Here is a 121,896-nt window from a genome sequence, read left to right as displayed (position 1 = left end):
CCCACAGGAGGGTGCTACTCACCGGCAAACAGCACATCACTGCCATCACATTGCTTATCACTTGTTATGAGACAAACTGCAGCCTGGTTGTACAGAGAACTGAAGTCAGAACAAGGTGAAATCCTGCTGCTGGCCACGTATCGTCAGTCAATGCCCCATTTACATTGCCAAGAAACTTCCATGCATGCCTATTATGTGTGTACCATACAGTGCAGGAGAACAGTGCACACAGCTGTGTATGCACTGAACCTTACAGCAGGGATTGAGCACAACTGTCAGGAGAAATGGGGACTGGGGACTCGATGCTCAAACGTGTGTGGCTTCTCTTTTTAAAATGCATAGCTGCAGCATCTCCTAAGGTAGTAAGCACACATTTGACAACAGAGAAAACAAATACAATCTTTTAATGGTGATTAAGAAATCCCAAAGATTTTACCATATTTGATAGAAAATTCTTGCTAACAAATCTTCTACAATGACAATAAGGCACGTTAGCGTTTAAAAATGACAATTGATAAGAGATCTAACAGACAGTGTAAAGGAGAGTCAACAACATGCCACGGCTGATTCTGACACCGTAGCTGATTACAGGACAAAAGATGATGATGGACAAAATATAACTCTGATCACAATCGTTTGGTCGGTGAGCACAGCACCCAACAAGGAGCTGATGGCAGCACATCTTCCCCACGCTGGACACAAGGCAAGAAGGCCTATGTCAGCCATCCAGCATGGGCTGATGCTCTCCCAGCACCCTTGATTCCACCACTGCACTGGGGGAAACATTGTACCTTGGTTTTACTGCACAAATTAGTCACGGTAAGAAGTGATGCTTTATGGATGTAACTTTTCCATGTTATTCAAATAAACCATTTTGTAAACTGGTTAGGTCAGCCGACCGATGTGATCTACTCCATTCCAGAGGTCCTGTTTGGTTAAACTGGTTCTCGAGCCTGAAAAAGCTACTCCAGGCAAAATCTGCCATTTGGTTTATTCTGAAAAACATTATGTCACAAATGTCTAAAATTACTCTGAATTTAAAATAATTTAAAAAATCATACCCCGGAACATAGCAAGACACCAGAGATGATGGTCAGGGACACCACAGGCTGATGAACTCAAAGCACCATGTGCTTTCCAGAAAACATGAGGCTTTACCTCTCCTTCACTACGTTTCAGTTGCATTTCAATTATACAGAAAATTTACTTCCTTAAGTTAAAAATGAGACCTAAAAAACTTGCCCCCAAGTCCAGCAAAATGTTTCACTTCCTATCTTCCTGTGGAGTCCTGAGATCATTTGGAAGCCGGACTAAGAGCCAAGTGCTTTCAAAGCTGGAGAGAGACAGAATTCACATACATATTTTTGGCAGTAAATGTACTCAGTGAAGATCTGGGTCTCCATCCAGCGCTGAAATATTTTGTGTATTTGCCCATTAGAGAATAGCAGTATGCCTTAGTGTATATAATCTATAGAAAATAAACCAGAGAGGTACTAATTATACTATGAATTTGTATATATATAAAAATAAAAATATTTGCCATTTTACCTAACCAGAGACCTCACTTTTAGCACTGTAATGATCTCAGAAGAAAAAGCAAGACTCAGAATTATTTCTCCTTCAGGTAGAATCTGACCGAAAGTAAAAGATCAGGTAGTTTTTCACATGAGCAGCTGATCCTACAAAGGCTTACAAACATGATAACCAAGTGCGAGTCATTCTTGGGACTTAACAAGGTCATTCACAGTGCAAAGTCTGCACTAACGATACTGTTCCTTTTATCTATGCCAGCAAAGTAGAAGTGCAAAGCTCTTCTAGTGTGGACAGCTACAGTGGAAGTCTCACAACAGTATCCTATATCAAGACTCAGCAAAGCAAAATAAGCTATGCAGATACAAAGCACCTTGTACGGCATGAGCAGCAGGCGCCTATCACAGCTTCATTAGCTTAACCATATTAGTAACAAAATGTAAATCACCTCAATCATGTAATCACCTTTCCGAAGCAACATAAGATAATGCCCTAAAATGAACTATTTGCCTAAAGAGTTTCACCCTCAGCTCAAAGGTTTTCTCTTGTTCCAGTTTCTGTGATCCTTCTCCAGACCTGCAGCTTCCTCCAGCCTAGCCATGCTCCTCACTGTGCTGGGAGGTTAAGGTCAGTGCTGACCAGCGTGCCCAGCTGCAGGGCCAGCATGGGTGTTCCTGCGCTGTTTTCAGACTGGAAACATGTGGGTGACACGTCTTCTAGTTGCTTACATGCTCTTTGCACCAGCAGCGCTGGAGATGATAGCGAGCAGCCAAAGCGTGGCGGGGAACTGCGAGCTGGCACAGCCTTTGGGTGAAAAGGTTCAGGGAACTGCACCCAAGGAGACGTGCAGTGTTGCTGGTCTTCTCAAGGGAGGTTTGGCACAGAAAGAATGGACCCCACCACATAAGACCTAGATCTAGGACCTGGCACAGGCAGAGTTCACAGCCGACCTCAGCACAAGGCTGTGGGAGGCAGCTGGGTATTGACCAACTCAAAACCATGATGTGGCAGGCAGGATGCTTTCCTGCCCACAGTACCTCACCTCTGCACTTCAGATGCATCAGTAACAGACTTTTATATCTCTTTCAGAAGGAAGTGGAGACATACGTACCTTATATATACCTTATATATGTAGCTCAGGACAGTGACTCACACAGCAGCACTGAGCAGGAACTAGGTCCTGTGTTATTATTACACTTGTTACAAAGGCGCATAGCTGCTTAGCACAGTGCCGCAGGAGCCCCATAATAAAGACATCTCCAGGTTATCCATCCTTTCTGGGCAGCAACGTTACTCTTTCAGCTACACAAACCCTCACACAGCCCCACACCAGGCTGAGGCTCCAATGTGCTCATGGGGGGAAAGAAACAGCAGTGCTCCCCTGCCAGCTGCCCATAGCCCCCTTTCTCCCATTCCCAGCATGTGGGGAACTGGTAGGGGTTTGGGGTTGGTTTACACACTGTCTTCAGGAGCTTTATCCTCATCAAAAGATCTGGCAGGTCACATGTAACAGCAATATACACAAAGGCAATGATTCTTCTATTTACTGTTGATTATATGCAAAGTCTTACAGCAAAACACAGAAAGAAGTGTCAAGAGGGTGGAGGTGGGTCTCACACTGAATTCGGGAGGAGCAGATGGAGCTGCAATGGCTTACAAGGAAATCAGGATCACTAAATCACACAAGACTAAGGTTAGCGATGTCATTATAAATCCAAAACTAAGCACCACGTGTCCCACTGCAGTACCTCTTCCTGGTTTATGAATTGACTGAAAATTGTTTCCATGTCAAAACATTCACACAAGTGAAACATTTGTTAGCGCAACTGCCACAGGAGGAGGAACTGAGCCCACTATAGCAGCAATAACCGTAAAAATAGAGCCTGACATTTAGCAGGAGACTAATAGACATTTCTCAGGAGTCTTTAGTATAGCTGGGACTGTGAGCGTTAATTTCCATAATGCTGTGTTGTTGTCATTAATGAATGTGCTTATGGTCTCTTAATTCTTCATTTAGACTGATAATTGCTGATTAGAATGTTTGGGAATGGAGATTAACTGATTTACACCATCTCCCACTCTGGCCTTGGGTTCTGAAGGTTGTACCTGGGATGAACATTCCTATTGCTGACAGATACATAAACCCAAACACAATCATTCCAAGATTCCCTCTTTCTACAGATTACAAATTACACTGAGAGGCAGGGATAAGAGAAGGTGTAGAAGGCAGTGGGTGCGGCAGATTTCCCCTTATAAAATCTGGTATATGTTTTCCACTGTTCATTCAAAACAGTAGAAGGCAGAAGAACCCAAGTACCACAAAAGCGTAACTGGATATATATAGCTGCTGCATCCATCATACAGCAGCAAAAGTGTGTGTATCCACATATATACATACATACACCTATATATGTGTATGTGTATATACACAAAATTCCTTTATAAAATGAATTCTTGAGGGCAACCGTTTTTAATCAGTGGTCCCTAATTCTTAAATTTGAAATTGGATTACTTCTAAAGGGTCCATAAACATATACAAGCAAAACATGCTTCTTGCCAGTAGACTTAAATCAGTTTCATGTCTCTGTTAAAAATTATTCTATGCCTAAAAGAAAACTGGCAGAAACCCCACTGTTGTAAGAAATTCCAGCCATGATAAACTCTAATCTTCAGTTAATTCCAAAGGACTCTCTATTATACCAAACTCTCTGGAAAATGGCATCTATTTCTGTTCCTTTTTAAGCAGAGCTCTATGCATTAATACAGTCTTATTAATACTATGACCTCTGGATGTTATCTTTAAGAACATTAAAAGTTGTTCTTTTGGTTGGCAGGCTGCTTTTGCTGTTGCATTTTAATACGGCTTCTTGTGTTTTGCTTAAAACGGAATTTGGACGCTGTGTTGCCAGTCACGCTGCAGAAACAGCACTGAAGCCAAATACAGTAAATCACTTCAGCATATCTTCCAGCTGTAATCTAAATTAATTATTTGAAAATCAATTTATGGCTATTTTATTGTGCTTTTATGCAGATACCCAGCAGCTACAAATATGCATCCTGCTAGCTGTGTAAAGTGCTTACTTCTTGGAAGCAACACTGCTATTCCTCTCTTCCCGACACAGGTGGAAATGGATTTGAAAGAACATCTTTCAGTAAATAATTACTGTTTTTCCCTTTCTCAGAATTTGGCTACACAAATCTGTGCATGGTCACAGATCAAAATATCCCCACCTGGGCAGCATGAAAAGAGTACAGGAGAGAGGAATTGTGAGTGTAAAGGATCAGCCAGAGCCATTTCTACTTTACTTCTATCCCACCCGTGACTGACCTGCCTCAAAGGAAGTCTCCTGGCCAGCTGCTTATTTCTCCTCTCCCTCTCAGTTGCCCATGGCTGTGAGGCAAAGGGGGGAGAACACGTAGCTGCAGGTAGGCAGGAACATGCAATAACAGCATACACTGCTTATTGCTGGCTGTGCTGTAATTTTTCATCAGGGCTTTGAGAAGATGTTCTGCTCTCTGGCACCGTTCTGCTCTCTTGAAAAACGTTAGTTGAAAAAAATCAGTGTCTAAAACTGGCAGAGGCTTTTGTTCACAGCTCTAAAGATGCTTCCTGGTAACGTGAACAAACTATGCCAAAAAGGGGCTCCCCCAGCTCACAGCACTGCCTCCAGCTGAATGCACATGCACAGGTCTACACAGCTCCCCCGCCACCAGCCAGCACAGTGCCAAAGCAGCCATGGCGCCAAACCCGTCCCAAGCCAGCACCCGGCTGTGGGAGCTGCTGTGGTTGTGCCAGCTCTCTCAACACCAACTCAGGGGCTCTGAATGGGAACTCAATGGAAAACATGTATGGTGAGGAATTAAAACATAATTCCCATCCTGAGCTCACTCTACATAGGCGTTAACTCCACTCACTGCTTTTATGTGGCTTAGGCTAATCCACTCTTGTAATACCAATTCAGTCATTACAATTATCCAAACCACATAAAGGATTCTTAGCCTAGAAGAAAAAAGTTCATGGAGGAGATCACTGCAGAAAATAAAAACATTCAGCAGTAGCTATTTGGGATTCTCCTCCTTGCATACACACGCCTTAAGGTTGAGAAAGAACAATATTTGTGTGCTTTGAATACTGCCGAACCTTAAGCATTTTCTCTCTGATACTTGGGAGATTTGTTTCCTTAACATTGCCAGTTCTCAAACACATGAAGCACAGATCTCAGCCACATACTCCTTTTCAATGTATGCAACAGCCACCTACCACCTCTCCCTGTATTGCTATACACTGCTGTGATGTCCTACGAAACTGTACTAACTTCAGTAACATACAGAGGCTGCCAGATCCTGGGACTCATCTTTCTATCTAATCCTTGAGGTCCCAGCTCCAAGAGTGAAGTGGTATGTCACAGACATACCAACTTCCATAGAAAGAACAGTTACTGCTCCTATCTGAGGAAATAAACTCAAAATATATTTCTATTTAGAAAACAGTTCATAATTCACATGGCATTTTATTCCTTTTCAACTCCTGACTCATTCTTGAATGATTAAGGATGAGAATACTGTATTTATAGAGCAACTTTTCCCCTTCAAAAAGCTGTGAAGAACCTGGGAGAAACCATCATCTTCAAAGGATGTACAGTGCACTACATACAGCTGGAACTCAGTGTAAGATGTTAATCTCTCAATTCTGCTTTCATAGTTGTAGTATTGGTGTAAGAAAAGAGAACTTCTTTCTAACCAGCTTTTGTGTTTTAGAACAAAGAACAGGTACTGTTCACTGTTCTGCATAATTTAAAGCCAAAGTACAAAGGTTTATTTACACTAATGTTCAGCACAGAATTTCTCTGTCTCCTTTTCTAATGGCTGTACTTCTTGGTCTGTCCATCCCCATTATACAAAGCCCATGACAGAGCATGAGTAAAGGGGCTATGGTCAATCAAACCTGCATTCACACATGAAATCTGTACGACATTGACAAAATTGGACAGATGTTGGATATCTATTTGGCCCTTTACATTTTTGTGCCTGTGATCCTGTCTGCCTGGCATATAAAACTAACTAAAAGGGACTGGTTTCTATTGAAACTCAAGAATTAGGCATTTTCCATATCTAATGCCCACAATTCTAAGAGCTTCTAAATCTTAGGAAAACAAATGCCTGATCATAAGCATGAAACAGATTTCTAAACAGTCACCTCTGAATAAAAACATTAAAAAGTTGAAGCTGAAGGGGCAAGCCTTCATGGCATGTAAAGGCCTGTGTAGAAATGAGACAACCATGGCTTGCTGCCTGGCAGTACTAGGCTCTCAGGAGACATTGGCAAAGCCTCTGGAGGTGACAGGTTGTTAGGAGCTATTCCTTAAGAATGTTCTTCATGCACATTTGGATTTTATTTATCTATCTGTCTCAAATCCAGGGACGTTACAAAATCACCCATCAATCACTCAACAGCACAGACTAGAGCAAACAGTCCCTGTCAGTCATTCGTTAGAAAATAAAAGGGTGTGGTGATATGGAAAAGCAGTGCCTGAATGAGTGACAAGAAATGAGTTGCCTCTCATTGTTCAGTTGGACAGGGTACCCAGACTACTTCAAAATCCCATCCATAGAGACAGGGTTACAATGAAGACTTACAAGGCTTATGATCAAAACTTAGAGGGGAACCAAGACATAGTAAGCTCCAGAGAGAAGAAAAATGAGATGAATAACCATATGAAAACTCTTTAAGATTCACAGATTGACCATAATCAAGTTAAAAATTGCCTTCATTCAATACCACCTAATGAATCACTATACCCAGCAGGCAAATTTAAAGCATCAAAACAGACTCCAAAGTAATCAGTGTGTTAACAACCACTCTGCTTCTTTTTATCTGAGTGCATATATATTGCACAGATATACAGACCCACCACCATTATTTCCCCAAGCTTTGCTCCAATTTCCACAGCTAGTTCTTACAAACGCTAGTCTCACTGTGCCCGTGTGCACCCAATGCAAAGTCCACAGCCTGGTGCACACTGTGGAAGAGAAGGTGGTCTTCCCCCTCTTTAAAGAATTCTCCTCGGATGAGGGAACTCCTCACTGAAGGATTGCACTGGGCCAGAAGCACCTGGACTTCTATCTCCCTGTAGTCCTTGCAGACCTCTTTGAGCGTGCGTATTCCTGCCGTGTCCAGAAACTGTACTGCACAACAGTCAATCACTATTGTGTGAAATCCCAGAGGTTCAGAGACAAAATCCACGGAGATGCTGGTCTGGTTGCCACCAGAATCTACCTCTTTCTCTCTAAGCAATCTCTTTGCTGCCTTTTTCTTTGCTGCTTTCACCCAGACTGGGTTGACCCCTGTTTGCTTGTACAGGATGGATTTAAAGCACTCTTTGTTGATATAGTAGAGGGGTGCTTCAAAACGGAACACCACAATTCCTGGCTTGGTTTGCAAGTTCTTGTAAGCAGACAGGGATTCATACGTCTCGGACTCCGCCACCCAACCAAGCAGTGGCGCCTCTGGCCTCTGAGTTCGGAAAATGACACAGAGCATAGAGAAGCAAACACCAACCAAAAGACCAATCTCAGTACTGATGAGCGCTGAGGCTGCCATAGTAACTAGCCAGATCACTGTATCCACTCTGCTCAAATGCCACATCTTTGGCAGGTCCCTGAACTTCCGCAGGGCTCCTCTGAGGTTTACAATGGTTATGACAGCAAGGACACATTTCTGAAGGGAGTAAAACAAAGGTGCAATCACAAGGAGGACTAATAGGATTACCAAACTAGTCACCATGCCAGACATTTGTGTCCTACAGCCTGTGGACTCTTTGACAAGAGTCTTGGCAAGAGCTGCACTTGTTATAAAACAATGGAAGAAAGAGGGAACGATGTTGCAGAAGCCAATGGCATACATTTCCTGGTTGGCCTTCACAGAGTAACCATGCTTCTTGGCAAACATCTCCGAGAGGGAGACAGTGATGGCAAAGCCAATAATAGCTAAGGGAATAGCATCCAAAGCCACATTAGGAATCAGGTTCCAGTCTGGAGGACGGGGTGGCAGAAACCCAGTTGGGATGCGTCCGGCAACGCTTGAGCCATAAGTCTCTCTCAGCTTCCCAAAGTGAGATGCCAGAGTAGCTGCCACAATCACAACTAGTTCAACTGGTATTGGAGCCTTGAGCTTGGATTTGAAATGATCATTAAGCTCTTTGGTTGGGATAAGTACAAGAAAGCACAAGATGCTGGTGATGAGATCACAGATGTTGGTCTTGTGTATGTTTCTGAAGATGTTTATCCATGTGGTTATGAGGGAGCCGATGCCACTGCTCCTTGGAATGTTTAGACCCAGGAGATACTTGGCTTGTGAGGTCAGGATGGTGAAGGAGGCACCCGTGACAAATCCACTCAGCAATGAATCGGAGAGGTACACTGAGACGAAGCCCACTTGAAAGAAACCCATGGCCACCTGAAAGGAATCAATCACACACAATAGATTAAGATGCTGATCTTGAACATGTCATCACTGTGGGGCTCGGGAGCCCACTCTGGAGCACAGCCCTGGAGCACAAGGCATGGTCTAAGGATGAAGAAAACAGACTCCAGCATTCAGCTGCTCCTCAATGAAATGGATTTCTAACACAGAGCAGGCTTTCTGGGGGGTCTTCATGCCCTGAGCCTGTGTTTATTGTCTGCTCATCAGTTTGGTTGTAACTTCTTGTTACCCTAGCAGCCAAGAAAGCAAGCCTGGGGTGGGGAGGGAAGCATTTGAAATTCTGGCTACCTTTGCCATTTCTCTCTGAAGTTCTTCTGAGCTTTGTGAACTCTGCAAAGATCCAAAACCTTTTTGGTTGTCTTTGACTTACACTGGAGCTTCACAACCTGCAATGAAAATACAGACTGTGGCATAACAGCTGTCCTTTGCACTGCATAAAGTTTGGTGCATCTGACATGGGAAGTATGAGCTGCAAACTCTTGTGATGCAGATTAGACAATTTTTTTAAGTGCCTTGTCATTAATTTTTATTAATGCTAGTTGAAAGGACAGCAAGTAGAATATGCCTAACATTTGGGTAATCTGACTCCTTCACATAAAGAAACTTAATTGTACTTGCAATTGCAAAGAATATTACACACAATTCACAACTCCAAAACTGTATCCATCCTACAGTGACGAAACACAGAATCCACTGTACCCCAGGGGTCCCAGAATACTGCTGAAATTACTCAACTCTTAACAAGTAACACAAGAAAGAGTCCCAGACTGTGTCCAATACAAGTGTCACATGTATGCTTGCTTTCCCACCTATGTACAGTTTGATGAGCTCTCACCCTGGAGGGCACCGTAAGAACAAACGTATTGAATTCTAGGACTAAGTAGAGACAGAATGGTAAAATATTGATGAATAACATTTTAATATGGTAATAATTGAAAGTTCTATTTCAAATATATTTTATCATCTCAATAGTATCCTTTTCATACTGTATATTCAGTATTGTTTTGCTTTGAACAGACAAACAGCAAAGTTTTACAGACACAAAGACAAATACAAATCAATTGGAGAATTCTCTTAATGTCTAGGAAAATCATTTACTGTCCAGATTATTTTTTGATAAAAGGCAAATAATTGGAGTATGGAATGAGAAGCTGACACACCACATTTGGGCCCAATGAAATGGAGGTTTATGCTATAAGCCAGAGAAAAAAAAACAGCTTCAAGTCAGAGTGAGGAAGGTAGTGAGTTACTAGGTGCGAGCAGCACACGGTTATGTGCAAGTCCTTACAGTCCCCAACAGAGTAGCAATACAAGCACAAAATGCTATTAAAAAAGGAGAGGACACAGGAGTTTCTTGCACAACAGTAACTGTAGATCTCCATTGCTCCTTGTGTCCACTCCCCTGGGATGCAGATTAAGGAAACATGCAAGCCCAGCAGTCTGTTCATGTGGCAATGACCTAAAGAATTAAAACTATTTCCACAGAATACCTGTTTGTCCACCTCCTCTTACCTGATAAACTCCAGCTATGAAGGTCATAGTGGCTCCCACTGTAATTGCATAGCAGCTTTTATCACAGAGCAGCTCCTGTGACGTCCGATTCACAGGAGAACTGGTGGTGTTTGCATATGCTGCTGTAGCTGTGAGGCCACTGAGCACAGCTGGCTCTGCATCATAGCCAGCTCTCTGTATCTCACGATCCACCACTTGTCCCACCATCAGGCAAATCACACCGAAGATGCCAACTGAGATGTGGCGGGAGGTTCCAAATATGAAATAAATAATGCCAGCAAAAAAAGATGTATAAAGGCCATAAATAGGCTCCTGCCCAGCCAAGAGAGAATAAGCAATTGACTGTGGGACTAGTAAGACCCCCACAATCACACCAGACATTATGTCTCCCAGTAGGTACTCTCTCAGTTTGTATTTAGGAAGCCACTGCAAGACGGGAAAGAAACTTAAAACAAAGTCTTTAACTCTGGCTGGAGTGCAGCTGCAAGTTTTCTTTGCTTGCTTAACCACCAAAGCCTTCATGCTCTTCTTCTTCTCTTGGGGTTCCAAGAACATTCCATGATGGAAACCACTTTTACGATTGTCTCCTTCTGGCATTTCAGTCACTGAATGGATGCTGTTGAATTCTGCCATTGCTGTCATCTCAAGGACTCCCTAAAAACATAAAGAAGGATCGTTTTCATTAAACCATAAATGAATGTGCTACATGAGACTCTTTAATAGAGTGAATACAGTCTTTATGAAAAGAGTGGGCTACAAGTCTTAGTTCAGCACAGAGAAAGCAATTTCCAAGCAAACTTGTGAAGAGCCTCCCCATTATATCCCTGTTAAGCAAGCAATCACCTTCCCTAGGAGAGAAGCTGATATCCCATAGAATAAGCTGGCAATGTTGTGAAATGGAAAAGAATGCATCAGCACTGTTTCTCTGGGAAGCTTCCTTGATAAAATCAGTACCTGCAACCTGTTCTACATGAAGATACAGGGTTCATTATAGTCCAAAAGTTACTTCAATTCAGTTGCTGAAAATTACCTATGATTAGTATATTTCTAGCACTGCACAGCTTGGTCTAAATCTCATTTACATGTATTTTAAAATGCAGTGATTACACCTGTCAAATATTGTAAAGATTTGTTATCCAAGAAGATGCAATCTATGCAATCTTTACACAGTTGCTTTATTTCAGGCAACAACATTGCAAAGAATGCTCTTCACACTTCTTAAAAGCTGGCTTTCAAGTAAATTACATCTGGACAAAACAACACATACAAGTGGAAATCATATTAATGCTCTAGTATTTGATATAATCACAAGGTAATTACACCAAAGCACATTTAATACTCAAAACATATTGCCTCATTGTGAAAGAGCAAAGTCTTAACAAAACAAGCCCTAATGAAACTTGGTGATACCAACAGAGATTGCCAGCATTCAGACAGCACTCCCAGTTCCCAGACAGCATCCAGAATCATCCAGAAAACTCTCTTTCAGCCGCAATACCTGCTACTACTTGTACATTGAAGGCAGTAAAACTCAGCCAGAAACCCATTCACCTGGTGCTACAGTGGAGGTCAAGGCCAGAGACAGCAGCAAAACCCTGAAGTCTAACTCCCAGGTTTGCCTTGCCAATACTGCCTCGCAGCCCAAGAGTGCTAATAAACAACCTACCCCTCCTGTGCTGATTACACCTTCTTTGTGCAGTGCAAACATCAGCCAAATTAATGTTCTAAGCAATGTTTACCACCTAATTACCAAATCAGTACTGGAGCTAGCAGTGCTGAGGATGCCACAGCTTAAAATTGGTTCACTTAATCAACATTTCACAAGTAGCTATAGAACATTCACAGCTACTATCATTTCAGGGCAAGTCTCACAAAAGCATGAGAGGAGAATGAGAGAAGTGAGTTTAAGCATGACACTTATCTATCAGTTTCTCCTGCAGTCAGCCCATTACAAGGCACTGATCCTACAGCTATGTAGAGAGGAAATGCCTTCTCTTAGACCTCAGTTTAGCTGGCTGGAGAGTACAATTTTCATTCTCTCCTTCCAGGTCTCATGCTGTCAAATCCAAAGTGCCCTGCATCAGCCTTCCATGATGGTTTACACACAGCCATGCCTCCAGCAGTCTTCTGGCTCAAACAGAGATTAATTACCTACAGCTTTTTTGGCTATAAAGACAATATCAACCCAAGTTCTTACTGTCTTGAAACAACCTAAGCAAACGATCCTAACCATATCAAAGAATGCACACCAGAGCAGAAGCAGCTGCAATACTTAACATTTAGACTGGCTTCTCTTTCCAGATAAAAATATTCAGAGATTTCTAGAACAGCCTTCTAAACATTAAGCAATTCAAACCCAAAAAACCAACTCTTCCACCTTACACTGTCACATACTTCTCACTAGAGCTACCAGGTCACAGTGTGCAGACAGCTATCTAAAGTCAACACACAGCATTGATGCTGTTAGACAGGCAACAGAAAATACCAGAGGCATTTTATCTGCTGCTGCAGACTGGGACTCCCAAATGGTGTTTTTATTCACTTCAGATATAGAGACAGCAAGTGACTCTCTGGTGGGTAAGTTCCTGCACCCTTACAAATAACCGAACACAGCTCACTCTGCTAGCCTGCTGCTGGACTGCACTGAAAAGGAGCTGTGCTTTGCACAGAGACCTCCCTGGCTCCAAACTGTGAATAGCACAATGTCATCAGCAGGGATGGATTTTCTGTGTAAGAAAGGCTGTATGCCTTCCTGGTATGATATCAGAACCTGCACAACTCACGAGGCAGGCTGAACAGCACTACCAGGCCTCATGCTCTGTGCAAGATACTTGATTAAATGCCCACCTCTCATCTTCCACATCTGGTAGTGCATCAGTGCTTTCCTCCAGCTCTTGCCCTGTTCCATACTCCCATATCTCCAACTCCATGCCTAATTCATCTGAACCACATGCATGGGGTCTGCAGGGTGGTCGGCAAACCAGAAAGCTGAAAATAGCTTTAAGCACAACAACTGCAGAGAACATTCCTCTTTGTGGATGCTGTTCTGAGCACGGGCCAACGAGCTGCTTTAAGGAAAGTCACGCTCCAAAAATAAAGGTTTAATGCTTTACTGGGTTAGGTGAGATCTAAGTGAATGATTCCATAGTTTGAACTCAAGTCCTGCTTCTGGTATCTGTGGTCTTCCTTTCATCTTGCCCCTTACAACCTGGAGAACCAACAGCTCTGGATTCAAGGATAAGTTTATCCAGAACGCCAAAAAAATACACATTTTTAGGGCTAAATTTTCTCATGCATTTATGTCTCTGTATCTGTTCTTGTTAGACAAGTCAATCACCTAGTACAACAGATGGTAAGAGAAGAAAGCTTTAGTTTTGCCCGACTGCTTTCTTCATTATTCCAAACTATAATATTGCAGCCTTACATACAGAATTACTGGATCACATACCTGCAGACACCTTATAAATGATGAATGTCCCTTGGCTAATGCCTTCTGATTCAGTACCTTTAATGTGTTTTAGAATAACTATGGGCTCAAAGAGCCATATGAAGAATTAACATCTGAGAGGAAACCTCAGGTGAAGGTTGGACTTAATTTTAGAGGTCTTTTCCAACCTCGCTTATTCTATGAAATATGTAGTGCAAGAAAATACCAAGATCCCACAGGAAATTCATACGGAAGAGAACCCATCCCTACCTTCTAGGTTACTAATCTCACTCCCCTGTATGTAATTGCAGGGATTATTTATAGCACTTACAAGAAAAAGCAAATACAACACAGAGTAAATAAAGTGAACATAGTGAATGAAAGCACATGTCTGCACTACTCTGCATAAGCACAGTCTGTAGCTGTCTTCACTCAAGCAGTTTTATTCATTTCACAAGCACAGAGTTACAAATCAAAAAGCTTTTCACTCAAAGTTCAGCAAATCAATACTGTAAAGGCTGAGGGAAAAACTCACCCCAGGCTACTTCTTGGGTAGCTGTCGTGGTTTAAGCCTGCTGAACCCAGGACAGTAGCAAATTGCTTGAATGAGTTTGTTTTCTAACATCTTAATAATGGAAATCCTGATTCCCCTATCCCTCACCCAGGACTTGTAGACAGCTCACTCAAACATAGGATTTTTTTCTTATCGTGTCAGGGAACTCCAACACAAACCCCAGACAGTTCAGTTCAGTTCTGGGCAGTGCTGTAAAACATCTGCATATACCCAGTTCTTCCTCAGTCATGTCTAGACAGCAGAGAAATGTTCTAAGTAAAATTCTTCTTGGCTACTAAACTCTGAGCATACACTGGATCTTTGACCTGCATGACAACTTTCTCTTTGTGGCATGAAAAGGGCCTTTCATCACACTGCCTCTTGCAACGGCGGGACACTGGGAAATGACACCATTTCCAACACCCGTTTCATCCTGAGAGCGTTGCTCTGAATTACTTCTGTAACTGCTTAGCCCAAGCTTGCTGAGTAAAACTGGGTTTTGCTCTTGCCCAAAAACTCCAAACAAACACCCTTTGGTTCAGTACACTGAAGGAGATTCTGTATATTTAAGTTGGAAAGGCAGCTACTCTGTTTTTCATTTTCAAAGATGCTATTTATATGTAACTAATTTGTATGCCTAGAATGCACTTTTATAAGCTTCTTTTGGCCTGAGTAAGATCTTCCAGGGGTGTCCGATTGCCACAAAGCTTTATTTAAGACATAACGTAAAAGACTACAACACAGAACTGAAGAAAATTTCCAGTACCTCTCTCTTATCAAGTGACTACCATAAAATACAGATATGGTGAGGTACTGCATTCTTGGTATCTGATGACTTTTGACTACTTACGGATCCCATCTGGCCCTTTCTTACTGACATCATGACGCAGTAGAGGCGAGCTAGCATCTGCCTTTGAGAAAACACTATCTGGAGCAAACGGCTTTGCTGGCTCAGACTTCTCCATCTCAGCTCACATTCACCTTGACAGCAAGAAAACAATAGATTGTGAATCTCACTCACCTGCTGAAATAACGTATTATGAGCTTAAACTTAAGATGTGAGCATTTAAGAGTAGAAACTAAATCAAGAGTGTTCTTTCCATAACACTGATCACGGTTTGCCAGATTGCTTTTCCAAATTTCATGTGCATGAATCCTCTCTGTATGTGACCACCACCCACTTCCCAGAAAAGGGAAGCTGCATGTATTTTTAAGCATGCATTTAAAAACTAATGAGCAAGCATGTAATCTAGAGAGACATGAATAATTCTGGAAGAGATGTAAAGGAGAAGCAGGTGAATCTGAAATCCAAGTTCCACATACGGACTACCTCTGGGTCCTCGGGAAATCTCACCCGATGAGTATGAAAGGAAAGCGTATCACAGCATTCTGGTAACTAAATCTTCGCTGCTATTCTTGCTGAACAACAGCCTTTTCCAAATAATCTCTTAACCACTGTGGAGCAACAAGGAAACTCAATACTGCCACGAGAACACTGGGATAGGCACTGGAATAACACTGATGTACCCTGGAAGAAAACTCAGGTTTATGACAAAACCCTTAATATCCTCCAACAAAACATCCAAGCTACAAACATGTATCTCAACAAGAGACTTTAAATCATATAAACACCAAGAACCATAAAACACAGACCACACCACATTTAAGCAACACACTGGGCACAGAGCTACCCTACTGTCGGCACAATAATCACCAGCCATTAACTCAAGCGGGAAAACCTACAAAGCCAAGCAATAAAACTTTGCTTGTGTGAAATATCCAATCTCCTACATCAAGCTCGGCTCTCTTGAGCAGCAGCAAAGCCACTCACCAGCCTCACACCGCCACCAGCCTGTTCGGGAAGGTCCTGTGGAAGTCACCAGCCCCACTCGCAGCCAGTTCTCCCTGGGAAGTCACCTCACCTGCCTGAAAGAGGCTGCACATCGAGCCTGACGGATACAATGTCCTGTCCAAGGCGGATGCCTCTGGAAGACAGCCGGGTGCCGCCTCGCACAGCACACCAGCAGCTCCCAACCGAACCCACTCTGCTATAGAGTTTGCGAAGTCTCATTTTCAGCAAGTCATTTCCAAGCCAGGCCACTCCTCCCGCCCTTACCGTTAGCTACCCAAGGTAAAACACTGAGGAGCTTTGTTCGGGCTGCCCCAGGGGTGCCTTCCGGGGCAGCGGCTGCCAGCCCTCACCACGCCACGCTGGCAGCGGCGAGGGGAGCAGCGCTGGCACTGGCAGAGGGTTGTGCGGGAGACCCGTCCGGCTCAGCCATGCACAGGGCTTGCACTGGAGAAGAGAGCGCTTAAAAACGTGGGGTTTTAAACATTAAAATCTGCAAGAAGGAATCCACGCGCTTTTGATACTCCTGGAGTTCTTTCGTTTGGGGGTTGTTTTGCCTGGGAGCCTGTGTATCACTTTGGAAGTTTGCAGGACAGTGAAAGGGAAGCTTTAACACAACATTCGGTTTCATCCTCTCGGTCTCAACATCACTTCCTTCGCACGCAGCGGCGCCGCGGGCTGACACCCCCACCCCTGCAGGGAAAACTCCCCTCCCGGCTCCGGCTTTCATTGCCATTTCCCTCTGTCTATGCCACCGCCGGGCGAGCTGCTCCGTAAAGCGCGGTCCGAGCGGAACCCCCCCCGGGGAGCCGAGCCGGGCCGGGCCCGCACCAAGACCCCACCGCCGCGCCCCCGCCATCCGCGCCCCTGCCCGGCCGGGCCGTTGCCCCACACCGGCCCGCACCCGCCCCGCCGGCCTCCCTCGCTTCACAGCGCCCACTCACTGCGGGGCCGCCGGCGGCTCCGGGCAGACCTCAGGCAGGCGGGCGGGACTCCCCGACCTACCGACCGGCAGCAGTGCCTGCCGGCACCGCCCCAGCCCTGCCTCTCGCCCGCCTCCCCGTGAGGCACCGGGAAGGGCCGAGCAGGCCCCGCCGCACCCCTCACTACCTGGGGCGGGTCCGGAGACCGCAGGAGGCCCGGAGCAGGCCCAGCGCAGCAGGCAGGGGCAGACCTCTCAGGCCGCTGCCCAGCGTCACTTTTTATCTTGTAATTAATATCAAGTGTGTTCTGAATTACGAGCGGGCTGAGGAAGGCTGGAGCTGAGGGTGCCTCACTGGTCCTGCTCCCTGCCCCACAAAACAACCACCTGGAATGAAAAAACAGAGGAACTCCAGTGAAAAAACCGTGGTTCAGTTCATTAAGCTGTTGACACTCTTCTAAGTTGAAAGATGAAGTATGTGGTGGTAACTGGAGGTAAAATGAGCTTAAACTGACACAGATAGGGAAACCATAACAATTTCTGGAAAATTGTCCAATTTCCCTTTGGGGAACCACTAGCATTCTTTTAAAACGAGCCTTTTAAAGTCCCGTTGTGTTACTTGCTCCGGTGTCTGGATCTATCTGGGAGTACTCCCAACTGGGAAGGCCAGAGGAACTTGGACAATGCTGGCATTGAAAACACCAGGCTTTTGTTCAGTCCTCTCCTTTTATCTCTGCACTGGAGGTTCAAGGTCAGAGGGGCCCTGCCCAGCCTCTCCTGCCGGTCCGGTCCTTCGGCACTTGCACGGCAAAGCAGACATTCTCTGAAATCGAATATTGCCTAATATTTGCATTTCAGGTAGAACCCTGAGCTGCCAAAAAGCCCATTAATACATGGGCAGAGAAAGCCAGACCAACTTTGAGCCTGCAGAATTCCTGCTCGTTCTTCCGGTGTCAGACAAGTGCCATAAATCTTGCTGTAGAAATACGTAATATTTCCAGTTGTAGGCAAACACGTACCCCCTCCACAAGTGTTTAACCCGTGGTAAGTAGCACAGGCAAGTTGCAAAGGAAGTAAAAGAGCTCACTCGCTGTCCCCTGGTTACCCAGCACCAGTGGCTCTGACTTCCCAGTCCTCTTAGAGACTTCCGCATGAGTTTTAACTGAGTTTTAAGTGCATGGTGACTCAAAGACTACCAGAGCGAATCCTTGTGAGGAGTGAGATCTGTGTCGAAAGCATTAAGAGGAGCCTTCTGTGTAGGGACCTTGCACAAATCTGATAAAAACCCTCAAAACTGAGCAACGAGTGTCACAGCATTTTCATTGTTCTAGAGGCACTGGCCGTGGAAAAACCTGGATCATCAAATACCTCATATCTTCATGGAACAAAAGGGGAAATAATATCTTCTTGGAGCACAAGTAACATGATATTAAAAAATTTCCCAAGCACTAATTTTTCAGAATCACTGCTATTATTTTTTTCTTTCACTGCTATTGTTATTTTTAATTTTTACTGTATGCTGTTTTTTTAAAAAGGGGGAAAAAATACACGTAAATATTTAAGATAACTCTGTCATTTAACTTCAACTGCTTTCCTCTTCTTGATGTACATTACGTTTTGTGGTTAATGTATTTCTGCACTGAGGGGACCTTTGGCCTTGGAGAAATGTGCCTCTGGGGTTCCTCATGCTCCAGAATCTCGTGCCAAGGAACGGCGAGCTGGGGCTTGCTGACACACAAACACATGTGCCATCTGCCTGTCCCACTCAGTCTGCCTGTCAGACCTGCTGCTCCGTTCTCCACATTGCCCCGTTACCTTTAGAACAGCAACTCCGCAGAGGCCATTTCATCAGAATACAAAATAATTGTGGAAAAATGCTCCGTTTTGTTCCCCTGGGCACATACTCCTGTGCATCCCAGCTCCTCGCAGCCAGGGATTCCCTCCTGCCTCGCCTCTTACCCAGCAGTTCTCGTACAGCCCCACTGTGCCCTGGTCCTCCAGCAGAGAGCTCTAGGGGCTGCGCAGGACAGCGTTATCATCGCCCTCTGCTCCATCAATAAAACCCCTCTGCAATGGCTCTTCTCAGTCCTTCCCAGGCTTCCAGCTCTGCTTCATCTCGCAGCAGATAAAGGCATTTCCCCCAGCTCTCAGCTGGTTTATGCCATGTGGCTCCCAGCCTTTTGTGAGGAGCCTCCTGCTTTCAGTCATGTCCTCCTACTCCCTCCCTGCCCACTGCCTCAGTCCTGCCAGCTCCATGGTAGGACAAATGGGCTATGCTGAAAGCAGTTAAACACGTGTTCTTTTCCGTCCTTGTCCTTCCCTCCTTGTGCAGCTTGCCATGCCCTGAGATTTGGGTCTGCATTTGCAAAGTGTTGCATGAGGTTTGGAGATGGAGAAGATGGGAACTGCCTAGCTTGATGACTAGGAAATGGGATCTGTCCATGTATCGGAGCCTGTACTCATCTGCCTCCCCGTGCGGGCAGCTTGTTTGGTCACCCAGGCAAATGTTAATAGGCAGGAAATAAGGACAAACCAGAAGTAATATTAAGCTACCTTGAGCTTCTTGAACTTGAGCTTTTGTGGGGAGCAATCAGAGGCCTTACGACCACCTTCCTCAAGACCTCCTGCAGTGTCTGGTGTGTAAAATCAAAGCAGTACCTACCCCTGGGGTTTGGTATCTAACCTGCTGGTCTTAGCAGGCCCTAGGGTCAGATGCATAAAGGTTTAGATGTGGCATGTCTGACTTACCCATCACAGTAAGTAAACCCATCACAGTAAGACAGAGAGGCCTGCCCTAGCTTTTGAGATGCATTTTATTCATACATTTGATGTATAACTTGACTTTATTTCATACATTCAGCCACACCATGCAATGCTTGGCAAAAGCAAAAAAAAAAAGAGCCATAAAACACCTACTTCACTCTCCTCCCCTCTAAACCTAGAGCTTCAAGAATGGAAACCCTCTAAAGATTTCTATCAAAGATGAGACAAATGCCAAGTAAAAATAAAGTGAATGGAGGGAAGAGAGCATAAATAATGAAAGGTGCAATGAATCAGAGTCCTTAGGTAATCAAAATACTTAAGCCATAAAGGTATCCAAAAGAAATAAGGTTGGTCCATATCTCAGGACTATGTGTCTCACAATTACATTCCTCTCAAGAAAGAGTGTTCTGCACTAATATCTGTACAGAATTATTACGCTTTCAGTATATGCCATGGTCTAATATTGTCTTCTAGAGTCAAAAACTAATTAGGTGTTAGCATTTTCAGAGTGGTATTGTGGTTTAGAAGGCTTGATTAAATAATTGCTGGGCTCCAGTGTGTTTTCTTACATTGCTTTCATCTTGTCTTCAGCCTCTCTTTGCTTCCTCAAGGCTAATGCATGGAATATTACAACAAGTGTCAAATTCAGAGGAGTCTATCTTTGCTAATATTGTAGCAGGCAAATGTATGGGGAAAATAAACTGCACCATCAGCTTAGTATCTAACTCAGCAAATCCACCTTCCTAGATATTAATTTTCATCCAAAAGCTTTTTGAGCCTGCAGCAGTATTAGAAAATGTATTTTTTCCAATCTACTAGAAATGAAACCCTTTGCTTTTGCCCTCTAGCAGCAATTATAAAGTCCTTATCTCCTGAATCACATTAATTTTGCCTACAATAGCCACCTTCTTTTACTACGTTTGGGCAAGTATTTACATCAGCCCCAAATCTGAGTCCGATAAGCCTAGCAGTGAAGAGCTACCTGCACTTTTCCCTCCAAATTAGATGGTAGGCAAGTTCCAGCCATCCAATTATTGTCTCTGCTTTGGTCAATAAGTCCCATTGGTCCTGGGTTTTAGTTATGCTGAGTACTTCAGCTTTAGCGCAATACTGCATTATGTGTGATTGACGCTTCAAAGGCAGCATTACAACTGTCTAGGAGGGCTGCAGAGCTCTTGTGAGGGCACAAACAGCCTGACCCAGCCTGCTGCAGACATACTCCCTTCTCGACTGCTCCCAGCCCTTCTGAGAGGCTCTTGGGAATGTAACTCCGTTCGTGAGAACCGGATGTTTGTCTGTGGCGAAGGTTGCTGGGAGGACCTTCCTCTGAACAGATCACAGACATTTCTACGAGGGGCTTAGAGATTCTGGCAGCTGATGGCTGATGGCTGATGGCGTTGGAGGAAAGGTGAAATCAGTACCTCATCCTCCCTGGGAAAAGAAAGTATCATCATTGCTTCTTAAAGACCATCAGAAATGGCGTTAAAAAGTTAAAATCTCGTTCAGGCATGGGGGTAGTCGTACATCTAGGAACACGCTGGTGAGGACAGCTGCCAGCCACCCTGTCCCTCATCTAGTGAAGGTGAGAGTGGTGTTCCAGTTCACCCACAGCAGTCTGTAGCTGGAGGCACAGGGATACGTTTGTAATGCAGGTTGCATTGAGGAAATGCTAAACCGATGGTTTAGAAAGGGCTACAGAAGTGCTGACATTTCCCAAGTGTCCTCAGCGTAGGATGGGAGTGTGACTTAAAATACCATCCTTGAGTAAATCTCTGACTCTCTGTAGTGATTTGCAGCAGTGCAATAACTTGCTGCCTGCAGCAGCAGCACTGAACTACATTGCCTGGTCATGGCTCCTTCACTTAGAATGAAATAACTACCTTGCAGCCAGAGAGGAGCCCACGTCATAAAAGTGCCAAAGGACAGGCTCATTCTTTTTGCCTCATCTGAGTGTTTGAGAGCAGCTGTCCTTCATGTCTCCCTGGCTTTGAGCAGTAGGGAATACTTGCAAAGTCACCTTGAGCTACTGCTGAGCTCCCCAAATTTGGCCACGCGTTTTCTGTTACACTGACAATTGATGTGTGCGGCAGAGCAAGGGCTGCGGATCCATTACAGCTTGGTGAGACCATTTAAACCACGAAGGGAGGTGTTACTCTAAATCTGAGATGGATTTTGCTGAGTTTATTGCTTTTAATCTCTGTAATTAGGTATATGTAGATTATCACGTGACAGAATAGAGTTATAGCCATGAATCCTAACTTATATGGAAGTGCCCTGAACTTTAGCCTTTATTTCTTAAAAATGCTTATGTTGGCAACCCTGGTTTGCAGTAGAATATTTTTATCATTTGGAGAAAAAACACCCAGGTTGTGAACGTATATGTTGGATCTGAACCACAGCTAGGAACAGAGCAGCCTGCAGCAACAAGGAGTGCACCTACCTGCCTGGCAGTGTCCCTGAAATCCTTCTGTGGAGTTGGTGTGTGAAATAAGGGCTACATCTGGAACACGCAGCATGTGCTTGATTAAAAAATAACATCTGTACACATGGAGATGTGGCCAGCAAAGCACCTTCATACACTAGTGACTGTGGTATTTTGCATGGCTCTTCGTGCGCTCTGTAGAAGTGTTAAAATGTGGCTTGGAGGCTGACTCATACAAAGATAAGTAATTATTTGCCACAAAGATCATTTGTGTTAAATTGGCAGCATGGTCCTGAACAGTTTTCTACTGCAGCCATCTGCAAACAGTGCTCTCAACAATTAATTTCCAGCGACGGTATAAAATCAGCCAGCCTTGCTTATCGGTATCTTTAGTCATTTCTTTGGTTATCTAACCACATAATGACAGTATTAATAGTAGTAATAATAGTAGTAATAGACATCATTAATAGTACACAAGTTTCATTAGTACTATGAGATTATATAGTTCACAGTTTGGAAGCCAGCAGCAGGTGGAGATTTTCTTATGTTCGTGTTAATTCTTAGCACTTCTTTTCTCAATCTGCATATGCTACAGAATTGCTTTCAAAGCAAGCATGCAGGGGAGGTCAAGACACTTGGCAGGTCCCCATGGTTAGAGGACATTTTGACAATATTTAACTTTTTCTTTCCATCTCTCTTACTTCAGGATAAATTGGGACAATCCATGTAGTTCATGCCTCCTCCTCAGATGCACCTGGACGCAATCCTGTGTAACCTGCTCTCGGTACCCCTGTGTTGTACAGGGGGTTTGAACTAGATGATCTCAGGAATTCCCGTCTCTTCCCAGCAGGTCTGTGAGACCCAGACCCTGTGGTCTGCCTTTCAAAGTATAGTGGGCTTCCCAGTGCCGTTTGTGCTGCTGGAATACACAAGATTGAAAAGCTTCACTTACTGTACTAATAAAGTAGTATTTTATTGCTATGTTAATAACATATTTGATAAGTTGCTTTCAAGTACAGCATTGCATTTCCTCAGAAAAATATTTCTTCTCCCTCCCCTGTTTTAAGTAGCTGTCTGGTTCTGTATAGAACACAGGCATTAATATGTCTGTAGATGATTGAGCTCACAAGACGAATAAATGGCCATGTACACTGATTTAAAAATATACCTCTAAATTTGAGGCTGGCATTATGTTTAGTGGTGAAGGGTCTAAAGCACAAGTCTTATGAGGAGCAGCTGAGGGAAGTGGGGTTGTTTAGTCTGGAGAAAAGGAGGCTCAGGGAAACCTTACTGCTCTCTACAACTACTTGAAAGGAGGATGTAGCAAAGTCCATCTCTTCTCCCAGTTATCAAGAGATAGGAAAAGAGGAAATGGCCTCAAGTTGTGCCAGGGAAGGTTTAGACTGGATATTAGGAAATATTTCTTCAGCAAAAGGGTTATCAGGCACTGGATCAGGCTGCCCAGGGAAGTGGTGCAGTCACCATCCCTGGAGGTATTTAACAGATGTCTAGATGTGACACTTGGGGACATGGTTTAGTGGTGGGCTTGGCAGTGCAGGGTTAGCGGTTGGACTTGATCTTAAAGGGATTTTTTCCAATCTAATCAATTCCATAATTCTAAATGAAAACAACTGTATGGTTAAGCTGTGCTGCATAACTAAAACTCCATTTAATCGCTTACCTGCTTCTTGTGCCGCTTGTGCACTCCATATTTTATAAGCTAATTCAGTTAGTGGGGAAAAAAGCCAAACAAGGTGGGGTTAGTTGCAGCAAATAAAAATATATGTAAAAAAATCTTTCAAATAACTTCTAAATAACATCTCTTCAAACAAGCTTGTAGAAAAGATGCACCACTGAAATCTATTTGAGCACTGAGCTAGGGCTGCCTGAGGAGAAATGCTGTTTACAGATTTAGTATCTCCTGCAGTATTTGGAATTGTCTGGGGATCCTTTCAGGCACTGGGTTTGCTCCAGCTCCTGCTCAGTTGGTGGGAACCCCTCCACAGTCCTTCCCTCGGGCAGGCTCAGGCTTTTACTGAGTGCTGCAAACCCAGTCTCTCCCTCAGGCTCAAGAGAAATGATTTCTCTGGTGAGTTCCCAGAGATTTCTGCCACTGCAGATTTGGGAAGTGTTTCTGGGGCTGCTCGCCTGCTGGCCAGGAGAGGAGAGGCATGCAACAAAATGCCAGTCACATTTTCAGGTGAGAGATTTTCTCTGCAAGCCTCAGCCCAAGGCGAGAGTCCTGAGGAATAACTAGTATTTTTTGAACACTTACATTTTGCAGAGTATCAGTATCTGAAGCTTCACTGTAAAGAAACAGGGTTGAATGTTAGTGCTTTGTAAAACACAAATCACATCCTGCTAATAATGAAGTAACAGATTCCCCTTTTTGAGATGAGGGACAGCCTTCTAGACTCTGCTCTCCTTGAGATCGATGCAGAGGAGCACAGGCCACACAGTCCTTAAATGAATAACTGCTGGAAAAATTTGCAGGGAACATTTTTGTAAGTAAAGAAAAGGATTTACCTGTTCCACCGAATTTGTTTGGCGAGTTCACCTAAGAAAGATCAAGAAGAGTGTTTTACAAAGCAAGTAATGCATTCAAATCTCATGGCTGGGGACAGACTAGGTGGGGATGGGAGTGGATAAATGAAAAGGAGCTGGCCTTATGCTAGTTAGGAGTGGACCTCTTCCTTGTTATCCCCAGAAACAAGTTTTTCTGTCCTCTTTGCCCTCCTCTCTTTGGTAGTCCCAAGATCTCATTGGAATCCTTGTCAGCCCCCTCAAGAGCACTCACATGCCACCATTCAGTGCCCGTCAGCCACCCATCGCTTGTTGCTTTCCGCTTGGGGTCAGATCACTCACCCTGCAGGGTTTGCAGCGCTGAGTCCAGGCGTGTCATGAAGTTCCAAGTTAACTGTTGATACCAGTTAATCGTGGCCTCGTCCAGCTGCACCACCATCACGTCCATCGTGCTGATGCTGAAATGCTTACTTTCAATCCTAGAGCACAGTCAGTCATTTCACCAAGGAAAACCATTTAGCATTAAAAGTTAACAAACTCCTTCGTTAGAAAGGACTCTACAAAGAGAAGGGTGCTTTGGCAACATGAAGTACGAAGTAAGCAGCTCTCTGATAACGTTAAGTGAGTTGCAATTGTTATATTTGTATATTTGGCAATGACTTTTGCTTTCCAAACTTGAATGGGAATTTTCAAATGCTGGAAATGAGAAAGGGGGAGGCATTTTGCTACTACCCTTGTGCCAACAGTGCTCTGACCTGCTGCAGGCAGGCTCTTACTGTTCTAGCACAACCGCCGTCATGATAGAAGGAAAATGCCAAACATATTAAATGGTGTCCAGGCTTCTGGAAAATGACTTTGATCCCACAGGCTAGATTCTGACTTGTGGCACAGCTGTGAGTAATGGATTGTGCCGCTGCCAGCACAGCCCCTAGGTACACAGTGATTCAAAGTTATCCTTACAATCCAAGTTCAAACTCAGCTTTAATTTTTACAAGTTATAAAGACGACATCTTCAAATCCAGCTACGTGTTTGAGCTGGCTCTTCATGCAGTTGGGCACTTCAGTGCTGCAGCAAAATCTCTTGTGGATCTGCAACTTACTGTTGGTGTGGTTTTGTGCCATTGAATTAGAGCCTGACACCCAGGCATCAATTAGGAAGTGATAAGTTAGAAATTACATGTATCACTTTCAAGGGAAGGGATAATAAATACGTCTTGCTATTAAGCTTGCCCACAAGCAGAAGCAAAACTCAGCGGGGAATGAGCCAGTTACCTTTGCAGTGAGGGCTGTTTACTGGGACTTAGGTGCAGGAGTGTCACCAATACACACCCAGGAGTGCTGCTGTGAACTGAACCCTATGGGCTTCATCTGTGATAAAAATGTTATTCTGGTAATACAAGTCAGTGGTTTTCATCAGAACCCAGCAGCCATGTAGCTGCCAAGGAAACTGAAATGGACCACTGAACGGCAGGCAGATACCTCTTCATTCGCATTAATTGTGTGGACATGGTGCCCTCTGGCTCAGCTGGAGCAGGGAGCAGCTTTGCAGCACAGGGTGCCAGGACAGAGGGGCACAGACGGTGGGGTTTGATCCCAGTTATCAACACCATATTTTTGCAAAGAAGAAAGTGTTTTCAGGTGGAACATACCTGTCCTTGGCCTGCTTAAATTCCTGCAAATAGGATTGCCAAAAGAAAGAAAAAACAATCGTTGGTGTGATTTCCAGACAAGGCACCTGGCTGAGAAACAGGCATATTCATAAAGAAAAGCAGAATACCACGGCTTACTTTGACAAAGAGGAACATATCTGGTTGCTCTCTCATCTTCTGCAAAGACTGAAGATGCTGTGCAGCCTCATCTCTCTTCTGTTCCATTTTCTGCTTCACTTTGGTAATATCTGCCAGTTGTTTTTTCTCATTGGACTGAATGTCACCCAGGATCGTCTTCTCTTTCTCAATTATTGCTGTCTTCATCTCTTCAAACAGCTTTTGCAGCTGAAAAGTCACTGTTACTGTGTTGGTCTAAATGAACAGATGAGAAAATGGTGCACTTGCTCAGAATGGTGCACTGGCTCATTTCAGCTTAGTGTCTCTGTTAATTACTTAGGATTTTATCTGGCCTTTGCATAGGATTTAGGAAGATGTGGACAATAAGCATTTGCTTAGACTACTTGACTAAACAGAGGGTTATGAATATTAATCCTGATACAGTAACAAAATCAGATACAATCCAGGTAGCAATGTGAGAACTGTATCGGCACGCACCGAAAATTCCACTTGTAAACTCAAATTGGTTTTCTTTCACTTAAGCAGATAGAAAACTTTAAAGAAACCCCATAGTGATGTGCAGTCTGTGGTCTGCCAGTCCTGCAACCTGGCCTGTGCAGCCACAAGAAATGGTGGAGTCTCCCAGCTGGTTCCTCCTCTAGAACTATGCTGGGAGGCTGTGAGAAAGGTTGGCTTCTGGCAGTTTCTTATACCACAGTTTTCCCTATTTTGGACTATTTCTATGAATCCGCTTCTAGCAGTAGAGCTGCCATCACTTCCTGCTGGGAAACTGTGGAGGAAAAATGCTCTGAATTAGTGATGATCTGGATACCAACCTTGAGCTGATTCTCGCCTTTCTGAAGCTCTCCTAGGGCAGTAGCTAAAGCTGTTTTACGTTCCTGCAGTCCTGTCAGGAGGTCTGAGAGTTCATCCTAACAGAATGAAAGACATCATTTCTTGAGGAAATTTGACTGACATTTATTGCACCAAAACCCTTTTATGATGCCTTCTGAAGAGCTGCGTTCCCCATAACCCTGATTGTTCTGGGAGTTCATTTGTTTGTTTGTTAAAGAAACCAAACACAAACCCAACAGGAACATGCAGCTGTGATCTCAGCTTACCCTGTGGATGACTCCCCCATAGACAGGGTAGTTTTGCTCCTTTACCTGCTCCAGGGATGAAGGAAATAACTGCTGTCGTACACAGCCCACTTCTGTTTGGCAGCCCTGAACTTGTTGTATGTAACTTAGGGGAGAAAGTTAGTTTGCAATACCTACAAGTGCAAAGGATGCTTCCTGCTAATCCCTGCAGAGGCTGGGACATGTCCTGAGGTCCAGAGCGAGCCAGGCATTTCCTGGCCACACGCTGGGTCCCTGCAGGGTGTTTTGCTTGGGCTCTATGTTGAGTCCCAACATTCCAAATGCAAGGCAGTGAGCGAGTGTAGCAAATGCATTTCACCTCCTCAGTCTCAGCTGATTTCTGAGCATTTCATAGAAGGAGCTGGATTCAAAGGCAAGGACATCGAGCCCCCATGTCTCCATTGGGACACTCGCTCTGCAAAATCAGGGCAGAGGGAGGAGGGAGATGGAGGGAAGCACCTGGAGTGGGCAGACCTGTTTCCCAACCCAAAGTTGGGAAGTGGGCTCTGTGGAGGAAGAGACTTCTTAATCCCTACAGGAATACGTTTCAATCCCAGCCAGGAATGCTGTGTGAGTGGCAGTCTGTAGCTGCATGGACAGCGCACCACGGGTACTCAGCGGAGCAGTGCAGGACAGCAAAGCCCTGCCTCTTGCTCGCTGTCCCATGTCACCATATACTGCAGGGTTTGGTCAGTCCCAAATATCCGTCTCTGCTCTACTGCCTCAGCTGAGCTTGCCAGGCTGCTCTGGCAACACAAGGGAGGAAATGAAAAGCAAATTCCAGCCCTCGCACCCTGTCTCTCTTCCAGACCAAGAAAGCCTTGTTGCCCTTCCTGTGGCTTCCCCCCTTTCTCCTCCAGGTCAGGAGCTTGGAGCAAACCCTGCAGGGACCGTGGGGAGAGGAGATCCCCTTACCAGCCTCTTGTCGTAGGCCTCCTTCAGCGTGATGATGCTGTGGCCCTTATGGTGCGCCGCGATGGAGCAGAGCGTGCAGATGTTTTGCCCCTCGTCCTGGCAATACAACTCCAGCAGCCTGCCATGCTCCAGGCACCTCCTCTCCTCCACGGCAGCGCCTGCACCCACCTCCACCAGGACATGGTCCTTGTAGGAAGCCTTGGTGTTGTGTTTGTTCACATGGGCCTGGCACAGAGACACGTCGCAGGCCAGGCAGGTCTGCACCGCCGGCTTCGGAGGATCCAGGCAGAAGTCACAGGGAACCACTTCCTCCTTCTCCCCTGCAGAGCTCAAGCCCTGTTGCTCTTCGGAAGTAGCCATAAATGCCTCCACAATGCTGCACAGCTGGAAATTCTTCTGCAACTCCAGGATGGGCCCCAGCTGATGCTTGCATATGGGGCAGGAGTAAGAGGCCTTGGATTGCTGCTGGCCATCAAGCGCCTTCTTGATGCAGTGTTTGCAGAAGCTGTGACCGCAGCTCAGCAGCACTGGGTTCCTGTACAGACACAGGCAGATGGGGCAGCTGAGCTCATCCTCCATGCAGGCACCCCCCCCGGATTCTTCCCCAGTTCTTGCCGTGGCAGCAGACATGACGCCTTGGCCGGTCTGCGAGAAACGAAACTACGCAGTGGTGCTCGGCACCGTACCCAGTCACTGACCCAGCCCAAAGGCTGACAGTCCTTTCGCTTTGCCCTGATCTACTCCTCCATCCCAGGTTCCACCCCTAAACCGCTCCCGTAGGCGGTGTCAGCCGCTGCCCTTCACCCTCAGGGCACTGCTCCATGTGCGAGCCCGCAGCAGGCTGGCAGGGGACAGCGCGGGACGGGGCTGTTCTGCAGTGCTCTGCCCTCTGGGAAAGATCCAGCTCATGCCAGGGGCAGTGAGGTAAACATAAGCTCTGGGTGAGAAGAGCGTGAGTGAGCCAGGGGTTCCCTCTGCTCTGTCTGGTTCTGCTCCACAACCGTTACAGATGCTGCCCAAAGGTAAAGCAGGGAGAACTCAGGGGACAGTTGTTGATGCTGGTCTCGTACCTGCAGCCACAGGGAAATGGGCACTGGTAAAGGCACTGCAGGGTAGGAATATCCCTGCACCATGGCACAGGCCTTGCTTACCTCCTTCTGCACACATACCACCCAAGCCCAGGCAGAGCAGCAGCCACTGCAGGTACATTTGAGAGACTCGACTCTGCCTGCATGGTTTTCCATATCATTGTGTTGTGTAAAATGTAAAAGACAAAGCACAGCCACTTTCTTCTAAGACTGAACAAGGATTTTTTTTGTCATGTGTAAAACTGTAGTGTCCCTTGAGGTCATACACTGTCTCTGCTAGGGTGAAGAGCTTCTGTCTGGACCTCTTAATGCAAATATCTTGGCATGTTCTGAAGGCAGCAGAACCACAGGGAACAAGCAGGAATGGCATCTCATCCTCCCCAGGGTGCTCAGACAATCCTAAGAACAAACTAATCCAGGCCCCACATGGCACAGAATAAAAGCACAAGAGTTTTCTGCTTTATTGTTCCCTTTGCTGTGAGATTTTTGCACAGGTGAAAAGAAAACCCAAAATTCATGCAAAAAAGTTGGTAAATGATCTATCAGAGACCTCACAGGGGATGTCAGCAGCAGAGAGAAGGGAAGCCAGATGTCTTACCACCTAGTCTCTACTTGCCTCCCAGCCCAGCTTTGCTTCTGCAGGGCATGGCTTCAGTTGTACCTTAAAGATCAGCATTGCTGCTGCTTAGTTCTGTAGCATTTCAACTTCTTTATGACCTGAATTGCTATTCAGTTTTGCAAACTAGATGTAATAGCATGCAGCCAACACAGAATTTGGTACAGCTGGGCAAAAAAGCACAACTTAACAGCATCTCCATCGTGACTAACAGAAGATAGGAGTTCTTGCAGTGAGCAGCTGTGTGCTGTGATACACTGCACAGAGGCCTTGCCCTCACAGAGATAAAGCCATGACAGCAGCCCCAATTCCAGTTTCTTAGCATAGCCGCCACGCAGCAGCAGTCCTGATAGATCACCTGGAAATACAAAACCGCACCTTGTCCCCACATCACTACAGGAGCTTCAGAGAGCCTTCAAATATCTTGAAGATAGCATGGACAGGGTAGCTGAAAGGGATGCTTATTGCCTCTATAAGATGGAGGCTGTCAGTAGGAACTCCATTCTTGACAGACACATTATAAAATGACAGCCTATTTCTTCCACAGTCTACCTCTACCCTGATCACTTTAAGGGCTGTAGGAGACTGCTTTCCTGTGATCAGTGTTTTGTCTAGGAACAGAGAGAGGTGATAAGAAGAAGCTTCCAGATAGCACTCAAACTTGGAACAAGCAATTCCAAGCATCCAGCGTCTCATGTTGCTAATGTCTACCTCCCAGAAGTGACAGCCTTCTGAGAAGCTCTCATTGCTCTTGAGTTGGAGGATAGGGGCTGTTAATACATCCACATTGTGAACTCTGGATAGGCGCAGTGGGGGCATGTGGAATGTGTTGTCCCCAAAAGTAAATTTGTCCTCTTGACACACTGAAGTCGTCAGACGTTCATGAACTATAGAAAGAAAGAAAACCAATACACAGATACCACACATCCCAGTGGCTTAAGGCTGGATTTCCCAATCCAAGTCAACACAAGTCATCCTATCCAAGTCATTCAAGTCTAACCCACCCAAGTCACTAAAAACACGTTAACTGAAAGCACTTCTGTACCTTTCTTAGCTGCTCCCACATAATTCTAAAAGGGGGTGATTCCCACATTTCAAGAAACGCTGCTCTTTCACAGCTTTAAAATGTCTTCTTGCTTTGTGTTTTCCAACGACAGCAGCTCTGAGATTCTCATTGTCCATCAGTGCCCTGCAGGGCTTCATTAGACGTTTCTAAAAACTGCCCAGATTAACTTCCACAGACAAGAAACATGTGAGCAGTGGCACAGCCATTTTATACACGCTTATTTGCTTAGGATCATTTGAAGGTGTTTTCTAGAACCTCAAAACTTCCTAGCGTGGCCAGGCACAAGGAGTTAATTCTGCAGTCGGGAGTTTGCAGAACGTGTTTATTCAGACCTTCTCTTGCACGTAATGTGTTTCGATTCTGTGACGTTCTCTGCTGTGGAAGTTACTCCTTCAGGAAAGAAATAGCAGCGGTGACTTGGACAACTAACCTGAGCTGCTCAGATGGCATGGACATGGAGGAAAACCTGGCTCTGGGGCTTTCTAGCTAGAATAGGTCTGGACTGTGCTTACAGGGATGGTAAAGACCAAGCCCAGGAGTGGCCATGAGCATGGTGTGCTGCTTAGCGTACCTAAGGCTGTATGGATGGCAGCCAATTAGGTGTGCACATCACGCATGCTCTGGGCAGAGCCTTCCCACCCCAGCTCTCTCTTGGTCTTGACCTTAGGCTCACTGTCAGGCAGGGCTCAAGCACCCTCAATGCAGCAATAACAAGGGAACCCTTTTTTTTTTGTCTAGTTAAATTGGACAGGCATCCCACTGTGCACAGCACCGGCACTGTAGGTTGGTCTTACAAGACATCACAAAGAGTAGATTTACACACAAAGAGCGGATTATTTTGTCATAAGACAAACTCCACCTGCCGCTGCTGTGATGAGTTCTCAACTTTCCCCATGCTTTGAATCAAAGTGGTGCTACAGATGGAAAAGCTATTGCTATTCTCCTCTCTAAATCCTCCCATACACATCCTAGGACATCCATACCTCTTTACTTAGAACCCATTTTAGCAGGGTATGTTCAAGGCATGTCCAAAGCACTGAAGCCTGGGACAAGAATCCTTTTATGTACACATATGTGAAAATAATCATACAATCATATCATAGAATACTATAGAATAGTTTGGGTTGGAAGGGACCTTAATCATCATCTAGTAAGTGTTAGCAATCAGCTCTTCTAGAGCCATTTTTGAGTACTTGGTGTTTTACTACAGTCTTTTCTTGAGTATGCTTTGTTAGCTTCTCCATGTTGCTCGTTACAGAGTGAAATGACCACTTACCAGGCGGTGATTTAAATAAGGACTGCATGTCTGAGACGAATTGCTGGAAAAGCCTCAGAGTACCATCTGTTGTTAATTTATCCAAAATAATGGGTGGCTTTGATTTTAAATCAGCCTTGATAGAAACTGGCTTGCGTTCCCTAAAACATGCAGAATGACGTCAGAAGAGCAGCAAGGCATCAGAAAACCATCACCAAGCCCATCCCTGAGTCAACAACTGCATCCCCCACTCCACACCAAGCCTTGGGACACACAGAAAGCAGCTTCCACCTCTCCTCCCTCTGCAGCTTTACCAGGGACTCCATCTCTGACTGGTCTTCTCCCAGAACTCCAAATCTCTTCAGCATCATCAGGCTGAAGTATGGACAGTATCTGTCCATAGAGGACCTTGTCTCAGCCATCTCAGCCCAGCTTTGCCAGGACAGACCCTAGCATCCTGTTTGCGGTTGCAGTCCTCGGAGCAGGAGCTAATGAAGTGGCACAGCTAATGATGCTGGGACAGCTAATGATGCTGATGAGATCAGATGATCAGATCTCATCAGCAGATGAGATGTGCTGCACTTCCACAGCCCTGGGTGAGCTGCTGCACCCAAAATGCAGGGCTGGGGGAGCCTGTGCATGCTGTGGTGGAGGAGCAGGGCAGACACTGGGAGAACAGCTCAGGAGAAAAGCCATGAACTCTGTAGACTCTTGGCTGCGCTGCATGTTTGGCTTCTGCCACATTTGCTTCTTACAAGCAGAACGCAATGTGAGCTGGAGGATGACTCAGGATATCTAAGCTCACCTGTCCTTTGCATGCCCGTACAGGGACCTAAGCATTCAGGAATTGCCCTCAGAATGGGACTTGCGAATAGGTGCAGAGGGCACAGAAAAATCAGCTGTGTTGTATATGAAAAGTCGCACACAGCCTCTGGGGCTTCTTCAGGCTCAGTGTGCCATCAGCATGCTGAAGAGTGAGCCCAGTGCATGCAGGCTAGGCTATCAGTCACCCGAAGCAATGTGTAATGCAACAGTAGACCACCTTGGGAAGAGCTTACCTGGCTTGAATTGCTGAAAAAGCCTGTAAAAGACAGAAAGTAGAATTAGCGTAGCACAGGCAAAGGGCAGCCCAAGAGCTGAGTGTCTCTGGCAAGGGAGATGCTGTTAGGTACCTTGACGAAAAGAAGTAGGTCTTTCTGATCTTTCAGAGCCTCCAGCTCCTGTACATCACGGCTGGCTGCATCCTTCCCCTTTTTGTGTTTTTGTATCTCCATCTGAATCCAAGAAAGCTGTTGCTCCTCGTTGTGACTGAGAGCTTTCAGGACCTCTTCTTTTCTGTTTCCTAGCTGCAGACACATCTCTTCGAAGAGGCTCTCCAGCCGATCCCTCCGCAGGCCCTCCTCAGTCTGTTAAGAAAACACTTTCAAAGCTGTTAGGGACCAAATCTTACGTTTAAACCCAATCACTCTCACTCAGAAAAAGAGCCTAGTATCTTCTGGGCTCAGAGAAGTAAATGCTAACTTCGGGTCTCTCCACGTGACAACAAACCAAGATATCCCATTGACAGCAGAAGGGCCTAGTAACACAAGTGCCCCAGCATCTGGCACCTGATCAGAAAAAGATGAAAAAGTAGCGCAGCTTGCATGATGCCTGCTGAAGAGTTTCCACTGTATTCCCATATTCTGCACTAGTTGTCTTTGGTCCTCTTAAGGATGGGTGAGGATGTACAAGTACTAAGTGCCAAGTACAGTTCTGTCTTCAGACCTTTGCCCAGTGCCAGGACTTCAAGCCCTATCATTTTACTGGTGGAGGAAGACAAGTGCCAATTCTGCCTCAGCAGAATGAACTAGGAATTGGAGACCTGTGTTAAATTCACTGCTCTTCCAGAGATTTTAGATAGGTATTGGCATGCTGAGAGCAAAAACCAGACATTTTAGGGCAATCTTTTAACATCATTCCTACCAACATCTTAGAACCACAGGCTAACCTAAAGGGATTTCTTGTTGTAAAGAGGAATAAAACCACAATAATATGGTGTGTGATACCACCAGCTACCATTCAGGAAGCATGGACTTAACAGCAATTTTCAAGCTCAAAGGCCCTTTGGAAACTAAGAATGTACTTCCCATTAAGGGGAAGCAAGAAAATTGTTCATAATCCTCCCTAAAAAACAAAACCTAGAAAATAACCGAGAAACCACCAGGAACTAAAACCACTTTGGAATGTGCAATCTGGGGAAGGGCAAAAGAAAACCTTATCTTGTCAGCTACCGGCATGGAACCATCCCCAAAGCGATGGCTGGACCTTGGAACAAACCTTTACTTCCTCCTCTTTTTTCAGCAGGTTTTCTATGCTGTGATTCAGCGCAGCTTCATGGGTTTTCACTGCTTCCAGGGTTTTAGGAAAAGAACCCTGTAAAAATAACCAGCGGGAGGTATCAGGATAGGACGGACACAAGTGCACGAGGTCAGCAGCCTTATGGACCTGGGGCTGCCAGCTCTCAGGACAAATGAATCATAAAGTTTTACTGGAAGATTGTAGCCCTGGACAAATACTGCAATCACGAGCACAGGAAAGACATTTTGAAACTGAAAATATTTTCGGCTTGGAACTGCACCCAGGGCTGGGAGCACAATCACGCACACCCGGTCCCACCAGTTTGGCTTCTCAGGGTGGGAAGAAAGTTTTTATAACATCTTGGTTTATATCCCTGAATCCCCAGAGGGAATCTAGAGCAAAACTGGGAATAAAAGCCCAATATCCCAAGCTGGAGATTTAGCCCCAACCCAAGTCTGCAGACCTGAACCTCAAGAAACATTTCATCTCTGTGCTGCGGGCAGCTCCCTGTGCCCCAGGCCCCTGTGGTTTTCCTAGTGCGATCTGTGCTCTAAAGGCTGTCCTGGCAGCCTCTTACCTGTGCTTTGCCAAAAGCCTCCTCCAGAGTGGTGATCTTGTGGTCCTTGTGGGAGCTGATGATGCAGCACAGCATGCAGATGCAGACCGAGTCTGTCACGCAGTAGCACTCCAGCAGCTTGCCGTGCTGGGGGCATCTCCTCTCAGCCAAAACCTGAGCTTCACAGGGCTCTATGAGGACATGCTCTTTCAGAGAGCTCTTTGTGCTGTGCTTGCTCAGGTGGGCTTGGCACAGGGAGGCCTCGCAGTTCATGCAGGTCTTCACAGCTGGCTGGGGCTCCTGAAGGCAGAAGTCACACAGGATCACCCCATCTTGCTGTCCCAAGCTTTCCCCCTTCTCTTCACATTGCACTTCAGGCCTTTCCTCCTTTGGGTCTGCCCGAGTATGGCACAGCGGGCAGCAGTCCTGCGGGCGCTCCTCCTGGATGCAATCCTTGCAGATCCTGTGGCCGCAATTCAGCGTCACCAGCTCAAGGTAAGTGTCCAGGCAGATGGCACAGGTCAGCTCCATGTCCAGCCTGGTCACAGCATCACCATGTAGCCCGAGCTGCGGGGGAGTGCCAGCAGTCACTGGTGGGAATTGAAACCGAAACTAGTAGTGGAAGCGCCTCTGGCTGCAGGCAGGGAGCTGCTGCCTCCTCCCCTTCACAAGGGAAAGTCATCCCTCTCCTCCACCCAGCTGCCTGCAACCCATCTGCCAGGTCGGAGAAGCCATGGCCACACAGGATGAACCCAGGAGCAGGGTGGTGGGGTTTTGGAGGAGCAGGGTTAGTGCTAGAAAAGCTGGTAGGGAAAGGATGGTGTTTTCTTACCTGCAGGAAGCTGCTGAGAAACACAAGAGGCCCAAGTCTGAGTTTGAAAAGGTACTCGGTGGCAGAAACAGCGTAGGAAAGATTATAAACAGCACCCAGGCAAGGACTGAGGGGGAGGAAAGAGGGAACAGATTATATGTCCCTGAACCAACAGCACCTGGGAAAAGCACTCCACCAGTATTTAAAGGCACACAGCAAGCAAGAGGCAGGAGTTGCAGGTGTGTTAGCAAGAGAGCTGAAAAGCTGGGGAGGAAATGGGAAGGAAAGTTGGGAGCAGTCCTTTGGGACTGTGGGCAACTACAGTGGTAGTGCAGAGAAGTGGGTCTAGAGTTGGCAGGGAGTGGATAAACTAAACCTGCCCTGTTCCTCCCTGCAAAGGCACCTGGATGGACCTGGACAACAAGCTGGGACTGATGGAGAAGATGGGCAAATGCATATGTTACTCTAAGTATGGCCCCCAGAGCCCCAGGACAGACCTTGCATTGCCCAGGAGCTGAGGTCTGTGTTGGGAGCAGGGATCAGCAGAGCCTAGGGCAGGATTCGGTGTTGGATGCCACTGCTCAGGGCGCAGATGGGAGCTGAACTCCAAAGGGCAGCCCAGAACAGCTCGACAGGCACTGAAATCAATCCCAAGCAATGGGCGCTTCACATGGGTCAGGAGCACGAGCCTGGCCTGGCATCCCCAGGCATTGCCTTGCTGTGTCCCTGCCTCTCTGTGGGACACGTTGGGAGCAGGGGCATCTCACCAAGCCAGTGGAGCCCAGGGCAGATGCTGTCTCAGCCAGGCAGATGTGGGCACTGCCACACTGCCCTTGCTGCTCACACTACCCCTGCACCCCCACTGTGCCCACACTGCATGTGCTGCCCATGCTGCCAACCAGCCAAGGTCAGCAACAGAAGCTGCCCCTGTTCATAAAAGCCCATTACTGGCTTATTTTCCCTTCCCACAAGGCACACAGTGCCTAGCTCAGTAGGCAGCACTGCCTCCCTTCTCTCCAGGAGCCGAAGAGCAGCCATATAAACTGCTGCAAAAGCAGCACCCATTTGTGAGAAAAGAACATGTTTTATCACAAAGTTACACCAAAATGAAAACTGTCACATTGGTTTTCTTTCCAACCAGCTGGATGTAATTGTGGGGACTAACAGAGCTGCTGAAATGATGCTGTGATTCACCAACAGCAACCTTCGATTTCTAGGTCTGCTTGCAGGGTAATACTCAACGTCAGTCCTGTATTTTCCAGGAAGCTGCCTGGGAATGCAGTGCAGGTCAGGCTGGGAGGAAAAACCCCGGCTGTGTGCCTCTGCTCTATCCCAGTGCCCTGCCAGCCAGGAACCCTGCTCTTGTGCACCCACACCGGGCACCCCGAGAGCAGCTGCCTGCCCATGAGTCCTTGTACGTGCCACAGACAGGTCTATGGCAGCTGCCTCAATCAGTGCAAATCTGCAGGAAAAAAACAGCTCAGCACCTTGCAGACCTCCTCCTGTCAGGTCCTCCTGCCCAGCAGCATCATCCGGGGAAATTCAGTGTACCACTTCTGAGCTGGGCAATGGCTGATGCTGGGCTCCTGGGAGCTGGGTGCTGCAGGAGAACTGCCCAGGCATTCCATCCCATCCCTTCCACAGCCTGGGCTCCCATGATGACCAGGACACCAGGACACCCTGTGCTGGTTCAGCCACCTCGGACATGTCTCTGGGAGCGCAGGCTGGCTCCTGTGGGACTGAGCTCCTGGCACTGGGGGACTGCACGGTTCCTGCATCACCATCTGGAGTTTCTTCCACGCTTTTCCTTGCAATCCAGCCCTTTGCTCTCTTACTCCCACTGAAGCAAATTTGAGGTGTGTGCCCCATTTCATTTTTACCCTCCCTGGTCAGGGAGGCTTCTTCTGCAATGGGTCCTGCAGCAGTGGCACTGCTCCCAAAGTCCACAAGACAGCTCACATTTTTCCTGCAGGAGTTAAACTGCAAGAAGCCACACTTAAAATAGCAATATCCAGGGATATTCCTGCATCCCTGGCAGTGGGGCACTGTTGGTGAGAGTGAGTTGAGGGCTCCACCACCTGCTTGGCCCTGGTTTGTCCCAGCTGTCCCACTGCCAGCCAGGCCAACACAGGGGAGCACCTTTAGCAAAGCAAAAACACCTCCTCCCAGAGCAGGCTTGCGCTAAAGTATTAGAAGCACAGACTTTTTCCTTTTGGTTTTCGTTTCCACTTTGTAGTATATATGTTATCGTTTATTTATAGGCAGATCACTTCACTATTTACAGTACATGAGCGTAGAGATTCTACAGTCTTTTGGATGTAAACAAGTAACTCCACGGCTGGGGAGTCTGGAAAAAGAAGCCAGTTCTGAAGTATTTACACAATTTAAAATAGAACTTTTATACCCACCGGAGAGATAGAGATAATACATTGAGCGATTTGGTTAAATTATCTATGAAACTATAGAATCTGACAATGTAAAAATACAAGAAAACGTTCTCTTGTCTTAGAAGGTAGACAGTTAAATCACACTAGAAATAAATCTCTTTGTTTAAAAATAATAACAATAATAATAAAGGAAAGGCATAAGAATCCATGCCGCCTTTTAAGGTTAAAGTATATTACATAAATAAGGACACAACAGAATGGAACTGGGGAAAAAATGCAGTGAAATATAAAAAAATACTACCAATTAAAAAAAAAACCCAGACTAAAAACTTGATTCTTAATCAGAGAGGGATCAATTCCGCTGCTTCTACTTACTCTGCAAGGAGAAAACTGCAGAGTTCAGTAGTACTTACTCGGCATGAGGAAGGGAGGCAGAATTGGCCCCTGTAAGTATGAGCAGTGTCCTTTTACTTAAAAAAAAAAAAAAAGGAAGAAAAAGACAGAATTTATCTTTTTTCAATATAAATAACAAAGCAGATGTGCCCCTTTTTAGGTGAAATTCTTACACCTTTCTCAAGAAATGCATCAATTTAATCTTTCTCTCTCTTTCTCACATGCATACTCACACTCCCTCCCCAGCTCAGTATTTACTGCAGCATGGCTCTCGGCTTGGTGCCATGGGCACTGGGGCCAGGCTGCTGCCTCCCCTCCTGACCCCAGGGTGGGCGAGGGAAGAGGAATGAAACCCAAAGGCTGCATTTGGCTCTATATTGCTTGAGATTGTCAGGGAGGGACTACGATGCTTAGAACAGAAAAAGTGTCAGGGCTCAGCTGATGTACAAGGATGTATCTCAGTATTCAGCATGCCTCCAAGAAGAAAGAAACAAAAACCAACCCAAAACAGAAAAGAGAAAGAAGAAAAACAGTGCTGGTCTGCAATTGCAATGCTCCTTTGCATGGACCAGTGCTGGAATCAGACACTCAAGACTGTAACATGGTGACTGAGCGGCCACTTCATTGAAGATGATGTGCAGTCCAGTCAGCTGCGCTGAGTAGGGATAGGGAGAAACCTTCTCTTTGGGGCAGCACGGAACCTAAAACCCAGGATTGTCCTCTGCATTCAGCCCAGACACTCAGAAATGTTGGCTCCTTCCCACAGAGCCCCAGGGATCCGTTGGAGTCCAGCCAGGAACCCAATATCCCACCCTGAACCATGAGCTTCCCTGGGACAAATCTGTGCAAAAAAAGGCAAAGGGGCATTTTATCACGAGACTTCACATTCAGCATTTCCCCACAGTACCTGTAGGAAACTACTGAGGGACATTCTATAGTCATATATGTTTAAAAAAATAAATCTCCTCCTTACTTATTGCCTACTGTAATACACCCTTTGGCTCCCAGTTCCTCTCTGAAGGAGCACTCCTACCAGCCCTGCAGCCCCGGCCCTCACAGGCAGCTGGGGCCAGGGTTCCCTTTTCGGGGTGTCAAGCTCCGAGCTACACCCACAGCGGGGCACCCACTGTGATGCCACAGGCTGGGTGGGATGTAAAGCTTGTCCACAGGCGGGTGATCCTGCTCCCTGTCCCTAGCAGCAAAGCACTGGGTGCCGCTGGCTTCCCCAGCAGCACAGGCTGCCTGTCCCTGCTCTGCTCCTGCCCCTCTTCCCTGTCAGCATCCAGAACAGTCACGGGCTGCTCAGGGAGTGAGCTCTCACCTGCACCTTGTGCCCAAGTGCTCCTTCCTGCCCCTCTGCAGAGGTGAGCGCTGTGAGCTAAAGACATCTTTATATTAAAAAAAAATAAAAGAAAATAAAGTGGGAACTTACTTTTCACCACAAACCCTGTGTGAGGGATTCTAAACCCAGCAGAGCTGTGCTTCTTGAGCTGAACACCCTCTACTTCTAAACTTTGGGGGAAGCCCCTGGAGCAGGCAGCAATGGGCCACAGTGCCCCCGCACCTTGCACACCTCTGGGCATAGTGCATAAGTCCTGGAGAAATTTCCTGGGCTGGAGGGAAAACAAGCCATCCCAATTTAATGGGGAAAGAAAACAACAGAAACTCCAACAAATAAAACCTCCCCCAAAACCCAACCCCACTTCTAGGCTTCAGGCACCACAAAGACCACTTACTGCATCTCTTCTTACCCTATGGGTGCAGTGCTGATGAGCTCTGTGCAGGATGAGCCCTCCCCTTCCCAAGCACCAACCTTGGTATTCAGAAGCCAGGCACAGCAGGGGCTGGGGGCTGAGCCGGGGTGCCCAGCCACAGGAAAACTTTGGAATTTGATACCTGGGTACACCAAAACCAGTGCTTGGGAAGTGACTGAGTGATCCCCCAGGAGAGGGCTTCCTCAGGCATTGCACTGACCCTTCCCCTCTGCCACCTTGATGCATCCCCAGCAGGGCCCGGCTGAGTGGGAGATGGAAGAATTCCACTTACTTTGCTTCTTTTTTTTGTTTGCTTTTTTTTGGATTGATCATTTTCTGAAAAACAGCACAGCACAGGACAGTACTACCCACCCTAAATGTGTCGCTATATACATTCTACGTAAGCTCTATAGCAATCACATGTAAACATCATCATTGTGAGGAAATACTAGGACAGAAAAAGGCAAAGCTACAATGAGGCAATTGCCAATAGCAGATGCTCAGTCTTGGCCAGAGCTACTCATGTTTGCTAAGGTGGGATGAGGAACCAGGAGAGCTTGTGGCAGGAGAGACACCAAACCTTGCTGCTGAGACTGAAATGGCACAAGGGCTGTTCCCTGGCAGTGATGATCACCGGCGGCAGGTTGGGGACCTGCAGTTCAAACCCTGCAGTGGCCCATGGGCCCTTGCACTGCCGGGCTGGTTGTCAGAACCTTGGCTTCCCGAAAGCGGGGAGGAATAGCCAGGTAACTGTGCTGGTATCGGCGCTGCCGGTGCTTCTGATCCCACCAGAGACCAGCTGTATACACGGCCCTGGAGCCCAGGGCCTCCTCGGCAGGGCTCAGGCTCTTGGCATCACATCTTGTGCAATTTCAGAGGCTTTGGTCATGCTCCCTGCAAGATGAAATTGCTCCCACACCAGGGAAATGAGAATAAACCTCTAAGTCATGGGGAAGGGAGACCCAAGGAGATTCTAATCTAACTATTGACAGAGTTAAGGCTATAATATTCTATCTACATAGGATGGCTGAATCCCTAGTGGTCTCTGGGTCTGAAAAATAAATGGAGACGATGGAGATGGCTTGAGGAGCAGCCAGGTTCCCACTCCCTCCGGAAAAGTGCCTTTGGCCAGTTTGCGGTGGGGTTTGCTCCAGCTGTTGGTGGGCTCTTTCCATCTCCCACCTCACCTGGAGATGGAGGACAAGTTTGCAAGCAAATTTCAGGGGGGGCTGCTGCTTTAGCATGCCTTCAATGCAGTGCTGCTGGGCAGCCCCAAGGGCCTCCAGCCAGGGGCAGAGCAGGCAAGTGTGCCACAGGGCACTGGATGCCAGCTGGGTGCTGGGGAAGTGTATGGCTTGTCAGGTACCAAGCAGAGGACAGATAGGGCAGTGGGGCAGGCATTCAGTGTGGCTGCCGTGCCCCCTCCCTGCCCCTCTGGATTTTGGGGGCCATCACAGATGGGTCTTCTTGCCCCACTTGCTTTGCAGGGGTGGAAGCAAGTGGAGAGCAAACCACTTGGCCTGTCCCGTCTCCCAGTGTGCAAGGGGCCAGAGAGAAGCCAGCTCCCTTGCACTGACCTGGAGGTGCCCGTCCCTCAAGCTGTGCCCACAGGATCAAGCCTGGCCAGCTCAGCCCCCTGGCCCATCTCTCGTGGCTCCAAAGGCAGGAGGGGGCTGAAGCAGCGCTGCCTGGCAGGCATAGGTCCCACAGCCCCCCATGTAGTGCATCCTTCTACCACCCCTCTCCTTCAAGCCTGCAAAGCTGACTGGCCCTATGGCGAGAATGGCATGGGGCTGCTGTGCCCCACAGCCCACCTGTTCCAGCACACACCAGGACCAAGCTGAGCATCTGGCTGCTGCAACCCAGCTGGGCCGGGGCTGGGGGTCTCAGACTATGCAAGCAAAGAATAATGGCTTTGACAGCAAAGTGGGTGACTCTGGCACAATGACCGAGCACCCTGGTTTGCCAGCAGGGCAGGCAGGTGCCTCCGTGCTCCGTGACTCTGCTTTGACCCCCCATTTGCTGAGTGGCAAGTGCCTCATTACAGTGCATAGTTAAAAATCAAGGAAGCAGTACAATAAATCTGAATTACAGTACATCTGAGCCATAAATACATTTTTTTTAAGTATATACTTTTCTTTTTTTCTCTTCTATTAAAAATTAGTTTATAATCCTGATTCTATTCACAATTAACAATTTCATCATCACACACTACGGACAAAAAAATGTTATGGTGAACACAGCTGCAACTCCATGGCGGGAGCATGGGGGGGACTGGGATGGGGGAGAGGGGCCGGGGGGCTCCTAGGCTCACCCTAAACAACCAGTCAGCAGCGGAGGGACTAACGTGTGGCAGTGAGACATCAACACCATGGGGACTCACAGACAGAAGCAGCTTTGTTCAATGTAAACATCGATCGGAAGGGACAGCAGTCTCTCTCTCGCGTGCTCTCCTCTCTCATGCTCTCTCTCGCTTTCCATAGACTGAATAATTTCTTTGAAAACGTAAACATATTGGAAGTGCCTTGACTGAGGTATTGAGGTATTCCTCCAAGGTTAAGGCTGTTACCGATGCAGGCTTAGCTGGGCCTCCTGCAGCAAGCTGTCGAAATCCATGGTCTCGTACTTGCTTTTCAATGGAGCTGGGGAGGACTCCTCCACACTGCAATCTGGGAACGTCAGGGACACAGGAACAGGACATGAGCAGGGAGGAAAACAGGCATGGCAGGGCACTGCTATCAGCATGCTGCTTCCCAGCACTGCAGAGCCAGCCTGGACAAGCACTGATGGCAAAGGGGAGTGGGGACAGTGCTGTCTCTTGCTACTCACAGCACTGCACAGCCACCCTATGATCTTCATTGTGGGGTGCTGTCTGTTTCCTATCTTCTCTCTGTGCAAAATGAGGGGCTCTGGGATTTATTTAGATGAAAATGGGCAAAGTCAGAGGGATTGCTGCTCTGAGCAGATGAAATATTACAAGGTGCTAAAAGATCAGGCACATGTGTTAAACTGAGCATCCAGAGAGAAGTCAGGACTTGGTGCTTTAATTTCTGGGCCTCAGTCTCTCATGCCTGAAGTGGGATACTAGAACCACTGCACCCCCTGCAGAGGGTACAGCAATAAATGTGTGCTGTTTATGAAACACCTGAAGATCACAGCAACGAGGGCTGAGCGAGGCCTGGATCACACTTTTCTTGCAGGACTAGCACAGCGTTTCATTCCTGCCCCTCAGCTCAGGCTGCAGCCCTGCCACCTGCAAGGGCTGGGGTCCAACAAGACCTGGCAAACACTGTCACTGAGAGAGGCAGGAGGTGCTGCAGAAGCCCATACAGCACAGAAAGAGTTAATGCAACTGCAGCACATTTCAGTGCCGTCATTTTGGCCCAAAAGTGCTTGTGCAGTGTGGTGAATCTGTCCTGTGGAGCAGCAAATCGCCCAGATCACCTCTTGGGCTAATGAAATGTTGCTGATTGCTTTATCTAACGACTGGAAAGGGACTTCTCTGCTGGAAAGCATCCAGCACTGTGTAGAAACACAGTGGAGACAGGATGGGCTGTGGTCAGCTGAGACCCAGCAGCCCTGGGGTGCGATGCTATGTTTTGCAGCCAACACACTCCAAGTCCTCACGCCAATTGCTTTTCTTCTCTCTCCTCAGTTTCCCAAGCCATCTGACTGAGCTAAGAGCAGCTAAGTGAGCCATAAGACAGCTTCTGGGTTTTTCCTGCAGGCTCTGAAGATGTTTAAGATCCTTGCCTGACTAGCATTCAGCAGTGCAATGTGCTGTTACAGCTCTGTGATGATAAATGAGATGCTTTGGAAAAAGCAGCTCCTGCTTTCTTACCCAAGTCAGCATATCTGGTCCAGAAGAAATGCCCGAGGCCACCAGAGCTGAGCTGGAACGAAGGCTCATTCCTCTTCCGTAGTGAGGTGCCGTTCTTCAGAGATAAAGCGGCATGCTCTGAATACCGGTAGGTGATGAAGCCATATTTATCCCCCCTGAGCAACCAGAGAAAGAATTCAAGATGCAACATGCCCCACAGCCCCTCTCACACAGCTCTGCCCAGCACTACACCCTCCATCCTGCTGTCCCTCCATCCTCCCAGCCCTCCCCATGCCCTTGGACCTGGGCATACACTACATTTCTTCACCCAAAGCACTGAGACCATGGGCTTGGCTGACTGAGGGAGCTGGCGTGGCACAACTGCATCACACACACACACACAGCCGGGTACAGGGGTGACCCTGCACCTCCTGGCAGTGCTGATGGTGCCTGGGGAGAAGGGTTGCCTGTAGCTGCTGGAGCCCTGGACCTGCTCCCCACTCACCTGTTAGTCCTGGACAGGACCTGACACTCCACGATCTCACCAAACACTTCGAAGCGTTTCTTCAGTTCACTGGAGTTCATGCTGCTGGAGAGGTTTCTGATGTACACCACCCGGCCTTCCCCCTGCAAAGCGAGTGAGAAGCTTCAGGCTCCATGACCCCACACCTCCACGCTGCTGATGGGCACTGGAAACACGGGGCTGTCAAGGAGCCCCTGCAAACCAGCACTGGGAATCAGGCTGCAGTAGGGCAGCACTGCTGCAGGCACAGCCTGGCATCTCCAGGGTCTGGCTGTCCCCGCTACAGCTAGCTCACGGGCGTCATCCCCAAGACACCACTGCTGCTGGGGACAGCCATACTCAGGCTGAGGCAGCTGCCACCCCCTTCTTCTCTTTTGAACTTCTCCTACACTCTTGCAGCTTTTACAGCTTCTCCTGGTGAAGATGCTGGGAAGCATTCCCAAGAACTGCTAGGGGCAAAATGAAATCGCACTGCAGGAAAAAATAAAATGCCAGAGGGGCATGTGTGAACATGTGTGTGTGCACATTACATAGGACAAGGTCATTTCCCACACGCCCACCCTGCACCCAGCTCCCACCTATGGGCACATCCCGGGTTCCTGGTACATGAGGCTGCCTCTGCAGCAGGACCATATCTGTAACAGTCGAGCAGCTTCAGGGATTCCCCAGCTCACCCCACTAACTGCCAATGCCAACTCCGCTGAAGCATCAGTGTGGGATGCTCCAGCCATTTCTGTGCCAAGGACTCTGTGTATTGCCAATCGCCAGCAGCTTCCACTTCATAGTGGGTTTTTCTCTCAACCCCTCCTCCCCTATCTCCTTTTTTAACACTGGCCCTGCACCGAGGGCTGCTGAAGCCAGGGTTAATGGGCTCCACCACTGCTTTTCCAGAGCAGGAGATGAACTGAGGGCTGGGGATTGCTTTGCCCCTGCTCACACTTACGATGGCCTTTTCCCGTCTCTTCTCCATCTGGCCCCGGTGCCTGCTCCCGCCCTGACACTGCTTGCTGTTCTCACACCTGGGAAGCGAGGAAGAGGAGGTCAGCCCTGGGGGGAACCCAGTGAGAAAGCTTCAAACATCAAAAAGAAACTGAGGGACATAGGGTCTGCAGCAGCAGGCGGGCAGGCACTCTGGATCACTGGCAGCCAAGGAGAGATGGAAACACTGGAAAGGACACTGGAAAGTCCTTTCTAATAAACGCTGGAAGGGGTTCCTAGCCCTGGCACGGTTCTGGCCTCTGCCCACACCCCAGTACTGCTTTCTCTGGCCATGGCTGATGTTTGCAGCAGCTGCTGTCATACCAATTACTTCAATAGTTTTTCTTTTATTAATTAGCATCTTTATTAATTGGGCCAGCAGAGCACAGACAGCCAGGGCTGCCACAGACTGACGCAAAAATGCAGGGGCAAGAACGGTCCCAAGTGCCCTCCCACGGTCCCCTGTACCTGAAGGTGCGTCTGCTTGTAGGTGATCGGGACCGGCAGCAGGAAGACCCTGAGCTGGACCTGCTTCGGGAACAGTAATGCAAACTGGTCCTGGAACGAGGGTTTCTCCGCAGGCACAGCTTGGTGTTGCCATGCTCCTCTTCCTCCTCCTCTTCCTCCTCTTCCTCCTCTTCCTCCACAGGGGAGCCGCTCTCGCTGCAGCTATCTTCAAAGACAGTGTCATACTCAGGGGTCTTGCAGAAGACCATGTCCTCGTCATCAAGAGCACTGTCCAGAAAGCCAAAGTGCTTTGTTAAGCTGGCTCTGATCTGCTGGTCTCTCAGCTGCTTGACACCATCCTTCCACAGCATCTCGCTGCCAGCCTCCTTGCTGCTGAGGTCCAGCCCCTGGTAGTGTGCAGCTGGGACCCTCCTCTTGTGCTCTGTCTCCACTTGGCCCGGGGGCTCCCATGACTTGAGCACCTTCCTCTGCAGGGTGGCCTCCGGCTTCATGACCTGGCAGTAGTCGTGGTCCCCAAAGGAGCGGGAGAAGGGCCGCTTGAGCATGCCTTGCTGCTCGGGGACCACGGGGCGCCCGGCAGCTCGGCTCAGGTGGGCGAACAGCTCTGTCCTCTCAGGGTGCTTCCTGAGGGCTTTTCGGGAGGCTGCTGCATCCCCTACACCCCCGGGGCTGAGGGCCATCCCATCCTCCTTCCCCGGCTCCTGCGTGATGTCTGGCTTGTACAGGTCCTCTTCAGCGGGCTTATATGGCGGAGTGGTGGGTGGTGTGAGACCTAGACCACCCGAACAAAGGGCAGGAGTCAGTTTTGCCCCCACCATCCTGCCCCATTCTACCCCAGCACCTCAGACACTGCAAAGAAGGAGGCTGCTCAGCCCCACAGCCACATCCCTAGAATCATAGAATGGTTTGGGTTTGAAAGGAACTTAAGATCATTTAGTTCCAACCCCCTGCCACAGGCAGGGGCACTTTCCACTAGACCAGGTTGCTCAAGGCCCCATCCAACCTGGCTTTGGGCATATCATCCATCACATCATCCACTGGCACTTGGGGAAAAAGAAGGGTGCCTGATCCCAGCTGAGACCAGAGGACTCTCCCTTCCCCGTGGGCCATGCAAGGCCCTTTGAACAGCTCCCTCATGCCAGACATACACCCCTGAGTTTCTCGCAGTGCTCGGATGTGGAAGCAGCACATGGGAAGTCTCCTGTGTTTGTGGAGCAAAAAGCGGGTCCTGGGCCAGGGGGTGAATATGTCCCCATGGCTGGGCTCAGCTGCAGCTGATGAACCATGCTCAATTTAGGATAAATTTGCCCCTCCCAGGGAGGATTTTGCAGAATGAAAAGCCTGTCCTACCTGCTGTCCCACACAGCTCCACAGTCAGCATCGGCTCAAAGTTTCTCTTCCCAAAGGTTGGGTCACTGGAGAAGAACAGAAAATAAGGAGGAAGTGTTTAGGTGAAAACTGTCCCAAAACCCAAAGGAACCTGAGAAAACACAGCTTACAAGCAACCCCTCCCATCAAGCCTTATGGAGTAACCCCACAGAGGGGTGCAGGGGCAGAGGGGCGACCAGTGTGGCCTCCCCATCCCAGCCAGAGCTCCAGGGCACGTTGCCCCTGGCACATAGCAACGCTCTGCCCTCAGCCCAGGGCTCTGCGAGCTCCTTGCACTCAAGCAATGGCTGTGGCTCCCCACAGCCCCATGCCCCACTGCAGGGCTCAGTCTGCTCTAAACAAGCAGCTTTGCCTGCTCACTGCAGACACATGCCCACCCAGACACACCACAGTGCTTTCCTGTAGCCCCATGCGCACTTACGTTTGTGCCAAGGACAGCGTGAGACCCCTGGGTGTTTCTGAAAGGCAGGGAGAGAAGCAGGGTTACCAGTGAGGCTGTGCTCCTTCCTCCAGCACCCACAGCAGGAGCCAGGCCCCGCTGCCCACCTTGACCTAGCAGGGTCTGGGGACCGCCTGCCTGCGAGGCAGCAAACGCTGCCAAGGTTGAGCCATTCTCACTCACAAAGCACTTGCAGATCGCTGAGAGTTTGGGGCTCTGGTGCAAGTGAACCTGGTGCACAGGCAGAGGGTGACCCTGCAGGGAAGAGGGACCTGAAGGGATGGGGCAGCCTGGTCCCTGCTGGGTTAGTGCTACACTGACTCCTTCATAAAATCATAGAATCATAGAATCATGGAATAGCTAGGTTTGGAAAGGACCTTAAGATCATGTAGTTCCAGTGCCCCCGCCACGGGCAGGGACACCTCACACTAGACCATGTTGCCCAAGGCTCTGTCCAACCTGGCCTTGAACACTGCCAGGGATGAAGCATTCACCACTTCTCTGGGCAACCTGTTCCAGTGCCCTACCACCCTCACAGTAAATTCATCATGTTATAAAGATGAGTAAACTGAGGCAGAAGGCTCCCATGTATTGAAACAACATCCCAAAACCAGACCAAGCCCCCAATTCCTCATGCATGGGACCTCACAGCCAACCAGCACGTGTCAGGGCTCTGCTGTGCTTGGGGCCACTCAGAGCTTCCCTGCCAAGTGCCAAGTGGCAAGTGTCTGGCCAGTAGCACTCGCCCATGGCAGGGACAGCACAGACAGTACCAGAGGCAGTGCAGGCACACCAGGGCTGGGAGAACAGAGTGGCAGTCCCCAGGCCCCTCACCTGCTTGCTCCAGGAGGACACAGCGCTGGATCTCAGCCCCATTGCCCACCTCACCATCCCCTGGGGAGCCCAGGGAGAGGGGCTGGGGCTCTGCTGGTGGTGCCGTGCCCCCCACCTCCACTTCGGCTGCAGGATCTTCAGTGGAGAAGCCTTCCAGCGCTGGGCACGGTATGGGCTGTCTGCAGGGCAGGGTATACTGGGAGCTGCGGCCATCCCCTGCCTCCCGTGGGACAGAGAGCTCGGGAGGTGGCTCGTCAAGGAAGGAGAGCCAGTGGTCAAGCTCAGGGTTGAGTCTCTTGGACCGACGTACAGCATAAACAGTGCTCTCCTGTTTGCGGGCCACCTTCCCCGCGGCTGCGCCTGGGGTGCCCACATGCTTCCCAGCATCGTCCTCGAGGCCACGCAGCTCCTGCAGTGCCTCTGCCTCAGCCCCAGGGCTCTGCTGCGGCTCACCCTTCTCTGGTGCTGTTTTGGCTCTGGATATGCAGGTCCCAACAGCATCCTCCCCATCCCGGGTCAGTGGCACAGGGGAGCGGGAGCCAGGTGGCCGCACCAGGGCAGCATACACAGGCTTGCCCAGGTGGTATGGCTTGCTCACATCGCACAGCAGGTCCCGTGCCAGCAGCTCCTTCAGGATGGAGAAGGATGCTCCAGGCTTCTTGCAGCTCCCATTCATCTGCCAGGTGCAGCCTGGCTGGCTCTGCGCTCTCCCAGGGGTACCTGGCTGTGCGGGGCAGTCTGGTTTGGCTCTCTTGTAGGGGCTGCTGCAGGGCTGCGGCATGGCATCAGCGGCGTCACGGGCGGGCAGCTTCCTTGGCGGCAGGCAGTAGGTGTGCATGTAGCGGATGAGCTCCACCACTGAGTGCATCTCCCCCTCACAGAAGAACTGGCTGCCGGAGCCATCCTCTGCCGAGGATGGGGGGGTCACCAAGTCACTGGAGCTCACAGAGTCCTCACTGGAGTCGCTGTCATCCTCATGATGGGTGCAGTCACGAGGGGACGGGTGGTGGCTGCCGCGGGGGCACTCCTCAGGCATCGGGGGGGCTTGGGGGCAGGAGGCGGTAGAGGTGAGGTGCCGGTGCAGCTCGGAGCAGCTGCGGCTCTGCACCTGGGGGACACTCACCCTCCTGTCCCGGGGACCCTCCACCTTCAGAGAGCAGAGAGGAGAAAGTCAGCTTATGTCAGGTCACAGCCCCAACCTGACACAAGCACCAGGCACAGGGGGAGAAGCCCCCCAGACTGACAGAGCCACTGCACATCTTCGAATCCCTGGTTCCAGCCTCCCAGCATCCTGACGTGCCTGGGGTCAGCCTCACATCCTAGAGGGGATAACTGGCCATTCCAGCCACCCTGAGTGCTGCACTCCCAGCAGCCAGCATGCAATGATGCTCCTTCTCCCCAGGAGGGATTTGCTTCTCTTCCCAGGCAATCTAATTTGCTGGGCCTAATGCACAATTACCATTAGCAAAGTAGAAAAATCTTTGATGGCAACTTCTGCTGGGATTCAGGAGATTATCTTAAGTGATGGGGTCAGCTCTGCGGCTCTCCCCATACAATAGCTCCTGTCTTGGGCTGCAGGTCACTGGGGACCTGAAAAACCAGGGAGCACACAGGGCTTTCACAAGCCATTTCTTAGGGAAGCCAGGAGAGGCCTGACCCCACAGTGTGCAAATGAGATCCAGACCTTCTTCAGCCCAGCCCAAGGTCCAAAGGTTTCTCTGAGCAGCCCCAGCACAGGCAGGGACAGGAACACTGTGCACTGCTGTGCTGGTGGTACAGTCCCTGCCTGTCCCAGCCCCTGCCCCAGCTCAAAGTCTACCCATGCTCCTCAACACCATCCTTCGGTGACCTCCCGTAGGATGGCTCATGAAAGGTGGGCACTGAGTGGTCTCGAGGTTTGCCCGCTGAGGAAGTACCTTTGTGCAGGGCCGTGTGGGTCGGGATTTAGGGGTCCCCAGGCGCCGGGCGCTCCCGTCCCGCTGCGCTTCGCAGCTTGGGGGCACATGTGATGGAGAGAGGAGCAACTTCTTCAGCTGCAAAGAGAAGCGGCAAGAAAAGGAGTCGGCATCGCAGTGAGGGTAGGAGAAAGTGCCGGCGGGGCCGCAGCCCCCCAGCTCATACTGCACTGGGCACATCCATTGCTGAACGTGCAACACAAAAATGGAGGAGGAAAAATAAAATCACAGGGAGGCATTCCCCGCATGCCAGTGGACAGCCCTGAAGGGGTCCCACAGCATTCACCCACATCCCCAGGGACCCCCAAGCAGGTTGGGGTGGTGGGGACATGAGGGAATTTACTTCCTAGGGGCATCCCTACTCTCATCACATAGAGGAGCTGTTATGGTATCCAAACTTTTCATTCTATCAATTCTGCCCTGAGGTGACAGAGTCTTTACTCTGGCATAAGTGGTGGGTTTGGACAGCTCGCTTAGGTCCCATCCAAGGCATATTTAGCCAAAACATCCAGACGGCCTGGGCTCTCAAGGCTTTTTGCAGATGCAAGCCCCTGTGGGACCTGTTGAGGATCTTCCCCAACATGCTCTGTCAAGCCCATGAGTGGTGGCAGTGGGGTTTTCCCTGGGTTACACACAGGGCTACCACATCTGATGGCAAGGTCAGTGTATCATTTTTTTCTACTCAAACCCATTTTTGGTTAGGGGAGGAAAAAAACCCATACCCCACACCCAGCAATAACATTTCACATTCCACCCATGTCGCACTAACAACTGAGGGCGAGAACAGCTCAACAGCAAGACGACTGCGTAGGGGCAGGGGAACTGCATGGAGGGGACAGATCTGGGGCTCCTGTGCTGGCCGGTGGGCACAGAGCCCCAGGGCAGGCACCAGGGGGACTTTAAGGAGTGAGAGAAATAGGGGGTGCCTGGATCAGAGTTGGCTGGGAAACATCAACCAGGGCACCCACAGCTTTAGGCGTGCAGCTCCTGCTGGTGGAAGCAACCAGCACCCTTTCCCCCAAAACCCTGCAACGTATACATCCTATATATACACATACATGTCGTGTGTGATATATACCCCCCGCGCAGGGCAGTGGAAATGCACGCTCTCACCACTGGATGTCACTCCTCCCCATCACAGCCCCGGCTTTGGGGACACCCCGGGGCCAGGCTGGGGGTCCTTGAGGGGACCATGAGCCGCAGGAGGGAGTGGGCTGGGGATGGTGGTGGTTTGCAGCAAGTGCTGCCAGTTAGTTCTGGCCAGGAGTGGGCAGCAGGGCTGGAGCCCTGATATTGCAAGGAACCAAGAGGTCACCACATTTGTAGACACTGGAGGCCACACAGCCCGAGGGGGTTGTGGTAGAAAGCATGGGGGCTCAAACCCAAGCCGAGGGCATAGGCTGTCTGTCCCTCAGGCCGAGCCCCCTCTGTCCCTCCTGTGAGAGCAGCGGGCAGCTCGGTCTCAAGGCAGAGCTGGATGGGAACAGCCACCATTCCCATGGGCACGGAGCTGGGATGCAGTAGAGGAGACCCCCAGGCAGCCCCACATCCACACACCCCATTAAAAGCAGATGTGGGTCTTGCCAAAGCAGCTCCCACCCCTTCAACACCCACCCCCACCCCTTTCATATATATAATTGTATACACACAGCTTGTTCCCGTGAGGATGGTGATGGAGGTGACAGCAATGATGCAGAACATGTATACGTATACAATACAAGTATATGCTTTGGTATTGACGGTTAAAGAGAGTTTTAAGCCTAGAATGAAAAAATTCAGACCTTTGCTTCCTATCATACCCATGCAGCCGGCTTATCAGGGGCTCATCCAAATCCACCTTAAACAGTAGGAAGTGGGTTCTTACTAGAGACAGCTCATCAAACTCGGGGGCCGGGGATGGCCCCCCCGTGACCGGGGCGGTGGGTTTGGGGGAGGGGGCAGGCGAGGTGTAGGCATGGTTGAGCGTGTCCCCCTCTTCCATAGTGCGGAAGGCAGCCAGGCCCATGTCATCTCCCTGTATATCATCCAATGTCTCGGTGAGGGCTGCCAGCAGCGCTTCATTCTCACTGTCTATTATCTGAAAGGAACAGGCAAAGAAAAGAGGGACAGTTAGGCTGGGCAGAGGGACCCCGGGATGCTGGGCCAGAGGCAAGAAGGGCTGGTGATGCCACACCAGCACCCACACTTCCCAGTGACCCCACAGGGGATCTGGGAGAGCTTATCCCCAGCACAGCACTAGGATGGGATCAAGAGGAGAGAGACCCATCTGAACAGGAGCATCAATCTGTCCCCTCTGCATCCCCAGTGGGAAAATAATGAGTCAGAGCATCTTCTCTCCCAACAGTAGTCTCCACCCCACCATGGAGCAAATAGCAGCACATAAAGGATCCATGATTAAAAGGCTCCTTGCCCAAATCCTCCTGATTCTGGGCTGCAAACTCCCCCAGCACCAGCTATCACAGCACTGCTGAGCGGGGCCAGGAGCACCAGCCAGCCAGGATGGGAGCCTGGGGAGAGGGCAGGCACAGCCCCCTGCCCTCTGTGGGGCTGGGGAGGCCCAAGAGGGCACAACCAGTTATTTGCAGCTCTCCTGATTGGGAAGGCAAAGAAAATGCGAAGAGCCATAAGCCTGGCCCAGGGCTGCCCAGAGGACAAGTGGGCAGAGGGGAACCTCATCCCAGGCTGCACCGCTGGCCAGATGCCACAGCCTGCACAAGCAGTATGGGTTTTGTTTTCACTAAAAGCCCCCAAACACGGGCACCTCCAGCTTGACAGGGGCTCTGAGCTCTCATGCTTAAAGCTGGCTGCACTCAGCACTCTGTGAGAGACCCTGCTGACAGAGCACAGCCCCCAGAATGTGATACACTTTATATTACAGGTCCCCTGATCTCTTTTCTCTGGCAAATGGCATGATCTGGGGATGCTGACAGGAGATTTGAGTGTCAGGGGCTGCGCTGGGCCAAGCCGGGCCACAGGCTGCTTCTGCCTCCTCCCTGCCCACTACCCCAATCTGCCCCCTCGGGCCCCTCCTTCCATCTGGGCTTCACCCTGCCTGATGCACCTCCTGCCATCCCAGTGCCCTCCCAGTCCCACATAGCTCTACGAGCCCCTTTCCAGACTGGAAATACGATGCAAAAGCCCAGAAGACGATGCAGAAGCTGAGGAATGGCTGAAGCAAGCCAGGAGTTCTTTCTATTTGGTCCTCCTCCATCATATTCTGAATGTAAACCATGTCCAACAAGAAGCAGGCTAACATCAGCTACAAAATTAGCACAGGGGTAAATTCAGGCTCGCAAAGAGGACTGCTGACTGCATGCAGCCTCCTGTGCTTCTCTCATCTTGTTTGAAAATTAAGTATCTTTTTTTCCATGCCCTAACCTTGCTCGCAGTTACCAGAGCAGGCTCCGGGGAAAGGCAGCAGGATGCTCCATTTTTGGCTCCGTTTCTTTTCCTCCTGTTATTGGCCTAAGAGCACTGTGCATACAAGTTCAGTGGGATACATTTCATCATACTCCACTGCTCCTAATAGGCCTGTCTTTTGCATTTCTTTTCTGTTTATCTTTTCCCCAGGAAGTCCAGCAGAAAATATGCATCTCGTGATGAAGGTCTCTCAGCTGGACTGGACCATTTTCAAGCACAGCATCAGCACAGCATAAAAGCCAGAGGGTTGTTATTGTGGGCAGGTTAGAAAATATTGGGGGGTTTATGTTTTTTTCCCTTGTTTAAATATAAATCCTCCTCCCTCCCAAAATGTAACCCAGAGCTGGTGAGGAGAGAAACCAGCCACCCTCTGCCAGAAGGACCCAAACCCAAACACAGGGAGAATGCCAAAGCCAGAGAGCTAGGGGAACAGGCTGCTTTTTGCTCCCAGAAAATGAACATTCCTGCCCCACACCACAGCCCAGGTATCCTGGGAGTTGAACAGGACAAGCTGCACACCAGCTGTAGTTCTTTTAGCTCCTTTTTAATAATACATCACAGGATGGTTGGCTCAGCAGCCTCCTCTGCTCATCCACCTCCTCATTAGCCTTACACTGCTTGCCCCATTTAGAGCTGGTGCACAAATTAATGGAGCACTAATCAGCTGGGGAGGACCTATTAATAGTTATGTGTGTTCCTTCCTTCTCCCTCTCCCCTGCCCTCTTCCTGCCTCCATCCTGGGGTCCCCTGTACCAGGAGAATGGGAGTACCTGGAACAGCTCGGAGTCGTCTGTGCTGTACTGGCTGGAGTCGGTCTCTGAGTGCTCCCCGCACCACTGCAGCTCACTGAAGCAGCTGGCTGAGTCAAAGTCACTGGCATCCAGCTGAGACAAATCGATCTCAGGGAAGTCAGAGTAGAGGTGCTCCTCACCAGACACCTCGTACTGGGGAGAGAAGAGATAGGTGGTGAGCCTGAGGGGCAGGCAGCAACAGACAGCAGCAGCCTCCTGCATAGGCGGCCATCTCCTCGCATGCTGTCTCTCCCACTCAAGCCCGTTACTCAGACCCTCTTCCAAATAAGCTTTGGCGAACAGTTCCAGAAGCAATTACACCACAGTGCAGAGCGTGGAGAGCACCTCTTCACTGCACATCTTCACTGCACACCTTGCAAATCGTTTGCGCAGCCTGGCACTGGCACTGCTGGTTACCAAAAGCCACCCCACAACTGCCACCAAAGTCCCCCTCTTGTGTCAGGGGTCAAAACAGCAGCATCAGCATGGGAAAAGCCTCATCTCCTCTGGTGAGCAGATGCTCAGAGCACAGGATCTGGGCTGTGGCAAAGCAGCTGCTTGTGCTCTTAGGGGAAATTGAAGTTATTCCTGCCTTTGGGGCCCTAAGGGTGCTATCCAGGGTTATTCAGCTGCCCTGGGAATCAGCAGTAACAGAGCAAGCAACATGAGAGACTTGGGAGCACAAGACAGCAATGCATGGGACCAGGCTCTAGTGGGAAGCCTCACACCTTGTCCCCACTTCATGGCACTGAACCGCTTGGGGATAGTCCCTTGGGAAAGCTGAACATCCTGCATATCCCAAGGCACTGCCAAGGCAATACAAACCCTGGTCCTCACATCGCACATGCAGGATGAGAAAAACAGCACAGAAACGAATCGATGTCCAGGTGCACATGGGGCAATGTGAGCCCTTAAAACTGAACTAAGAATCTCCATTCAACTACAGAAAGAAGCTGGGACCTGCCCTGCTTCTGCCTGGCTCCCAAAGCCCTGTGACTGTACCCAGCACCAGCAAAAGCAAGGTCTGGCACCAGCATGGCCCTGCCTGCTCCAAGCCCTCGGGTCAGGCTTGGTTTTGCCCCCAACATCCAGGTTCAAATGCAGAGAGGAAAGGCCTGGTGTGACTCCTTCTGGCATTGGCTGTCTGGGGGGAGTTTTCTCACAATGAGGGAAGCAAGTTTATTTACAGAGCTAATGGATTCTGGAGCAGGCAAACATCTGAGCACGTGAGAAAGGGGCAGGAGAACATGTGGGCCTCCCCTCCTGAAGTGCCCTCGAAGGGTCTCCTCCAACACTCAATGGGAAGGAAAAGGAATTTCAAACAGAGCTGCAGGAATGGAAATGACAGCGTTCTCTCTCTTCTTTTTTGTTTTGTTGTTTTTTTAGTTGGGATAATCTGAGATAATTGATTGTGTTCTCATAGGCTGAGCAGCCCATGTGCCACGCTCCCCACTGGTCTTAGGACACCCTGTGCAATACCAAAAGACACTCCAGTGCACACACCTGCTCCCATTTTGCATTTCCCACCTGCTTTTCACCCTGTTCCATCCTAGGGGCAGTGGAAGAAAGGGTGAGCAGTTTGGAGGATGCAGCAAAGGTAGGGGAGAGCAGTTTCACAGCCCGTGTTCTGGCAAGGGACTGCCAGCCCAAACGTGCCACGGCCACAGCATGGCTGCGGGATGCTCTCCCCAGCATCCTCCCTCCGCCCTGCTGCTGGAGAAGTTGTATCAGGTAGACATCCATGAGTGTGGTACCACCACGTATACTGGGCACAAAAAGAGTCTGTGCAGCTCCAGGATTTGGATACTCCTTGTGGGCCCCCAAGGCAAGGGCTCTTCAAACCTGCCCTGCAAAGACCTTTGCGCCCTGGGTGGTCAGAGCACATGCAGTAGGTCAAGAGTCCCTGTCCTCTTCACTGCCAGCTTTGGGGAACACAGTTACCTTTCTCTTAGCCCTCCCGTGCCCTCTGCTCGTGCCCATGCTAGGCTGCTCTGGGATCAGATGTCCTTTGGCCTTTCACATGTGCCCCTTACCTGCTATAGCTTGTCCCTGCTTTCTTTTTTTTTGTGCCTGCTCCAGAAAACATCTTGCAACAACTCTGGCTCCCACTTCTCCCCAAATCTTCCCATGGGAACACAGGCAAAAGCTTTTATTTTTAGAAAAGCCATACGTACATATATATATGTGTGTGTGCGTGTTCAATTAAAAATAGCAGAGCAGTCAAATTCTCCTGCTCCTTTTGATATGCCACAAGGGAAAAGATCCTGGTGCTGAGATCACAAGGAGCAGCTGACACCAGTGCTCGGGATGTCTTTTGATCAACTCCACAGATGTGACATGTCCCCATTGGCAACAGGGCTGGGTAAAAATAAACTCCTGCAATCCAACGCTGCTGAGCTGCCCTCTCTGGGCACCCTCTAGGCAGGAGTGCCCTGGCATTGCACTGTGTGCAGCCATCCTGAGGCAGTGGCTGGCAGCAGATGCTCCCAGGTGCCTGGCTGGCATAGGTCAGGAGTGCCCCAGACTCAGCTCTGCCTGTCTCAGTCCCCTTCCTCCTTGGAAAAAATGAGGAGAGCCTTTGCTCAGCTCAGCTGCCCGCATGGGCACCCACAGGGCATCCCAGCAGGAAGCCATGGCCCCAGCCACCCTGCTCTGCTCCAAAGGGTCATTTGACCAGCCCAGCCACCTAAGGACCTGAGTCCATGGTGGGATTCCATCACTCAGAGTACCGCTAGCCCAGCACTGAGCACTGAGAGCAAAGCCCCGGCTGCAGGGTTGGGGCAGGAGTAGGGGTGGCAGTGGTGAGGGCAGGCTGCCTGCGGGCACTGGACCTCATCTGCCTTAACTTTCCCTTTTCCCACCCTTTGCATTTCCTGCTGCCTTGGGAGAGGAGTGAACTTTTGTTCTAATTTTACTCGGGAGTTTGCAGGAAGATCAGCCATGGGTTCTTGGTGTGCAGCCAGCAAACACCCATGGAGACATGCTCAGAAATTCGGAGGCATCCTCCAGCCCAAACACCTGGTCTGTGTACGCTGCAGCGTGGCTGCGACCAGCAAGCTGCCGGCACTCACTGCAACATGTCTATGGATCCCTGCGCCGGGGAAGAGTGATGCCCAGGCAGCCGCGGGTGCCCCCGTGCCACACACCTACATCCTCTGGGGCACCAGGAGCCCAAGCCTCAGCATCCCTCCCCTGCGGCAGCAGGAGAGCCCTGCAGCAACACCACACCTGAAAACCAAAGCTGAAAGGTGAAGGGTATGGGGGGGAACGGCCTCCTCCCAGAGACGTCCTCCTCAACTTGCTTTAAAGCATGAGCCAACTCTGACCTCAGCCCTAGCAGAAATGCAATCACAATTAGAATCATGGAATCAACCAGCTTGGAAAAGACCTTTAAGACCATCAAGTCCAACCGTTAGCCCAGGACTGTCAAGCCCACCATTAAACCACATCACTAAGGGCAAACTAACCTGCCCTCATGGCTGCCCCTCATGATCTCCAGTCACGGCCACCCCGCATCTGCCCCCTCATGGTGGCCCCTCACTGTACAGCTGCCGCCCCTACCGCTCATGGCCACCCCTCACCTCCCCTCAGGATCTCCTCTTATGGCCACCCCTCACAGCCCATGGCTGCCCCTGCTCTCACCTCATGATCTCCCCTCACAACCACGCCACCACTCCCCTCACGATCTTCCCTCACCCCTCATGGCCACCTCTCCTGTCCCCTCACAACTTCCCCTCATGGCACCCCTCCTGTCTCCTCATGATCTCTCCTCACGACCATCCCACCTCTCACCTCATGATCTCCCCTCATGGCCGCCCCTGCTCTCCCCTCACAATCTCCCCTCATCCCTCATGGCCGTCTCTCCTGTCCCTTCATGATTTCCTCTCACGCCTCATGGCCACCCCACCTCTCCCCACATGGTCTTCCCTCATGGCTGCTCCTGCTCTCCCCCGTCCCCTCATGGCCGCCTCTCCTGTTCCCTCATGATCGCCCTTAGCTGCGCACCAGGCAATGGCACATGCACTGTGCTCGTGCTTAGCGAGGCTGCGAGTGCCTCAGCTTCTGAAGCCCGCCGGCGGGCAAGCGGTGCTGGATGTGAGCAGTGCCCGCGAGGGAACTTAATCCTGTTTAAGCCTGGCAGGGCAGATTTGCATTGCCGCCTGCATACATGGCCCCAGGATGCTTTGCAAGTGCCTTGTCACTCACACGCCACTTTGCTGCACGGAGAAAAAGAAGGGGCTGAAGGAACCAGCCAGAAACAGGCAGCACAAATCCTCGCCGAGGAGCCGAAGCAGTGACTCAGCCCCACACGGAGCCTCCTACCCAAAGCATGAGGGGATAAATACACATCCACACGTGCTGGAGACAGAGCCCCACATTAACCGGCAGCGTTTAGGCTGGGACCCAACCCAGCAGAAGGTGAGAAATGCCAAGAACAAGAAATGCCGGCTCCCGCCAGCCCTCCCTTGGCAGCTGGGCAGCACCGGTCCTGGGTGCCTGTGTTCATGGCCAGCTGGGGAGTTTCCCCTCCTCGCCCTCACCCCAGGCTTGTCTAGAAAGGAAATAAAATCCTCGTGCAGGGGTTGTGGGGGGAGCAGTCCGGTCTTATCAGGGAAATCCGCAATCACAGACTGCTTGAAACGGGGATTACAGCCATGCAGGGAGCCGGGCACCGGGACGAGCTCCTAGCCAGGCAGGCGGCATGGGCTGGCTGGCTCAGCACTGGGCACCGCTGCACACCATGCTCACTGCTTCGGGCAGTGGGAGCCCCGCTCAGCGGCTGCAGGTCGCCAGCACGCTCCCCGGACAGCCCAGCAGGCAATGGGTGCATGCAGCCACCGTGACCCATGCCAGGGCCAAACCCAGCCCCGGTCAGGCCACCAGTGTTCTGGAGCAGCAAAACTGGATGTTGCAGCCTCTCATCATCCCCAAGGATGCACCAGCTCCCTCCCAGTGCAGAGGGACCACTGTGGGGTGGGCACCCTCCTTCAGTATTGGCAAGGAGAGCAGAGGTGGGGATGGAGGAGAGAGCTATAAATAAGTGTAAATAAAGCATGGAGGCACCTGGCCAGAGCTGTGAAGGTCACCAGAGTGTGTGCCAGCAGATAAGCAACCCCCTCCCAGCTGGCATTTGACAAAATGTCACTGTGAATGAGGGAAAGATGGTGTCGGGTTGTGCCTTGGCCCGGCTGCCTCTCGCCACCTCCTGATATTTATAGCCCAAGAGCCCCAAAGTAGAACACAAGTGGTCCCTGCTTGGGAGGCAGCGAAGGCAGCGGGGATCCTGCCTGCAAACACACGGATGGGACATGGCAGAGGGAGGCACGAGGGGTGCAAGGCAGGGCTGTGCTGCAGCGGGCTGCTGCTCCCTCACCCCGCTCCTCAGTCTGGGGGGGAAGAGAAGTTTGGAATCCCAGGCTCCCAGGTCTGCACAGAGGCATGCAACACCCTGCTGTCCTGCTAGGAGCAGGGCATTTCACCCTCTGCACTCTGTTGATGTTTAATTTCTTTTCAGTTCTACTAATCTGTTTTAACGCTTCAGCCCAGCCAGCAAGAGGAAAAACCAGCACTGGCATTTAAAGCTGGACAAAATAAATAGCAGGTTGATCCTTTCTTCCCCTCGAACTGCTCAAAAACAACTGCTGCTTGTCTGTGTCACTGTGGCACATGGGAGCCGCCGCAGCAGTGCGCTGAGCACCCCACATGGAACACCCCACACGGAACACCCCACACCGACACGTGTGGGGCAGCCACAATGTCAATGCAGCCCGTGACCTGCAGAGCAAGGGGTGCCCCATGGCAGGCTCCGAGCTGGAGCCTCAATGCAGTCTCACTTGCTGACTTTTGTCTTACATTAGAAGGTGTAATTAAGATCAACTACGAGCTGCCAGTAATAGGAAACATTAACCATTAACTGCAAACAATAAACACGAACTTGCCAGGATATCTTTGATATGGAGGAAAGATGGAAGAAATTGCGCTAAACTATCCTTGAGTCACAGGATAGAAAAAAGGAGCCTGAGATACTGGTAATAATGCCCTGAATAAACAACCTTCTGCTGGAACACTTCAAACAAAGGTGTGTCGGGTTTAGGAAGAAGGGCAGCAGCAAAGTAAATCACAGGTTACAGAGCTGCATGTTCACACTAAATTTGGGAGCTGTTCATTTGGGTTCCAAATTAGAGAATCCACTTTATTTCTGTCTGAGCTCTGGGATGGGCCAGGCCAGGGCTGCAGGACCTGCTGGTGCTACAGCAGAGCTGGGGATGCCCAAAGCACCTCCCCACCGTGTCACCCTTGAGTACCGCCGCCATACAGGCAGCACCACCAAGCACCACGCAAGGGCAGAAATGGAGAACCTGTGGTTGTTTCGCCCTGTGCATGGAGAGGGACAGCAGACAGACGGTACAGGGAACAGGCTGTTCCCAAAGAGGGACGCTTCTCTCTCAACACTGCTTAATGGAAACAGCACAGGCTGACTGTGGCTGCTGCCAATACCGCGCCGTGCTGGCTGCTGCCATGTCTCCAGGATACGGTCTGCCAGGCAGGGGTCTGTCCCGGCAGTGCCAGCACGCTCGGGCACAGCCAGCATGCTGGTAACAGTGCTCCCATCACAAGTGTGACAGCTTTATCCTGCACCCCTCAAGCCAAACAGCAGTACCCCATGCCAGCCCAGCAAACACTGCCCACCACATGCTGATCCCAGCACAGCACAGAGCAGCATCCCGAAATATGCATGTGCCAGCAGCGGCCAGTCTTGCCCCAGTCACCCATGGGTGCTGCTGCAGGCAGCGGGACTGGCACGGCTCAATGGCATCAGGCAGGGCACAGCATGGTCCTGAACTTTAGTGGTGTTTTCTAAGAAATTCCTTGTTATCTGCCCCAAAGCCAAATGCAGGCCCAACAGACAGCAACCGATATGCTGAGCCGGGTACAAAACCACAGTGCGAACTGAAACGTTCCATCAGCTTGAGACATCTCCAGCCCTGCCATGTGATGCCCTGGCTGTGGGCAGAGCAGTACAGGCAGGAGCAGGCAGCTGTGCTCCAGCATGATGCTCTCCTCCCCACTACACCACATGGGGCAAGAATGGAACAAGAGGTGGTACCAGCCCTGCAACCTCAAGAGGCTTTGCACAGAGGAGGCCAGCAGAGGCCGAGGCCAGCGGAGCACTGAGACCACTGACTCATGAGACGCTGACTATTAGCCAGCTCTGCTGGTCACAAAAATTCCCCAAGCTGACAACTCCCTGCTTTTGAAAGGAAAACATGAGGGGGCGATTATTTTCAGACCTTCCTCTTCGGATGTCCTGGCAGCCAGAGCCACATGACAGCCTTTGGCTGGAGGGGCTCCACGAGGCCCTTTCTGTCCAGAGGATATTGCAAACATCCTCCTGTCACAGCTCACACCACTGCAGCTCCATAGCACTGTCTGCCCTGGCAAAGGCAGCTCTTCAGCCTTCGCGGCTGGCTTCAAGAGCAAATCCCTGCCAGGAGGATGTGAGCAACGGTCCCTGCAGCTCTCCATGCCACGAGCAAGGCTGAACCTGCAGGAGCACAAGGAGGAAAGCAGAGCTGCTGAGTGCATCATCACTGTGTTGTGCCATGCTGGGTTCCCACTCCAGAGCTGTCCAGGCGAGACCAGCCCAAGCCATGCTCCCTATCCATGGCCACAGCCTGGGATCTTCTGCAGTGTTGTGCTTGGAAAGCTGCTGTTGGCTTTGCCGGGAGCTACAGCCTCTGGTCCTGGGAATCACTGAGGGTTGGCACAGGCATTGTGGGGAAGCAGAAGGCTTTTGAGGTCCATGGGCAGGCAGCAAGGAGCAAGCGTGGCAGCAGGACAGTCTCTTGGTTGTACTGGAGCCACTCACCCCTGCTCCGGGGTTGCTGACTTGAAGCTGGGCAATGGCAGGGAGGGGAGGCCAGCTTGGGGTGAGCTATCATTACAGAAATGTACTCTTCCCCTGGCTCAGGACACCAAACACAGGGCTTGCTGGGTGGCAGCGAGCAGGAGGCAGCAGCTTGGCACAGCGAGGGCTGTAATTCCCAAAGCATTCTGGCACTCTATGTCAGCAGATCCATGGCTGTGACACGGAAGCTGAGGTTAAAGCCTGCCTCAATCCTGTCCCTTTACATACACATCTGAGAACTGGTGGAGAGAACCTGCTCACTGTGGGACATCACAGCCTGGTGTTAATCCTCTGCCAGGTCTGTGGCCTTATCGGCAGGATGCTGTTCGCCTTCCTGACCCATAGATGCCTTTTCAGACCTCACTGATGCTACCATGCAGAGCAGGGACTGTCTGGGCAGCCTGTCCCTGGCCAGGAGCACTCCTAGTCCCTTTGCCACAGTGGTGGCAGGCGAGGAAGGAAGGAAAGCATGTCTCCTGCCTGCCTGCAAGGTTTGTTCCAAAGCTCAGACAGGTGCTGAGCCATTCCCACCATGGAAGACAGTGCCATGCCCAGCACTGTTCAGTGCTGCCCATGTTCCCGGCAGCAAAGCAGCCTCTTAGTGTTAATCAGGACAAGGCGGGAGATTGGGAAGGTTCAAGCTGGGGTTAAGAAGGTGCAAGGAGGATCTTCTTGCATTAGCCTGACCTCCCAGTGGGTCCAGCCCCGATGCTCTGCTGCCACAGGCATGCACAGCACCACCACCAATGATGCAGTGGCATCACCAACCACTGTGACCCTCATCAGACCCTTCCTCCTGCCAGACCCTGGCTGTGCTGTCCATTCTGCTGGTGGGCCTCTGGGGAGCCCCCACTGTGCCCAGCCCAAAACTGAAGTTTTCAGCTGGAGGCACGAGGCCTTGAAGATGAAAAGCACTGTGGAAAAGGCAAAACTGCTCAGATCTGTCCGTACCCTCCCACCAGGCCTGTCCTTGCATGCCTGGGCCCATATCCTGGTGGGGTGGAAGCACCAGCCCTGCCCAGCCCTCCCCTGCCAGGCAGGCATGTGCTGCCGGCCACCCCTTGCTGCATCCCCTTGCTGCCAGCTCCTGCCAGCTGCCCTGCATGGGGCCCTGGCACCCCATGGCACTGCAGTGCTGCTGGCACCTCACTGCTCCCCATCATTAGGGTCCCCTGGAGATGCCCTGGCTGGAGGAGATGCATCACCACCCAACCTGGTCACCACTTGCCTCTGCTCGGGCATGACTTTGCCCCGTGTTCCCTGGGAAAGCCAGAGAAAGGGAAGCAGGGAGCCTGAGCACTGGTGAGCAGGCACAGCATGGGCACCGCCATGTCCTGGGCTTGCCCCCCAGCACCCCAAAACTGCAGAGAGCTGGTGTGGCTGCATCACCCCTTCACCACCTAGAAAAATGGTGGGGAAGAGAGATACTGAACAGCAGCACATTTTCCAATTGAGCATCGTCAGTGCTAAGAAATTGCTGATATTAACTCATCAACGGCATTGACACTATTCCAATTATTACAGAGGGGAAACTGAGGCACGGGAAGGTGAAATGAGCCCCGGTCACAGCAGGTCCCATGATCACGGGCTATGTACATGGCTCACAAGGCCATGGTGGAGGCGTGATCCCAGAGCAGCACCTCTGGGGTGCCGTGCTGCTGCCAGCTCCTGCCATGCTTTCACTAGCACAACCCGTTGGTCCGGGGATTTCCCGGCACTGCACCAACCGTCACAAGGCTCTGCTGTGCCTGGATCCACACTGGAGCGCTGCCGCTGTCCTGGGAAGTGGCCAGCGTTCCAGCAAGGACACTTACTCGTGGGGACATGGGGTTGGGAGCTCTGTCCCCACTTTCCGGCTCTGCAGGGAGCATTTGTGGGAGCTGCAGCATGGAGCCAGTGCTGCCACCTCTGCTGCTCCTCCGAGCTTTTCCCAGCATCGGGACTGGGCGCTCTCCTCTCCCGCCCCACAAACAACTGACTCACCCGGAAAGAAACTGCACTGAGATCTCCAGATAGAAAAATCCCTCCGAGGGCAGAACACTCCTTCAGGAGCACATGCACACCCAGGCGATCACCCACACACACAAAGCTTTGCGCTATTCCAAATCCTCACCTGCGAGGGACCACACCTCTCCCCTCCCCAAAACCCCAGCCCGACAGGCTCCAGTGGGGCACACTGGAGACGCACACCCAGGTAGGGTCTGGATGGCGGCTGGGAACCCTCTCCCCCCAAATCAGTGGGATTGAAGCCCACAAACATGACTTCCTATGCTTAAATCAGACCCTTTTACCACTCCATGTCCTACGCCACCTCCCTCACAACCCTGCCCTGAGCTTTTCTGCTCCCAAGCCTTTTTTCCTCCCTATTTTTGACCCTAGCTAATCCAGAGATCAACATAAAGCCAGAGATCCCAGGGCAGGCTGGCCTGAAATCCAGACCTCCAATCTGGATCTGACAGCCTGGTGCCCAGGAACTGGTCTGACCCAGCATGCACCTCCAGCTCAGGAGCATCAGAGCCAAGGGTCCTTTCCAGTGTGCAGGAAGCCACCTCTGCCCTGGCACTGTCATGCCCCAGATGTTCCAAATCCCCATGCAGGCTTTGCAGGGGTTAAGGCACCTGCCTGGTGTGCCACCTTCATGCACTTTGAATGGTCCCAGCTCCTGGCAGCAGCATCCCCATCATGTGAGCAGCTCCAGTTACCAGCCCCACCACCTCTGCCTCTCGCTGGCTTTTGTCCGGTCCATCTGCCTGCTCCACAGAGGCCATCGGTGTCTTTCTGCTGCCTCTGCACCCTGTGTCTGGGGCCGCCTTGTGGGAGCGCGTCCACATGTCCTTGGGCAGAGCCTCCAATGTCACCTTGGAAGAGTGTGTGATGCATCTGGCAGGGAGGCAGGGCACACGGTACCGGCGAGTGAACCTCGAAGGGACCCTGCCTGTGCCATGCAGGATGAGTCCATGGTAAAGCCGGCTTCACACGCTGCCGGAGGGGAAGGAGGCCCCCCTGCACCTCTGAGCACGAGCACAGCAAGCAAACCCCTGGGCTCTCCATCCCGGCTCCTCTGCAAGTGCAGTTTCCATCATGGGCGACCGGGAGGAGCCACATGAACGCACAGCCAGCCGAGCCACGCTGGGTTATGCAAACCACAACGGGAGCTGTTTCAACTAGTTGGACTGCTGCCTGGCAGTCAGGTGCCTTCCTCCTCCTCCTCTTCCCCAAACGGCTGCCAGTCCCTGTGGGCAGCAGCCCAGGCTCCCGCAGTGCCCCCGCCCCGCACTGAACATGCTGTGCGTGCTGTGCACAAGGGGCTCTCCGTCCCTGGGCTGCCCCAGGAGGCGTGGGGGCTCGCTGTCCCCCAGCACCATGTGCTCTTATTCCCCAGTGCAGCTATGAACCAGCTCCGTTAGCACGTTCCACAGTCCTTGAGGTGTCCTCAAGTGTCCTGGTCTTGCTGGTGCACACGTGTACCACAGGCAATCAGAGGAGAGGTTATACATGCACAGCTCGCACCCATCACGCTTGGCTGGAAGCAGAGAGCTGGGCCATACAAACCCCAGGGTGCAGTAGGGGAAGGGGCCATTTGCCTCATTGCTGGTGAGTTTTGCCCAGCACTGTAGCCATGCCGGCATTTCCCACCCTGTCTGCATCCTCTGTTTGGTGCAGGTACCCAAGCAAACTGCTCCCTGTGATCTGCTGTGATCGACATTTGGAAGGGTGCAGGAGAAACAGTCACAGTGCTGTGAGCCACAAAGGGGCCTCAAGCAGAGCTGGTCACCACATCTGTCACCAGCTGGCTCAGCCACACTCATGCCTCATGGCAATGGCTCAGTGTTTAGCTTTGCCAGGAGAAACTCTCCCCAGGGTGGAAAGCATATGCTCCAAACAGCCTCCGACACATTGCAAAATGGGGGAAAAATCCCAGATCCAAGCACTAGGCACCTTTATGCAAATCTCGTTGTTCCCAAGCCAGTACCAACCTCACACTCTGAGACAGCAGGAAACCTGCAGCTCAGCTCTGTGCAGGGCTCTTCGTCCTTTGCACAACACTTCAACCTCTCCTTAAATTTCAACACAGATTGCAGGGAACTTCGTACGCCACTGATTGAGTCAGCAGAGCCCCAGCAGCCCTGGCTCTGGTAGGGAAATGTTCCCTATCCTCCCTTGGCTGCTCCCAGCATCTCCAGTGGCACAGCCAGGGCAGCCAGGCTGCTGTCAGAGGGTACGGCACCGTATGGATTAGAAGCAATAATCGATGCTGTGCTGAAAAGCAGGATGAAGTGGCATGAAGCTGCTCGCCTGCAGCAGGGGTGCAGGGCTCCTGCTACAGACAGTGTCCAGCCCAGGGAGCCCAGGTGGGATTGTGGAGAAGTGCTGCAGAGCCAGACAGTGGAAAAGGGAGAGGGATCAGCCAGCCCAGTGCACAGACAAGAGAGAAGCCAACCAGGCTGCACCAGCAGCGGTACCAGGAGGGGGAGCTGACACCAGTGTGGGGTGGCACAAGAGATGGCTCCATCCCTGCAACACATTTCTTTACTACAAACTTCTGTGCAACAAAATAAGGCCTTTGCCAAATTAATCCGGCCCCAAGCCAGCTCCTTCCAAGGCTCCCCGGGATGCTCCGCTCTACGCATCCCTCGGCGGGTGCCAAGATCCTGTTGCAGGTGTCAGTTTTTCTGTTTGGGGTGTTTTTCCAGCTGGTGCTGGGTGTCCTCGTGGAGCTTTTCCACAAAGGTGGCACCAAGCTGGAGGAGCAGGGAAACCTGCCTGCGCTCAATAGTAAAACCCGCTGGCAACACCATGACGCCTCTCCAGACACTGCATCTAAATATAGACTCCTCATTTATTACCCTGCCAGCCGCTGGATGTGGTGTGAGAGGAGCTGGGGGGCCTGCACCAACGCTCTCCCTCGCCCATGGCTGCGCACAGCCAATGCAGAAGCTCCCATTGGCTTAAACAGGGTGCAGAGCATAAAATAAACCGTGAGCCTTCTCCCTGTGTGTCTCCTGACAAATGGGGCTGGTTTGTTGGTGAAATGCTGCGTGTCTCAACCCCCAGAGTGGTTCAGAGATGTGCTGGCATGAGCAGGTCTTGCCTGGGTGGATAAAGATTCCTCCTGTTCCTGGTGAGAGCAGCGGTGGTATCCAGGCATCTCAGCAAAGGATGTGCTGCTTCCCTGCTGATGAAACCCAAACCAGCCACAGATGCCAGCGCTCAACCCAGCTGCACTTACTCTCTCCCTGGGACTACAAGAGAGCAATTGATTTCCCCAAACACTCAGGTCACACCAGGATTTGTCCCCCTGTGCACATCCCAGAGGGAAGGAGACATGCCCCAAATTTGCTGGGGACCTGCAGCCTCTGTGATACCTTGCCAAGGCGTTCCTGAGAGACCCTGTTCACTGATGGGAAATGTGGTGCCGGGGGGAATGAGTCAATGCTCATGGCAGGGCAGGCACAGGAGGATGGAAAATGAATCCTGCATGCCCGGGACAGCACAGAATCCTGCCAGGCTCAGCTCTGGGACATGGTGTGAAGGCAGCTGCTATGGAGCTGAGGCACGGGCAGGAGCAAGAGGGTGAATCCTGGGATGCTGTAAAACACTGCTGGCTGCTGCCCACACTCACAGGCAGCTGTGAGCCGCTGTGCCATGGCACCATGCCCTGGCAGCAGACCCCACACTGCCCTGCACAGCCTCACACCCTGGACCAAGCTGTTCCTTTGCCCGAGCTCCTGTGGGGGAGCATTCGAGGGGAAGGACTCAGTGGGACCTCAAAGATGCTGCCACAAAAATCCCAGCACTGACCCCAGCCCATGGTCCCGTTAGAGCCATCCCAAGAGATGGCAGAGCTGGTGTGAGCTGCCCACAAGCCTCCTGCCTGGTCAGAGCAACCTCCTGGGACCTTTCCTGCTGCTCTCCGGCAGATATCAGAGCAAAAGCTCTGTGCAAGAGGCAGGAGGGGCAGGGAGCCATGCTGCCTAAGCCATCAAGCCCCAGCCTGTGTGCTTGCTACCTCCATCACCACATCTGGGAAGAATGGGGGTGTTTTTACTCACTGGGGATGCAGTGCAAGCCAGCTACTACCCCTGCGCAGCCGGAAAGCCAGGCTGGGCCGAGGCATTGCTGGCTGCTCACAGCAGCCATCCCCCCAGCTCTTGGCACCGAGTCCCATTGAGACAGGGCCAAGCAGGATGGGAACTCCAGGCATCCTGCCTCCTGCCGCCGGCGCTCCCGGCAGGCCGGTTCACACTAGGACACCCGCTCCTGGGTGGCCAGGGCACCCTGCTGCCAGCACTGCCGGCCTCGGCCATGCCTCCTGCCCCATGACCACAGCACCGGCCAAAGGAAACAGCCCCTGGCTCCCCAGCACAGACGGTCTTTCCCCCACTGCGCTCATGCAGGGCAGCTGAAAGGCCACCCTACAACTGACAGGTCCTTGGTGCCCATGGAGTGTCCCCACTGCCATGAGAGCTGTAGCAAGACTGTTTCTGCCAATGGACCATGGGTACCCACAGCAGCACGGCAGGGAGAACCCTGTGCCCATGAACATCCCTCAGCCCAGCCCTGGCAACCCTCACCACATCCCCACGCTCGAGGTGAGCTGGCCAGTCCCATGGTACATCCCTCAGCCAGACCTTACAGATCACAACAGCCCTTCTTTTGGGGGGAATGTCTGGGCTCACAAGGCAGTACATCAAGAGACCTCCCCATGCCTTTGGGGGCTGCTCCCCCTTCCCTCCTCATTCCCTGCTCAGGGACCATCCTGTGCACAAAGACTTACAGCAACCCAGAACAACCCAAACATGATCTCTGGATGACCTCCTCCTCCCTGTGCTGATGTGCTGAAGCAGCAGAGAGGGCACACATGGACGCCCTGCTTCTGCCTCCCCCCTCAGCTCAGAGGCCTTTCCCCTGCTTTCTCCATGCTCACGGGGGGCATAAACCCTTGGGCAGCAGCTGGTATTTGGGTAACAGGCCAGGGAGCACTGGGGATGCCGAGCCAGAAGCACATGCTGCTGTTGTCTGTCAGGATAGCAGCACATGCTCCAGGAACTCTCCCACGGCCACCAGCAAACACCCCCGGGACCCCCGAGTGCAGATGTGAGGGGTAGCAGATAAGGAAAGAGCTGCAGGAGGCTCTGCCCTCCCTGCCTGCAGCTCTCTGGGCTGGGGGTTCTCCTATGGCATCGCTGCTTTTGCCCACTCAGGACCTCAGCTCATTTGGGATGGTGACATCTGCCAGGTCCTGCTGGAGGGAGCGCTGTCCCCAGCCCTGATGGGACACTCTGCAGCAGGCTTTTTCACCCTAACCAGCTCATGTCTTCTGTCTGTGCCACCCTCCTCCGCTAACAACAGTGACCCTCTCCCACCTGCAGGAGGATTTTGCTAACGCCCGCCAAGGGATTTACCAGGATAAAGGGCTCACTGAGTGCTAACCATATCCGGGAGCCGCTGGCATCCATCCTGGCAGACATCCAGTGCCATCCTGGAGAAACCTCTGCAAAACTCTCCCCCCATGCCTGCCACCCCCTGCCCCACACCCCAGCCATCGACCCTCGCCAGGGCCACGGGTCCCATGGGAGCGAGCTGTGCCTGGGCAGCAAGCGCAAGGACATCCAAAGAAGGAAAGGAGTCGGATGCGTGGAGGAGCCGGCTGGGCTCCCTGGCCAGCCAGAGGCCCATACTGTAAAAGGAGTGGGAACGGGGACTGCACAGCTCCGGCTCCAGTGGTTTTAAGATGGCTGTGAAGCTGAGAGGAGAAGGAGGAGAGGGCCATTAACCCTGCCGGCACTGCGCTGCAGGCAGGAGCACTGCAGGGAGGGTGAATGGCAGGCTTCCCAAGGCTTCACTGAGCAGCAGATGGACAGGGTCCCCCTGACTCCCACCGGGTACAATGCAGCTGGTGACGCAGGCAGGCCTGGCAGTGCTGGGTCGGGAGACGCTGCCCTCAGGCCGTGGGAAGGAGGAGGAGGAGGAAAAGAAAGAGAAGAAGGAGGAGGAGGAGGAAGAGGCATGTGGCAGCTGCCTGTGGGAGGGAGGTGACCCTCCATGGGTGCAGGACACTCAGCAGGATCTCAAAGACCCCTTGAACAAGGACTCCCTGGGAAAGTGCCTTCTCCCTCATGCTGACCCCAGGAGAGCACCCCACTGGGTGCTCACCAGCACCTGAAGGGCAGGAAAGGGGCACCCATGGGTGCCACCCTTCTGGGTGCCTGCCTGTCAGCGTTGCCATCCTTTGCTAGCTGCTCAGCAGGGAGCAGCAAGGCTGAGCAATGGCTCAGCTTCCCTCCTCTTTTCCCTGTGGACACACGCGTCAATAATCACTATTTTGCTACTTAATGTTTTCCTTTAAAAACATTGGGCTTGGCCTTCCCTGAGCGTTTCTGTGAGATTCATCAGGCGGCAGGAACCCAAGCGCAGGGACTGGAGGAGCAAAGGTACCAGGCACTCAACAGCAACTTCCCTTCTCTGAAATTTGTATTGGGCATTGACGTCAAGTAATCATTGAGAATTATTAATTAAGAAAGCATTTAAGAGCGTTGCTTTTGTTGAGGTTTTGTCATTACAATTAGTTTATCGGCCAACAGGACAAACATCAGCCTCTGCAGTTGCTCTGAGCGCAGCAAAGCACCTATAATTAATTTCCCTTTCCGCAGCAAGCGCTTTGCTTTGACCTACCTTGGGGACTTGCCTTTGCAGGTGTGCCAACCACAACAGCCCTGGAAACACCCCACCAAAGGGACCTCAAGAGGCTCTCGGATGGGAACACCATGTACCCTCCAGCCTGTTAGAGCAACTACACATGGATAGCAGCTCTTTCCGGGAAAGCATCCTGGGCAGATGCCTTGATCCTGGCGAGGAAGCTGCAGGGTTAACGAGGTTGAGTCCCTCCATAGTCTCTCCAAGGCCACTCAGCGTGCACCCATACCACCCTCTGCCATGTCCCTGGCTCTTATGGCACCCACCACCCCATGCCAGCACTAGCACCTTGCCACAGAGCAGCTTGCTGTGGGTGAGAGCTCGGGCACCCTGCCATCTGCAGCCTCGTGACGGGTGGTTCTGCACTGGACCCTGTCCCCACTCCTGCCAGCACCCTTGTGATGCTCTGCCCTGAGCGCTGGCCTCAGGGTGGGCACAAAACTGATGGGCCAGCCTGAGGAGTGGCCCCGAGCATCACCTAGGGCAGCTCTGACACTTGCTGCTTCTGCAGGCTTCCAGCTCCTCTCCTATCAAACATGAGCCCATTTGGCTCACCCCCTTCCAACACAAAATCTCCCAGAAGGGGTCAGTCCTTCCCACTTCACCCCATGGCTGCCCATAACCAGGATGGCCACAGCACAGGCAGGAGGCCATGCACCCCATCCCAGAGCCAAAACCAGCCAAGGCCCACATGGGTGCAGACTTCAGAGCGGTGGTGCCTCCTCCTTCCCGCTCACCGTGGCTATCATGTCTTGTGTTCCACCAGCAGCACAAGAAGGGGATTTTCTTGTTATCTCCTTCCCGACCTGGGGAAGCGGCTGGCTCCCAGGCACTTGGCACCAGAAGCAACTGCTTGGGCAGCCCAGTGCTTTCCAAGAGCTCCTCCAAGCCCTTTGTACCCTGGCAGCAGCCACCACAAACAGCAGCAGGCGGTTGGAGGGGTGAGCTGGGGGTTCCTGGAGATCAGAGCAGCCCCACCAGTACCAAGCAGGAGAGGAGACACAAGGTTTGTGCTCAGAGTAGTCCAGGGCATGCATTTACTGCTCCCTTTTTTCCTGGGTCCTTTGGCCCAAGGGAGCGTGACCCCATGGTGGACTTGGCAGTGCTGGGGTAAAGGTTGGACTTGATCTTTAAAGTCTTTTCCAACCTAGCTGATTCTATGGTTCTATGGTGGGGCTACATCCTTCACTCTTACAGCCCACTCTCCTCTTGCCACCTATTCTGCTCAGCCCCATCTTGTACCCTGTCCTCTGCAGGAACTCAGGTCTGGGAGGCCACGACGCTGCACCAGGTTGTGCCTTCGGGATGATGTGATCCCTGGGGAGCAGCACAGCTCCCCAGTGCCAGGGCACAGGGACAGGGTCCCTTCACCTCTGCCATCCCATCCCAGCACCCCGGCGCTGCTGCCTGCCCAAGGGCTCAGAGCCCCATCCCACTAAGCAGAGCAGGATGAGCACGGGACATGGTGTATGTAGGCAGCACCGGTGTAGGGCACGCTTGGCTACCTGCACATCCAGCACGTGTGGCAGGAGCTGGCCCCGGCAGGCGTGCTGCAGCTCCTGCCTCACCAGTGCATGCACACGCGTGCCCATGCAGAGCTGAGGCCAGCAGCCACGCGGCTACTCCAGCACCCAAACCCCAGCCAATTGAGCACCCAGCACTCCAGGCTGCCTGGAAGGGAGAGGATGGCCTGGAGACAGGATAACATCACGGGACACGGGCTGCCTCTCAGGACGGGGGCTTGAACACTGCCCTGGGCTGGGGATCACACCTTTGCTCAGGCACAGCCAGGCAAGCTTCAGGCTGGGCCCTCCAGCAGCAATTCCTGCCTGCTCCCACCTCTGCTGGGGCACCAGCAGCTCTTCCTTCCCTGGGAATGCTGGGGTGCCAGAGCGGGTGAGGCTGGGGGGGTGCTGGGGAAGCAGGCTGCGGCACAGCTACAGCCTGGGAGCAGAGAGTGTCTGCAACCCTTCCATAGGGCACACTGCAGCCCCGGCACTTGCTGCCTGTGCTCCCAGGGCTGGTGCAGCCCCACTGCACTCACACCCCCCAAGTGCAGCACCAGCAGGGACCAGCAGCCCCCGCTCAGCAAGTGGGTCAGCTATATATAAACACAGCAGCCCCAGCAGTGCTGGTACCTTGCACCTTCCTGCCTTGCATCATTGCCACCCTAAAAACCATGGCCTGGAGACAAGCTGGCTCAGCCTGGGCTGTGGCAGCCCTGAAATGCTGCCACACTGCCAGAGGCTCTGCTGAATCTGCTTCTTCGCAGCCATCACCCCGAGGGCTCCCAGCCCTGCGCCCTGCTCACCACAGAGCAGGGGACCAGGTAGGACCGATGTCCACAGGGGGGATGCTCCCATGAGGCCACTGCTGCAAGCTGTGCGTGTACTCCTCCACACCAGGCAGGAGGGAGATTTCCACTTCCATTTATCAAAACAAGCCGCCCTGACTCCCAAGCACCAAGTTCAAAACCCCTCATTATGTCTCGGCAGGCGTGCAGGCATGCCTGCGCAGCAGCGTGCACACACAAGTTTGGCTCGTTAGGGTTACGTTGAGGAGCCCTAGCACAGCACATCACCGTGTAAGCACATTGTGCAGTAAGACCGCAGCAGGGCAGTTTAGCCCCAGTGTCCTCAGTTTACTGCACCCCAAGGGCAGATGCCTTCCCCAGTGCAACCTGCAACCCCTCAGCCGCACTGTTGTGGTTTGTGGATCCAGCAAATCTGGTGCTGGAGCCCAGAAGGAGGCATGGTTTGGGGTGCTTTGGGCTGCTGCCCCCTTCACAGCCTCGTTGGCAGCACACAGGAAGAGAGAGCTGGTATTCATTCTGTACCCCTGCAAGCAGCCGGAAAAGCCCTTTGCAGCCTGCAGGCCTCCAGTTGTCTACAGTTGTCTACAGTCAACCACCACCAGCCCCTCACCCAGCCTGGAGGGTTGGTTATTAGGGAAAAGCACTTTAATGAGGCAGCTCGTTAAAGGCAGGAACAGATTAGCCCAGGAACCCGAGGAACTCTGTGACTGCAGAGCTCAAGAACAGGAGAAATAGGCCTCTCCCTGTCTGTGGCAAGAGACGCTGCTTCAAAGCAGTGGGCTGAACCCATGAAAGCCCTTTCAAAGCCCTGCACCCTCCCGGGAGTCTGCATGAGCTCTGAAGACAGAAGATGCCAGGAAGGGAAGACCACAGCTTGAAACCTATGAAAACACCCACTGAAATTCAAGTGGAAAGTACTCCATCCCTGATAGTCAAGTTCAGGCACTCCTCCACCACTGATCAAGCAAAATCCCAGCACCAGAGTGGACTTCCAGCAGGGATACTCCAGGGAGAAAGCCTCTGGCACGACACAGCCCCACTGGACAGGAGCGACGTGGGAGGAGAGGCAAAGGCAAGCAGAGTTCAGAGTTACAGTCACCAGAGGAAAATTAACCCTGGAAAAAAAATCCCACTCCATTTCCCACTACAGGAAAGGTCTGCGGACCATCTCTTTCCACAGCCAGATGAAACAACTGTGAGAGATGAAAGCACTGGGTGAGCAGGGACCCTAGGATATCATGGTTACCTCAAAGCCACTTGGACAGCAGGGAGAAGAATGAGGCTGTGGAATGGCTGTTATGAATGAAGGTGGGAACATTGCTGCTAAAGATAACTTTTTGAACAGGTACTATTAATAGCAATACTATGGAGCTCTTTTTTCTCTGCTTTCTGCAAGGCTCTCTGGGATTGGTGAACACTAATGGATCAGGCCCCACTACAACCAGGAAACAGATCGTGTGTGTGCATTGCTGGAGCCCAGCACCAGAGCGATGCTCTCGAGGAATAAGGACCAGCAACAAGTGGCCGATGAAGCCAGGCACCCGCCACAGCAAGGCCGAGATCCCGCGGGAGCTGCTGGCGATGCTGCCGCCGTGCCGGTTTCCATGACGACTTCAGCACTTGGTGCAAGATGGAGATGACGGGATCAGCCAGGGAAGTAACTGAGCGGAGCTGGCATCCTCCATCTGCTGCGGCCAGCGGCACAGGGTGAAACCCGGGAGCCTCCGGGCATCTGGGTCCTCCTCACCTTACAGGGCTGTGCTGGCTGCTGGGTGTCCCTGTGAAGCCTGCCCATTCCATCCATCCCTCCCAGACACCTCCATGGAAGCACAGCCCAGGTCCTCATCCCCAGCCCTGTGCTGGTTGGGTGCACATCCAGCATCAGAGCACCCAGCCAGGTTTGTGTCTCTGGCTCTCGCCCCAGCACTGCATTTCCACTCCTGGTGGGACTGTGTGCCTGGCAGCACCACCTCACAGCACACACATCCCTTCACATCCCAAGCTCATCGTGTCAGGGTCAGCCGGCACTGTGGGTACCTAGCTCCCCTCTGCAGTTCAAGCTCTGCATGCTAGGATCAAGCCCAGCAGTACCAGCCTGCACCAGGACACCCCCGATCCTCCCTGAACCTCAGCCTCCACTGAGGCTTTCCCTGGCTTCATGGTAATCCAAGCGCTCCAGCCAGACGTGCTCACGCAGATGCAGAGGGACACCACAGAGCAGTGAGGAACCAAACACTCGCAGCACATGACTGCCCAGCTGGCACAGTCCCCCCATCCCAAAAGCCACCAGCGCCGAGCCGAGGAGCACTCCCAAGGGACCGCATCGCTTGCCAAGCCACCACGTGCGGCCACTGCTTTCCCATGCTGCTGGCAGGGAGTGTGCAGGGCTGGGACCCCCGGCACCTCCTCCTGCAGGATCCTGCCCTTTTATTCCAGCAGTGCAATTAGCCTTGCTGACCCCTGAAATCCTCAGCCTCTCTAAGCAGCCATGCATTAAATCCCGGATCCAAGAGTGGAAATAGACTTCGTAAAAGGCTTATGGCCCTATTTATTACATTTTACGCATGATGGAGTCCGACAGCACGGCAACGGCGCTGCGGTCGGTGCTGGCTCTGCCTCACGCCAAGGCAGACGGACAGGCACGGTCTGGAGCAGGTAGCAGAGCCTCGGTGGGTGTCTCCTCCTGGCCAGGCTTGGGTTGCCAGCTGAGTGCTCCCTCAGACACAGGCAGGCAGGGATATCGATTTAGATGAAAGCTAACACTGCTCTCGGGGGCTGGGTAACTGTATCTGCCACACATTTGTATTCCTTAGAGCAAGGCGGGAGGGCTGCAGCCATCTGCCCAAGTGGCTCCGGGATGCTGGGGATGCTGCGAGCCCTCCGGATGGATCTCCACAGCGCTGCCTTCCCCCATTTCAATGCGCAGCCTTTACCTTCTGTTTCACCTCCTTGCGAGGGCCAAATAACACAGGCCTGAGGAAGGCATCACCAAAAAGGCAGCATCCTTTCTTCAGACCCCAGCCACATCTGCCTAGCAGGGACTGGGGGGCTGCCATGGGGCAGCGCTGAATCTGCCCTTTCCCTACCCATGTGATGGGAGCCAAGAGGCATCACACTGGTGTTTGCAAGGTTGTACAAGGGCACCATCTGACACTAGCATGTATGTGTCCACCAACACCTCCCTGGGGGTCCCACTGCTTAGCCAGGTGACGCCTGCCCTGGTGGGATGGGAAGTGGGGGCCAAGGGCATGGTGAGGGGCAGGGATGGGAAGCAGAGAGATGTGGAGGCATGCAGAGAGACAGACCCACCATGTGCAGAGGAAGCAACAAGAAAAGCACAGAGGTGAAGGTTCAAATAGCTGAGGGACCCTCTGCTTTCCTGTGGAATAAGGCAGCTTCTGTGCATCTCCATCAGGACCTGAGCCACAAGACAGGTCAGGGAGCCCCTGCAGCAGCACAGGAGCCAAGATCTTGCTGTCAGCACTGCAAGGCAGGCAGAAGCAGAGGGGCACACAAGGGTGCCCTCTCCACATGCTTATAAATAGCCAGCTGCAGAGACTCAGGCAGCATGTGTCCCACGCCCCAAGTCCCTAGGACACCAGCATGCACAAACACAGACATCAGCTCCCCAGTTCCTTGGAAGGGACCCACGGCACCCTCATCACAGGGCAGTTGGAGATGTCAGGAGGCAAAAGCAAAGGCCATGCTGTGCACCTCCAAGAAACTCAGTTCCATCAATACTTGGTGCAATGTGCAAGCCTTGCTGATCCAAGGTGGTACAAGAGAGCCCCAACATGCTACATGGGTAAGCCAGTGAGGTGGTCAGACCGCTCAGGCAAACCCATCACTTGTGCTAACTCCAAAGGCAACAAGGGGGCTTGTGTGTATGAAGCAGCAGAAGCGGGTCCATGGGGTGTGCACAGTGCCCAGATCTCGTCACTGGCCAAGCACAGGCCCCAGTGCCCATAAGGGTGGGGAGAGTACAACCCTTGCAAGGGGAGCTAACACCCATGAGACATCCCTCGGCATTCCAAAGGGTCAGTCCCATACCTTTCACTGAAGGAGCTCAAAGGACTGATGCCAGCGGTGCCCTACACACCTAAAGGCAGAAGGACCTTCGCCGTTCTTTGCCTCCCCACATCACAGCAGTGCCTCTGCTCCAGCATCCCTGAACAACCACCCCAAGGAGCTGCAGCCCCACAGGGCCCTTTGGCAAGGCAGATGTGGAGGTTTCACCGAACAGCTCAGCTCTGCTTCTGCGCTTTGGAGCACGGTTCCTTCCTCCAAGGGGAGGCGATGGCACATTAGCAACCAGCATGTTTGGCCATAGATGCGCTCTGGCCTCAAAAGGTATTGAGACATTTAGAAAAAGCCCTGCAGTCCCCATCTCCACAGGTTCCTGCTCCCTGCCAGCTTGTGCAGCCCAGTCGCTGCCACAGGCTCCCCACTGCCTCAGGATGGCTGCGAGCCCACTCTGTTAATAGCAGGGGAATAACTCCTTGGGTCTGACTGAACGAGGTTTAAACTCCCCCCAACACCAGTCCACAAAGGTCCCATACCCACCAGGGCAGCTGCAGGCAAATCCTCCCTCCGGAGTGGCTGCTATATTTAGGTATCTAAATGAGGCGGAGTGGCTCTTTCCAAAAAAGAGTTACTTTGGGTTACATAAATACAGAGAGAAACTTGAAAGCTGTGTTTCCAGGTCCTAGCACTGCCATATATGAGCAGCAGGGATGGGGACAGTCTCTCCCCAATAACCTCCCTTTATTTTCATCTCAGCTGGATGTGCAGATGCTTTTCCAGCCCCTCAGGCAGACGGGCAGCAAGCAAGCAGGGCAAGCTGAGACCAGGGAACCTGTATAAGCGGACCCTCATGGGCAGCCCCTGGTCACTGCAGGGAGGCAGGGGCAGGGGGCTGCCAACATGCTGCATCCTGGATGTGCTAACAGAGGAACAGCGAAGGCACTGCAGAGAACACTGCAGGCAGGCCAGGCAGCACAGCCAAAAGCACAGGCAGGAGGAGTCAACAGAATAAACCAAGCAGCTCCAGCCCTCCCTGCCCATGCCTGTCCTCACAGTGCCTCCATGACATCCCTCCATGCTCAGCTGCTGACTTCCTTCCTCCTGCATCCACTTCCACATCCTGAAGCCTCTGGTCCCACGAGGAGAGCAGACAACGTATGCAGGAGTGTGTCCCACACACCTACCACTGCTCACCCCGAGCCCCAGGGCTGCAGGGCAGGGGCTGCCCCTGCTCCCGGCTCAGCTGCTGGGCAGGGCTGGCTGCTGGTCACCAGCGAAGCAGCGTCCCCAGCAGAGCCGGGTGACAACACGCACCATGGGAGTTTCTGGGGACACGTACCACGTGCTTTCGTTTTCAAAATACATATAAATAGACACACTTATTCCCTCCTAAAAGGACATGGCCACAAGAGGAGAAAAAAAAGGCAGCTCAAATACCATCCGACCTTTCAGCCTGAGAAAACCACGTAGTTCTCATACACAGGCTTGAGAGCTGTTACCTGGGAAATGGGTTTTAGCATAAAACCCATATGTGCCAGTCTCCTGGAGGGGCCCACATAGAGACAGAAACTTCCTTTTTAAGAAGAACACTTGCAATTTTTTCTTTTCATTATTAGCACAGTTAGGTCGTGACTATCTGTGTGCAAGCTCGCTCGCAAGGAGAAATGAAGCTGCTTGGATTAAACCTCCAGCTCCTGCTATGCAGAGCTCTGGAGGTTGTGCTGAACAAGGGAAGGTTTAAACAGCCTCCTGTCACTCTCCAGCCCTGATCCTCCCAGCACACAGGCCACGGTTCTCCCACTGATCCCAGCCTGGAGAATGCCCGCTCTGCCTGGACAACGTGTGAGGAGCCAAAGGAAAGTGCCATGGCTGCCCCATCAGCAGGAGATGCTCACAGAGGGGTGGCCTCTGCAGGGGAAAGAGAAGACAGAGCCTGCCCCTGCCTAAGCCTCCAAGGAGAGCTGTGTGAGTGCCACATTTTACACCCGCAGCTCCTTGCTGTTATCCAAGCACAAGCACAAACATCATGCTGGCTGCAATCAGCACTCTAACCCTGCCCAGCTGCTGCAGGGCTCAGTCTCACGTGCGTGCAAAGGGTCATGGCAGTGTCCTGCTGGGACGTTTCCTGAAACACCCCACGGCTACATTTGCACTTTCTTCATTAACAAATATAACATAACTTGCTCCTACTTTGGCTAAAAGCGAAGCAAGAAAGTGCTCAGCAAGAGGATGGGGACAGGACCATTTCCCCTGCACCCCAGCTCTGTGTGCACCCATGGGCAGCTGTGGCCACGTGTCCCCTCGTGGCAGGACAACCAGGTCCCCAGCTGTCACTTGCATGCGGTGAAACCTGCATTCCCCCCTCATCCGGGCAGGAGGGAGCAGAAGAAACGCGGTTAGCAGCAGCCGGGCTTCCTTCCGTGCGCAGGGCGCAGCGGCCAGCATGCTGCTCCGGCTGCAGCACCAGCCTGCGGATGCTCTGCCCAATCCCCTCCATCTCCCCCCGCCACAGGATTTCCTTGCTCCTGATGCGCACGAAAATTAGGAAATGAGGGTTCCTTGGGGACTAGGTGGGGAAGGCAGCTTCCAGCCGGGGGAAGGACGACACCTCCACACCCCTCCTCGCCTGCCGCCCCGTACGTCGGGGTCGAGCGGGGTCCTACAGCGTCCCCACACAAAGGCCGAGGAAGCAGAAGCCACAGCAGCGGTGAACTTGCTGCAAACTGAAACAGGAACCGAGGAGCCTGACCAGCAGCGCTGGCTCAGCACAAGCAGCTGCTGGGACCGGCTCCCTGCCGCTGCAGGCAGCGATCGCAGGGCGCAGGAGCAGAGGAAGAATTTAGAAAATGCATTTCAGTCAAGATACACTGCCCTGAAACCATGGTCCCTGAGAGAGCTCATCCGATCCTCTGCCACCTCAGCACAAAAACATCCATATCAAGCATGTTCCGCCGGGTCTCTGGGGAGGGGAGGAGTGTCACATCAGCCCTCCCGCTGCTCTGGGGTCTCACCCGCTTCAGCCCCATCACATCGGCTGCCCCTTGCCAAGGGCAGAGGCCTCCTGCTCCCCACTGCGATGGCAAACGCCTGCCTGCTCACTGCCTAGTGTGGGGTGGGTATAGGCAGGTATAAAAAGCTCCTGTGATACTTCAGCAGGGCCCTCCTCATGCTCCCTGACAAAGCTCCTAGTGCAGGGGCACTGGGAGGCACTCAGTGCCTGCCGGCTTTGCCTTGGGACAGCAGGCATGCAAGATAAGCAAAGTATTCTCCCTAAGCCCCACACTGCTGCCCAGGAGGCAGTCATGATCAAAGGTTAGTCTGGCTACTGGATGGGGCCATCCCAATGGGCCCCTAGGGCTGCCAGAGTCTCCACACCCCCCACCAGCAGATACCAGACTCGCTGCAGGGGGAACCCCTTGCGGGGTTTTTCCAGCTCTTTCAGGACCAAAGGAGATTTCCAGCTTTTTTCTTTCCCAGTCTGAATTCTGAAGTGAATTGGTTTTAACAGAGCAATTTGCAGCAGCTCAACCCTGGCTGCTGCCTCTGCTCCGGGAGGTGCAGCGAAGACAGAAGAGAGCAGGGTGATGAGACCCTGAGTGCAGCCGGATCTGTGCAAAGTCCTTTGGCATTTCTCAGAAGCTCCCATTATAAAAAAACACAATAAATAAATAAATAAAGTTTTGTGAGCCAGGGTTCAGGAAAAGTGCTGAAAAGCAGAACAGCCAAGAGATAAGTGAAGGGAAACACATTGGCTGGACCATCACCTACAGCATGACTGCCCCTAGAATTAGGTCACTACCTCACCTGACCACTCACCCCATTAACTTCAACCTTTACTCTCTGGCTCGTTACTACAAGCAGAGGCAGCTTCAAACATCCTCTTTCAGGCACTCACAAGAGGGTAGCTCACCAGGGAGGTGGTGGGAACCTGCCCTTCCCACACAGCATGCAGGCAGGGAGCTGCTGCCCACTCTGGGGCGCAGGCAAGGGGCTGCCAGACCATGTCCCCGGGGAGCAGAAGTGCATCCAGGACCATGGCGGTTGGCCCTGCATGGCCACGCTGGCCCAGTGCATGTACAAAGTTCCCCAGTTCCCCCTCTGCGAAATCATTTCATGCTGCCAAGCAGTCACGAGAAGTGTAAGCCCGCGCAGGGTTACCATGGAGGGGCACTCGGCTGCGGGAGCCCGGAGCCGATCCCTCCGGCAAACACATTTCCCAGCCCAAGCCCTGCCGGCACCTTGTGCCCCTGGCTCCTCTCACCCCTGCTCCTCTGCAGTGGAGAGTGAATTGCAACACGCGTGGTCCTGCTGGAGCTTTACCTCTGGGGGCAGCTCCTTCCTTCCCTGGCAGAGCCAGGACCCCCTCCGTGCTGCAGAGCCCCATGGGGAGCTCGAGCCCAGAGCAGCCTGCAGGGATAGTGCCTCTCACCCCGATGACACCATCTCCCCATGCCCCTCATCCTGGTGAGGATCGCTGGGACACCATCTCCCGAAGGCCAGGGGCAGGCAGAAGCAGCAGTGGCTCTGGTGGTACATGCCCTGCAGGCACCACACTAGCAAAGGCATAAACTGTCCCTGCAGAATGCCTCTGCCCCAGAGTGATGTCCCCAAGCTCCCACAAGTGCTGGCACATACTGGCCAGGGAGAAGTGTGCCCATGCCACAAGCTCCCATGCTCTGCCACAAGCCAGCCCCCAGCCCTGCCAAAGGGAATTTCAGAGCTCGGTGGGCTCCTGCACCTTGGCAGCAGCAAGCAGCAGTGGTCAGCAACACAGCAAACCAGCTATACCCAGAGGCAGCCTACGATGTCCCTGTCCCCAGCCCCACAGCCCCATTCTTCAAAGCCAGGAAGAAGTTTGGGGCAGGAAGGGCAACCCCTAGGCATTTTTCATAGGACAACCAACAAGCTTTGAAGTGCCAGAGCAAGTGAAGTTTGTAGCTACAAAGAGGCTTTTGACATTGGAAAGGTTAATGTAAGAAAGAGATCATATCCCTCACAAAGCTCCCTTTGCTGGAGGCACTAGGTTGAGACCTTAATTATTCACCTGTTGGAGAGGTGCCTTTCCATTACGGCATGAGACATGAGCATGGATGCACAGACAGGAGAGAGGAAAGCCCATGGCATGGCGCAGCCCTGGGGCCTGCCAGGCTGAGGAGCACCAGGGTGTCTGGTCAGAAGCAGGGGGTGAAGGCGGGCAGGGGCGTGTGGATGCTCTCCAAGGGGCTAGATTTGAGGCCAGCCCTCCTTTCCTGAGCCGCTGGTCCCTGCTGCTGAGGCTCAGCAGCACGCGGTGCTCACCATCTCCTGCCGCGGCAGCAGCATCCCAGCAACCACCATCCCTGATTTGCAAACGTATCCACTGCTGACTGCCACCATCCATAACATGTTGCCAACGTGCCACAGCCACCTTGCAGTGCTTTCCTGGGAGAACAAGGGGGTTTCCAGCCCTAGCAATGCAGCACCAGGCTGGAGACACAATCTACACAGGCCCTTGGGCTGTCTCAGCTACCCAGACACCCCCCACATATACAGATCTTTGATAGAGAAGCCACAGCAAAAGCAACGTATCTGTCTGATTGATGAGCACTATTAGAAATCAGGGCTGAGTTCGCACTTCATGACTAGCAGCGACAACCCACCCAATGGACCTCTTTTCCACCGTGCCTTCACCTTGCTTTTCCACCGAGGCTTCACTGTGCCTCTTGCATTCATCAATGGATTAAGCTGTTAGCAGGAGGCTGAGAAGTTAAAGAGCAAATATTGCATTTCAGTTCCTGTGATCTTTAAACATCTTGCCGAGAAGCAGCCTGGTTGTTTTTTTCCCCCTGCTGCACTTTGTTTGGGGTTTTTAAACAAATCGAAGCCATAAGTCAAACTGCTCCTGCCTCTCGCAGGGATGCTGAGAGGCTCTGGCTGCTCCCAGCAGAGCTGCCTGGCTGGCACTTCCCAGCGTCTGGTGCCAGCAGACAGACCAGCTACGACCAGCTTCATACCTCTGAGCAGCGGAGTTGCACAAAATGGATTAAGCGGGCCCAGAAATTACACGTTTTGAGTCGCAGCAGAACAGAATCACTTTTTTTTGTTGTTGTTAACAAGGGAGAAGGAGTTGGCAGGAGAAAGGCAGATACCAAGTGAAAAACCCTGATTTTCCTTCTGTAGCAATGCAGGTACCACGTGAATCATCGCTGTCCTCAATATGTAAATAGAGGCTAGCAAGCATCCTCAGCACAAGTCCATGTAACTAAGGGACCGATGCAAATATCTATGTCAGACCTTCACCATGCATCTCCCCAAGAGCCCTCCTGGAGAAGGGATCATCAGGCAGCTACAAGCACCCTATTGCGCCTTTCTCAAAACCTACTGAAAAGCAAGGACTTGGGAGGAACGTGAGGGAGAGAGGAGGAGAGTCAGCGTTCCTCAAGATTTCCATGAAGGAAATAGCTATTGATGGTCTCGTGGCCTCCTGACATTGCAGCCTCTCAGGACAGCCTGATCTTATGCTTGAGCACTGGGGTCTTTGCGGAAGCAGCTTTAGGGCTTCATTGAGAAGTCAGGAACCCAGTTGTAAGCAGAGGCTCGTACAGTAGTAATGGGGAGAGACGTCAGCAGGCAGCACAGCCCGCCTCTTGCTCCCAGTTATAAACCAGGCATGTGACAGCAGCCAGGGCTGGAGCCTTCCCTGCAGTTTCATCAGAGGTTAAGGTACAAGCACAACACAGCTTACAACTTCAGGCGTTTCTTAAGCAAATGCATGCAAATCATCGCTGGGGGAAGGCTTTTTTTCTTTCCTCCCCCTTTTTAATTCTCTTTCACCCTGGCTTTTAACCCCCTGCGCACGTGGGGACAGAGGAAATGCAATTATCAGCAGCAGGCGCCGGGTGGGAGAGCAAACACTGGCTGCACACCAGAGGGAACCTGCGGCGGGTTGCAAGAGCCCTGTGCTGCACCTTATGCACCTACAGGCATAGACCAGCACTAACTCAGTGCATAGCTATGCTGCTCCCCGCAATGTAATGTATGTATGGGAGAGGGAGAAAGAAAAAAGGGGACAGGCACAGCAAACCCTATTTCAGGAGATGCCATGAAAACAGTCTTATTTCATCGCAGGCCATTTCACACTCCCAAATTTTGCAGGGGATGTTCACAACATGGTGGTTTTGCACCAGAGAAGGATGACAATTTGCAGGATTATCCCCCCCTTCTAAGCAGTCCCTTTTTAGAATAAGATTCCTAAATTGGCACATCAAATGCTGACCAAAAAGCAGAAAAAGAAACAATCCTTCAAATGCGTGCTGCAATCTTAAGAGCTTTTCATTTCACGCTAAGCAGGCGGAGAACACGCAGGTTATTGCAGGGAAGTGGAGCCAGGAACTTTCACCTGCACAGGGAGCCATGGGGCTGGTGGAAGCTGCAGCCTTTCTGCTAGGGATGGCATCCCACACAGCCAGCCTCCTCTCCCCTAGCCAGCAATTCTCTCAGCAATACTAAATCCGTCCAAATCAGAAAACACAAACCACTTACAAAACCTTCCCAGCCCACTTCTCACCCCTCCTGACCCCCGTGCTGTGATCAACCTGTCAGCAGATCTTCGTAAACCACCGGACCTGCCGCCTGTCCCCCGCTCTGCCCCCAAGCAAGACGCCCTGCTCCCATGCCAAGCCGGAGCGCTCTAGAGCTGGTGCATGCAAGCAGAGGTGCTGGGACTACATCAATCTAGCTGGTGGCAAGACCTGCCTGGTTCTGTCTGGCACATGCACCAGGGGCAAATCTGATTTATCAAGTCTTGAGACCTTATTTGTTTTGAACCCAAACAGCAAGATTAGTCCCCGTCCCATTCCACACACTCCTGCTGTTTGCAATCCCGGAGCTAAACTGGTGAGACAGCAAGGGTTGGGATGAATGTGCTAGCTTCACAGTCGAAGCTATTTTGTAATCTGTGGTTATGAAAGTGAAGGGCTGGAGAGATGATACATAACTACAGAAAACTCTTCCCACTTGCACCAGGCTCATCAATCCCACTGCAAAATGCGCGGTTGTGCTCCAGATCAGTGCCGGCTCTCGCCGCTGCCCGGCTCATTGTATAGTGCCTCTTCACCCCCCAAAATGGAAAAGCATGCAAGCCCTATAGCCAGCACTGCTCACTCTCGTGATAGAGCGGGAGCTGCCAAGGAGCCTTAATCTGATTTTCATACCCTGCTCCATCCAGAAGGGAGCACATCCAGATTTCGGGGCCGCTGGCTCGCAGCACCGAGACCCTTCTCCCTGCTAAACCCCCCCTCCCCAAACCTCCATCCCCCAGGATCCCAGCCCGAATGCGTGTAACTGACGCTCGGCATGACTCATCCCACGGCCCGGCTCCATCACCCCTGCGGAGCCCCCCCCCACCGCTCTGCACCGCGGCCTCCCCCTCCCCACCACTGCAGGGGGGTGCTGCAAAGGAGGGGAGGAGTGTGCCAAAACCATCAACTTCTTTCTCCTCTCTCTTTCCTCCCCACCCCACGTTTCCCGCAGAAGGGGGGGGGGGGGGGGGGCGCGGGAGTCCACGTGCGAGTGGTGCTGAAAGCGCCGTTGGGGCTGCGGGGTTGGTGCCGCGCCGGGGCCGCCCCGAAGCCACGGGGAGGGGCGCGCAGAGAGCCGCGGGGCCGGCAGGGTTCCGCGCGTCCCCCCCTCCCCGTATTGCCCTCCTGTGAGCATCTGTGGAGCAAACGGGACCCCCGCGGAGCCTCCGGGCTGCTGCGGGAAAAGCCGGTCCCTGCACCCCCACCACACCGGAGGGGTGCAGACACCGTCTCTTCCCGCAGGAGCGCCGGGAAGCGGGGGGGTCCAGCGGTTCCCCCCCGTTCCATGAGTTGCACCGCGCTGTGGAGCCGGGCAGCAGAGCCCCCCCCGCCCGCCCTACCTGGCTGTCAGCGAGGTAGCTGAAGACGAAGGAGGAAAGCTCCTCGTCGAGCAGAGCGCTGCAATCCGACCCCGGCTCCGCCATCTTCCACCTCCGGCTCGGGCTGAGGCGGCACCGAGCATGCAGCAGGCGCGCCGGCGGCGGGGAGCCGGGCGGCCGGTGGGGCGGAGCCGCCTGCAGCCCCCGCCCGCCGGCCGCGGGAGCGGGGCGGGGGGACCCCCACGGCTGCGGGGTGCGCATGGGGCACCGGCAGCGTCCCGCGGGACCCGTGCCCACTGCTCCGCCACCCAGAGACTGCCGGCCCTTAGAAGTGGGGGCTCCCCGACAGCCTCTGGGTCAGCCCCGTTGGGCCACATGAAGCCTGGGTGCAACACGTCGGGCTCGGGGGGGATCCACCTCCTGGGGCTGGCAGACACGTGGGGCAGCTTCCCATGGCACATGCACCCACTTTAAGCACCACTGTGTACACCTTAGGAGTGACAGCCCTTAAAAGTGGGGATACCCTACATCATCACACGTGTGTATATATATATATATATATGAGATACATAAACCCTGGGAGGAGTGTGTTGGGCTGATGGTCACGTCGAGGCTTGATGGGTCTGCACTGGATTGGGACCACGTGGCTGAGAGCAAAGAGCAACAAGGAGCAAAAGATCTTCAGGTTTCCCTTGTTTTCTTCTCAATGCCCAGTGCTGCTGCAAGCATCTTGATGTCGCACACGTCACTCTTCTGTCTGAGGTTTTGAGATGTATGCTAAAAGCCCTTTCAGAAATAATTAATGATGGAACCAAAAATCTCATGAATGTTCTATTTACTTACCCACAGCAATTACATGGAAAAGAGCAGAGCTTGGCCCTGCAGCCTGAATTAGATGATACACAATGAACCAAGTGGCAACACCTACAGCTTAATGGCTCCAGATCCTTAAATCCCCTCAGGTGGCTCAGATGGGCCTACAGGATCAGTGTAATGGCTGGTGAAGCAAAGTGATGTGGAGTGAGTTAGGTAGAGAGCTCTGTCAAACTCTGATGGGTGAGCAAAGGTGCTTCTTCCACTGGTAGGAAAGGCTTGCTGCCTGTCTGCCTTCTTGCCTTGCTTGTGTTTCAACAAGAGAGCTCTTTCCAGCTCTCTGGCCTCCCTTTGGTTCAGGACATGCTGTGAACACCAGGCAATGTAGCAACATCGGGTTTTCCCTTGTGATCCTCAGCCTTGCACCAAAAGATGTCATCAGGCAGCATGTGTTGTTTGGCTGATGAGAGCTGAGGGCAGGGGCTGCTGGGATGGGACAAAGTAAGAAAGCCATCAACTCTTCCTCGTTGCTGATTACTGCTGTGAAGCACTGAAGCAGATACCCAAGGTGCTTTTCAAGCGGCAGCAAGGAAGCTCCTCTCCTCAGGGGTGGAAGCTCGGGGCCCAGCAGTGCCGCTGCCAGGATGCGCAGCTCCAGTACTGCCGGGCAGCATCGGAAGGGCCTGGAGCAGGAAGTTGTGTTGCTCTGGAGCACGTGCAATTCCCTACAGACAAGGCTCCAATTCCCAGTTGGCCCTGCTGGCCAATAATCTGGAATGTGCTCTCCCCCTGGTCCATCCTTTGCAGGAGAAGCTAGTGCTGTGGAGAGAGGAGGTGGGCTGGGAACAGGAGGGATGTTTGCCCCACCAGAGGACTGGAAGGCCTCACCATAAAAATAGTCTCTCAGGAGGAATCTGTTGCACAAAAGGCGAGGTTCTTACTTGAGTATGTCGTGATTTCCTTTATACCAGTTTTACTCAAATAGGAAGTAACCATTCATGGGAATTACTAGTGAATGGTTGCTCTGAAATCAAGTTATGCATAGCTGTGTGTTTCAGACATACCTTTTCATTTCTGGTGTGTGTGCTAGCATAATCCCTGTCTCCTTGCTTTCTAACCCAAGAAGATGAGCCCTTTCCAGCCCAGAGGATGGCAGAAACAGGGGCATCTCAGTGGGGTGGATGTGCTGCTACTTCTGGGTTTCAGTGGGGTCCTGGAGGACGAAGTGCAGTTGCTGACGTGGCTGCAGGTTGGTGTTAACATGTTCCAGCTTCTACTCCTGACTGCTCTGGACTTTTGCACAGCTCTGTGCCTTTTTGGGGTTTTTCCCGTATAGAACAGAGATCACACCGCTTCCCTGTGCCCTGGAGCTTCAGGGGGGATTGATTGAATAACACTCATGAAAAGGGTTTCAAAAGCACCAAGAGAGAAGCAAAGCAGGACAAAATGTTATAGCTGATGGTGTGTCCACCTCCTTTAGAAGTCAGTCATGTGGCAGCCTCAGAAATACCCACCATGGGTCGAGAGAGCGTCTGATCCGCAGTACTTCAGTGCAGTGATGTGGATGGGACATTGTATTCCTCGTGTGCACGCACCCTTCCCTGTCTGCAAACAGAGTGAGCATGCAGTTTGGCTAAGAGCTCACAGCGTTCCTTCTAACCCAGACCTGAGCTTTGCAAGCAGGAGAGCTGCCAGAGCTCCTGCTACTGCTGCTCCCTGTATTTATATACACACAGAGGTGTCAGCCACAGCTGGGCAGGAATAAGTCCCCTCATGCCCACCCCTCGCATGCAAGCCCTGGCTAAGCCGTAGCTCTCCATGGCACCGTGCCGGCGCTGCAGCCAGCCCGCAGCAACACGATGCTAACCCCAGAGAGGCCAAGGATAATGTTACCGAGGTAAAATATAACAGGAAAAGCCCACAACTGCCCTTTCAAACCAGCAGAGAGTGAGTAATGTCATTAGGCCAGCGGTCAGGAGGGGACAGGGTTTGAAGGTACCCGTAGCCTGACAAAGGCCAACTGCGGGACAGGGGTAGGAGCCAATGAGCAGCGGCTGGGCAGGAGACACCCCGCGCTGTGCAAACTCCCGCCTTTGCTCTCGTGTTGCAGCTGCCCCTGTTTGTGGATGGGAAAATGTTGTAAGGACCGGGCAGTGAGAGGCAGCGGCAAATGGGGCTCCTCCGGGTTACACCATCCCCAGCACATGGTGGGTCCCCGCCGGCCCCCTGCACTGGGACAGTCATTGCACTGACATTAAATGTGGCCCCAGGGAGAAGTTGTGTGGGGACCCGGGGAAGGGGGCTCTGTGCTGAGGGGGGGGGAAGCTGGAGTGGAAGATGCCCCTGAGGCTTTCCCGAAGTCCTCCCCTAAAGCAGCCTTCATTCATGTGTGCTGTTATGGGAGGCGCCGCTCCCCACGGGGCAGGAGTGGTTAGCAGTGCTGTGCCACTGGGTTTCACTGAGTTGCTGTGCTTGGCTCCTTTCCATGAGCTCTGGTTTTCTTTCCCCTCAGCCCCACTTGGCACTTGGCTCAGCCTTGTCCTTCACCTGAAGTCACCCAGCACAGGGACCTCGTGTTGCTGTACCTCCGTGCTCTCTGTGTCTGGTGGCTCCTGATCAGCTGTGTTCACTGGGGGCTCCTCCTGCCTCCCCTTCCTCCTCCGTTTATGACAGGAGGGCTCTGTCGTGCTTAGTGCCAGCAAGGAGTGAACCCCTGGGAATGCATCACTGGGCAGCATGGCCCCTCGCTTCCCACAAGCCTGGGTGGAAACTGCCCCTCTGCTCTCAGGCTGATGTCCACAGGGCTGAGAATGTGGCCTCTTGAGCTGGAGGGGACTTGGGGTAAAAAGGAGTGACTTCAGAGGATAAGTGGGTGCTGGTTGGGCTCCTGGCTTTGAGCTCCCTTCAGCTTGTACAGCTGGGGCTGTGCTCATTCAGAGGTTGCCATTCCCATTCCAGCATCCCTGCGCATCATCTAGAGCAGTGCTCCACTGTGTCAGCAAAGCCCCTTGTGCAGGCACTCACAGGTACCATATCTGTCTACGTCACGGAGAGACTCCCATTCCCCTCTCCAGAGTGTACCTGGCAGAGGGTCCCTCTCCATCCCATGCCACCAAACTGGGCTTGCCACAGCAATCTTTCCCTGGAGCAGAGACCCACTAAGGCTGCTTCAGCCCAGCAGAGGAGCCCATGGCCAGCACTGAGGCTGGGGACGCACACACACAGGGTGATGATGTACGGGGCTTCATTCTGCCCCGTTCTGCAGCCTGCTCCTCTCCAAAACTGCAGCCTTTTGCTGTGGAGCTAAAGCCATGCAGTTACTGCAGAGGAAACCTGTGAAGAGAGAAATGTGGTGGCAAAGGAGTAAGAAGGGGGTTGTGGATGAGCTATTGAAACAGATGGGAATTTCCCGGAGCAAGCAGCAGAGTCCAGGCAGTGCAGGGAAGGCTCCTGCGCAATGGCTCATGCTGCCCACCAGCAGTGTGGGATGAGCCAGGAGACCAGGATGCCCATTGATTCCTTATGGCGTTCCAGTGACTCACTTGGCCACAGGAAGCAGCACATGGACCTTCTGCCTGGCGATGACAGCCCAGTAGCATCCCTTGCTGTATCTGGGGGAAGGAACCCTCTGTCAGACACCCTGCATGGCTCTTTCTGCACTGCCTGACATCGCTCCATGGAGACTCCAGCCTGCAGCCAGCCACCAGCATGCAGGGACCAAAGGGTGCTGCACCAAACGGCACATGTCCCTTGTGCTGACTCTTCTGCTGTGGCTGAACTCGGCTTCCCAGCTGCACCATGTCACTGGTGGCTCTCACACTGCGCTGATGGTGTCTGTCATAGCACATCGATGTCACCCCGCTGTCCCCTCATGTGTCTGCCTCATCCCTCTGCCTCCGGTCCTGGTGGTGCTGCTCGGCCTCTCCTCCCTGCTCATCCCTGCCTAGCACCAGGAGCTGGGGTGTATCCTCCATCCCCGTCATCCTGCTGCCGGATACTCCTCAGCTCTGCTCCATGGGAAGAGCAAGGGGCAGGGAGGAGGCTGGCTGAGACCCAGATCAACCTCGTCCTCCTCTGCTGATGCTGACTCCAAGCAAGGCGACTCCTCCTGCCTCTCCCTGGAGGATGCTGAGTCTGGGGGCTGCCCTCACAGTTTCCTCTTCCTCTTTCTGTTTAACTGTCATCTCCTGGAGACGCGCCGTGATCGTCGGAGCGGATCCCAACCCCCTGCACCATCCGAGCTGGCCAAGGGAGTAAGCAGTGAAGGGAGCTGCTTTGGATCCCCAGCGCTGCCGAGCGAGGACTTGCTGTTCCTCAAGCAGCCGTTGCTGGCAGGGATATCCATGGGCATCTTCCTGCCTTGTGGCTCCCAGCCCAAGGCAACCACCAGCCAGGCTGTCCCCATCTGTCCTCGGGCCCACATCCATAGCATCCTCTCCACACCACATCCCCTGCCCTCCTCACCAGTTCTGCAAACATCCTCCATGGTGATTGGCCATCATTGTTCCCACGTATTGCACCCCCAGCCTGGGCCCCAGTGATGGGAAGGGGCTGGTTGTCAGATTCTGGCTCTCCCTGACTGCAGGCACTGTTGTTAGAGCACAAACCCCTTGCCAAGCATCCCCTCCTGCTCCCTTTGCCAGCCTGTTGAGCAGAGCTGCCCGCAGCACTTTGGGGATGGGGCTGTGTGCTCAGTGGGGCTGGAAGCTGGGGTGCCAAGGCAGCAGTCACTGGCACATCTCCTGGCCCTGCGCAGACACCACTCTGCTGTTGCTCAGCACCTCAGGACCGTGTCTCTGGGCAGGAGGCACTTCAGCTCCAGCCAGCACTATAAATAAAACCACAGTCTTTTATCCCGCCAAATAGGTTCTCATTGATTTTACCTATTCCTCCTCCTCCCTCCTACATCCCTTTGATATGTGAAGTTAGCTGCAGAGGAGCTCAGGGAGCTGCCAGCCTGGCAGGGAAGATGCCACCCCCTCCAGGCCCTCTGCCTGGAGATAGCCGCTCTCCCCTGGTGTTTGGTCTCTGAACCCGCAGCAGTGCTGAAGGAGAAGAAACAAAGCTCCCCAGTGGAAGTTTGCTGGCTAATTATTTATTCATGTCCTCCTGATAGCGCAATCGCCAGCAGTGGGGCAGCCCTGAGCCCCCCACCATGGGGCGGAAGATGAGGAGAAGGATGGATAGCTCTGCTGATGGGGCCTTCTTGCTGTGGCTCACCACGAGCTCCTCATGGTGAGCCAGCGCATCACTTCCTTCTCCAGCTGCTTCAGTTGTGGTTGTACCAGTGACTGTGATAAGGGGGGCCCATCTCAGAGGCCCCCGGTCCCCATTATGGGTAGGGTTGAGGGCTGGTCCCAGAGCGGTCCCTAGTCTCTTACAGATGATGCTCAGCCCTCCCCAAGACCAAGCAGTGCGTGAATGCCTGCTTGCAGCAAGCAGTCACTCTGCATGCAGGAGCTCCCTGCGCAGAGATGCTAGCAACAGAAATAATGCAGCAAAATCACAGCTCACTCGGTCTTCCTGGCACTTGAAAGCATCTCAAGAGCTTAAAAAGCTGCAAGATGCTCTCATTCTCGTCCTTTCCTTGATATAGTTGCTGCTCACTGCCTGTACTTCAGGGGGGGACGACGTGCAGCAGTTTCCCAGGCACACGGTACCAAGTTGAGCACGGCAAATCCTGCCCGCGCCATGCAGCAAGGAGGCCGCGTGCTGCCCGCCGGAGCGGGGCTGCGAGTGACTCATCTCCATGCAGTATGCAATTACCACGGCAAGAGCAGGGCCCTGCTGTTCTGCACAGGTATCTGTGTCAGCCAGGGCTATTTCCAGCTCGCTCTGCACTCCCGGCTCCTTGGAGAGGTAAAGAATACAGCCGCCTCGCTCCTCTGCCTGCCGCGGGGATGGGCATGATATTCTCACGAGCACAGAGCCAGGGGGTTGGATGTTGCATCCAAACACCCCAATTGCACAGTGGGGGGAGGAGGGAGTGGTGTGGATTTAAGGGTGCACACACATAGTCCAAACGGAGGCACCAGGAGGTGCAGCGAGGCTGCACAGCTCCCGTTGACACCAGCTGAGTGCCAGGAGAGGAGAATTTAGAGCTGTTATTATTAGCGACGCTGGTAGCGCTGGAAAGGAGGCAGCAGAGATGGGATAAAGCAGAGTTTGGAAAATGCTGTGGCCTGGAAAGGCAGGGGAGGGACCAGGATGAAAGGAGCAAAGCAGTGTGCCGCAGCACTTTCTCCCTTGATGGAGCGGATCACTGCAAGCTCTGTGGGGCAGCATCACAGTCTCCCGATCTGTACATGCAGCATGCACCATCCCCCATCAAGCTGTTCAGCTAAACCACACTCAGAGAGTGAGGTTTTTGATTCCCAAAATGTTTGCCTGGGACTTTGCTCATTACTCTTCCCTCTGGTCGCTGTGAGCAGGAAGTGGGGAAAGCTTAGGCATTGAGTGCTGCCTGGATGAGCTCCAAGTGAAGGGCTATGACCTTCCAGCCACAAGCCTCGTCCTGCAGTCTGTAATAGGAGGGAAGCTTCCATATGTGATACCAGTGTGCCTGGTGTGGGCCACTCTGTGCCCATGCAGCGTGGTGCTTTGATGACATTGCTGAAGCCTCAGGGACAGCGTAGACCATGTATCAGGGTACACGGTGTGCCCTGTTTAACTACCCTGGAGATGAGCGGATTCATCACCCAGCTGGGCACACTGGAGGCAGGCAAGGGAGATAATGGCTGAAGGAGGACTGGATACAGAGCCAGGGGCTGGGAGGGCTCCATGCACATGCCCATCAAAGCCTGGCTTGGGGCGAGCATGAGGCTGCAGTCAGACCTCCCTCCGGTGTGGGTTGTGTCCCCTGAGGACAAGCCACCAGGCTGCAAGTGGCACTAAGCGCCTCCATCCTTCCCACACCCCCTGACAGAGCCCTGGACATGGGAGAACTGCTACAGTTTTTATGTTGGAAACACCCCATGAATCACCCTCAGCGCCGCCTCCCCAGCCTCTGTCACAGTTTGCTGCCCCGGTGCCAGCTCCACTTTAAAAGCGTTATTTATGTTTAATAAAAGCTGAGCTAAACAGCGGCATTGCTGGGATGGTAAAAATAAACCTGCAGTGGTTGTCACAGCTGCCGGCATTCCCTGGAATGCGGGGCCGGCAGAACCCCCTCCAGCCTGCGCTGCCACATGGGCAGAGGAGGAAACATCCGGCAGTGCGTGGATGTGCAGGGAAACCAGTGCCTGCTGGGGGTTAATACACAGGGGCGCTTCTTGTTATTTCCTAAGTGTTTAGGACCCTTCATTTAATTTATTGCATGCATAAATGAGCAAATATTACATAAACAATGTTGGAAAGGAGTTTGTTAAAGCCGCTTCATCAAAAGAACTATGTGCTATTAAAATATCCATGTTGCAGTGCACTGATACCACGGTAGCAACAGCAATAAGAAATGCTGTTTGTCCAGATGAAACTACATTTCCAGGGCATGGATCTGGCAGCATCAAGGCAGTGCAGGGCTGAGACCATAAACCGTGGTGCATGGTGACATCTCTGCTTGCCCAGGGAGCCGTGGTGCATCACGGGGCAGTGTTCCATGTCCCAGGCTCGCAGCCAAGCTGGGATCTTCACGTTCAGGTTTGTCCAGCCCTGCGGCAGTGTCCCATCAGGCAGGGGAGCGGGAAGTGAGCAGGAAGCGTGCAGGAAGCAAGCAGGAAACACTTCTTGCTCATTTCCTGAGCATCTCTTCTTCCCCTGCTATTCCTTCTGTCAGATGGGAGTAAAGCTTTACCTGAGGTCCCAGGGACAGCCCATCCCGGCTTCATGCCACTGCAGCTCTGGCCATCTCCATGGCTGGACAAGGGCAGGATGCTGCTCCAGGGCTCCTCTCAAGCTCAGTTTCTCCCCAGGTTTTCCAAACCATCCCTGTTTGCAGGCATGGGCCCTGATTCAGCTGTGTGAATGCTGCCTGGCCAAAGCAGAGAGCAGCCACTGCTGGGACAAAACAAAACCAGCATTCATGGGTGGTAATTTAAATTCCCAGCAGCTGATCCCTCCCAGCACGCTCATGCCCGCCCTCCTTTGCTGTCCCCAAGCCCTGTCCTGGGCTTTTCCATGGGTGATAGAGGAGTGAGTCTTCCAGCAAGTTCAACACAACCAGCATCCCTCCTTCTCCTTGTCCTGCCTCCTAAATCTAAGTGGCCTCCCCAGGAGGAACAGTAGTTGGGGGCTGCTCCTTGCTTGTGGGGGGCTAAACCCACTGGGCTTCAGCCCCCTGTGATGCCTCCTCCCTGCCTGGTGCAGTGGGTCATGCAGGGATGCGGGGATCCTCAGCCTCACATGCTTGGCCCCTGCACTGGTTACTGGTGCCCCCCTGCCGCCTCATTCCCATTTCCTGGCTCATTCCCATGTCCTCATGATGGTGCCTCAAGCCCTGAGGCTGAGCATCCACGAGGGCATCCACCCAGCCCACCTTCAGCACCACACCACATTGCTCCATGGAATGTGGCCCCTGTCCCAAAGGGGACAGCCCCTGGGGCAGGGCTGCAGGCAGCCGTGCACCCCCGGACACCCCATAAACCCACTGTGACGGGGCTTTGGTGCAGCCACAGGACTCCAGCAGGAGCCAAGCGGCGCCTTTGGGCTCCTCGTGTGCTCACATGAGCAGGCAATTGCTGGCACGTGTCCTGGTGCGGTTGTTTAACCCCAGCCCTGCTTTCCCCGTGGCTGCCGGCACAAGGGAGCAGGCAGCGGCACGCCGGGCACCGCTGCGGTTCTCCAGCCGGAGACAGGCAGCCGCTGGGGAGAGCTGGTGGTGAAACGCTGCCTGCAGCCCCAGTGCAGCTGAGGGCAAGGGTGAGCTTAGGGACCTCAGCTCAGTTCCCATTCCCATGGTGGAAAGAAGTCATGGATCGGCATGGACTGGCCGGGATGGAGTGAGTGAGCTGCAGCCACGTGGAAGGCACAACATGCTGGGGATGTGCCCAGCCCTGGGCAGAGGGTGCTGCACTGGCAGCAAGCATGGGTGCTGCAGAGGGAGGGAGGGACACGTTGCTCCTGCTGCATGAGCGCAGCATGCCCAAGCCTGGGCTGGGAATGGTGCTGTGGTTTCATGTAGCTGGAGCCCATCAGCAGGGCACGAGGCTGTGCCATCCCGGCTGGAGAGCTGTATCCACAGCAAATGCATGGGGTGCTGCAGGGCAAGCTGAGCCCCACAAGGTGGGTGCCCATGTCTCCCTCCTATCCCTGGGACCTGTATGGGGCTGGAGCAGACCTATGGCTATGGGAAAGCTGGAGGAGGGAAGACGCCACTTAAAGCCCCGAGGAGCCAGGGCTCCGATTTCAAAAGCTGAAGTGAGGGATTTGATCTGTATTTGCTCAGTGAGTTAACGACTTTATTTCTGATTTGATGCTCTTGTCTCTGATGACTCAGGCACGAAAAGGGAGAGCAGATAAGAGCAAAGAGGCCCGGCCGGAGGGACGCTGGTGGCTGCTCAGTGCCCAAAGCCCCCCAGCCTGGATCCCTTCCAGGAGATTCCAGAAATGCTGTCAGCAATGGGAGTGGGACTGTGGGCACAGGAGGGCAGCAGCTCGGGGAGGTGAAAGGAGAAACAGCCATCCCTGATAAGAGATGGCTCTGTCCCATTATGGCTATGGCAGTTGCATTAACAGGAGTGCTAGGTACATTATACAGCCCAGATCGTGCTGTACTGCCCTGTCCCTCTGACCTCATCCTCTTCGGAAAGGAATAAACCTCTCTGATGGGAAGAGAGGAAACCTCCTCCTTCCCCTGACACCTCCAGCTGGAACCTGTGTCTGCCTATCCCTTGCCCCAGCCTGGGGATGGTAATCAGTCCCAGAGCAGCCCAGCCCCTCCGGCCTGCGTTTCTCCATCACGAGAAACAAACAGATGTATTTAGCCTGCATTAGCTGGTTTAGATTGGGAGGGCAATCCCCATCTCACTGCACCCTGTTCCCCCCCGAGCCTAAACAAAAAGCTGTGCAAAACACACATTTTCTTTGGTGAGGTTTCTCCTCTCCTCCATCACTTGCTTCCAAGTTCATCAAGCCCTGCAGAGACGTGAGCAGAGCTCTGCAGCTGGAGGGCTAACATCTCAGCTCTTCCAAATAAATAGAAAATGACCCAGTTTCTTTATTTTTCTCTTATCCCAAAGTTCAAACACCCAAAAGATGAGGCTGTAAGTAGGAGCCACAAATAGATTTCATGAGTGGGGAGATGAAGCAGGGGAAACATCTCAGATACAGTGGCAGCACATCCTTTCCAGGGTTAGCTTTGGGTCTGACCCCAGCCCAAGTGCCACGTTGCCTACCAAGTGCTTAGGAAAGCTGTCATCCCCTGTCCAAGCCCAAAGGCTCTGCTGCTCTTTGCCCACAGGCACAGTGGGATTTGGAACAGGGAAGGTCTGGGCCTGGCTGGTACAGGTGGGATGCTGAGTTGCTGGTCTGGTGCTCCGAGGAACATCTCAGTGCCATGGTACAGCTTCACAGCTCCAGGCTTTGCTGGCAGTGCCTCTGCATGCACCTCAGCTTCCACCAGGGAATGGCTTAGAGTGCAGGAACCCCTCTTTCCCTAGTTTGTTTGAATGATGCCAAGGGGGCTCATATGGTCCCTGCACCCCTTGGCTCTTCCGAGGCAGGGTGGGAACCTCCCCAGGAAGGATCCCATCAGCTTTGCTCCAAGTATTAAGGTGAGCAGCAGAAAGTGCCCGACCTCCCACTATTCCTATCACGTCCCATCTGGAGACAGAAATCTGCCTGCTGGCTTCACAATTAAAATTGAAATGATTTGATTATGGGTCTTCATTAGTGAAAAACAAACACCAGACAGCCTTCCCCCATCCTCGCCCAGCCGCTCCTCCCCAGGGCTGTTTTAGGTAAATCCCAGCCAGGATGCGGGCAGGGCACACAAAGGGGGTTCGTGCCTGTAGCTTGTAGCTGTAGTTGGGTGCAGCCCAACTGAGGCAAACTTTAGACTCACAAATCACCTCTTTCAAGCAGAGATGTCTCGGATTGACGGCTTGGTGGACTGCTGCCTGACAGTGGGTGTAGCGATGGCTTCAGCAGCAGCAGCAGGAGATTTCCCACACTCACAGACCACACTGGGGGGGATCCACAGCTCTTGGGGCTTCTGATTTACACTTTGACTCCATTCCCTTCATCCTGAGTCTTTGCCACGGGGCCATTTGCACCTTCACACCAACCCGGACTTGCCTTTGCCAGGTCCGTTTCCCCTTCCCGCAGCTGGCTCATCCTGCAGGGAAGGGCTGAGCCAGCACGGAGCAGGCTGCCCGTGGTGTGTGCAGATGCTCGAGCCCCTGAAGCTGTGGCAGTTCTGGGGGAAGTAATTCAATTAACACTCGGGGCATTGGGAACAGGCTGTGCAGGCTGGGAGAGGAGGAATGCTGGTGAAGGAGGGCTTGGGAATGCTGCTGGGTTAGAGTGCTGCTCGCCCCGCTGCTCTCAGAGCCTGGCTTTCTCCCGCAGATGGAATGGCTCTGGGCAGTGGGGAGGTGAGGTGGGAATTAAGCAGCCTTTCTGCCTCCAGTGCATGATGCAAGGAGAGAGCTTTGGAATGGCTTCTGATGCTGAATTGGTGGCCTCTGCTCCAGCAAAGGGTTGCCTTCAGGGTCTCCCCAAAGCCACAGTGGGGCCATGCCTCTGGTGAGCAGCCAGCATTGCTGGGAGCTGCCTGAGAGCAAGCCATGGTGCCTGCAGAGCAGATCCCAGGCTGTCTGGGACTCAGCAGCACCCTTAGCTCTCCCTGTACAATGAGGGAAACCCGGGCATGGAACTGTGGGGCTGGAGGCTGTAGTCACAGGGCTCAGGCTGGCTCAGGAGCAGGACCAGCGATGGCAGCTCTGGCTGTGGCAGGGGACGATGGCAGAGCCTGGTGGCACGCATGGATCACACACACAGCTTCTCCCTGGGGCAGGGGGTTCATCTGCTCTCACACAGGGACATGAGCAGAGGTGAGCTCCAGAGCCCCAGTGCCCAAAATAGCTCAAGGCAGAGCTTCCTTTGCAGCCTTGGGAGGCATCAGCCCCGCAAAGATGCTCCAAGGGTTGTATTTGGGATGACTTAGCAGGGATGTATTTGGGAAGCTGCTGCAGTTTCAAGTACTGCTGCAACAACTGGGTGCAGCCACCCTGAGGGTGCAGGCACAAGGGCTGTGAGAGCTGTGGCCATGGTGTCTGTCCCTGTGCACTCACAGCAGGGTCTGGATGTGGGGATGTGCTCTGCGGGTGGGGGTGAGCTGCAGGCAGGGGCACAGCAGGGTTAGTCCCCCCTGCCTGGGCAAGTGGCAGCTCTAACAGCATTGTTCTCCTAGCCAGGCATGCCCAGTGGGCTAAATCTTTAACTAGATCAAGGGTTTAACTTTATCAATGGCTGGAAAAACGTGGCACCATTTCCTTGGAGCAAAGTATCTTGATCCCTGCAGAGATCCCAAAGGAGGTTCACTTTCCTGGACCCCACTCAGCAGCTCACTGGCACTCTGGTCCAGCCCTTTGGACAGCGACCTGCAGGATGCTCTGGGGCAGGGAGCACCCCGTGCACAGACTGGGCTCCCAGCTGGCCCTGTCTCCCCCCCAAACCCAGTGTTTGCACAGACCCAGGCACGCCGGCACGGTGCCAGCACCGAGAAGCTGGCACTTCCCCTTGTACCTGGGCAGGGATTGCCCTTGCAGAGGCAGCACAGGAGGAAAGGCACTGCCAGAGCAGAGACTTCCGTGCCTCCTTGAGGGGAGCCTCCCCACTGGCACCACAGTCCCCCTCTCAGCTTCCTAGCCCTGGAAAGCCTTCCACAGCCCAGAGCAGGATGATGGATGGTTGTTATTAAGGCTGCAGAACAGTTCCTGTGCACATCCAGGTGGCTCAGCAGCAATTAGTCACCCACCAGCCGGGGGGCCGTGTTGTCCCTCTGTCCCTGTCAAGGTGGGAGCCCTTCACCACCCAGGTGGGGGTCTGAGGTGCTCCTGGCGCAGCCGGAGGGAGCTCTGTCTCCTTGCGGGCTGTATCTGATGGGCACGCTCCCCACCAGCCCTTCCTGGGAAAGGGCAGGGCTCTGGCAGCAGTCGGAGGGCAGGGTTCAGACCTGAGCTGATCCCTGCACCCCAGGGCATCTGATTCAGGGGAAGGAAGAGGGTTTGCAGCCCCCAGCCCCATGGCAGAGATTTATCCCTGTCAAGGGTGATGCACACCATGGGGTGGGTGCAGTGGAGGGGCTGAGGAGGAGGAGGGGAGGGATGCTCATCCCCATGCCAGGCACAGCTCTAGCCAGGGGCTCATCTGGCAGTACCACGACAGCAGGGACATTGGCACCAGCCGGCTGCCGGCTGGGAAGGGGGGGCCGTAATGACGGTCCATCTCAGCAAAGGTAGCAGAGCATGAAAGCAATTTCACACTTTATTAGACAATTCAGGTGCCGGCTGCGCAAGCCTGAAGCGAGCACTGCTGCTCACACTGGTGCATCTGCTCCACAGCCCCACGGCCGCTCTCAGTGGGGCTCAGCTCTCCCTCAGGCCATGCAGCACCACGCTGATCACGGCTGGCAGCACACTGAGCAGGGCAGGCTGCCGGGGTCTGCTTCTCATGGGCCATGCTGTTCACACACACAGATGGGTGCTTGGGAACAGTGCTGGTGAACTGGAGCACCATGCCTGCAAGCACAGCTCTGTTTGGCTGACGGAGCCCTTCAGCTCCTGCTGGGTTCCCCCCGATCCCCTCCTTCCTTGTGCTCTGCATCTCTGCTGCATCTGTATTCCCCTTCTGGCACCCTGCAGTGAGGGCATGGGACGTCTGGGTTTGAAGCTTCTCCTGCAGTCACTTTCCTTTCAGACCTGGGTGCCCCAGCGGAGCCAATGGGCACATTGACACCAGAGCACATCCATCCTCCTGCAATCCACGTGTCTCCATCTGGAGATGTGCTTTGCAGCTCCACACCGTGCCCACGGCTGGTGCCATGTCCCCAGAGACCAGCATGCCCAGCAGGGCAGGGCAGAGCCGAGCCGGAGCTGCCACCTTCCTGCTCCCCAGCATGTGGCCGAGCTGGCGCCCTGCACCGCAGGGACATGGCCGTGCTCCATCACACCCCGCAGGTGGATGCTATCCAAGTGCCTGCATATCCAGGATATGAATCAGCCGGGACAGGAGCACAGCAGCCGCTCCTGGACAACCCGAGCTGCTGGCACACTGCTCCTGCAGCCGGGCTGTGCCATAGCCAGGCCCTGTGCGGGTTGATGGGCAGGTTGCAGGCAGCAGCACCCGGCTCTGCTGCCACCTTACAGACCAGCCCGGGCATGGCATGCCCTCAGCATGGGATGCATTTCCCACCCCCTGCACGGCGCCACTCCCGTGCTGCCAAGCCACGGCACAGCGGCACCCGATGCCTCACCTTGACCTGACCTCCTGGCGAGAAGCCGTCCCTGCCCGGCTGTCCCCCTGTGCCCCCGGCCACAAGCATGTTCCACCAGGCCAGCCAGAGCATTCCTCCAGGGAGAGCCTGTCCTCACCGGCTATTTAAAGGCATACTTGTGCCCTTTATCCCCCTCGTGTTTAGGCTGGAAGAGCCCCATACCCTCTGGTGAGGGGGCACTTCCCGGCCTGGGGCAGCAGCGAGTGCAATAAGATTGGGTGAAATCATGGGAGAAGTGAGGAATGTTGGCACCCCAAGTCCTGCAGCCAAGCACTAGGCCACGTCCTGAGGATTTACCCCATGGGAAAGGTCCCACGGCCATTGAGGTCAGCAGCAGGACCAGTGGGTACAGCAGAAGCCAGCTCAACACTTCAGGTCCAAAGACTAAAGGAGCCACATGAGCTTATTTCCCTCTTCCTAGTGGGGACATCCACAGCCACTGCGGGCACCTCGGGGTAGGCAGGAGACCGGTGCCACTGCCACTGGCAGGGTGCTGGTGCTGGCTGGCTCAGCACCGCACTACAGAGCCTCTTGGCACCTCGGCTGCACCCAGCTTGGAGCACAACTGCGTTATCTGGCACTGGGCAGCCAGCCGGCGCCTGACACAAGCAGCATGTCCCCAGTGTGCTGCCACCTCCTGCGGGGCCCGGTGTGTGGCTCACGTCCATCTCCTGGTGGATGCGCATGGGCTGTTTCCACCTTGCCCTTCATGCCTGTCAGCCCCGGCAAGTGCTGGTAGATGGACATTTGACAGGTAGAGCCTATCCCAGGAGAGGCAGTGGGGGTCTGGGGCACCTCACAATAGCCTGTACCCCCTGTGCCTGCTGCAGGCAGGGCAAAGAGCTCCTTCTGGCCACACTGGCAGCACTGTCCGTGTCTGCAGGGAGGGAAAGGGGAGCTGCTGTTTCAGAACACATGAAACCAGAGCCCTGATGAGTGGGATAGAGAGCACACAACCAGTTTCATAAGTCGCCTGTCAAGTCCTGCCCGCCCCACGTCTCCTTCATGCAGGCAGATCAGGGCTCAGGCAGCAGCCGTTTCTCAGCTCTCCTTGTCCTGTCGTCACCTTCCACCCTCCGAAGGGTCCCTGGCACCCGTGGCCGCGGAGCGGGACCTGCTCCAGCCACTGCCTCCTGCACCAGCGCAGGGCTGATTGCGCCTGCACTAAGCAGGCAGGAAGGTGACTCGGGGGGAAATCTGACCTGATGGGAGTTGATCAGGAACAGAAAAGCCTGCAGGAGCCATCAGCAGCGAGCTGGAGGTGCGAGCCTCAGAAACACAGCCCCTGCACAGCCGCCCTTGTCCTCACAGCCCGCCTTCCTGTCCCGAGGAACCCGTTCAGGCTGGGAGCATCCCCAGGCAATGTCCCTGCTCCAGCAATGCCGTCCCCTCCCACGTTTCCCATGGGTGAGCGCTTGCTGGGGGCTTTGCTACCAGCCGGGCAGAGGCACCAAATCCCAGCAGATAAAGCCCCAGGACTCAGCAGGAGGGTGAGCCCCAAAGGCAGCTCTGCCCAAAGCAGGCACCTGGACCCACGTGTGGGGTGCACAGCAAGAGCAGAGCAGCACCTGGGGCCTGTCCCCACCTGCCTGGCACCCACCCTGTCCCTCCCCACATGGTGCAAGCTCAGGCAAGGACATGGAGCTCTGCCCCTCTGCCCAGCCCGCAGAGCAGCACCAGCGCAGCCACCCTGCCACCGGAGAGGGCCCGTGGGCAGCAGGCGAGGTGCTTCCCTGCGGGAAGGGCTCGGGGAGCAGGCGTGCAAGCGCTCGCCAGCGGGGCCATGGTACCTTTGGTGCAGGAAGCGGTAGGTGCCCAAAGGCAGCAGAATGATGCCAGGCTGCTGCACCAGCTGCCTCCGTGCCCCACAGGCAGTGAGAGGTGGGCACCCTGGCTGCAGGGTTGCAACCAGGAGCTGCCGAATTTCCCTCTGACACCGTGTCGGCACTACCGTGGACATAGCTCACTGCCCTGAGCCCCATCAGCATCGTGTAACAGCACAGCATCAGAGAAAGCCACAGGGAAACAGAGGCACAGAGCTGTGACGCCTCAGGCAGCGTGGGAGGCGGTGCTGCCTTCATCCCCACACCGAGCCTTAGGTCAGGAACTGACACAAGTTGGCTCTCAAAAGCCTTTTCCTCAGAGCCCGTGCTCTTCGATAGGGACCGTGTCACACCGCCGGTGTGCGGGCAGCCGCAGAGCCGCAGGAGCGCAGCGCGCAAACCCCTCCGCTGTCCCCGGCGGGCGGGCGGTGCTGCCACCTCGCGGCCGCGCAGCCACACGACCGGTCCCCACGCGAGGCCCGGGCGCCCAACACGGTGAGGCAGAGCCATGGTCTGAGATGTTGTAATGTCAGCGCATCGGTCACCGAACAGCATCTGGGGTGCACGGGGCGCTTCTCATCACCACTTTTAGAAGCGCCTCTCAAATGGGTCGACAGCATCATAGAATTGTTTGGGTTGGAAAGAAGCTTAAGATCATCCAGTCCCAACCCCCTGCCACAGGCAGGGACACCTTCCACTACACCAGGTTGCTCCAAGCCCCGTCCAGCCTGGCCTTGAACACTGCCAGGGATGGGGCAGCCACAGCTTCTCTGGGCACCCTGTGCCAGCACCTCAGCACCCTCACAGGAAAGAACTTTCTTATACCCAACCTCAGTCATCCCTCTTTAAGTTTGAACCCATCACTCCTTGTCCTATCACTACAGTCCTGATGAACAGTCCCTGTCTGCATCCTTGTAGCCCCCTTCAGACACTGGAAGGCTGCTATGAGGTCTCCATGCAGCTTCTCTTCTCCAGGCTGAACAGCCCCAACTTTCTCAGCCTGTCTTCATACGGGAGGCGCTCCAGCCACTGATCATCCTCATGGCCCTCCTCTGGACTTGCTCCAGCAGCTCCATGTGTTTCTTACATTGGGGACACCAGAACTGTACACAGTGCTCCAAGTGAAGCCCCACTGTGGTGGGAAACCAAGGCCAGGAGGGCTTGGGGGGACCCAGCCTGGCACCTTCCCACCACTAGCAGTGCGGTCAGGCACAGGCTGGCATTGCTGTGCCCTTTGTAGCAGGATATGAAGGCTGTGCTGACAAAGGGACCACAGTGGCACCTGGGGATGGGCACCCAGGCAGGTGCAGAGCCTGGTGAGGAGCAGGAGCCGTGTCTCCAGGGCTGCTTCACCTCAGTCTCTGCGCTCATGTCAGCACTGCCGCAAGAGCCGCTTTCCAAGAGCCCCAGTTGCTCCCCACTGGGCTGAAGACCCCTCTGCAGCACTGCACCCTTTGCAGCTCCATCCTGACCTAACAAGGACAACGCTGTCTCCTCTTCCCGAGGGACCTGTCACTGACATGGATTTCAGCAAACCCCTGATAAACACCAGCCACCTGCCCTCACTCCCTCGTGCTGCTTCCCTTTGTGCAAACACACATGGGACACGGCACCTTCAAGCCTACCCATCAAAAAGTGCCTCCCAACCGCCATCCCTTACACCTGTGTCCCCTGGGCCCTATTCTGCCAGCCCTTCCCACCATCTTCCCAGCCCAGGGTCACCCCCCTCCAGCATCTCCCTCGATGAGTCCTCAGGTGCCAGGCAGACTGCTCTAATCCAGTGAAGCCCATGCCCTTGGGTGCTCACACAGGCAAGCTCCAGCCCGTGGGCTCCTGCACGGGGACAGTCACCAGGTAGCTGGAGGGCACGTAGCCCCTCTGGCCATTCACCTCCACCAGGCTCCACTCCTTGTTCCCCTTCTTGTCGTGCGGCTCCAGCACCACCACGGGCTGCCCTGCCTGGAGGGTCACCTCCTGCGGGCTTCTGGCTGCGAAGGAGAAGCCAGCGACCACCTGCAAAAGGCAGGGGAAGGATGGAGGAAGCCCTTGCTGGACATCAAAGGGGGAAAGCACAGATGTGGCAGGAAGCCACTCTTGAGAGGGCAGCACAGTAGTGCCATGGATGCAGAGACACTGGGGACCACACCAAGCACAGCTCTGTCCATCCCAAGGTCCCAGCAGGGCACACAGTGTCAGGCTGTGAACCTCCCCTGCTTGACACATGGCTGCACATGTATGACCATGTATATGCTGGAGAAGCAAGCCCACCTTCCCACCCACCGCCTGCACACACAAGGGCTCACATGGAGCTGGTGGGGTTGCTAGGAATGGTCCCCACTCTTACCTGGTAGGTTGGGGTGAAGGTGGGCACCTGTGGCCTGGGAGCTGCAGGTGATGCATACGAATGTCTCCTTCTCTCCGTGCTGCTCTCCAGGGTCAGCATTTGCATCCCGGGCTGCTGGCTTTGTGCTGGGCAGTAGGGCTGGAGTTTTCCAGCAGGCACAAACCCTCGGGGACCTAGAGGATATGCACACATACAGGTCATGGGGCCCTGCTGGGGATATCCAGCAGCAAAACCCCCCAGAAAGGGATTTCAAAATGTCTCTGTGTGCATGGGATTCTCAATTCTCCTTTCCCAGCCACAACACTTCACAACAAAAGTGCTGTCTTGAGGAATGAATGGGGAAACCTGAACTTCACTGCTAATGGCTACGGGTGCAACTGGCAAGGCAAAGGTGGTTTTGGGCTGAGCAAGCCCTGGAGGGGAAGACCCAGGGGGAATGGCCCACTGTTTCATCTGAGATGAAGAAGTGACTCGGGTTTGGTTTCTGACCCTGGTGCCGAGGTGGGGAGAGGCTCCCCATAGCGCTCACAGTACCTCCAGCATCCACCAGCCATCTGTTCGTGTTCCCCTTGGTGTCCACACTCTGCAGCAGAGCTACAACCTGTCCTCTTTGCAAGGTCAGGTCCAAGTCTCTGCTGCCGCTGATGTTGCTTGTCACTTGGTAAAGCTTGTCTGGGCCATGCTTGCTCACAAGGGAAAGGACCTTCCGCTCCTCAGCAGGGTTCAGAGGCTGGTGGGGAGCAAGAGACACAGGAGCACTTGATGAGACAGAGGCATGCGTACATGTGCTCAGCTTTCTGCAGGATCACAGGTTGAGAGAGTTGAGAGGTTAGAGGGGAAACTCCTTCACATGAGGCTCTGCTTCAGGGTTTGGAGATGAGTGTCCAAAACCAGAAGAGCTGAGACAGTGGCTGTGGAGTCCCCCCCCCCCCCCGGCCCATGCCACTTTCTGAGCCAGATGTTATGCACTGGGAAGCCACAGCCCTTCCTCTTTATCCATATGGCCTGAGCCTTCCCCTTCCCAGCTCCTACCTGCACCACAGGACTGGGTGTGACCGTGTCAAACGTCTGTTGGAAAGCATGGAGCTGAGCAGCAGACTGCTGCAGGGTGTCCTCCACCATCTTCCAGAAACTGGGCAGGGGCATGCGGCCATGGGGCATCTGTGGAGACAGACTGAGATCAGAGAGGGCCCCGGCACGGGAAGAGCTGCTGGAGGTGCTGGTAGGGCCGAAAGAAATGGAGCAAGAAGAAAAGGGGCGAGAAAGCAAGAGAACAGACCCGGCCACCGAAGATACATCTCGCATCTAGGATCAAAGCTGCCCCTCTCTAGCTTTGAGCCACCTTCCCTGGGCAGGACCATCACACATGGGGCTCTTGGGGTGGCCCCAGCTCAACAGAGCAGTCCTTGAGTCCTGCTGTCCTGCCCTGAGGCCATAGCCCTTCCCACTTTATAAATGGAGATGGGCAGATGTAGCTCCAGAGTAGATGTCTGCAGCATGAGCACCCCAGATCGAGCCAGAGGACTCCAACCTCACAATCAGGTGTGTATGAAAGCTGCCTCCATGTGGCTGCATCTTGTTCTTGTCTTGATCATGGGTTAGGCCAGGGCCATGCTCTACCCCAGGGCTGTGGACTGGCCTGACCCACTGCGATTGCAAGCATCAGTCTCAGAGAGTGCTGTGCGATGGGGAGTCCTGGGAGACATCTCCCAGTGGATGGGGTGAAGGGATGCTCGTTCCTCAGTCCAGGAGCTGTCTCTCTCCTCCTTGCCTTCCCAGCATAGAGCTCTCAGGAGCTCAGAGTTAACACTGATCTCTCAGGCAGCACATCAATAAATTAACAGTGGTGTCCTCTAGGAGAAAGCAGGACAGTTCCTGGCAGTGAAGGAGAGAAAATTTGGCTTCCCCAACCAAAGCAGAGGAGAGATCCTTACAAATGCTAGGTGGGGAGCTGTGTGTCTGCATGAGCGGGCTTGGGCTACAGCAAATCAGTGCCCTGACGTCTGAGTGATGTCCCAGGCCTGAAGCAGTGGGTCTGGCTCAGCACATGTGCCAGTTTGGGCACACACACCGAGGGGTCACTCTCACCTGCTCCAGCTCCTTTTCTGCCTGGTGCAGGACCTCGGTAGCCAAGTCCCACTGCAGGGCACTGAGGGAGCGCAGGATCTGCCCCAGGAGCTGCAGGGCGGCCTGGTTGAACTGCGGGAGCTCGGCCACGAGCAGCGCATTGATGGCAAGGTAGGTGTTCATGGCAGCCTCCTCGTCGTACGTCACGCTGCCCGTCTCGCTCCTCCGCTCCTGGATCTCTTCGTAGTCCAGCAGCTTGTCCAGGCGCTTCTTCACCAGCTGCTGCGGCCCCACCAGCATGTCTGAGAGGCTGCACAGGGGCTGCCACACCAGCTTGTCCAGACGCTGCTTCTGTAGGGCGAGAGAACACACGCGTCCATGTCAGCCCTGAGACAGGACGGGCTGCCTGCATGGGGCATGCTCTTACAGAGAAGAAAAGACTTGGGGACCTGTTGAAGGGCTTGTATGGAGCGGGGAGCATCTGGGGCATCCTCCCTCAAGGCACATAGAGTGTCAACTAAACCAAACCCCAGTAGACAGCAGTTACGCATGCCATGATTCCAATGTCATGTGGTTACCCCACACAGCTATCCCCTCTTCCCGTGCTGGTGCTCCTTGGGGATGCTGGCACCCAGATGTGGGGCCCAGGCTGTCCTGTTACACTCCTCACTGCTTGGAAAAGATCCCCCCAGTGGCATTCAGGGGGACAGCCACCACCCAATAGGAAGTCCTGGACAATCAAGCAGTGGCAGTAGGAGGAGACAGATGAGGGTCTTAGGCCCTCAAACATAAGCATGATGCCCACAAAGCACGGATAGAGTGGATTTGGGAGCAGAAGCCTTGTGTGAGCCAAATAAACTGTACCCCTGATTTTCCCACCACCTTGTCCTCTACTGCAGCCCTACCTGCATGTCTGGCCATCAACATGTCAGGGTTCTGAAGGCACAAACAGCCTTTAATAGCCCAAACCAGCCTCACCTGGAGCCTCCACCCTGCTCACAACCCACTTAAAGGCCTCCTGGTTCTCCTTGTTACTGCTCTGGATGTGCTGGGTTTTGTGCCTTAGAGAAACCTTGGATTTCTGCTGTAGGTAGCTTAGCTCCTGGATGAACCCATCAGCTGGACATTGCAGCTTGCCTCCAGCCCTGGATTAGACTTGTGTTCTAGCCATGTCTCTGGCTCTGCCTCCTCTTTCCTGGATGGATGCTGGACCTGGTTCTTTACTTCATGTGTCTGAGGCTGCTGATGATCCTGTTCCTGGCTCTGCCTGCAGTGTGCAGCCCCGAGGGGAGTGTGCCTGTTGGTGAGGACACTGCTTGCTCTGGGATCCCCCTCAGCTCTTGGCTGCCCTGCCTACCCTGGCAGGAGGCATGAGAGCAGTGCTTGGCAGAAGGAGCACTCACAAACTCTGGGAGAGCAGTGCAATGGAGGTGTTGTGCAAAGCAGCGGTACTGCTGGGCAGGTCCATCGGTGAGCTCCAGCTCATGCTCGTGTGGGGTGGGCAACAGGAACGCCTGAAAGGGAGAAAGCCATCTGAGCTGACCTGCAGAATCTGACACCACTGAATAACCTGTCTATAACCTGGCCCTGTGTTCCCCAAGACATGCTAATGTCCCTGTCCGGGTGCTCTGCAGCCCAGCAGGATGGATGCTCTGGGCTACTCCTGTTTGCAAGAGAAGGAGCTTGCTTGAGTGTTAACAAACATCTCTGCTCAAGCAGGGGTCATACATTGCTAAGTACTTGCTCAAGTACTCCTACCCCTACAAGGTGGCCAAGGCTGCCCTATGGCCCCAGGCAGCCTGCCCCAGATTGATGCTGCCTGGTGCTTTGGCTTTTGGGTTTGGTGATCCAGCAGCTCTGGAGCTTCTTGTATTTGTGAACAAAACATTCTCCCTACCTCTGCAAGGAGAGTGAGACTGGTGGGAAAGGAAAGAGGCCAGGGATGATGCAGGAGAAGACCTCAGCTTTGAGAGGCTTTGCTCTAATGTTAACCCTGGGCAGCAGCCTCCTTCCTGCCTCTCCTGCTACTGAAGCAGGTGATTTTGGAGGGGAAGTCTGTCATCAGGCCCGATCTGGGGACATTTCTGCTTTATACCTGTTATTAACACAGCAATTCCTCGGCTGAACAACACTTGGCCTTTTCAGCTATTTAACACCTTGGAATAATGATCATTTTAAGGACAGGTTATCCTCAAATGACACCCAGCTCAGACTGCATTCATGAAGCCTCATTTTGTTTTAAGCTGCCCTGGACCTGAGCAATCCTTGGATGTTGTGCAAGTCCCCAGCACAGCAGTGCCCTTCAGCTGAGAGATGCAATTTCCTGACCATCCCAACTGCTATGGGCTTCCACAGGGCCTGAAAGTATTCTGTGGTCCCAAGAAACAGGTCCTGAGGACTGAAAGGGGCCAAGCCCCTGCAAATGGTCAAGGGTTTACCTCTAAATGGCCCAGGTAGGATGCCACATTCTCCTTCAGTGTGGTCACGATGGACACCACACACTGGAACTTCTCTTCCAGGTCGTCATACTCCTTGTCCTGAGTCTGCAAGGCAAGGGGCAGCTTAGCACCAGCATGGGTAGGCCGGGCGATGCCTTGACAGAGAGGATACCGCTCACTGAATACCAACACAAACAGCATCTTGCCTGAAGCTCACAGTGCTGGGGACAAGCAGGGGAGACCCCGAGAGGGTCCACGAATCTGAAAAGGGCTGAGATCTATTGTGCTCAGGATGCAGCTAGAAACAAAGCTTCTGGTGTGGTGCTGCTGGAGAACACTGGGGTGTCTTTCCTTTTGCCAGGGTGCCCAAAAATCCCTTTGGACGGCAAAGTGCTCCCCTGTAATGCTTTGAAGCAGGAAGGGAGGTGTGTACCTGCATCCCTTCTATCATTGCTTGGGATGAGGGATCGGGAGCACTGTTTCAAATAGGACTGTAGCTCCCGTGACAGCACGGGCCACTGGGTGTCAGCATCGGCCACCCCACCCGGCTCCGCTCTCCCGTCCTGCTGAGAGGCACCTTGGAAAGCCCCAGAGGCAGCCCGAGGAGCGGCAGCAGGTCCATGGATGCAGGGCTGCTCACCTTGGCCACGATGCCGGCCTCGTGCATGAAGAGCCGGCTCAGCCGCGAGGTCTTCTTGGCAATGGAGTGCGTGTTGAGGCGCGCGAAGCGGTCCCGCAGCGTCAGGTGCTCAGCCTTGTTGTATTTGGTTGCTGCCTCGGGTCGGGGCACACGAGGTGAGAGGAGAAAAGATCAGAAGAAGAAACTTCAGGGCAGCATCCTCAGCAGCCTGAGCAGGCAATGAGGCCCCAAGCTGACAACTTGTGATCAACGGGATAAGCACAACCCACATCAAAAAAGGGAAGCCCCGGGGGAAGTACAAGGGAAACCAAAAAGAAGAATAGGCTCCTGTTTGTGGGGAGCCTGATTCCTTCTATCCCAAGGGCACGACTGTTCCTTCCCATTCCCCATCTCCAGCAATGCAGACGCACTGGTTTTGTGCCCACCCCTCTGCACCACCCTTCTCCTGCAGCTTTCGGTTCTTGCCCAGCTTGGCATCTGCAGGACCAGAGCAGGGCTGGCTGCTGCCTGCATCATGCCAGGAGCTGCCTGCACTAGTCTGTGGCTCCACAGGCAGGATGGGTGGAGAGCAGGAGAGGCCTGAACTGATTCAAGGGCGAATTAGTGCAACACCAAGGGGAGACAACTTGGATTGGGCTGGGGCTGCCCAGACACTGTGCCCCCTGCCTGCACCGTGCCCCAACCACTCACCCACTTCCTTGCGCCGCTTGTACTCGTTGATGTTGGTGTTCACCTGGGCCATGGCACGGACGGCTGCCTCCAGTGCCGAGTACACGCTGGTGTTGGGGGGGGTGTTCTCAAGAATCTTCCCCAGCAGCAGTGGGTATTTGGTGACCCTCTGCACCGGCATCACCAGGAAGAAGCTGAGGTCCGACGCACCCGTGTGAGGCCTGATGAAGAGGGGATCACTCATTGTTGGCATTGAGGGCTGCCGCCTGCTCTGCTGTTCCCCCAGCTTCTCTGCGAGCATTCCAGGGGGAAAGCAGCACCTCTCCAGCTGCAGGGGAGCTTTGCTGTGTTGGACCCGCAGGCAAGCTGTGCTCAGCAGCCAGGGGGGTTCTGGCTGTGAACCCTGCTCTCTGCCAGCCGCTGGCAGGGGATGCCATCAGTGCCAGCCCCAGGCAGTGCTCTGCCTCCCTGAACAGTGCTGTGCTTGTCTAGCTGGGAGGCACAGGATGGGTGCTTGCTCCAGAGGCAATGGGGAGGGAGGGTGTGGATAAAGTGCAGGCAGGCTGCAGGCAGGACAAGCTGCACGCAAGGCATAGCTCATTTGGGAGTTGCATCGCCTGTGCCCTCAAACAGAGCAGCAGATCCCAGCAGCTCCTCTGCAGCCATTCCTGCTTCTTCTGTCCTACTCTCTGATGATGTGTGTGACCCCTCTAATAGTTCAGGAGGGGTTTGGCAGGTCTCCCAGGGCCAGCCTGTCCCTCTGGTCAAGCTGGGGGACATGTGTCCTATGGCACAGCCTCTTGGACTGTGGAGCAGGCAGGAGATCTGCATGCCACCCCATCCCTTGTTTTGGGGTCCACCATAAAAGCCCACCAGCCTGGCAAGTGGCCCCAAGAATGCAGGACAGGCTGCCAGGGACTGCACCAGGCAGTGCCAAAAAGGCAATGGCCATGAAATTACACTCAGCCTGGTGGCATGTGCCCATGCAGCAGCTTGTCCAGAGAGAAGGAGGGCAAGGCCAGTAGGTAAAACAGGGAGAGGGAAGTGGTGGTCTCAGCAGGAGGTACCTACACTGTTGCGTTCAGGGTGTCCAGGATCTCCTCCTGCAGCCTGGGGTCCTTGCGGTAGCTCTCCACCAGCAGAAGGGCATGCTCATAGCTGGCACAGTAGATCTTGTAAGTGGTCTCCATCTCCTCCTTGAACTCCTGGAACAGCGTGCCTGGGGATGGAGAGCGAGGTGGGAGAGGATGGTCCTTTCCTGTGGCCTCAGGGAAAGGCAGAGGTTTCTCCCCAGCCTGCTGGGAGGGTGAAGCTGGCAGAGCAGTGCCAAGCAGCACAGGTCAGCTCTCGTGCTGTACCACTTACTGATGCAGAATAACTGCTCGTGCTCATTGGTGGCTGTGGTCGTGTCCTCAAGACCCTTCAGAAACCGTCTGGACATGTGCAGGATGTCATCAGTGTTAGAGAAGAGTCCTTCCAGGTCAAGGTCAGGCAGCTGAAGGGAACAAAGGTGCCCCAAGGTAAGCTAAATACATCATGCAGAGGTGGACCATGTGTTCTGAACGCACTCATGCCCTCCTGAGTACTTGTGTCCTTCCAGCTGCCCCACATGACACCCAAGGCGCTGGAGCGATGCTCTGTTTCAGGAGCACTGGGGACGCTGAGACCTGCCTGTGCTTGTGAGTGGGGCAATGAGGCCTCTTCATGTTACAGATGAAGGGTTAAAGCCATAGGATGGCTGTACTGGGTCTGACCCAATGTCCACCCAACCCAAGACCTCTAGTTGACTGAAGGAGACCAGGGAGGTAGAAGGTGAGCATGTGGCGACCTCCCTGCAGTGTTTTGGGCATCTTGCAGCTCTCAATAGGTTCATGCTGCGGTCCCCAGCCCCTGGGTAGGGGGATGTATCCTGCCTCACCTGCTTCTTCTGGAGGTGTGCTCGGATGTCCAACACGCAGAGCTGGATGTTGTGAACGTAGCTGGCCTCGGTGGTGATGAGCTCCTCCACAGCCAGCCGCTGGCTCAGCTCCATCCTGTCACAGGGCATCACCTCCTCATAGACACCCTCTTCAGCCTCGGCTGCATCCTCAGCATCGGGCTCTGCCCCGGGGTCACTTGCCATCTCTGCAGGACACTCTGCAGCAGGCAGCAGAGGGTTACAGACAGGCCACAAAGGGCAGCCCCAGGACGGGTGCTCCAGTGCCCAACCCAGTTCAGTGCCTGTGCTCCCTCCCCTGTGCTGGGGGCATCCCACAGCACATCCCCAGGGACTCTCAAGCCATCCACATGCGCTTACAAGCAGGTCATGGATGACACTGCAAACCCACGAATCCCCAAGTGCTGCAGGCCAGGAGCAGGCTGGCTGCGGAGGGCAAGCACCCACGTGAGACAGGCAGGGACTTGCCATGCACACATGCCCAAGCTCCAGCAACCACGTGCAGGGCCAGAGTGCAGGCACGGGGAGCCCCATTGCAGGCAGGGGCCCGGCAGCATTCACCCTGCACTGGGACTATGCAGGACTGCTCCCCAGGGCACAGCGGTGTTTGCAGCCTCTGCTCCCACTCCTTGCTCCTGGAGCAAGCTGTTCCTTCCCTGCCGTGGTTGCCCGTGCCTGGCACCTTGCCTTGCCTTCAACAGTCCTATTCAAAGTACAAAGAGTGTTTTTGCAGTGCTTGAACAAAAGACGCTTCTGTGGCAGGCAGAGACGGTTTAATAGTGATGGGGATAGGGAAGAAGCTGTGGGCGCCTCTGCCAGGAGCACTCCCAGTCCCTGGTGCGCAGTGCCTGTGCCCTGCCCAGCACGGCCTGCTGATCCCCTCTGCCTGAAGAGAGTGTGAAAAATTGGAGCTGATTCATGCCATTTCCTTCTCAGGGAACATCCTCTGCTGTAACCGATACTGAGGAGCTCCCAGAGCACCACAGATAGCGCTCGATCTCAGGCAGGAGGCCTTGAGAGACAGGCATGGCGCAGCCCACGCCAGTGCAGTGCACCTCCAGACCCCAGCCGTGGCCGGGAGGGGTGGATGCTGCCAGGCCACCTGCCTGTGGGAGCTGCGGAGGACTGCAGAGCGAAGGCAGGGCCGAGGTGGCTTGGCAGGATAAAAGCGAGATGGCAGAGGCTGCAGCACAGGGAGGGTGGATCTGCCTCTGCCCTCTGCCGCCTGCCCAGCCAGTGCCAATCCACAGCCACACTGGGACACACCGCGTTCCTGCTTCAGAGGCTGCAGCTCTGGGCACCTGCAGCGGGAGCAGAGGGGCTGGCAGGACATCGCGAGCCTGGGGAAGGGTCCAGCTATCAAGCAAGCACTGAGCTGGCGAGTGGCCCCTCCTGGCACATGCGCACTGCTGCGCTGGAGGAGAGCTGGGCTTGGCAGAGCAAGCCAATGCCTGTGCCGAGGTATGGGACCTCTGCCTGCCTTCCAGGGGCGCACGCCGCTGCCGGCTGTCATCCCTGCCCCCTGCACATTTGGCTGCCACCCCTGCCTGTGGCATGGCATTGGCTGCTATGGGGAGTGTGAGACACTTTCCTGCGTCATTTTGGGTGCTTCCAAGGTGTGCAGGCAGAAGGATACCCATCAAGAACTGTTGGACAAGCCCAGTGCCCTCTGCCTGGGGACGACAGCAGAATCCTTGCTCAGAGGAACAGCTGCAATGGAGACATCTGGAGAGCCCTGGTGTGAGATACCCCTGAAGAGATGCCTGGCAGCATGCAGGCAATGGTGCGTCACTGGTCTCTGCACCAGCATCCCCCGGAGCACGCTGCTGTTTGGGGGTTGTCCCCAGGCTGGGTAAACCTCTTTCCCTCCCCTTACCCCATCGGCCTGAAACATCAGAGGAACAGGGGAATAGGGCAAAACGAATAAGGAGAGTTTCTGCGCAGCGTTGGACCAGGCAGAGAGAGGAGGAGCAGGTTTCCCTCCCCGGCTCTCCGCCCAGGCAGCTGCCGGCCTCTGACATGTCACTGCTGCTCGGTGGCTCCGCGGACCCACATGGAAAGGACGCGGTGTCCCCGGTACGCTCATAGCGCCCGCAGCTCCGGCACCCCCTGCCCCGGTCACCCCGCGCCCCGAAAACAGCGGCCCCGGCTCTTACCTGCGGAGGCGCCGGGGCTGGCGCCGGGGCTGGCACCGGGGAGCCGGGCCCTGCCGCTGCCGCTCTGCCCCTGCTGCTGCGTTAATGATCAACCCGCGGCGGGACCGGGGCAAGGCGGGACCCCCCCGCGCCCGCCGCCCGGCTCGGGCCCCGCCAACGCGGTCAGATGAGCCGCGACGCGCTCCCTGCGCAAGCCCGGCTGCGGCGGGGGGGCTGGCACCGGGCGTTCGCCGCCTCCCGGCAGCCGAACCGGCGGGAGAGGAGCTGGGAGAGGAGCTGGGGACAGGAGATGGGCAAACGCCGCCTGTCCCCAAGCGCCGTGCCCGGTCTGTGCTAACCCCCGGCACGGCAGCCGCTGACCCTCCTTTCCGCCCCTCCACCCCCGAACCTTGGCGCTACGCCAGTGCAGTGATGTCCTGTGCCGGCGGCAGCTCCGGCTGGAGCGCAGGGGGTGATGCACCAGCTCACTCGTGCCATAAACAAACAGGGGAAAGTCCTCTGGGGCTGTTTTTGCTATGGCTACAGTGGGATGCTGCCCCACGGGGAGCCCAGCTGGTGCGCTGGTTGCTCGTGCAGCCCATCCAGAAAAGTCCAGGATTTCCCCTGAGTTATCCCGTGGGGAATCCACGGTATGCCACATGCCCCTCTGCCATCACTTCCCAGCAGCTTAGCCATGGAAAAGGAGCAAACAGAAATGAAAACATATAACTGAGGAAGCAGTTGCACGGATTGGGCCATTGGGAGCTACTGGTTATTTGGTGTGAAGTTGTTTTCTCACTGGTGAGGTGTTTGCATTGTTATAAACAACTATTAGAAGAGAAGCTGATCTGCTGCCAACTCCTGCCACTGGAGCTCAGCCACAGCGTGGCCACAGGGAGTGGATGGCGACACATGGGGTTTCCAGGCTAACCCACAGTGTCCAAAAGCTGTCACAGCAAAAACGACTTATGAGTCAATGACTCACACAGGTCACAAGTGGTGTCTGTGTCCACAGATAAACATCCCTGTGGCCAAGAAGAGCTTTCTGGCACAGCACTTCCCTCTGGGTCCATTGCTGTGGCAGCGAGCCAGCCTCCCAGCTAAGGTGCAGGGTTGATGTGGGCTGGGCAGGGCACATGGGGGCCTGCACGCATCTGCCCCACTGGCTCCCTCCCAGTACTGGTGCCAGGAAGGCCAGCCTGCCCCACTGCCTTCCCTGCCTGCATCCCATCCTACCCACAGAGAGGCTGGGTGCAGCTCATGGAGCTATGCCAAGGGGCCACAAGCTAAAAGCATGAAATCTCCCTCCCTCATCCCTGTGCTGGAGGGATGCTGCAAGACACAAGAGGAGCTTTGAGTGGATAATCTGGCCAGCAACACAGCAGGAGGAGCCAAGGATGTGAAAAGGCAGAAGCATTAATGCCCAGGCAGGTCTCTGGGAAAAAAGCCAATGCACAGCAATGTCCCCTGGCTGGGGTAAAGCTACCCCACGAGAATGGTTCCCAGGCTGACCCAGATCATATGGGCTTAGGGAGAGATGTGGCCATGGGAGAGACCCGCACACAGCTGGGCAGCAAAGGCTTTACCTGGCCTTGGGACACAGATGTTGTCCTTCCTCCCTTGCACGTGGGAGCAGGGATTCAGTCCTTGCTCAGGCACTTTGTGAAGCAATGAAATGCCTGGCCAAGCAGCCTTCGGGCTGGCATCACACTGATGTCAGGAGTTGCGCAGCTCTGTCCTTGGGCAGGCACTCTCGCTGCTGTGTCCAACAAAACCATCATCCCTTCAGGCACGTCACTGGTGCTTTGCTCCTACCAGCATCTTGTGGCTGATCACGCCAGGGCAGAACCCACACTCTAGTGGATGCTGATGGAGTCCTGGCAGGGCAGTGCTCCCCCTCGGACGGCGTCCTCATGTCCTCACTCTACAAGGGCCAGCACAGCGGGCAGGATTCAGGCCACCTGCTCCGCCCCGGCCGGCTCACGTCACGAGTGTTGCCTTGGGCATATTTCCCATTCCAATCCTGTTTTTCAGTCGCTGGATACCCTGCCCTCAGCGAGCTGCTCGCAGCCCTGTGGGGAGCGGCTGACATCTCCTTGTCCCCAGTGCAAGCCTTTCCTTCCTGCCATGCTGCTGCTCCCCTCCCGTCCAGCCCAGGGGCTGGGATTGCTGTGGCTCTGCTTTGCCTGGGTGGCACGGGGGTGGGAGCAGTGTCACAGCGCTGTCACCACCCCAGGGCTCCTCAGGGAGGTGTGAGACCAGGCTGGCTGCCCCGGCCTGGCTCTGCTGACAGAGGAAAAGCAAACAGGCGCCTGCTGGTCGAGCTCAGTTGTTTGTGTCCCAGGGCGAGGTGTTGAGCTCAGGTTAAACCAAGCTGAAGGGTCCCAGCGGGATGGGCTGTCTCCTGGCACTCGGCATCGGCACCAGGGTGTGCAGCCAGCGCTGCCAACACAGAACCTGGCAGGCGGTGGGACCCTGCAGTGGGGAGCAGCAGGGAGGCAGGACTGCCTTCACCCGCAGCAGAGCCAGGCTTGGGTAAACCTCAGTTTATGCAGGGTGCTTCTCACAGAGCAAGAGTGAGCATCCTCCACAGCACTGCCCAGCCACAGCAGGAGTGCTCTGACAGCTCTTTTGTGGCACTGTTTAAACAAAAACCAACCCAAGCTGCTGGTGGGACAAGGTTCCCCTGTGATACTCCTCGTGTGAGGACCACAGGCCCAGTCCAGAGGCTGGAGAAGCACCTGCTTGATGGTGCTGGGCTCCAGCTCAAAGCATCAGCAAGAGGAAGACAGGTTTGCAGGGCAGGAGGCTGACGGTTGCACGAGCCAAGCTCAGGGATATGTGGCTGCCCAGTGTGTAAACAGCCATCTTATCCCAGAAGGTGGTTATTGCCCCCCTACATCTTACCCTGAACTTCTGCTGACTCCTGGAATACCTTTTGCTGCCATCAGAGCTTTCCTACTACTCAAAATACTAAAGCTCAGACTACTGGGATGAAAGCTAAAGCCATCAGGGGGCTCTCTGGGAACACAGCAGATAAGCTTTGAGTTAGGGCTTGCTCAGAAAATAAACACAACTTCAAGCCATGCAAAGCACGGCTGTTCAGGCTGTGCCTAATAACAGCAGGCAGGGGTTCCTCCCTGAGCAGCAGCTTTGCACAGGAAAGTTACATTTCCTCTGTTTAATCTTTTCCATTATTACTGTTCTTTGGATTTCTTTCCCGTCTCGAAAGGACTTTGTGACCCCATGCCGCTATCAGCCATTCATGGTGGAAATGAAAACAGGGAGAAACACAGCAGCTGGAGAATGTGCTTGCAGGTGCGTCCTAATCACTGAACTTCCTCCCACGCTGCAGGTCTAGGAAGTGGACTTTGCCTCCAACACCATTGCTTGTGTGTGCTGTGGGGCAATTTGAGCTAAGGCGATAGGGAAAGGGGGGAACAACCCATGCGATGAAGGTCTTCATTCTGCTAGGCTGGCCATTAGCATGAGCAGCTCCTGAAAAACCACTTGGGTGTCATTCCTTTCTCTTCCTTCTTCCCTCCTCAGCTAACCTAACCTGTGCTTCCATCCTCTGTGGGAGGCAAGGAGGGGTGTGTGTGCCTGCCTGGGATAATCCCATCCATGTTCTTGGCCTAGGGCCTGCTCCTGGGCAGGTAGAAACTGTGTTGGCTCCAGTGGTCTGGAAGGAGCTGCAGGCTCCTGCCTCATGGCTGGGGAACACTGCCGGCACCACGAGGCACAGCACAGGCTAAAAATAAGCAGATAGAATTTGATCCAAGCAGAATAAAGAGCCAGCTCTTTATTTCTAAGAGGGTTATTTATGGGCCTTAGTCAGACCTTCATGGAGAAGTCTTCAACCCCTCTCAACTTCTCTGAGACTACAGCAGCTCAAGTCTCCTGTATCAATGTTTTAGTGCTTGAAGCTTCATGTCCACCAGCCTCTGTGGTCCTTCTCTCTCGCCACCAAGTCCTGCTGCCTTGCACTGCTTTTCTTACCCCAAGATCTCCATTCCTCTCGCAGGGCTGGTGACACCGGGCCTTTCGCCCATGTGTCCCAAGTCACTGACACCCCATCAAAGGGCAGTGCCAGTGGCACCACTCCTTGCCCAAAGCACCCTACAGGGCAGGCGCACCATCCCACCCAGCACCTTCAGTGAGGAGGGAACGAGACATGAGGGAGGCAAGAAGAGTTTGGCAGATTCTGGTGGTCTGCGCTGGTTTGTTGTTTTCACTGATCAAACCCGCATCTTCACCCTGCCTGGCTTTGAGCAATTCCTGCTCCTGCCGACTCATCACACCCAACGCCGCGGCGCTGAGCTCCACATGAGCACCACCACCTCCTCCCAGTGCTCCTCACACTCTCGCCCTGGGCCACCCCACTCCCGGGCCCTCACCCCGGGGTGCAGTTGTGCTCCTGCGCAAGGTGAGGGCATGAGAAGGTAACCAGAGGTGCAGCCCCTTGAGATTCACTTTGGGATCAGGTACCTCTGGAGTCCCACCAGCACCCACTTCTCCAGGCAAATCCCTGCAGGAGGGGTTATTCTGGAGTCACTGCAGTAGCTGCAGTGCACGGGAATGTTTCAGGGGCTGACATCTCTTGCTCAAGGGAGAAATGAGGAGTAGGAGGGAGGCAAGAGCAGCCCTATGAAGCTGCCAAGCCAGTCCATGCGTAAGCTCTCCATCCCATGTTCCACTGATGCAACCGGGAGTGCCTCTACCATGATGGGGCTTGTGTCTCTGCCACAGGCAAGCCTAAGAGCTGCCCCCTTGAGAGGGATCATCATGGGCTTGTTTCAATGCTGAAGGCAGATACGCAGCCCAGGAATCCTAGCCGGTGTGCTGTGTCATGGTAAGGATGCCTGAAGCAAAGTCCTTGCAGTAGGCCACCAGTTCCACGCACTGGAAGGAGGGCAGGGAGGGACAGCCCCTGAGCTTTGCGCAATGGGCTGGGGAATCCCAAAAAGCTCTTCAGGGTGCAGCCTAATGCCTGGGGTCCCCTCTTATGTTGTGAGCAGATAAACCAAGCAGGGAAAACCAGGCATCTCCCCCGGAGGCTGCGGAGGGCTGGGGGAGGCAGCTGCCTGGCATTAAC

At 53.3% G+C, this 121,896-nt stretch overlaps 5 protein-coding genes across 6 annotated transcripts; all 5 read right to left on the bottom strand.

Moving 5' to 3' along the window:
• Positions 1-490: 490 nt before the first annotated feature.
• LOC308226116 (sulfate transporter-like) lies at positions 491-17,379 on the bottom strand. The gene is made up of 3 exons (XM_080627531.1): positions 17,299-17,379; positions 10,526-11,179; positions 491-8,986 (listed from the first exon to the last, which is right to left on the bottom strand). Exons 2-3 carry the CDS (start codon positions 11,165-11,167, stop codon positions 7,481-7,483), a joined length of 2,148 nt encoding a protein of 715 aa, XP_080483657.1. The 5' UTR covers positions 11,168-11,179; positions 17,299-17,379; the 3' UTR covers positions 491-7,480.
• A 2,606-nt stretch (positions 17,380-19,985) lies between these two features.
• LOC308226105 (E3 ubiquitin/ISG15 ligase TRIM25-like) lies at positions 19,986-29,474 on the bottom strand. 2 transcript variants are annotated; one of them, XM_080627512.1, is made up of 9 exons: positions 28,805-29,474; positions 27,587-27,682; positions 26,772-27,005; positions 26,634-26,656; positions 25,327-25,463; positions 24,988-25,018; positions 24,737-24,767; positions 24,143-24,181; positions 19,986-23,380 (listed from the first exon to the last, which is right to left on the bottom strand). In XM_080627512.1, the coding sequence occupies exons 1-9, from the start codon at positions 29,432-29,434 to the stop codon at positions 23,285-23,287; spliced, it is 1,317 nt and encodes a 438-aa protein (XP_080483638.1). In that variant the 5' UTR covers positions 29,435-29,474; the 3' UTR covers positions 19,986-23,284. The 2 variants fall into 2 exon arrangements, with proteins under 2 accessions (XP_080483638.1, XP_080483639.1); XM_080627513.1 differs by lacking the exon at positions 24,143-24,181.
• Positions 29,475-30,901: 1,427 nt separating this feature from the next.
• LOC308225771 (E3 ubiquitin-protein ligase TRIM62-like) lies at positions 30,902-42,311 on the bottom strand (the record flags this gene model as incomplete). The annotated part of the gene is made up of 9 exons (XM_080626921.1): positions 30,902-31,395; positions 32,851-32,990; positions 33,888-33,910; positions 34,002-34,235; positions 35,146-35,241; positions 35,744-36,289; positions 36,555-36,660; positions 41,758-41,928; positions 42,250-42,311. The coding sequence occupies 9 exons, from the start codon at positions 42,309-42,311 to the stop codon at positions 30,902-30,904; spliced, it is 1,872 nt and encodes a 623-aa protein (XP_080483047.1).
• Positions 42,312-43,632: 1,321 nt separating this feature from the next.
• Positions 43,633-87,610, bottom strand: PPARGC1B (PPARG coactivator 1 beta; the record flags this gene model as incomplete). Its single annotated transcript, XM_080627260.1, has 12 exons — positions 43,633-43,736; positions 44,909-45,063; positions 45,393-45,514; positions 46,354-46,429; positions 46,857-47,628; positions 48,207-48,271; positions 48,667-48,703; positions 49,519-50,665; positions 51,435-51,551; positions 53,338-53,550; positions 55,664-55,837; positions 87,527-87,610. The coding sequence occupies 12 exons, from the start codon at positions 87,608-87,610 to the stop codon at positions 43,633-43,635; spliced, it is 3,066 nt and encodes a 1,021-aa protein (XP_080483386.1).
• Positions 87,611-106,375: 18,765 nt separating this feature from the next.
• Positions 106,376-114,852, bottom strand: ARHGEF37 (Rho guanine nucleotide exchange factor 37; the record flags this gene model as incomplete). Its single annotated transcript, XM_080627179.1, has 12 exons — positions 106,376-106,585; positions 106,917-107,089; positions 107,451-107,646; positions 107,949-108,077; positions 109,005-109,334; positions 110,387-110,497; positions 111,422-111,526; positions 112,062-112,192; positions 112,752-112,951; positions 113,802-113,949; positions 114,096-114,225; positions 114,649-114,852. 12 exons carry the CDS (start codon positions 114,850-114,852, stop codon positions 106,376-106,378), a joined length of 2,067 nt encoding a protein of 688 aa, XP_080483305.1.
• Positions 114,853-121,896: the final 7,044 nt, after the last annotated feature.

This window comes from Psittacula echo (assembly GCF_963264785.1).
Source record: "Psittacula echo genome assembly, chromosome: 11".
Taxonomy (NCBI): domain Eukaryota; kingdom Metazoa; phylum Chordata; class Aves; order Psittaciformes; family Psittacidae; genus Psittacula; species Psittacula echo.
The sequence above is the reverse complement of the archived record's forward strand: the minus strand, read 5'-3'. Positions and strand labels throughout refer to the sequence as shown.

What these genes read in the sequence shown, in the direction of transcription:
- LOC308226116 (XM_080627531.1), bottom strand. Translation starts at nt 11,167, where the DNA reads ATGACAGCAATGGCAGAATTCAACAGCATCCATTCAGTGACTGAAATG. An exon ending in TCATAGCTGGAGTTTATCAG is followed by an intron (nt 8,987 to 10,525) that starts GTAAGAGGAGGT and finishes GATTCCTTTCAG; the next exon opens with GTGGCCATGGGTTTCTTTCA.
- LOC308226105 (XM_080627512.1), bottom strand. Translation starts at nt 29,434, where the DNA reads ATGTCTGCTGCCACGGCAAGAACTGGGGAAGAATCCGGGGGGGGTGCC. An exon ending in ATATGTTCCTCTTTGTCAAA is followed by an intron (nt 26,657 to 26,771) that starts GTAAGCCGTGGT and finishes TCCTATTTGCAG; the next exon opens with GAATTTAAGCAGGCCAAGGA. An exon ending in ATACTGATACTCTGCAAAAT is followed by an intron (nt 24,182 to 24,736) that starts GTAAGTGTTCAA and finishes TAACTGAATTAG; the next exon opens with CTTATAAAATATGGAGTGCA.